Below are 108,805 nucleotides of genomic sequence, written 5' to 3'. Positions count from 1 at the left end.
AGGGACATCGCTACCACACATCCCCTCCCGAACAGCAGTGCAGAGCCTCCGCGATCACCGGGGTAAACTGGCTGTGCAGGCACCCCTCCAGTCTACATTTACAGTCTCTAGTTTTCCAAATTTTGTTTATTTGTTTGTCTCAAAGAGGCTAAGGGTGGTAGCGCACACGTGACATGTCATTTCCTTGCAGAACCCAGCGGGGGCCTTTGCTTTCCTCCTGGCTCTCTCATTTCTTTTTTGCAGCACTGTATTTCATTCCCCTGGGGAACGCGAGCAGATCTGCAGCCTGAAAAAAAAAAATCTGCAAAGGATTTGGTATTAACCTCTCCCTCCCCTTCATCTTTTGGGGCAGAGGGAAAAGAAGCGCCAAATCTGAGTTGAGCAGCAGCAGCAGCTTGCTCTCCCCGCGACTCAGGAACAAACTCTCCAGTGGGGCCAGTCTTCACTGCAATCCCTCTAGGAGGTTTTGCTCTGCTAATCCCAACGCTGGGTGCGGGTAAAACACCCAGCCGATGCTGCCTGCTGCATCTTAACAGCCTTGCTGGAGCCTGAAAGGACACAAGAAATGCACAGTGGCAGCAGCCCAAGCAGCCGCCCCACACGACCCACTCAGTGGGGCTGTGTTCTCCGTCTGCTGGTACTTGCCCTGGGCAAGTGGCTGCTCCTTTCCACCAGGCAGGGAGCTGGAACCGGGGCCTGGGAGGCCTGGAGCCGGCTCTGCCCGGGGAAGGGGTGGCGGGTCAGAGCCTGGAGGAATTTTCCAGCTCCTCTTCTCCAGCCAGCACTGTCCTGTGCCGTGGCGTGAGCGGGTGCGTGTCGGCCCAGGCTGGGGGAGGGAGACACGGCTCAAGCCGTGCAGCCAGCAGCTGTGTGCTGACCTGGCTGTGGGCCTGCTGCTTTCCTGCTGCTCCTCCTGCCAGCGCCAGTCCCGTCCCAGTGCGCCTGCAAGGGATGAACCCTCCTGCCAGGGGCTGCGAGCTGCTTGCGCCCGGCCGCTGGAGGGCCGGAGTCTCCCCAGCCCTTGCTTCAGGTGGGTGTCCCCTCTGGCCTATCCCCACAGGCTCAGCCAGGCCTCCAGGAGGACAGGCTGCAGGGACGGGGAGCGTTGATTGCCCCTACGACGCAGGTGATGTTGCCAGTCCTGGTGAGACATCGCAGGAGATACCAACGGGCGAGGGGAGGGTGTCCCAGTTGTGCTGGCCTGGAAGGGGAACTGGAGGCATGCTGGTGGCCTGGTCTCACCATCTGACCTTACTGATAAGGCAAGTGGCTTGTAGGCACCAGCTTTGACATTTGACATCGGTCCTGGGAACTTGCTGCCTGCATCAAATCACTGAGACCTGTTTTTGGGGGTCACGGCCAGCTGGCTGGCCACATTTGGTGCTGAGGTTGGGGCGAACCAAGGTGCCGTGTTAGACAACAGCTCGATGGCAGGGCTTCTGGCTGGCTCGGCCAGCCCACAGCAGCAAAGGGAAGCGCAGGAGAAGGGAGCCAGGAGCTTGTGGCCATGCCCAAGCCTCTCATCTCTTCTGGTGCTCTTCACTTTCTCCTGTGCATCTGCATCCTTTCGCACTGCACACAATAGGAGGAAGCCACCGGCTCAGGCTCTGCTTCCTCGTGGGCTGGACCAGAGCTGAGGGGAGGAAAACTGCAGCACACCATCACCAAACTCATTTGGAGAAGGGCGAAGGCGCGCTGTGAGCACCAACCAAACCCAGACAGCTCCCATGGCAGGTAAAGCTTGGGCACCAGCAGGCAGCGGTGCCCCTTATGGTGCTGCTTGGGAGGGCAACAGGCAGCGAGTCAGGAAGTGGGGGGAGACGTGATGTTGCCCTGGGAAATACCTGCTGCAAGAGGGTTTTGTCAGAGGCAGTGGTGGCAAACACAGCAAGGGAGAAGCAGGAGTTGTGTCCACTGACCAAGAGAGTTGGCAGAAGTCAGCAAGGCTGGGGAAGAGGCCGTGGGCTTGCTGCTCACCTTCTGGTCCTGAGGAATGGGAGAAACAAGAGCAGGGCTTTGTTTAACATGAGCTGTAGTGTGTGTGTGGGGGGGTGGAATATGGCTTGCCAGCAATGCTGGTTTCCTTTGGGCATGATCCTTTTTATTTATTTTTTAATGGCCTCCTGGGGGGGGGGGGGGGGGGGGGGGACAGAGCAGCAAGGCAAAAGCACCACAACGAAGCACTGCAGGCTGCATGTCACAGGGCAAAGCCCCGGGATCAGGCGCCCGGAGTGCTCTGACATGGGGGAACCCCCTCCAGCTCTGCCTCTGGCGGCCCCTCTGAGGCAGCCTCCTTGTGCCCTGGGCTCCTTTCCCTTCAGATGGCCAAAGTCAGGGAGAAATAAAGGGATTCCTGCAATGGAAAGAGATGGTGAGTGCGTTCCTGCACCCTCCTTTTGGAGAACCTGGGGCTGTATTTCTCCACGGTGCTGAGGAGCGTGGGGTGGTGCTGCTGGTGGCCTGATGGGGACTGCCTTCCTGGGCCTCCTGCCGCCAGCACAGGGCAAACTGCCCCGGTGAGGAGTGCTGCTTGCGCGTTCCCTTCTCCCCGGCCCTGAATGTTGGGTGAGCTGCCAAAGCAAGCCACAGCGGCAGTACGAGAGCATTTTCTCCAGCCATAGGGATGGATTGAGTGCGGACAGGGCAGCGCATCCTGCCAGTCACATGGCCAGCTCAGGGTTTTCCTCCAAGGCCGTATTTTTCAAGAGGGAACAAAAAGGAGGAAGCAGGGGCTGAGCCAGCCTGGGCCGCTCCAGCTGCGCGGGGTGGGGACATGGTTGGGGGCGATGGGAGGCAGCGCAGGCTGGGGCATGGCCAGGAGGAGGAGGGAGCATGCCGGAGGCCGAGATGCTGCTGACATCCAAAGTCCAGCGATGCACGCGGGTCGGGAGCTGCTCTGGCAGCGGGGTGGTCAAAGCAGCCCCAGGCTGGATGCCCAGCGAGGATGAGGTACTTTATAGGCACCAGAGCTGGCAGCATGAAGTCCTGGCCAGGAAAGAGTGTATTTGCTGCTATGAGGAAAGCAAAAATGGAGGCTGTGGGTTTGGGGATTAAGAGTGAGCTGGAGCCGTTCTGCATCGGCTGGAAGAGGGTGGGGACAGCCTGGACAAGCTCTTCCCTGTGCCCAGCTCTGACCAGGTGCTGCTGTTTGGCCGCGTATTTCGGGTTGCAGCCAAAGGCACCGTGCTGACGCTCTGGCCCGCAGTCCTCGCCCTGCCCCTGCTGCGCGCCTCGCCGGCACCCTCCGTGGCTGCTTCGTGTCCCTCCAACTGCTCCTGCGCCATCTCACAGCAGCTGGTTAGCTGTGCCAACGCCAGCCTGGCGTGGCTGCCCGCCGGCCTCCCCCGCGCTGCCGTGGAGCTCGACTTGCAGCACAACCTCTTCCCCACCCTGGAGGCCGGCTTCTTCCCAGACCTGCCAGCCCTCACCACCCTATTCCTGGGGAGCAGCGGGGTGGAGCGGCTGGAGGCCGGCGCTTTTGGGGGGCTCGGGAGCCTCTACCACCTCCACCTGGACCACAACCTCCTGCGGGCTGTCCCCGCAGGCGCCTTTGCCAACCTGAGCAGCCTGGTCTTCTTGCACCTGGAACACAACCGCATCACCCACCTCCCGCCAGGTACCCCCACACCACGGGCGCAGCAACATGCTGGCCTCATCACTCAGCCCTTTCCCCAACGCGGGGCCTCCTGGGAAGCTGCCACGTGCAGCCAAACCGGCCTCTATGCTGAGGAAAAACGTGGGGTGGGTGGTGGAGAGGGCCCAGAGGCTGCTCCGAATAAGCCTCCCTCCCTGCGGTCTCTCCAGGTGTCTTCTCCTCCCTGAAGCACCTCCTCGTGCTGGACCTGAGCCACAACGAGCTGCAGGAGCTCTCGGACCAGGCGCTTGGTGGCCTGCCGCAGCTCCGGCGCCTGCAGCTCAGCGCAAACCGCCTGGCCAACCTCTCGGGGCAGGTGCTGCCGCGCGGGCTGCGCGCCCTGTGGCTCGACAGCAACCGGCTGGCCAGCGTGCCCCGGGCCCTGCGCGGTGCCCCACTGCTGGCCACCCTGCACCTCAGTGGCAACCCCATCCGCCAGCTGACGGCACTGTCGTTCGGGAGAGGGCCGCGGGCCCTCGGCGAGCTCTTCCTCGACGGCCTGGCCCTGGAGAAGGTGACGGCAACGGCGTTCAGTCGGCTGCGCCGGCTGGAGGTGCTGAGCCTCCGGGACAACGGCCTGGAGACGCTGCCCTCGCTGGCGTCGCTGCGGGCCCTGTCGGGGCTCTACCTGACGGGCAACAAGTGGCGCTGTGACTGCGACCTGCTCTGGCTCTGGACGTGGCAGAGGAAGCGGCCGCAGGCCGAGCGGGGCCCCATCGCCTGCAGCTCCCCCCGGGTGCTGCAAGGGCGGCTGCTGGCCGACGTGGAGGTACGGCTCCAGCCCAGCATCCCCGCGAGGGGCAGCCCCGAGGGCGGGCTGTCACCGCCCCACTCTGCTGCGGCTCCGAAAACGGCTTTTTAACCGCTGGCATGGGTCCTGAGGGGCCCAGAGAGGCAACACGCGAGTGAGCAGGGCTTGGAGGCCACCTCTGTCGCCAGGGTCCTGGCAGGGGCTGGGGGAAAGTTGACCCGCGCGGCCGGGCACTTTCTCCCTTGCTCTCCACCCCACGCTTTCACCTCTACTCCTTCCTTCTCCTCCTGCCTTTCCCGCTCCTTGCTTCCTTCCTCCGCCCTCATCAATGTCGTTACCACTAAAGGTGCGAGAAGGTGCTGAGCACTGGGGCTGTCACTGCATAGAGGGAAGCTGCGGCATTGCTTGGGGCTGAGGCCCCCCAACTGCTGCCTGTGGCCGTGGGGCAAAGGGGGCCGCGCGGGGAGGGTGCAGGACTGTCCCCAGACCAGCAACACCTTCGCTCACCCTTTCCCTCTTCGTTTCTCTTTTCCAGCTGCAGAAGCTGACTTGCCCGCCTTTTGGCACAAGCTCCACCGTCACCAGCCCCATGGAGGGCGGCAGACCCATGGCCACACTGATGGCAAGAGACGAGCCTCTTCCCAGCACAGTGACCGCCACTGCTGCCACCATCACAGCCCTGGCCACCGTGAAGACCACCATGCTCTCCACTGCCCGGCCCCCCACCACCTTGCAGGGCCACACGCCCGAAAGCCCTGACCCCTGCCTGGCCAACAGCGTCAGTGGCCTTCGCCTCAGCGCTGGGAGCGACACCTCCCTGGCCGTGGCCTGGGCTTTTTTGGGGGAGCATGAGGAGTTCGAGGTGCGGTACCAGGCCCCTGGGGCACCCGAGCAAGCACTGCGGGTGATGGGGGGCCCGCCGGAGCTGCAGCTCCACGGCCTCCGCCCGGGCACTGAGTACCGCGTCTGCGTCATCCCCTGGAGTGGAGGGCTGGGGGCATGCTTGAGCCTGGCGCCCCAGCAGTGTGCCGTGGGGCACACTGCTGGCACTGCCCGGCCCCTGGGTGCCTGGCCAGCACCCAGCCCCTGGGCTGCGGGCATCGGCACTACCGCCGCCCTCCTCATCCTGGTGGGCCTGGCCATGGGGGCCATGCTGCGGCTGCGGAGGCGGCCAGTCCCTTTCCAGCGGTACTACAATGATGATGAGCCACCCCTGGGCCACAGGGGCGCTGATCGAGCGGCCGCCTGCGGGGAGGATGACGACTGCCATGGCTACGTGCTGGCTGCTAGCCAGCAGCCCAAGAAGCCAGCAGATTGCGCTCACTCCCCACCACTGAGGAGCCCTGCGACACCCACGTACGTGCCCCTATGAGTCTCATCCTCTTGCTGAGGTTTTTCTCACCGTCTAGAGATTCAGATCTCTCCTCGTGACACACGTGAAAATTGAAGCTGCCAGACTGGTGGACGAAGGCTCAGTCAGTGCACAGCCTCATGACTGCTGGTCAGAAATGAGGAATTTTCCCAGCCTCCCTGCAGGCATTTTTGTTTGTTTCTTTACCCAGAAATGTACTTACCTGCTTTTGGCAGATGTGGGAAGGGAGAAGTTTTTTGCTCTCTCTGGTCAAGCACAGGACATGGGGTGAGCACACTTCAACCTGAATGGTTTTAATCCACCAAAGGCCACCTCTGCCAGGCCAATGCACCTGAGGAACTGCAACAGCTAGAGCAAGGCCAGGTGGCATCTGTCAGAAGGAAAACACTGACACAGAGGATGCGTTTCCATCCTCCTCATCTCACTCCTCCTCTCCTTGCAATGAAGCCCTCATTGCCCCCCCAAGGAGAAGGCCCTTACCTCAGGCCACCACTGCAGTGCAAGTGGCAGCCTGCCACTTCAGCCTTGCTAGGCAGAGAGACGCCGGTGTCAGCAGGGGGACATCAGTCCTAGTAGCTGGCTCTGAAGAAGCAGTGAGGCTCAGTGTGAGCTCTGGGATCCCTTGGGAGAGATTAGCCAGATGCCTTCAAGGCAGCACAAGGACTAGCGCTGGCCTGAGGCGCCCAAGCCAGTCATCTGAGGGCTGACGCCTTTGCAGCCAGCTCAGCTGGCTGCTCCTGAAGCAGCACCAAGACACAGTCCAGCTCCAGAGCTGCTCAGGTGTACCCAAAGGGGCAAAGGGGACTGGTGCCTGCAGGCACCACCCTGCAACAATTGCCCAGAAATACAAACCACGGGAGCCTTGCTGCCGAGGAATTCTGCCGGGCAGTGGGGGACTGCTAGGACCCTGTGGCACATTCCTGTTCCTAAGCAGTTTTTCAGCTTTTGCAAGAGGCTATGCAATTACCTTCCAAAACCCATAAAAGCCACCCAGTATTTTTGAAGTGCCCAATGCAGCTAATTTCAGATGCCTTCTGTTCTACACAACTCCCTTTTACAGGAGGAAACAGCAGGGATGACTCCCCCATAATAAATAAGCATACCTTTGCTTTCCATTAAAGAAACCATTTTACCTTTGCCTGCAAGAAGACCTGTCCTCTAGTTCTATTCTCTCATCACTTGCTCTTGGTGAAGTGATTCATTGCTCATAGATCCCCAAGAGAGTGCTACACACTAACAGAGTATCTCTTTACTACCACTGCTTTGCTAGACTAATAAAGTTCAAATTAAAAATACTTCCTGCAGTAGTGGTGCTCTTGGGGTGAGTTGGTTGCACAAGACAAGCTGAACCAACACTGGAATGAACCCGCAGTCCTTGGTGCAACACTAGGCATTTATCATCCTTTAGGAGCAATTCCTAATACAAACTAAGGTTAGAAATTCTCCTCCTCTTTTTTGATAAGACTGAGACATAAGCCCACTCTAAGGGAATTCAGCCTCCATATCCTACCTGGAAATAAGTCTGTTGTCTGCATACTGTCACTTCCATGCTACACACCCTCCCTTATCCTGTAGACATCTAATCTTGATACTGGATACTAGGGTCAGCAGAATCTTTAGTTCCTAAACTTTCTTTGCTTTTAAAAGAAACTTAAGTTGAAATCTCACAGTTGTTACACTTCAATGGCATAATCTCCCAAAAGCATCCTGCACAGAAGTGCCATGGGCAATGACCTGATGGCTGAAAATTGCAAGGTGACTAAAGACACCAAATGGAGTGGGGCAAAGTAGGCAAGGAAGGATCCTTAGAAGAAAGAACTGGAGGGACAGCAATTGATAGAAATAACCATGACGTAGGAATATGGCCCACTGCAGATAAGTCACCCCTTAGGTTTGACTCCCTACCTCTACTCTACGTCATGTCCTTTTTCTCCATGACCATCCCCTCCAGGGAAGGGGCAATAAGAGTAGCAGGAGGCCAAGGATCCTCAAGGCAAGCTATACCAGGCTCAAGACTTAAGGAAAATACAGATCTTTTTGTCTTGATTTTCCCCTCAAGCTTATGGCAACATTTAACACACCTGCTTCTGTAACACACTGCTGAAGAACAGGGATGGGATTAGGCAAAGGAGGCAGGGCTCAGCCTGAGAGCAGGGGCTGAATGCAGTGACTGAAGCACTTTCCGTAGGTATTGCTACCTTCGCTTTATTTGATTTTAACCACTTCAGAAATGGAGGATTTCTAGCTTCCGTCACAGAAATTGCAAGAAAATGGACTTTGTCCTTAGACTTAGGGCAGCCATTGTTAGGAGCAGATACTCCTCCCCGAGCAGCGAAGAGACATTGCTTTCCAGACATTGCTGGATCATAGCCACTCACAACTTCCCACACCTTCTCCCTTTTGCCCTGTGGCTGCCTTGAACAGGCCCACAACCTGGAAGAACTTAAGCAGAGATTACATGTAAATAGGTCTTGCACATACCATATAGTTTATTTAATATAGTGACCCAAATCCTTTCTTCTGTCAATGCTGCCTGCAAACTTTTGAGTAAATGCCAGTGTTTCCTGCATGTAGGGTCAGCACACATACCCTTGCCAGCTGCGGCACATGCTGCCTCTCACACTGAAGGGACAGCTCATTCCCCCCCATAGAGGCTGCTGACTTCTGGTGCTAGCCCTATCTATGCTGCACATCAGTTGTAAGGTCTGGTAAGAGAAGATGAACAGCCTCCTCTAACCAAAAATAGAGGGGAAGACTAGTATTAACTGAAAGACAAACTCTTTGTTACCTAAAGAGAAACAGATACATGGATTCTTAGAGGCTTGAAAATGTACATGAAAAGTGGCAACAGGACATAGCCTATGAATCACCATGCATGTTCATAAGTTGTGCAGGTAGGTGCCATCAATGCACATGCAGGCACACAAACAGCACTCTGTGTAGAGATTTAGAGGCATCTCCTCTTGCACTCCTTCAGTGCAAGAAAAGGTGCAGCTCCTACCTGAGGACAATCAGCACAGCCCTAGTTCTTACATGTGCTTGGCTTTCAAATATGTGAACAGCGCACGCAGTCACACTGTTTTATGAGAGGGAGAACAGAATGGAGGAGAAGGGGAACACATTCCACAGGGATTGCATGGATTGTATTCACTTCCAAACCAAGCCTATTTTAATTAGGAAGAGAGGGGTAAGGGAAAGGGAAAGGAAGGGAAGAGGGAAACAACACAGGCACCAGCAAAAAAAAAATAAAAATAAAAATATGCTTGCTCCCTTAAGCAACGGCCACCAGAGTCAGCCACATAACACGAATATCCAAAGCCACAGCAGCAGAGGAGTAGTACACTAAAATAGAAATAGGCCACACTGCCTTAAACAAATGGACTTGAAAACAAGAAATGAAGGGGAGTACACCTTGCCCTTCTGACTCAGCAGCAGCAGCAGGGGATCAAGCACTCCTGTGGCCTGGAGAAGCAGGAGCAGCAGCAGCATCGTAGCCTCCCTCCTGCACAATGCTGAAGAGCATCAGGCAGGAGCCATAGTCCAGTAAAATAAAATAAAGTGGATAACTTGGTTGATCCTGAGGACAGCACTCCTGGACCCATTGTTAGTCTTGGCACAACCTTGCCAATGCTACAGAAGTGGAGAAGGACTCTTCTTTTCAATTCATGCAGAGCTCAGAACAGCACAGACTTATTCTAGCACAAGCAACTGTCCTGCAGACAAGGGAATCATTTCACGAAAAGAGGATTAAAAAAAGAAAAAAAATCAGCAGGATTTGTCCAAGTTTATGAAAGCAAAATGAAGGGCAGACCTCCGACAAGGGAGGGGGGGGAAAAAAAAGAGAAGAAAAAAAGACAGCATGTCTGCACAGGCTCTAGAATCCGCTCCCACCACGCAGCTCCAAGTTCATGACAGTCCGATGAGGATGGAAAGGCACAGGAGCACATCTGTTTACAGCTGATGGAGGGTTTGTAAGAGCATATGGCGGGCAAAAGAACAGGAGTCCAGAGCACGGTTTGGTCTGTGAAAAGATGAGAAATATTTAGTTTTAAAATACTAAATATAAGAACTGCTTTACAACTGACTTCAAATGACCGAATAAACACTATTTCAAATGCACTAAGGTTGCATGCCCAAAAGCTTACATTTTTTTTGCTTCAGTTATCTCTTCTTAAACCACTCCTCGATCTCTGTAAAGATCAGTACTTTCATTTAGAGCTCACAGTAGAGAATAACACCCCCGTTGCTGAGTAGGAGCCAAGACAACAACAGCCAGCAATCAGAAAATTTCTTCCCACAGGTACAAAAAAATCAGCTGGCAGAATCAGATTGTTCATCTCTGCGTTCTGGTGTCTGAATGTGGGCAGCAGGAAGCAGTGGAACCCCACTTCCCTCTCTCCCCCAAGGGATGGAAGTTTCCTTATACATTATCTGTTTATCGCCCCAAAACAGAAAGGGTAAGTACTCAAATCTTTCCTTGCCAAACCATCTGCTAGCTGTGACCAGAACAGTAGCTTTGGCATTCTTTGATTTATAGGGCTTTTTCAAGTCTTTGAAGAGAAGCAATATAACCTCCCAATCCCCTTAAACCAAGTAACAGCTGACTGGCTTCGCTCAGCTACCTTTCAGGGTGCCCCACAGAACCTGCAGACCATCAGCTGAAAGTGCCTGGCGCAGAGACTGCAATAGCAAGACCCACCTTACACACCTGCTCTTGAAATGACGATTGAACTACACAGTCACATAAGGGTTAATGGGGGGGCATTCCTATCATTTCCCAGAAATGTATTTTCCCCTGTTTCCACAGGCTAATCATTTGATGAGCATTACTGAAACTTCAGGCATTTTATACCCATCCATTAGGGAAATTTCCTCAAAGAAAATTTAATCCAATTTTACCTTCTCTCTCAGCCCCAAATGAGAACAGATTTCAGTATTACTTGCTAAAGGCTATTTCACTGGTGAAAGAAGGAGGAGCTGAAATAAAAATGGGAATCTCTCTAGGTGAGGATAAAAACTCACTTCTGGATTTATAGGATATAGCCAATAGTTTAGCAGAGGCTCATCATATACTGTGGTTTAACAGAACCACATTCTGGAGAAGAGCTAATTACTTATTTCCACAAGAGCCATTCAGCGATGCCCCACGGAAGAACATATAGGACAATTACAACTTGCAGTTTATCTTTAAAGTGTCTGGGTGAGGTATTTCAGTCATGGTTTTTGGAAGACCCAGCCCTGTTTGTATTGAGTAGGCCAATTTTGTTGAGGCAGCTCCATATTAAGTTTGCTGGGCCACATTTTTGAAAATAGCAAATCTGAACTGCAGACACTGATCACAGCTGAGCTCCCTCAGCCTCCATTCCAGCTCGAACACCAAGAAGCTTCCCTACTTGCTGTAGAGTTAGGCTGCCTGCCACTCTGCAGTACAGGCTGGTGAAAGTGATGCAATCCAATCCAACAGCAAAAGAGTACAGTCCAATCTCGAGAGGGCAGGCAGCAGGCATCCAGGATACATGCAGGGTTTTTGCCTACAGAATTATGGAAAAAGCCCATGTGGACTCACAGCACCCTCTTGTGTCCAAAAGAAAATCGGCAGAGACGGATAAGATGGATGCTGCTTGCAGTCTGGAGCCCTGTTTTTATGAATTAATAATAATTTAAAAAATCCCGCTACCCCACACCATCAAACTACCACAGAAGCAAGGAGGAGAACGACTACTCCAGAAGTGTAAGCCCCTTGCAGCAGGAGACAGGGGGCATCTGGCCTAGACAGTTAGAACTTTACAGCTCTGAAAGTTCAAAGGAGCTAACTGTGGTCTGAAAGGAAAAGCTAGAAAATGCTGCCATGGAAATGCACACTATTTTGCTGCAAATGAAGGGCTCAGAGGCTTGACAGACCAGAAGTAGATGTGTTGCAGAAACTGACCCAGAAGAGCTTGGCAGGTTACTAGGTTTGAGTTAGGTTTGGCTTAAGGTGAGGATGAGATTTTGTTTGGAGTCAGTTCTGTACAAAAAAAGTTGGGGTGCAGATTAGTCCAGAATTTTATGGATGCCAATTTAATTGGACTTTGCAGTTGTTGAACTGCTTGTTCAAGTGGCACTTGTAAAGGATTTAACACTTGTTCCCCTTGTTTCCTTAGGGAAAGCGTTTTAAGAAATAAATATTACACACACTTTTTTTCCATGAAACACAGAAGTACATTGCTTATATGTAGTATTGACTTCATCATGCTGTACAAGACATAAGTTCTTATTATAAGATCACACACTGTCTACCTTGCAACAGAGAGGTTTGCAGACTGAAGCTTTTGCTCCAAGAATTTCATAGCATAAGTGACATTCTGCAGACTTGGCGTTAGCACCCTTACATGATGAAGGAAGGCAGACAAATCTGCTTCCTACTGTGAGTCTCTTGGCTCTTGCAGTTTTTACATGATCTCTGAAAGACCTCACACTTTCAGAAACAGGTTTTCCCCTCTTCCTGCATGTGACAAAATGTTGGCTATGGATTCAATGGAATTTTTGTTGACAACTTGAACAGGACCAGAATTTTGCTGTTATCATTTTGTCTACATAAAGTATCACTCACAGATGAAGAACATTTACCAGTATTTTGCAGACCTACAGCCTGGGAGAGGCCTGCAGGGAACATACGGGGAAAGGGAGGCAGTGTCTGTTACCAGCAAGCTTGTTCAGAAGGACGTATCAAGCTGAGTTATGAGGCTGCTCTAGACCCCAGAATATGATATAAGCAGTTAGAAGGGTCAAATGCACTGAACCAAAGCCCCCTTATTCTATACCCCAAGTTCAGATGATTTAAATCCTCTGTTTAGAGGGCTGGCATTGGACATACACTAAGTGATACTTGTTTTGATCAAGCTATCTGTGTATTTAGTGCCTGATGGGAAAAGCAAGCCATTGTTTTCTTCACTCTTACTTTAGGGCTGGTACTAGAATCAGACACTGCAGGCATCTGTTTGATTGACAAACAAGGCCACAGGCACAGGTAGCAATGCAAGAAATGGAAATCCAAAGATCTGTTTGAACAAATTCACAGGGCACCTTCCAATACTTCTTGCTTAAACTTATGAAGACAAAGTGGGAGTTGTATTTATTTAGCTGTTAAAGCACACATTCACTGGCTTGTATACTGCTTACTTCTTAATCTGACTGAGCCAAGAAGAAGATACACGAGTACACAGACCACTGTTCCACCACTAGGGCCTTTAGGTTAGTGCTTGCACATATGTAAAAGAAGGTAGTTATATGTTTTTATTTTCCAAAGCTGATACTAGTATAGTAATGGTACATATCCAGCAAACAGCCATACATCAGCTTTGATAACTTCAGCCACACCAACATTTGCAAAAACACCTCTCTCCCCTTTCACAGCTCTACTGGGATTGGAAGCAAGTAAGTTAAGAAAAGTGACAACTGGTATTTGACTATGTCCCTCTTGCCCATGTTTTGCACCAGTCACAAGTACTTGATGTCTCTGCCTTTCATCAGCACAAGCTCCCAAGCTTTTACATATTCCCTACATCATAGAAAATCAGGAAGGCTTTAATAGGTTTCAGAACCAGGCTTAAGATATGCTCTCACCCTGCGTGGCACATGGTCCACGCTGAGCCACAAACAGCTCCCAAGTTCCAAATCAGTTTCCGACTTCTGCTGCCCTGGGGAAAAGGGCAGTTTTAGACTCTTTCTCCACATGAAAACTGAAGAGAACTATTTATGCTTACCTCAAGAAAGGAAGGATTATCTGGAGTGGTTTTTCTAAACCACATCAACATTAAGTTGCCTAAAGCTCTGATTTAATCCAGAAGAGATATGGCTTTGTCTGTCTTTGTCACAGCTATTACATTTATGATCCTTTAAGATATGAAGGAAATTAAGGTTGGGGGGGGGCAAGGGAGGGATGACTCTATACCTTTAATAGCATAACTCCTAATATATAGAAACAGACAGTAGAAGCACCTTCTTCAACATTTATGCTCCTAATTTAGTTCTCAAAAAACTAACAACCTTGTTGCTATCACAGTAATGGTTGCATTTAAGAACAAATGCAGTCTTTGCACTGTTCTGACCTGCCACTGTTCAGTGTGACAATGTAACAAGTCAGGTAAAGCTCTGCCGACCTTCATACACAGCAGGGCCATTTGGAGGGCTTGGTTAGATCCAGTGTACTCATAGTTCACTCAAGCAGTAGCAAGAAACCCAGCAGGTTTCCTTAAGTTCAGAACACTTCTGTAACTGACATCAGCAGTCTGTGCTTCAGAGCCAGTTAGTTTTGAGCTGTTTTTTCACCATTTCTTCTTCAGGATTCAAAACTTTTTACTCTAAACCTTGCAAGCCTTTCAGAACAAATACTTACTGTGCTTTAACAGAACAGGCTGCATGTAGCTCTTAACCCTCAAACCATTCCACTAGCTCCCATGGAGAAGATTGCATAGCAAGTACAATACTCACTTTGTCACAAAAGCTGAGAGAACTGGGGCCAAGGATTTAGGGAAGTAATCCTGTTGGACCATATGGTTCAAGGTCATAAGAATACCATAAAGGCTTGGGACAGCTTTGATCTTCTCTTCACTCTGAGAAGAGGAAAAGACAGAAATCAGACATCAAGACAAGTCACAATCACTATTTTTTCTAATATGCTACAGTTCACACACGCAATGACTTCTCTGTCGAAAGAAGCACTCCCACCCACGACAGGGGAGAAAGCTCCCTGTTGTATTAAGTGCACTGTTCCTTAGAAAAAAGTAACCAACCCTGTCACCACCTAGCACCAGCATCTCAAAACCAGCAGCATCAGGAATATTCTAGTACATGTCAATTAGGGCTTAGTCAGCAGAAGCAATGGGGAGAAAGGGAAGTAATGCACATGCATCAAACAGTGAAACAGCCCTATCTTCTCAGAGGCCCCTTGTTGAAGTGTTCTCCTAGGGAATCCAACCAGACTTCAGTTTATCAGAAATTGAGTGCTCTGGTTACACACATTTCACCCTGTATTACTCTAGCTAATTTTTACACCATCTCCAGTTCTTCAGCATGCTTCCTCCAGAATGTGATTCATTACCCATACTGGCTGTACAACTGATGTACAAGGTAAAGTTAGTTATTGCTGTTCCCCTGCTTACATGATTAATTCTGCTTGCTAACCTGTGTGCCCCAACTCTTAAACCATTTTCAGTTATTCCTCCATTACATCGCAACTAAAGCCCTTCATCCTGTCAATAGGATCTAGACCTGTTCCAAGAGTGTGACCTTGCATTTGATGTTGCTAAGGACATCTGTTGCTCTTATGCCTCCAGGTACGCTGGACAGAAAGTTACGGAAGCTGCTCCCTCTCTTCACACCTAATTCATTAGTGGACCCCTTCTACACCACAGACAAACAGCCTGTTGGCTGATCCTCAAAGGCATTATCATCAATACCACTGCGTTGTTTGAAAGGGTTCCTGTGGAACACATCTGTGCTTTAGACCTCATTGCACATATTTAGCATTTTCTGTACGGGTAAAGAGGTAAGTGGCAGTCCCTAAAATAAATACCCTGCAGAACAGAAAGCTATCTTGGGTTCTGTGGACCTGTCTGAGGACCATATCCTAAGCATCCTGCTTCTATGTCCAACAACACAGGGACAGGATAAATTGCTTTTTAGAAAATTCAGATACACCCAGCATGTCACAGCTGTCTGTCCTCCAAGTTGGATGTTGCCATAAGGCAATCCACAAACTCAATTAAAAGCAGGCTGCTATAACAGACTATGTTCTGTGGTGTTTTGGAACTGGCTTGGCACAAGCTTCCATTCTCAGTTTCTAGGTCTTGAAGTGGTAAGAAATATTGACCCTTGCACCACAAATACACAAAAGCACTCCTTTCGTTTGCAGACAGAGCTTCTCCCTCTGCTCAGTCATCTCAAAGTAAAGCAATAGTATTCTAATGTAATTAGCATGTTTCCTACTGACCCTCCCATCTTTTCATTGAGAAGTTTTCTTCCCTGTCACTACACATTTGACACTAGTATTTGCAAAGATACTTCAATGGATGAAGTTGAATGCTTTTGATCAAATGTGAGTGGTTGGATATTTGTTTCTGACCCTTGCTACTAAAAGATGTCCTAAAGGATCAAGTTAATAACAAATACTATATATTAGACTCCTGAACACAGCTTTTTACAGGCACCTGTAAGAGCTCATAGTCCAGCAGCAGCTCTGTTTCCTTGCATGACCCTCCCTACCTTCAGGGGATGACTTTGAGAATGCAGAACACATTAAGCAGAACCAAGGAAAAGAGTTGACACCTATTTCATCTTAGTGTGATCTTGCAATCTGCCATTTCTGCTGGACCTGCAGACCTCCATTGTCCCTGGGCATCAGGCACACATAGGCACCCAGCTGCTTCCATGACAACATAATTACCCACAATCCTGTCTGATCTTCAGCCTAACCAGAGCATAATTTAACTCTTTGCTGCATCCTCACCTTAAGCAATCCCATGTGGATCAAGAGGCTTGTGATAAATGCATCAGAATTAAATGTGGCAGAACTGAAGGCTTTTTTCATCAAGGCATCTAGAAAGAAGTAAACATATCATGTTAAGCACAATATTCACCTGCCTGCTCTGTTTCTCAAACAGTACAGTCTGATTTGTAATTTCAGGTCCCTCAGGTGACACTATGGAGCTAACTACAGAAAGAAGTCTTGTTACAGATTTTAAGATCAAAACTGATCCACACAGGATCTCAGAGTATCAGCTGCTAAGGGATATTACCTCTCAAAACTGCTTGAACACCCCAGATGTCTCTGCAGAGGCTGGCTGTAACCTCTAACACACAGACAGATAAAGCCTTAAATATAAGGACTGGGTTTTATACAAAGGCCTGCAGGAAGAGCCTCACCCATTGCCTAGTTTCAGATGCAGTCTGACCTCAGTCGTATGCACCACAAAATGCTTTAATGCATTTGAACATGCATATATATGGCATGCATGCATGCTATGAGCTAATACCCTAGCAGAGCAGCAAGAGTTGGAGCCTCGCAATTTAAAGGTAAATTCTTGCTGGCCTTACATTTGAAACCAAAAGGAATGAGAATACAATGAGAAAGTTTGTTCACTTGTTTTCAGCGCTCCCTCACAACTAATTGCTGCAAACTATGGCAAACCTGTGCTTTAACCTCCTGTGTCCACAAGAAAGGCAAGGCACCCATTCTGACCCTTGACCATTCTGGTTTCTTGGAATGGGTGGTGGCTGCTGAACCACTGTCAGACATTAACTGCAGACTTCATTACCAATTGATACCTTCCTCAGAAAAGTAACTAATTGGCAGGTACTCTTTTTCCTAAGAAGTCAGAGTGGTAAGGAATAGCTATCAAGATAAGCACATACACAAGCACACTTAAGTCAAGAGGACCATGCTGCGCTGCACCTTTTGTTGAAGTTGGAGACAACTCATAATGGGCATTAGCCAAGTCCAGCAGTAGTTCATGAAATGCCAGGTGACTATTTTTGGCTAAGTTGGCTCCATAAGCAAGTACAGTGAACTGTGTACTTTATTACTGGTTCACAGACAACAGCTAACAATTTCATCATGTCTATGAATTCTGAACTAATAAATTGCTAACTAGGAAGCTGCACATTTGTTTGCAATAAATCACACCAAATGGTCTTAAAATAATTGATCCAGTTCTTTGCCACTGTTCTGCTAGGTAGCTTGTGCATGAGAACACGGTACTGTTGGGGGATTTGGAAGAGAGATGAGACAGAAAGTCCTTCTCCTTAAGGAGTGGCCAGATGCCAAGTAGATGCTTGGAAATTCCTGTTTCCAAACGAGAAAGTGAAGGGATAATGTTAATCTATGCAGAAGACAGACCTAACTCAAATCACCGCATTACAATATAGTGAGGAAGTCTCTTGCCTGTACATTGGCTTCTGTGCCTTGTCTCATGTTGTAATGCAATCTTTGCTTCCTGAAGAAACTAAACAGGCAAACTGATAAGAAGGGACACTAAAGAGGTCTCTCTTTACAGTTTCTCAATACTAAACTGGAGAGGCTACTTTCTGCAAAATACCTTTTTTAAAAAAAAAAAAATAAGCAGCCTTGAAAAAGTAACTGACCTTAGAACACAGTGCTCCTGGCTACTGACAGCACAGCATCAGAGATGCAAGTAGGGACAGCACAGTTCCAGTAAGACAGCAGCTACATGGGATATCCAGCTTCAAGCTTTGGAAGTACAAGATCTGCTAATTTCAGAACGAGTCCCTATTTTTACTCCACACAATAGCTTCTCACTGCCCCATATTTTGTTATCTTGGGTTTCCTGCATTCTGCCAGTAACAAGACAGCCAAATGACCTGGTCCAGCAGGGGCCTGACCCAGTCCACAGGGGTGTTCCCCTGCATTGCACTGGGTGCCCCGATACTGGAACATGTCACACCATGAAATGAAGAGAGGCCCAGTCACCTGTTGTTTCATGCACTGCTGTTTTCACTGGGGCTTCATCTTTGAAGACTGAAGATATCCTTAGGAGAGCTGTAACTACTTTCTCTACATCAGATGCATCTGTCTGAAAGACAAGGAAAATCATGAGCCATTAAGCTCATTGCTAGGAGACAGGCTTCTGTTATGGCAATGACAACAGTTACAGCCTCCAGCAGACTGACATCGACATTGTCTTGGCCATAGCGCAAGGCATAAGAAACAATGCTACAACACACAACTACTCTGTGGAGAACCTTTGGTGCCAGTAAAAGCATCAACTGAATCACTTGCTTCTTAGGTTTCTTAGGACCACTGGGAAGAAAGCAAATCCAGGTCTTCAGACAGAAAGGAATCATACCTCTGAGGATTAAGTGACCCTGACAGAGAATCAAGCACTGAAAACCACTGGCTCCCCTACCTGCTGAGCTATCAGCACAGAACACTTTGGTCCTAGCCGCAGCAGCTTCTCTGGTGATGGGAAAGCAAGGAATGTGGCAACATCCACAGGAGGAGATGGCACTGGAGTTGAATCCTGGAACAGACAAAAATCCATCTCAAGTTTACCCTTGGAAGTAAACAAATAAATTGGTGCAGCAAAGGCACAAAGGACTGACTTGTATCGGTGCAATCAGGTCAGGATTTGTCCCATCTGAAAACCTTTTGTGGTTGCGATGAGCTGAGAATTGGCATAACCACAGTATGCTAGTACAACTGCATGGCATTGCATGTACAAGGTTCCCACCATTTTCCAGAGCTGGACACACATTTTCTAACCGCATTTGTTACAATTGCCACTCAGCCTCTCTATGTATGTGTACACATTAAACATGCTTCCAAGTCATCCACTTTCTTTTGTTATTTCCTGCATTTTATCTCCCTGCCTGTTACCAAAAAGCCAGCCCACAGAAGAATGTGAACTCCTGCCAGAATTCAAGTTCAGACTCACTCCAGTTCTTATTTCCTCACATGGAAGAGAATAAAGGAGGAAACAGGACTGCATCCCGAAGTAAGCTTACCTGTGAATCAAGTATCTTCTTAGGAGTCATTGACTCCTTTTCTCCCTGTCCTCTCTCCTTCGACTGTTGTTGTTGTTGTTCTTCCTCCTCCTCCTCGTCTTCTTCTTCCTCCTCCTCTTCCTCCTCCTCTTCTTCTTCCTCCTCCTCTTCCTCTTCCCCTTCATCGTCACTATGGTTTGAGAATTACGTGAAGTAGGCCCTCATTACATGCTCACAACTCTAATACACTAGAATTCAGAAATGTTTTTTTCAAGAGCACTGAAAAGCAACCTCCCCCTACGTGTTACTGGAAGAAGCACATCTCAGGGACCTGCTGGCCTATAATAGATTATGAAGTCACTCAGACTTAGGTCACCCAGTTGAGACACTGACAAGCAAAGAACCAGAAGTGCAGTCTATAACTAGCACTAAGACAAGGCCACAGATTAAAATGAGGTACAACATTGTTTTTCCTTATGGAATCCTCCATACCACACAGGCAGACCAACATCCATCTGCAACGTTACAGATTTTATTTTAGATCAGATAGATGAATGGAAAGCACTGATAATTGTGGGAAAACTTCTGATTTAAGCTCTGGTGCCTTGCCTACCTCAAAGATCCCAGGATAGCTGCCATATTGAAGCCTTCGAGGATCTCCTGGAGTTGTTCACATCCTTCTTCTCCAAGACAGTTACCTAGGTTATTGTGGAAAGTGAATAGATTTAAAATACACACAAGTTTGCTCTTAGCATCTCTACTATAGATTCTTGTCCATCTTATTTCTGGAAATGGAACAGTTGTCAGCCATTTCTACACAGCACTTTAGAGACAGCAATGCAGACTTCACTTTTCAGAATCAAACAGCTGTTAGACAATTTTTAGCAACATTACACAAGAACTGGAGACAGACAAAAACTGTAGTTGGTCAGTGTCCTTGAGAGACTTCCTGTTAGTTCTATAAACAGCTCTCGTTCTCAATGATTTTGAAACAAGTACATGTGGCACAGTACCATTGAAATAAAGTGACCAATGTTGACTTTTGTCAACTAAGATTCCCACTCTACTGTAGAGATGTGCAAGGATGCTTTTATTTACAAGTATGAAATATCTGAGATCACACTGAACCATTAAAAGGTTTTTGTGGAAACAGATATGGGTATCAGTCCAATCTTTCCACCCTATGAGATGTATTGAAACTGCTCAGCTTTAACCATTGACCAAGTCTGTGGCTTAAGACTTTCAAGATTTGTTGTTTCCTGCCCTAGGGTCATCCGAGTTCAGCTGTTCTCAGACACCATTTTTTACACACTGACAATTGCAAGACTAGGATACATGATAGTCAATATTCTTCCTGAAGGTTTCTAGTTAGTGTCAGGCTAGATGTGCTCTGATTTAACAAACTTACATACCATTGAGATCCAACTTCTCCAACTCCGACTTATCTTCAATAGCCTCAGCAACAGTCAAAGCAGCATCTCTTTTGATCTCACAGAAGGACAAATTCAGTTCCTAGAAAGCAGAAGAGCATTCATCTGCAGAATTCCTATAATGTCTACCACCCCATCAGCTTCACGTGCTCACAGGCTTCCTGTAAAGATTCTCATTTGAAGAGGGTCTTAGCAAAAAAGCATTTTTAACGGGGGCGGGGGAGGGGAGCTTGACAGATACTTACTTCTAGTCATATACCTGAAAAGGGTAATTTGAAACATACCATCTGAGGAGCAGCGTTACTGAAGTTAACCCCTTTAGAACAGCCACCACAGAGAACACTGACTGTTCATCTAAAAGGTAGCAGATACTCCAGGCTTTATCAGCTGACTGGAGATCTTCACATATCCAAGAGGCACAAGACACTGCACATTTTACAGAACCAAGGGAAAAAATTCTGGAAGTGCTTACAGGCAGGAAGGAGCTGTAGCTCCTCAAGGCTCTTGTCACGCCACTGCAGCATGAGATAGGCTGCCTTGGGATTCAGTCGCATGTCCAGTCTGCTGAGTTCAACAGTAACAGCCCTATTGGTTTCTTCCTCTCCAAAACTAGGGATTTTTGTTTCCTAGCACCCTCTACAGCAGCACAGCCCTGCTGCTAGCCATGTGACTACTTCAGAATTCACATACTGGTAAGTCTTACTGAAGAAGGATAGGACAGCACATTTGCCTTTCAACACTTATTGTGCAAGTTTAGGCCTCCAAAAGATGAGCTATGAGTGGAACTATTTCTGATAAACACAGCCAGCGGAGAAAAAATATGGACAGACTAGTAAGAGTAAAGTTGTTCAACTGCCAGCCACCATCCCCCCCATCCTGCACTATACTCAATCAATCCACTCCTGAGAAGAGATTTAATATTAAACAACAGAAAGGAAGTAGTCCTTGAACAGAATGAATCAGCTATTATTGCTTAATGCCACCCTCAGTTAACTACTTTTGCTCTAGAAAAAAGGATTTAATTTCTGGGTGTTCATCGCAATACTCCTGTTAGAATCCTATTTAAGAGGAAGTTTTCCTGGAAGACTCAGAAATAAGTTCCAGTGGAACCAGAAGTCTGAGCAAGGGATCCTGCACTGCTCACATCTCACCACAAAGCAGCTATTTCTTTCTGTACCAGATTCATATACAAGTAAACAATGTTAAGACTCAGATGGATTTTCATTGGACTGTAAACTTGCAAGAGTAGGAATCATGCATGTTCAGGATGAATCCTGATGTAGTTATGATCAATGACTGGTGTTTCTAGAGCTCATAGTTTACTTATATTACTGATTGGACTTAGGCCCTTCTTGAATATTGTCAAATGCCAGTCCTTTGCAAATACTGCTTCAGGAGGCTATGGTACTGCCAAGAAGCTAGAAATATTTGGACCTTTGGTACAAGCACTAACAAAAAAGCATTAACTATATGAGCTCTGAATTGCTAAGCAGATTACAAGCTGTTCATGAATACCTCAGACCCCCCTCTCACAACCCTCCGAGAGGCAGATACTTCCCTTATCAGACTCTTGAATAGTACTTGTTGACCAGAACCAGCAGCTTTAAAAACCCCAAGTGGAACCTAAACAGATCACTGGTACAATTCAGCTTGGAGTACTCTTATCTGGACATGGAGATTCCAGTGATCTACAATATAGCTTATTGCTTTGAGTTGTGTGGACAAAGCCTGCACTCAGGCGAACCCCATTTTAAAAGGATCAATAGTGGTAGAAGAATGTACATAAAACCAGGGAATGGGGAAAAAAGCATTCAAGAGAGTCAAAGCTGAACAGCAGAAGGCAATACCTTTAATTTATGAAGCCCTTCTTTGACAGCTTCAGCAATAGCAACAGCACCCTTTGAACGCACCAGGCAGTCTCCAAAGTTGATCACTTCAATCTGTCGAAGAGCCTTCAGAGTCTGCAAGACAGCACAAATTTGACAGTACAGATATGCAAGTAAATCAATGTTGAATCACTCCTGGAAGGTCATCTTTCCTCTATTCCTCTGCCTCAGTGTGGCACATGGCTCCACAAACTCAGAGGTGCTGATACTAACTACATCTGACAAGGCTGGGAAGGAGAAGACAAAAACCCAAAGCAGCTATAACTACGTATAACTACTCACCTCTGCCATGGCCACAGCTCCTTTCTCTGTGAACGTGTTGTCATTCAAGTTTATAACCTTAAGCAGTGGGTTGATAGCAAAGGCCTGGGCCAGCGCTGTGATACCAGGATGATTGATTCCATTCTGTGGCATATGGACCTCTTCTAGAGTCCCAATGATCTGGCAAAGGACATGAATGAAAAAAAAGGCTGTTAGAAGACATACTTCAATTCAAGAATACAGTGCCCCACTCTCCAGAATTTGCTCACAATTGTTTTCTTACAACTCAAGTCAATGAGCTCTTCTGCATAGAATTATTCATCAGTAATCATGTCACAAATCTAAGTGAAATTGCAGGCTTGTGACAAGTGACAGATTAACAAAAAGTCTTCGATTCTAAGAGTCATGGATGGCATCCTCTAGTGTGTCTGCTCTAGATTCCTTTAAAACAAGGGTTCTCTATTTGTGGTTCAACAACCCTGAAACAGACCAAGCAGTGTAATTTGATACAATATTCTTCTACTTAAGGTTTACATTTTGCCTTGACTGCAGAAGCAGACATGGGGGGGGGGGGGGGAGGGGGCAGAATCAAGATGAGAACTCTTTGGGGGCTTGATAATGTGCCACACAACACAGCAACACAGTAAAGAATCCCATCTTGGTAGTGCCATTCAGTCCAAATTCCCTATCTTTTTATGTGCCTTTCAAGTATTTAAAGTAGTCTTATTTTTGCCATCCTTATTGATTAGTCAAGATCACATCCAGACAGCTCTTTACAAAAAGAATAATCTGTAATCTTACAATATCTTTGCTAATACATTTGACAATATGCAGTATAATTCAGAAATTTTCTGCAGCAAGAGAGGAATGAAAGAAGTAGGTGGCCCCAACCACACTGAATTCTGCTCCTCCAAATAAGAATGCAGTTTGATCAGTGAGAGCTGGCAAAAACTAGGAACCATCTAACAGCCTTCACAGGATGTTCCTGGAGAAAATACTAGGCAGCTTTTGCCAGATGATTGAACAAGTAGGTAGAGAAATACTCAAGAGGTCACCTGGTATACTTACTCCTGTGCCAGATTACCTCCATTAGCACAGACAGGAGGAGGAGTATGACCAATATTAAGTTACTCAGGAGGTGCTTGTTTCTTCAAGTAACTGCTTCACACAGCAACTAGTTATGTGTTTGAAAACAGGTCACAGAAACATTCAGTCATCAATTCTAATTGCACTTGTAGAAGACTCCAACAGGAGTCTTCATAAAAGGGGACCCAACTGCACACTTAAGTCTCCAACCTTCAACAGCAAACAGCATCATAACATTAGTGAACTGATGGCCAGCACCGTTTCCAAGTTGGAGAGCTATATGTACATTCCTTCAACATCTGCACTTAAGTACATTTTGCTCCAATTTGCTGTCATGAAGCTCTGGTTTGGTACTTACCCCAAAGGCTTCAGCCAAGGCAGTGGCACCATCATTCTCCAGACGGTTTCTGCCAGCCACAAATATTTTCAAAGCAAGAGGCTTGCCCTGGGCACTTGATTTCCTGTGACACTCTTTCAGGGCAGCTGCCAGTATCTAAAGACAACACAAGCAGTTTATACTCCCTCAGCACCTCATTCTGAAGGAATCCAAATGCATTTTGTATATCAGTTCTCAGACACACACTTGGGTCACTGCTGAACTACATCTGCCTCTATAGAACAGTGTGCAGAACCATGTATTGCTACAACACACACACGCTCTGCAGTTTTAGGCACAAAATGATAGTTCTGCAGTGCTAAAAACACATTGCCCCCATTAACAACATCTGATTCACAACAGGCAAAGATAGCATCTTAGTGACTGTGAGTCCTGGTTTTCTGTTTCATCCAACAGGCATCCTTCAGTGCCAGCCTTGTTCTCTCACACTCAACGCTGTCAGCTGTCTTGATAAGGGAATCTAAGGTCTAGAGAAAGAGGTCTATTTTAGCCTGGAAAAATTGACAAGAATATTTTTCAGGAGTTTAATCAATGCAATCATGCAGAGGGAAGGGACCTCAGACTGGAAGAACAGGCCAGCAAGAATCTTACAAAGTTCAAAGGGAAATGCAAACCTGGGGAGGAATAACCCCATCCACCAGTACAGGCTGGGGGCTGACCAACTGGAAAGCAGCTTGGCAGAGAAGGACCTGGGTGTCCCATGGCCAGCAAGTTGACCATGAGCCAGCAGTGTGACCCTGCTGCAAAGAAAGCTTCCTGGGTAGCATTAAGAAGAACAGCAGCAGGTTGAGAGAGGTGATCCTTCCACCCTGTTCAGGGCTGGTGAGGACACAGCTTGAATGCTGGATCCACTTCTGGGCTCCCCAGATGTGGACCTACTGGAGTGAGTCCAGCAAAGGGCCACAAAGGAATGGTAGAATTTTACATACAGGGAGAGGCTGAAAGAGTTGGGATTGTTCAGCCTGGCTGAGGGGGGGATCTTATCAATGTGTATAAACAGACGATGGGGGACAGGGAGGGGAACTAAAGATGACAGAGCTAGACTCTTTCCAGTGGTGCCCAGTGAAAGGACAAGAAGGAACAGGCACACTGAAATACATGAAATATACATTGAATTTAATACATTTCAATACTTTGAAATTCCATTTAAACAAAAGAAGCTTTTTTAAAAAAAAAAAAAACACTGAGGGTGTTTAAAAACTGGAACAGGTTGCCTGAAGATGTAAAGTCTCCATCCTTCGAGATATTCAAGACTGACTGGACATGGCCTTGAGCAAACTGGTCTAGCTGACTCTGCTTTGAGCAGGGAGCTGGACTAGACGGTCTATACAGCTGCCTTCCAACCGCAGCGATTCTGTGTAGGGAAGTCTGAAGCCAAGTCCTGGCTCTAAGCTCATGCCCAATGCAGAGACAACCCTTACCTTACCACCTCCAATGCCCATGCCACAGTTATTAAGCTTGAGTTCTTGCAAGGTGTAACATGCTGGGCTCTTCAGCAGCGCCTCAAAGCCACGCACACCATCTGGCCCAAAGGCATTGTCACTCAGGTCCAGCTCCACCAGCTGGGCTCCAGCAGTGATGAGTGCATCTCCCAAAGAGATCTGTGCGGAAACAGATGGCAGAAGGGGTGAGGAGAGAACAGAATGACTTTTAGTGACAGTATGACTGCAGTGGTTAGTGATGCTGCAATGGAATTTCTGCTTTGAAGGCATTCTGCAAAGTTGCAAGGGAGAATAAAGCTTTATGGCTGAAGCTGGAGAAGGTATTGAACAAATTACTAAGGATAACTGCAAGGCAGTTATCAAGAAGCTTTCCCATCCTTCTGGGTCAAATATTCATTTTTCAAAGCGACTCTCCCCTCTACACTGCTTCAAGGAAAATATCTTCCTTCTGTTGAGTTTATCATGTTCTTGCTCTGCAGAAGTCAGTGGTGGTGGGTTTCTGTAACGCTCTTGGAAGAGAAGGCCATATGCTTTTATTTAGAAAGCTTAGTTCCCACACTACCTATCTGAGCATGAAGATGTTCGTTTTCTCCAGAACAAGCTTTTCACTAGTTTGGACCTGTGTTTGGCCCTTTATCAACTCTTCTCCATCTCATACAGAAGGAGCACAAAGCCACTCACCTATTCTGAGACACTTAGTGTTAGCAGCATAGAGAAGATTGTGCTAACAAAGTGTGCTAACAAAGCCTTAGGAACATACTCCCACAGAAAGCATGACAGGTGAGAAAAGAAGTTATATTAGTCAAAGTCTCTGATCTAGTTTTTACTTACCAAAGCAGGAGGGATCTCAGACCTTAGCCTCCCTGTGAACATATCACTCCAATGACACCTCTAGAAGAAACACATACAGACAGAAGAGAAGCCATTAAAATATTTTCAACACAGCTGTACAGAGGTTTACACATAAGCCGCATTGCGCCACTGGGGACAACTTAGTAGTGTCTGTGTTCCCTTGGACTTGTCATTTGATTATACTGAAGAGCTATGAAAACTAACATAATTACTTCACTTGCAAGGAAATAAAACCACTGAAATGAATATGGCAAATAACACTACACAAGAATTTTTGCTTGCATTCAACTTGTAATTTTTTTCTGCTAACAAAATTCCCACAGGAAAAAGTAGCAGGAAACTGAAGGATATATTAGGAATGTGGATTTTCTTAAGGTATGGAGCCCAACAATCTGGACTTACTCAAAAAAACACACTTGGGTGATTAATGCAAATCAACATTTCATACTCCTTCTCCGCAAAGGACAGTGCCTCTAGTAGCACAGCACCCTTCTAACATTAGGCTAGAACAGTAGTAGGAAGCATAGTGAAGGCACAGAAAAATTTCCTTCCGCATTTCCTCCATTATTTCTTCAATATTCAGGCATTCTTTGAAGACTCCTTCTTAAGCAGACAGAAGATCTGACCCAGCTTTTCCAGTAGAACGTAACTTCTCTTGGTCTTTCGTTACACAGTTCTTTGTTTACAGATGCCACCTCTCCTGAGAAGCTCTTCCTTGGACAGCTTCTCAGCTTTAAGATTGGGAGCATTCCGAAACAGGACCAGTTCTGAATATACAACATGTTCCCATTATCCCAAAGTCCCCAAGTTCTGCCACATTTTCATACGGTTGTTCTTCCTACTGGGAGAACAAAGTGAGTTTTGAGGCTAACTCAAGGCAAGCTGCTGTGGGAAGAGTGCAGATAGGCCTGCAGTATTTCTACAGTACTTCTCTCCTTTCACCACCCACTTGAGGATCTCACCTTGAGCTCCGACTTCTTTTCCAAGGCTTTGGCAATGACCTTTGCTGCCTCTACACCTACTGTGTTGCCTTCTAGACGTAATGCTTCCAGGCCATCAAATTCCTCTATTTGTTTGATCACTTCTTCAGCTGCAAAGAAGAGACAGTTTTGTTGGCCTTTTACCTAACATCTTAGGTACCACAGTAACACTCTGATGTATTTGCTCAAGTCTACCCTCAGCCAAAACTGCTGCGCAACATTATTTGAAAAGAACCATGAAACAGTAATGGAGAACAGAGCTGAAGTGTCAGGTCGCTAGAGAGAATGTTTTCTTTGTTCCCCATTCTCCCTTTTCACAACATATTTCTATTTCTGTTATCCAATAGCCATCTTCATATTTACAAAAGTAAGTCTGATTCATTTGCTATCCAGCACATAGTCCAGGAACTGGAGTGCATACATCTACAAAGATGCAAGGACCAGGCTAAAAGGTGATAGGGATGGGTGTCCCATCAACAATAAAAAGTTCCCAATGACTGACAAAAGTAGATGCCTGTTCAGCAAACACAAGGGCAGGGAGAAGCAATTTAACTCAAGAGTAATCTTCCATTTAAAAAAAAAGTACACACTATTCCAAAGAAGAGTCCCTCAAGAACACAATGTTTCTTGATGTGGTAGGAATGCTGACCTGTGCGTATACATATAGCTATAGTGCAGGACTATTACAACACTAACAGCCACTGCAAGACAGACATTGTTCCTTGGGAAACACACACAACAGCAAGAGACAGGCTCCATAAAAACCACAAGTCTAAGACTAAATCACAGTTTGGAAAAAAAAGGGGACTATAGCAGAAGACTAATATATCAACCCATTCCTCTATGGGAGTCTTCAAAACATGCAGTTGCTCCATGCACTGTCATGTTGCTTAGTGTTTTTAAAATGAGAATTGACATCTAACACAGTGGTTGTCAAAAGCAGGAACATCAAGAAAACACGAACTATACACTAGAGAGCCAAACCCCAAGTCCCCCAGCAAGTAGCATTGCCAGAATACCAGGTTCAAGCAGCTTGGGAGAAGGAAGTATCTCTGTCAGAAGTAGCTGTAACTAAACAACTCTTGCACCACAGCTAACATGACAACTTGGACATGCAAGATGAGCTGGAGGTTTACTGCAAGACTTTATAATTACAGTGAGACACTTCCTCAACACAAGGATATTTTCTCTTACCATCTTCTGCTGTATTGAGTTTAAGGCTCTGGCCTTTAAAGCTCAACTGTCTTCCACCCACTTTGGTTTTGGCAAGTGACTCTGCAAGCTTAGTGATGTCTTCTGATGCCATCTTTTCTGCTTTCCCAAACTTTACAAGCTGTTAATTAAAAGAAATTGTCAACATTAGAAAAGCAAACTACAACACATAATCTATATTAATAAATTGTCTTATATTTAAACACTAATGTGGTTTTGGTTCCTGAGATATCTAATTGAATTTTCAGTGTCATTAGTGTTTTTCCCCCATAGCTCACTCACAACAGCTTGTCCAGATTAACATTTCAAAGTCAGATGCTGTTGATTCTTCCAGTCCTGAAGAGGCTTATGTTTTGATGGAGTTGCTGCACTTCATAAACAGCCAATAGCTAAAACTACCTACCAAGACCACATTAAGATACTGTTTTGTGTGCAACACTTTCACAGTGAAGATGTAACATTCTTTTCTACCCAAACCTCATCCTTCAGTTGTACATGCTGCATATTTCCCCTCTTCTCCACACCAAACTAGAATGAACACAACTGTTTTCCCCTTTCAGCTATATCCCCAGTAGTGCTCATGTCAGCACAGTTCCAGAATTACTGAGCTGCTGAAAAACATCATGTGTATTAGCTACAGCAGTCTCACACAGATTTGTGGGCTTGCTTTCTTTTGGATGCCCCACAGAGTTGTACTCAAACACATTAAACAGAATGCCATGACACTGATGATGAATTAGTGAACATTTCACTTGTAGGCACAAATTTGATGCTCACCATGGCTAGTAGCACTCATAAATCATTATTTGATGACTATCAATCACTCTGAAGTGACTGACACCCCCCCCCCCCCAATTTATTAAGTAGGGTAAACATAGCATATTTCTTTGGTGGTTTCATGGTTTCTTTCCACTTCCACTGACATAAGGGACTACAAGTGGCTAGTGCTTAAAAGAAACAGACTTCTAAAACAAATTTCAGGTGTTAACAGAGATGAAAGTTTATCCCTACAACAGCAGAAAACTGGACCCTTTCCATTGTTGTCTGACTGCAAGGTGGGCACAAAAGCTTGCTGCTCTTTAAGCCTCTGCAATAGGGATGGTTTTAGACATCCCCTAAATGAAAGTTGTACATACACCCTTTCCTCCTGCTACCTGGCTATAAAAGGACCTGCCTCCAGCTCTGCCCAGATAGTGCCTTCTCTTCAGGTTTATGAACTTTAGTATGGCCTTTGGATACCTGGGAAGGGGGAGGGGAGCAATCTCCAAAGTTCATCAACACCACTATTTTAAGATAGCCATCCTCTCAGATAGGTGTTGCTAGCAGAAAGATGCTCAAATAGATTACTCCACCCCTATCAGGCTACTCAGGCACCATGCTGACAGACATCCCTAACCTCTTCCAATCCAACAGCAAAGAGAAGAAAGAAACAGAGGATGTTCTCCAACCCACAAAGGCTTTACCACACAGGAACAAAAGTTAGATAGGACCCAGAGAGGTCAGTTTATTCACCTAGATGAATTCTCAACTTTATCTTTGAGTATCTCATCACCCAACTGTTTAAAAATTAGTTCCATGTTTTATTGTAATGTTCTTTTTTTATTCTACAAGCATACTCCCTCCCTCCGCTTCTCTTCTCCTTAAATCCCCTTTTTCTTTCTTCATCTTATACATGGACTACTTCCTAATTTCAACATACCATTTCTCCATCACATCCTGAAGCATGTTTTATTGCAAACACATCAGCCACACCCAATTGTTAACCTACCAGAGGTCTCTTCACTGCCAGCTCTTCTGCAAGGAAAGCTTTTAGAAAAAAAAAAAAAAAAAAAAAAAAAGAGAGAGAGAGTGTTAGTATTCTTGGCAAATAAAAACAAGCTCTAGAAATGCCTGAGAAGAGGTTTCCTCATTACTTAATCGCTATATAACACTGTACACTTCCTGACGGTCAAAGTTACTTTAGCTGAACACTTTATTTATAATAGTTTACCCAGGCTAATGGACAAGATACTGACCATCAAGCGTACAGCCTACGGGGGCCTGCTCTGCACTCCGGGTAGCGCAGAGCCCCACAGCCGCTCCCAAGGAAGCCCAGTGACAGCCCAAGGTTACCCTCCGGCCAGTCCCTGACAGGCTCCCAGCGCGGCTTTCCCTTAATGACGGCGAATGGCTCCTCTCTTCTCCCAAGCAAGCTGCCGCGCACCGGCCACGCCGCCGCCACGACACCCACCTGCTCCCCGCGGCCCCAAATAACGGGCCTGGCCGCCTGGGGAAGCCGCACCACCCCCCCCCACGCACGGGGGCGGCCCCCGCCGTGACGGCTGCGGCCGGGCACGCGTGACCCGCGCCCACAGGCCACGCGCAGGAGCGGCCCCTCGCCGGGGGGGGGCGCAGCGGCACGTGGGAGCGTCGCGCGGCCGCCCCTCCCCCCACTGCGAGGAGCCGGCGGGGGGGGGTGGGGGGGAAGGAAGCGGCAGGCACGAGCTCAGCTCGCCTCGCGCGCCCCAGCTCCACCCAACGGCTGCCCAGCGCCGCGGCCCCGCCTCACCTCCGCGCCGCGAGGGAGCTGTTGGCGCCGCCGCGCACTGGGGCCGCCGCTCGCTGCCGGTGGAGGCGACCGAGTGGCGTCGCCCCAGGTCTCCCGCCGCCGGCAGACGAGGGGAAAGGCGGGGGGGGGGGGGGGGGGGAGGCGGAGGATTTGAAAGCCGGCAGTTTTGTTCTCCCCTCTCGGATTGGCTGCCCGGAGTGACGTCACAAAAGCCGTCCCCCGCTGCCCCGCGCGAGGCGGTGAGCGTCGGCGTGCCGCAGGCCACCGGTAGCCTGCGCCATGCGCGGGCGGAGCTACGGGTGCCGTGCTGCGTCACGGGGCGCGGGGCACGCCGGGCGATGTAGTTCTGCGGAGAGGGGCGGTGGTTCCCGGCATGCCTGGCGCGCAGTCCCGCTGTGGTTTGGCGGCCTAGGCCCGGGGCCTGGGGTTCCCGGGCGGGGGGGGCCGGGAGTGGGGCCTCGCTCTCTCCTCCGGTGTCCCGTGGGACAGGGCGCCCCTGAGCACGTGGAAGGGGTCGGAGGGAGCGGGAGGAGCACACGTGTGTACAGACAGGCACATGGCTGCTCTCCCTGTGTCGCACACATGCTGTTCCCCCCAGTGCTACGCCATATGTGGCATTTTTCTCTGAGTAGTGGAATAAAATTAAAAGTATATATGATAGGACAATATAAGCTGTGCATAAACCTGCCTGCTACTGCAGCATGTTTGCGCAGTGTGTCTTAACTTGATCCCTTTGGCTAAGTTACGACCTATGGATATTTGCGGTGGTTCAATCTCAGGTGGCAGCTGCAGGTATCTGGTGAGATCAGTATGAGTATTGAGATCGGCAATTGGCTGGATTTATTCTGCTGTTTGGTCCCAAAACATCATGGAGTCATTTTTTCATTCTGTCATTATTCTAAGACTGGGGTTTTAAGAAACAATATCAAAAGTTGTTTATCCAGACCCAAGAAAAAAATTGTCAGTAACTGGCAATACGGAATGACACAGGAGGTTATGTTGAGGCTGAAGGGCAGGCTAGTCCTTCTTCATTCTGTGAAAACAGAAAAAACAAGTTTGTTTATGGAACATGACAGCCAAAAAAATAAAAGCCACCAACTGCTACAGCAACCAGATGGAAAGCTTGAGCTAAAGCTAACTCATAAGTAGTAACGGGAGTTTCTCTTGCAGCTGAAGAAAAGGGAGAAGCTGGAGGCACCAACTGGATTGTGCTTGTGTGTAACGAACATAAAGCTATCAAAAATGTAGAACAGATGAGGAGAGAAATTAGTGTGATCTTGAGAGGGAGCCTGAACTCAGAAACTATGAGCAAGGAAATTGGCCCTTGTTATTTGTTCCTCCTGATCTTTAGCAAAAAACAGGATCATATCAAATCTATCTCATTCCATTCTCTATTTTTCTCCCAAGTATTGTCTAACTACATGGGCCAAAGGGGCAAGAACAAAGTCTTCAATTGTGGATGCAGCTATACTGGACTAAAGGTGTATTACGCCATTGCAGCAGATTCCTTCTCCTTAAAGGAACAGCTTCACAAATCAAACTCAGTTTTATGCAACTATAACTCAGTTCATAGTAGTAATTTGCCACCTTTTGACTCCGCTGACTATGTGCATACTAGACCTAGATAACCTCATTTGCAAATTATGAGAATTTTGATGTTAATCAGTAAGGAAAGATGTTATTCATGAGTGGGGAAACACATGCTGGATCATGACTTTGTGAGACAGCCCTCACTATTATAAGCAAAGAAAAATTGAGGTGGAAGAGGGTGTAATGTGACATTCAGTGAGGAAATTCAATCTTAAAAAATGAATGTTCTTGAATAAAAGAATTGTACTTATTCCAGTATAATTCCTGATTATATATAGATTCTGTTTTCATTCGTCTTTTTCCTCAATTCCCCCTAAAGCCTCTTGTTCCTCTTATGCAGCTGCTATGTCTTGCCTTTCAGACTTTCAACTCACAGCAGGGTTGGAGGCTTCTTAGGCACTGTGACTCATCTGAAGCTTACTGGCTCCATGGCGCTCCCCTTCCTATGTGATCTGACATGTCAGATCTCCCCATGTTAATCTATCTCCGCCAGGCCTGCTCCACCTTCCTTCTGCCTAAAGCCTCCCCTCAACAGGGACTGTCATTTAATGTACATTTTGCACAGCACCTTCTGCAGTGGGGGCCCAACTTGGCTGGACTCATCATTGTCACAGTATCATTGTCTAAGAATATGAGATAACAAATCGCCGAATAGTTAACAAAAAATAAATATTATCCTATCTAAAAATAACAGTCATCTTTGGATTGTATCAGAGAACATAATGAATATCTAAAAAAAAGTACATTGTGCTTAAATACTGTGAGCAGTATAAGAAAGTGTTCTCCAATGTTGTATGGTACATTATATAATTCACAGCCTATACATCATAAATTATTGTTATTAAAGTTTATTATGTCGACAGAGCTGCCAGAAGTCATTCCCACTCAATATTAAGCAGGTTTAATACATTTCAGACAATACTTGCTACCTGCATCTGAACATTGTCTGAGTTACTTATCTGTAAATCACAAAGTGACACTGTTTTGGGTCGCTGTAAATAGACAAGTGAGACACTGAAAGGTAAACATATCACTGATTACATTTGAAAAGAGGTGATAATTTAAACCAGCGTCAGTCTGGAAATTACGATCTGAGGGTAGACAAAATCCTTAGGGAGAGGAAAACCTAGCCTACCAGGGAGGGTGGATTGGGAGCTGAGCATGTAACTCATTCCAGAGGGTTATTTGAAGTTAATGATGTTGCAGCTGGGCAGGGATGGATGAAACTCCTGTCTAAGAGGGTCTGTGTTTCTCTCTGTTCACAATAATCTCCCATGACCCAAGAATAAATGATGATAAATCCGTTCCTGGGGTTCCGCCTGCATGGAGTGTTGTGGAGAATCAGGCCATTTTTTGGGAAAATTGATGATTTGGGAAAACAAACCAAAAATCAGATTGCAAAAAAGCACCTAAATACATATATATAAAAACATTTTTATAAATATATAAATATATATGCATTATATATGTATATAATATTATGTAATGATATTATATACAAAATATATATAATTATATAATGATATGTACTATATATACACTGTGTATTTCTTCCACATAAAAGGTTTATTAACTAAATATTTTTAGAAAATATTGTATCCAGGAAAATCCCTCAGCAGCCTGGGATGGACTAAATAAGCTGTTTGTAATTGCTCTGCCTCCCCCCCCCCCCAGCAAACATGTATGTATGGGCAGAAGGGTCACTTCATGCGTGTAATTATCCCATGAGGGTCTCGTAATTCAGTTCAGTTCATTGCTGCACCTCACATGCATAAATTACTGTGCAAAGGCAGCTTTGGATCCTTTGCTTTCTTTTGGGGTACGTCAACAAAGACAGACAACCGGCAACCAGGAAATTTTCTTATTAAAATAAGAATGAGCTTCAAATAGTTAAGCGTGTGGGTTTTTTTTAAGCTAATTCACGTGAAAAGAATTTCAAAAACAACCACAAGGGAAGATGTATGAATTTTTGTAATGGAAACCGGTAGCCTCTAGGGCCCAGAGGATATGCAGGGAGGCATTTTCTCTTGCTGCTGCAGCTGAGAGAGCGAGCGAGCGAGTGAGAGAGACCTGGAAATGAAAGTAAAGAGATCAGGAGGCACATGGAGGGAGCTGCAGGGGCAGCCGATCCAGAAGCAGAATGCTTCCTTCTATAATTAAATAACACTTACTATTATTATTACTTATAGTAATAATACTTTAATAATATTTCTAGTAATATAATACCATTTATCAAGAAAAGTTATACGTAGTGTGTGTGGGGAAACCCAAGGAGAGAGGTGAGTCTTTTACTATTATTATTTCGGGGGGTGGGTTATATTTTCTTAAACCAAATGTATATATGTAGCTATAAATGTATTTATGTATGCATAAAGGGTGGACTTGAGAAACAAGAAAATCTTGATGTTGCTTCATTAAAAAGTAAACATTTCAAATAGTAACTGCATAGAGGAAACGTTTTGTAATTGTCAATTAAAACAAAAGTGGAGAAAAATTATATCGACGGGATTTTGAAGCTGCCCCCACTCTTCCGCCAAAAATGTGGGGTTTGCAAAAAAATAATTGTCAGAGATCCTAATCCCACCCCCCGGAAAAAAATGTGGTAGTAGTCTAAAAGTGAACAGCTAGCAAAAAAAGCCCTTGGGTTTATATTAAAAACTTAGTATTAATTGTGCTTGTGCCGGTTTGTGGTTTTAAGATTTCAAAGCTCTGTTCAAGATCTGTATTTAGCCTGCAGTTTCCCCCTCTTATTTGGTATAAACCCCATGAAGCAGCAAAGCAGCCCTTGTGGAATGGCTTTCCAGATGCACCTTCCTTAGGGGCTTGTAAAGTTTATCAAAGAAGAAGTTTTTTTTTTTCCTAAACAAGAAATCTTTGATGCTTTATACGGTTTCCGGGTAGAAGGGGGAGGGTATCTTTTTTTTCTTCTTCTTCTTTCTTCCCTTAAAGTAGCCTCCCAGGCTCCTGGAAATGTGCGGTTTTTATTTAAATGGGTTGGGGAAGGGCAGGCTGGGGAAGGAGGAAGAGTACGTTTGGATTTCTTTTGCTTTTTTTCCCGGGGAAAGCCTGGCTGCCCCTTGCCGCGGGAGACCCCCCCTCCACCCTCCCGGCCCTGCAGGCCCCGGGGGTGCCGCCGGGGCGCGGGGAGGCGCCGCCGGCCTCTCTCGGCCGCGGCCGGGCGAGGTGGCGCTGCGGCCCGCGGCGGCCGCTAGGCGAGGCCGGGGATCGGCGGCCTACGCCGGGGGTGGGGGAAGGGGAGCGAGGGAGCCGCTGCTTCACGCATGTGAAAACCCACCTGGGGCTTTAATTTTTTAAATGCTGCTTTTATGTCCTGCTTGGGGGGGGGGGGGGAAGGGAAGGGGGTCTGGCTGGAGGGGAGGGTGTTAATCACAGAATTGCCGTGTATTAACTGGAAGTGTCGCTGCATTAAGCCCGTGCCACCCCACTGCCAGCTGCCCATGTGGCAGAGGTACCGCGACCTGCATGGCGGGGAAGGAGCGGAACTAGTGAGGTGTCAGGGTGTGGGAGAGCGGCTGCTCTCAGGGGACGTGGCACATCTTGGGGGGGACAGGACATGGTACATATGGGGACAAGGTAGTTAGACGTGGTGGTGGAGCGTGGCCTTGGGACCTGGAGAGTTGTCAGATATGAGAAGTGTTCAAACCCTGTGAGTGGGGAACAGTGGGGAGCAGCTCCCGAGAGCGAGCAAGAGCCCTCGTTTGTAATGGGTCACATGGCTTGTCTTCTGCTTGACGTGAGTCCGGTTACCTGTTCTGCTGCACTGCCAGGGCGGCCAAATTGCTGCCCATTAAAGACTCCATATTTGCAGATTAGCAGATCCTGGAGCCTTTTGCCTGGAGGAGCGTGCACAGAGCCTGGGGCTGAGTTCCTGTCTCAGCTTGACAGCCTGCCACTTACATCTCGGTGCACTTGTTTCTGACTGAAATATTACAACCAGATCCTGGAAGTCAGTCAAGCATGGACTCATTGCCATGCCACAAATACTTTATAAAAAACTTTGCACAAATTCAGCTCTGGCAGGGTTGAGAATAACAGCCAGGTCCATAATAAGGTAGAGTCAGGTCTTTCCATTTGTCTTGTGTTGTCTCCTAGAGTGAATCTATCAAGTCTGTGATTTAGTTAGCCTGCTTACTAGCTCATGCTTCCTTCCGAAGGCAAGGAAACAGTTTTGCTGATCTGCAGTATTTTGTTTCTGTCTGGCAAATAGTTTGTAACTCATTGACAAACTGTGAATAAAGTCCTCTCTAGATGCTGGACCAGAGAGGGATAATCATCATCTCTGTGGGTCAAATGCTAGAGCTTTGTGGTGGGGATATAAGTGTTCTGGATTCAAATTCTGCTGGTGATTTGAGCAGACAAGTGTGGACAGACAGATTTGGGGAGAAAAGGCTTATTACTTCATGAAATGTTTTCCACTGTGTTTCTAAAAATAATTAAAACATTGAGAAAACAAAAGTTAAACAGGCTTTTTGCTTAAAATTAATTGCACATTGGTTGTGGTACGGTGCACAGCAGAACAGAAGTGTTGCATGTACTGGTTGTTAGTTGTGTGTTTGGGTTACTGGTGTAATAAGTTTGCAGTTTGATCCAAGGGTAGAATGAGACCGCGAGGAGGCCGGAATGAAAAAGGGAGACAGAAGTGACTGAGTTTGCTAGGGGGTGGCCCAGGTATGAGGAGCAAAAGGGGTAAGAGTGGACAAAATGGTCAGGGGTGGGGAAGGCAGAAGGTAGAAGAGAAGCCTGTTGTGCATGGTGGAGGGTGATGGTATGGAGTTATATCAAATGGGAAATGTGGTTGTTCCTGAGAGATACAAGAAGTTATTAGGGTTGCAGAGTGTGGTATGCATTTTGAGGGTGTTGTAATGAGAAGATGGGTCTTATCTGTAAAGCTGTGACATAAATGTGAAGGTGTGACTGAGCTTTGCAGAGGAAGCTGATCACCTGCTTTAAAGGGGATAGGAATGTGGGGGAGTATCAGAGTGCAACAGTGTGGAGGGGAGAATCAGGCCTGTGGAAGGTGAGGCTAGGACTGCAGAGAGTAAATAGCATGAAAGGGATAGAGGTCTTGGGGGGGGGGGGTGTTGTAACAAGGACCAAAACTGTAGTTGGGTGTTATGAGACTTACTGAGGTGCAGTAGGTTGGTCAGCCATCAAAGTGAAGTACAGATGCATATAGGTGTGTTGGCTTCAGTAGAGTACAGTAGGCCAATTTGGCTATGGTGATGAGGAGAAAACAAGCTGAAGGGGAACTCCAGGATGCAAGAAGATAACTTCCTACAGTTGGGTAACTGTAGGCAGGAGAAGTTTTGGAGCGTTTCCCCATAGGCCTTTGGCTTCACTCCAGCCTTTGGTCGATAGCATTTGAATGCTGTTCTCTGTGGGCAAGCAGCAGTAACCAGTTCTGGTTGTAGTGCATGCCCACATCCTGCTGTGTAGGGTGTTTTATCAGGGGGGTCAGGGTAGCCAAAAAAACAGGTACTGATCTTCTCTGCCTCCCTCCTTGAAGTAGTATTTTAAGAAAAGAGCTGAGGTCAGTAGCAGAGGTTGGAGTAGGCTATGGAAAGCTTCCAATAGGCAAGGTGATGTCCCTTCTTTGTGGATAAAGAAAATTTTGAAGGTGTGCCACAGCATTTTTGGAGTGCAGCCACTAGCTTTGTGATGACCAGCCAGTGTTGAACTGCTCTCTCCACTGTCACTTATAATCTTTGTGGGCCACTGCTTCACTTCTGTGCCTTTTGTTCTCTCCTATGTGGTTTGTGTCAGGGGGCTGCAAGAGCCGAGCTGCTTCTCAGGGGAGGTTAAGCCAGGAGCCAAAGGTGACAACAGCACAGGCAGTGAGTGTGCTCTCACCAACTGGGGTGCAGTCCCACTGTATCTAAACAGGGTGGGCAGAGCAAGGTGCTGGTAAGAGGGCCTATCCACAGTCCCAGACAAGATGAAATGATGAATCTGGTCCAAGGTCCACCCAGGGAGTGCAGCAGTAGGAGATGGTGCCAGAGACAGGACTGGAGACAACTTACCCAGGGTTTAGATCCAAGGTCTTTCTAGGAGACAGGACTGAAGACAGGTGAACCTACAGTGTAGCTAAGACAAGGGTCATGTGACTGGGTCTGAGTTTAAATAGAGCCCCTGAGCCATGGGCAGTGGGTGGATGGTGGGGGTCCCAGGTGAGGCTGGTTGGGGCATTTAAGGCTTCTTAGTGCCCTCAGGGCCCAGACAGCTTGAAACTCCTCCTTTTTCCTTGTGCTTTCTGTCATGAGCCTCTGTGAGTGTCCCTCTACTTGACTCTTCTACTCCTCCCCCATCTCCAAATTTTTCTCTTGTCACTTCTTGTGTTGACTCTTTCCCCACCTTCTCTGATGTCCCTCACAGTTCTCTTCTGCACTGCTCTGGGTAGCTCTGTCCTCTTTTACGTCTGTCCCTACTGTCTGCGTGCAGATGGTTCCTACTGCTTCTCTCCTCCCTGTCTGTTCCTTCTTACTTCTGGCTTTGCAGAATTTCATGCAAAGAGAAGTACTGTCAAATCAAGTGGCTCTCTCTCTTTTTCTACTCCCCAAGCCTTTCTGCCTGTAGCTTTAGTGATCATATTAACCTCAGTCTCCTTGTTAAATTTCCTTCTCTCTTCCTGATTGCTCATTATCCAGGTTATTTATAAATCATTCCAGGCCTTCTGTTGATGTTGTACTGAAGTCTACCTGCTCTTCTCCATCACTTCTGCTAAAAGCCTTTATAGAGACCTTGATCATCACTCACCTTGTCTGTTAGCATTCTGGCTCTCCCTTTCTTGCTGTGCCTGCCCATCCCATTCCAAATGCAGCTGCTTAAAATTTTCCACCTGCTGTTTGGACCAGATTGCTCTCAAATTTACTGTCTGATGACTTACAGACTGCACAGTGTCACTTTCAAATCCTTGCATACCTCTGCTATGATTTCTTTCTGGTTTTTATCGCACTCCTGCCTTTCTTTTTCTTCATCTTTTCCTTCCAGCTCTCCTTCTTGGTAGAGGGCTGGCATCAGTTTTTCTACAGTTTGTATAGCGCAGGGTATAATAAGTAAGGGCTTTCTAGGATGTCAAGATTGATTTTCACATACCTTAAAGGTCGCTTCACCCTGTTCCAGTCTGAATGGCCCTTAGATATCTTAAGATACCTTAAAATGGTAAGGATGGCCTTAATGTAAGAGGGAGCTGGGCAGTAGTGCTCTCCAAACTATTGTAGCCTGGGTTGAGAAGAGGCTTCTGTTTTTTCTCATAATCACTTAAGAGGTGATCCCAGGCTGGGAGCACGGTGTCATCATCTCTGTCTCATCTCTGTATTTCTGTGCTTGCTATCTTGATCCCCAAGTTACTATTCCTCAGATGCTGAGCATCATTTGTGATCACAGCTGGTTGACGGCAAGGCTGGGAAATTTGTGGTCACCAGCAAGTCCTTGCTGCAAAAAGTGCCATCCCTTCTGCCTTTCCTTATTCTTGCCTTGTACAGCAGCCCTGTATACCTTGCTGGGAGGGCAGGGAGCTGTTCCAGATTTGGTCCCAAAGTGCAGGGGATGAAGCCCATGTATCTAATGGTGTGATTCAAACCCATTTTAGTTGAGAACAGAGCTGTTGCTCCAAAATGGGTCTGTCATATTCCTAACTTGTCTGCACTTATGGAGACCCAGACTGGAGCTGGTTGAACCCAGACAAGTTACTTTGCCTGTTTGTGTCCCTGGTTGGGGAAGATTACTCTCTTTTGAGTCTTCTTCAGGCACTGTTTACCCCAATTTAAAAGACTGCAGCATCGGCCCCTGTCCCCTTTCCTGGAGAGCATTCAAAGGTCTCTGCTGCCCTTGCCTATAGGGTTTGCCTGCTGATCCTCAGCCTGAAATTCCTATGGCTTGTATTCATCTCTGTTCTTCTGTGTGAACCAAAGCAAGCAATTCCTTCTCCTTCCTTAGTGTTTCTCTCTGTCATATGCTTCTTGACACCCTATGTAGGTTACTTGTCTTGTATGCCATGCTGTAAACCAGTTTAAATCTGGCTCAGATAAGTAGTCAGAACTGCTTATCATGGGACGGTCCCTACACAAACTCCTGAAATCGTTGTCAGTGCTGGGGAAATGTTGCTGTTGTGACTTTTTTCCTAGAAAGCTGTCATGATTACTGTTGGTTCCCATTGCTTTATTTACTGGCAGTCTAAATAGAGAGCTCAAACTGAAGTAATATCTCTTTGCCCATGTATCCTGGCAGTGGCATGTGATAAAAAGCAGATGCTGAGTAGTAAGTTGCTTGCCATCCTGTGTCTGCTGTGTGGATAAATCAAGGACTTCAGTGTTTAGGGCATCTGGTCTGGAACATTTTGTTAGTAGTAAATTCAAGCACACACGAAATACTGTGCTGCTTAATTGCCAGCAAGACCTGTAATGACTTGTTTTGTGTTATTTTTTTTTCTTCTTCCTCTGCAGCGACTATAATGGAGAGACAGAAGAGAAAACAAGAAATAGAGAAGGGACTTCAGTTCATTCAGTAAGTGGATAACCTCATTATTTCCTGTGACTTTGGAGTTGCTTTTCTTTGTATCAAGGGCTGCAGGACCTGAGTTCTTCCTATTCACTGCTCTGGGGCTGCTGCGTGGGAAAGATATATTGGTCCTGAGGATTTTCACTGTGATTCTTCAAGGTGTTTTTTGTCCTACCAGCTCTCTGAACTTGAAATGGTATCATTTTAATTTCCCTGGTTTTTGCCCTCTACTGCAGTTCCAGGATAATCTTTATAGTCGCCATAATACTAACAGTACTTGGACCTTCTGCTTTATCTGTGGCCCAAGGATCTAAAAGTCTTCTACTCTCAACCAGGTTATCCTACCTTCCTTAGGAAGGAAGATAACATTTCTACTTTCCAGGTGGGGAAAATAGGGTAAATGACCTACCAGATGTCCCATATGGTACCTGTAGCAGAAATAGATGATCCGGGCTCCTTTATAGTTGCCAAGCTGGTAGTTGCCTCAGATCACTCTTCTGTGACTGTCTTGTAGCTTTCTAGAGCTTGGGGTGAGTACTCATGTCCTAGCTAGGAGTCCAAGTCCCTCCTCCTAAAGTACAATAGTGTTTTTTCCTCCAGTGGTTGAGTTAGCAGAAGTCTCAGATTCATGGTGGTTAGGGAAGCAGCAAGATTGTAATCAGTTTTTTTTTTTTTAAGGTCTGCTTTGGGTCCTGCAGTTATTACAGCTGAAGTGTGTGTATCTACAAGAGACAAAAAAGCCAAATCTTTTATGTCATATATCTGTATCCTGTGGCATGGCAATGATATTTTCACCCTAGTCTGAGACGAAATAGGGCTGATAAGACCAGTTTCAAAGAGGCAGTTTTGAGGGTTTTCTTGGTAACATTTATAAAAATGCACAACCTGCTTGGAAAGAAAATGATTGAGAAATACAGGGTGTTTTTCATGCTTCCGGGGTGTATCTTGGACTCTGAACCAGATTAGTTTTCATTTATTAGCTTATTTTGATGTGAAAGAGGGGTAGCCCAATTTTATCTGCAGCCTAAATGCTTCCTACAAAGCCATGACATCTCTTGTAGTTAATTTTAAGGAGCAGTACTGATGAAATTTAGAAAAGTTTATTTTTTGACAAGTAAGATTGTTTACGTGATGTTGCATTTCAAGGGTTCGCAGCAGGGCTGTGAAAGGTGCTAAGGAAAGGCTCTCTAGAGTCTGATGTTTTCTTCTTGAAGGGAAAAAATAAATACATTGTGCGCCAAACCTGGATGACCTATGTGGTCTGATTTAGAGGATGGAACCTTTTGCCTAAGTCTCAGTGCTCCTGTGGGATGGATGTTCTCCACACAAGAACTGCCAGTTCTGTGGGTCTCCAGCCTGGCAGTTTTGGTCAAAACAGATCAAATTAAAGTGCCTGTAGAACTTGCATTGTTTTCTCCTTGCCTTTACACTGTTTTTGTAGTGTAGGCCTAAAGGTGTGTGGCTGAGGTAACGCAGTGGAAAGTGATTGCATTTATCATTGTATGTCTTTTCTGTGGTTGCACAAAGGATTTGAGGTGGTCTTGGAGTGACCAGTCCAGTGCCTCAAATGTTCAGTAACTCTCGGTTAGATCAACACAGGACCATAAAAATGGTCTCTTCATCAGAGAGACGTGTGTGTTTGCATGGATGCCTGTTTCACGAGCATTTCCTCTTCTTTTTTTAGGTCCACATTACCCCTAAGCCAAGAAGATTATGAGGTAATCAAGAATTTGTTTTCTGAAACAAATACCCTTTCAAATACCCTGTTCACCAAGGTACCCTTTGGTGAACAAGATTTGTCGCATTGCACAGCCGTTAGTTTACATACCAAAGGTGGAGAGCATGAAATTATCTGTCATAATTTTTCTACAATTTAAAATGTTACGGATTCTGAGAAGAACAACTTTCAGGGAGAGGAGAAGGCAATTAAGTGTTTAAGAAAGAAGATTTGTTTAAATTATTGTCCTCTACCAAAAGATTGATGTTTTACAGGAGGATGGGAAGGCAGGAGAATTTTACAGGGCAGAAAGACTGCTAAAACATAGGGAAGGGAAGTTGGGAAACAGTTCTTTCTGCCTTTGGACATCTGCTTCAGTCATTTGCACTCTTCCTGCTGCCCAGGCATTTTTGCAGAAGCTGGTGCGAAACCTGTTTGCAGAGGGCAACGACTTGTTCCGAGAGAAGGATTTCAAGCTTTCGCTGGTACAGTATGTGGAAGGGCTGAATGTGGCAGATTATGCAGCCTCCGATGAGGTGACCATCCCAAAGGAACTCCTGTGCAAGCTGCATGTCAATCGAGCTGCCTGCTACTTCGCCATGGTGAGCACTTTCCCAGGTCATCTCCAAGAACTGAGCAGGGCATCTGGGTTGCTGTGCCATGAGATTGGAAAAGGTGGCAGGAGAGGATTAAACTGATTTTCTCCACTCTGGTCTCCAACACCAGAGGAGACAACAACACACAGAAAACTTTGATATCTCCCCACTCTCACACTGTGTCTTGCAAGATCAGAGGAAGGAGATGAGGGAGAGGAAGCCTACTGTTGTTGATGAAGCCAAAGTATTGAGAATGCAGTTCAGCTCCATGTTTGGGAGGAATTCATATAATGTAGAGATCAGATTGGAAAGGAGTAGTGCCTTCCAAAATTGACTCTTCAAGCATAGCTCTGAAAGTTTGCCTGCCTCCCCGTAAACATAAAGCTTTCAACACACATGTGGAAAAGGATTCTGAAATATTCAGGCTCTAAAAGACTGCACGCTTCTTTTCTCTTTAGGAATCCAACAGCTGTCTTTTATGGCACAACCCCAGAGCAGGCCCATCCTGTTCATATGAGGCTGAGTACCATGAAAAAAATTAGCAAGCAGTCATGTAATTAAAGACTGTCAAATCTAACTTGCCCAAGGTAGAGGGGGAGGCAAGGTAAAGTTGCTCAGGCTGCCTTAATTCTGGCATTTGCTAACTTTGAAGTGTTTCCAGTCTTGCAAGCCTTAACAAAATGTTCTTTTTTTGTAGGTTTTGTGTGTTTGTATGTGGGTTTGTGTGTGATGTAATATATGTATTTTCAACTGCCTTGTATATTCTTGTTTTCTGCTAAGAGGCAAAACACTTGCATTCAGACAGGGAGTTAGATTCTGCAGTGCCATAACTGACTCGAGGCACTCTCTTCCATGCAGGGTTTGTACGAAAAGGCACTGGAAGACAGTGAGAAGGCTTTGGGTCTAGACGAGGAGAACATCCGAGCACTCTTCCGGAAAGCCCGCTCCTTAAATGAACTGGGAAGACACAAAGAAGCATATGAGTGTAATAGCAGATGTTTGTTGTCCCTCCCACACGTAAGTTGACATACAGTTGGTTCATCTTGACTTCTGTGACACTTCGCCACTTCCCTCCTCTGTAACATAATGTTTAGTGTGAGGCCTGAGGATAGAGGAGGAGGAAAGCTGGCTATACCTGGAGACATGCTTATGCCCAGCAATCCTGTCTTGCTGACTCAGAGAGGGTGTTTGAACGCCCATGTTTTTTCAGGCCAAGTTGCCCTCTATGGACACTGGCAGCTGGAAACACTGGTTAGTGGCAGCAGGTTTGGCAGCCTGTTTGTGAAGTGCAGAAACCTGCCCTGACAAAATGTGAGTTAAGGCCATAGCATTGTTTTAACTAGCTGTTTTTATATGTCTAATGAGAGTTGCTATCAGCATGGGACAAATGAGAACTGGAGCCCTGGAAGGAAAGCATGTATCCTGTCCTGTTTCAGATAAAAATATCTGATGCTTTATTTTGTGATTGCTAAGACAAGCTGATAACGTTTATTATTTCTTGAGGGGCATGTGAAGGCATCCTTGACATCACATGTGACGATTATTTTTATGTTCGCATGTGTGTAAATTTTTACGTTCAAGAGGGAACTTTTGGCATATACCAGGCCCTAGGTATTTTCCCAAAAATGTTTCTGGTAAGCTGGTATCCTCTGTTTGGGCTACATATTGAACAGGAAACCAGACTGTGATTAGATAGATTCTAGTGATCACTAGTTATCTTTGCTAAATTTGGTTCTGATCCATCTCGTTAATGTTGTTATAAGAAAAATGCATCCGCTTCATCGGGGAAGTTAACTGTATTGCTAGAATTACAGAAGCAATCTTTGAAAGCAAAGCCTTTCTAACAATAGGTTACTCTTTCTGAATTCCTAGTTTCCTTGGTCTGGCAGAAGAAGGTGACCAAACGCATTAAAGGGATCATTTTAGGGAAGTTCCAGAGAACTGTTTTTTTAAACATACCCTTTTATAATCAGAATGGTCTAATGTATGTGTTCATGTAAAGCTATATATGGCTATATATCCTACAGTGCAATTGAGCCACTTTAGTATATGGTTAAGACATCAATTCAGTTGTGTTTACATATTTCCCATATCATCATTACAGTCGGTGTGATCTACAGACTTTTTATGAAACTCCCCTTGTCAAGACAGCTCAGCTTCACAAATACTTTATCAAGACATCTGCATCCCCTAGTCTAAAAAGTCCATTCTTGTAAATTAACATATACCATTGCCTTATTACCCAATTAACAGAAACCATATGCCTTTTCTGCATCAAAGGCAAGACGCTATCCATCATCTCACTCCCGTTTCCATTGTACCAGCTGCTAGACCTCTGGAGCACCTGGGTACTTCCAGCTTATGCTGCTGTAACAGCTGAGAACTTTGTGGTCAGTACAGAGCATGCGTTAAAACTTCCAGTGATGAAAGATCTGCCACTCAGTTGACTCACTGTCTAGCAGAGTTAATTTGTTTCTGGGTGCAGGTATTTAGTGCTGCTAGTTTGCAGAGGTTCCCAGGATGGTGAAGTTGATACTCCTCTGCTGGCTGTTTTTGGTATGGCATGAAAGGAGGCAGCATGTTTGTTTAGGATGTGACAGGAGAACATGTTGCATTCTCTTGTTGATCATTCTCTTGTTAAAATGGGATGCAGTAAGCACCTGAGGGTGGGATTTGTTTGGAAGAAAGGGAAGCTTAAAGATAGATCTGGGGAATGACAAGGAGCAAATAACCCTCCCACCCCCAAACCTCAGGCCTGCTGACAAAAAAAAAAAAAAAAAAAAAAAAAAAAGAAAGAGATTGGCTTGATGATGGCAAGGAAGAAATTGGAGACAGTCTGGAGAAAGATGCATTCTTGATATTGTCATGATCTTTACTGGGCATCAGAGAGGACATTGCAGAGTCAGGCTGGCATGCAGAGTTAGATAGGGTAAACCCAGTAGTTATGAGTGTGAGATCAATGGAAAGTGATAGTATTAGAGGTCTTTCTGGGGCGTATTCCACAGGGAACAGGAAGAGGGCAGATCTCATCAGAAGACACCTGAGGGAGTGTTTGGAAAACTGGAAGAACCAGTAGAGAACAGAGCATTGAAAACATGATCAGGGTATGATGTTAATAAAGGGAGAGTGATGGTGGTGTCAGTAAGATCTGAGAGTTGCAAGAGAGTGAGGAGGGAGCAGTGACCATGGGATTTGACCAAGAAGGGATCTCTGGAGAGAACAGGGACAGTTTCAGCACAGGAAGGTATACCCTGAAGGAGTGTAAAACAGCTAGAGAAGAGAAAATGAACAAACTAGTTTAGATTTTGTCTACTCTGAGTTCAGAGAAGATGGTGACTAGACCAGTGTTGAGGGGGAGCAAGTACAGTCAAAAGATGGCACTCTGAATTGAAAATACATTGATAGTGTGAGGTGGAAGAGCTAGAGGCTAATGAGAGGTTGAAAGCTAAAGAGTGACCCTGCAGGGAGGAGGAGGCTGGAAAGACTAGAATTGCATTGGTAAACAGAGGGCAGGCTTCAAGACTGCAAATGAGGGAGGAGATGTTGAGGCATCAAGGAAGGATATCACAATAGATTGGGCAATTTTTTTTTTCTTTTAAGAAACCGGTGAAATACCTTGATATTTTTGCAAATGGGGAGCAAGAGGAAAGCGGAAGGAAAGAGCTGCCGGTGATAAATAACTGAAGAGCGTTGAGGAAGGTTGTTAGTCTAGGTAAAACTTGAGAGGAGAGGACTGAGCAGGGGAATGGAGTATGGCCCAAAACTTTCTCCAAAGCTCCAGATGGTGTGGGAGCGGGCCTGGGCCTGGGAAGTGAGGTGGGAGGATGGTTAATGGGGTGTGGAGGGGAAAGCAGAAGGATCTCCTTGGTTGAGCTGAGGCTGTTTAACCAGAGCTGAAGTCAGGAAAAATGCCTTGTAACAAGTAAGTTGGAAACTAAGACTTGGTTTTAGCTTAAAAAAAATAAGTTAGTGAACACTGTCTGCATATCAAAATTGATTTTTAGGTGATTATTAGCTCTGTGGCTGGCAGAGAGGAAAGGTGCAGGCTATGCTAAGCTCCTCCTTCTTCCCCAATACAGGGACTTTGTGGAAACTGTATCAGCCCCTGGCATGAGGACTGTTGGTAGCCTGTGACAGCCCCTCCAGGGCCTGTCTTGCCAATGGGGATCGTGAACCCTGCATTTGGAGAGTGGGTCTTTTCTTGGAGGCAGATAATTGCTTCTCGTTTTCTGCAGCATTGAAAGTGTGCAGGGAAAGGTCCTTCCTGGTATAAACTCAGTATCTCTGCAGGGCTGAATGACAAGAGTGCTCAGGTCTGCATGGACTCTTGGAGCTGCCTTTGGCAGTTGTCTGCCTGCTACTGGCTGCAAGTGAGGCTTCTGGCCACAGCCCGGTGTGGGTAGCTGCAACCATGTGCTTCTGTTTGTTGCATTATGTGTGCCGTGAAGGCAAAACCGAAACCATTCTTCTGATGGTTTTTTCCCTAGGATGAAAGCGTCACGCAGCTTGGACAGGAGTTGGCCCAGAAGCTGGGACTGAGAGTTCGAAAAGCGTACAAGAGGCCTCAGGTATGGCTTTTTTTTTTTTTAAAGAGTAACTATCCCTTGGTTCTTGCAGATTTACTTTTGCCAAAGTGGTTGTGCAGCTACGTGCGCACATACGCTAGCCTGCGACCCCTCCAGTGGGCCCGTCCGTACCCTCCTTGTCCTGACCTTCCAACTCACTTCTGTCTTGACCCATTTTTAACCCCATCGCTGCCCTGTGTCTACTGCCAAGGTGTTTCCTGTGTCCCTAGCTAAATGGGGTAGAGCCTGGCTGGTTTTGGAGGAGAGGCCTCCAATGCATTAGGAGCATGTGCTTCTGCAGGGACAGGGCCATGTGGCCTGATCCCAAAGCAGGTTTTGCATTACAGTCACTTCTCTGTTATGGGATCAGAAGGGAGGGATCCTCTGCCACATTGGAGGCATGTCTGGTTTTGTATCAGCAATGGCTGATGGGATTGCTGTCCCGTAAACCTTCTCCATGATGAGGGGAAGACCTCCCCTTTGGTAACATGACAGGTACACATCTGGTCAGATGCCAGGAAAGGAGACAGCAAAAAGTGAGTCATGAGTCCAGTTAATTGACCACAACGACTGGATGCGTAACCTGGCTGTAAAAGAAAGTTCTGCAGTATTGTCGTTCTTTAAATGTATACCCTGGGATGGAGCTAGAGGGCGTTGGGCCACAGCTAGCACTCTTTGACATAACCGCCTTGGTCATGTAAGATCCCAGGATGCATTTTCAGGAATAAGGGATATTCACTGGCAATCTTGGCTGTAGTTCACTGAGTGATTGACAGCCAGTGTCTGCGAGTCTGCTCTGCCTGGTTGCACCCTCAACACCGTATGCAGTGCTCCGTTAAATAGCCAGCACGTTCTACCTCCAGAGGGGCCCCTTAGCAGTATGCGGTGAAGTGATTTGTGTGCATCCAATTTGCAGAGAGTTTTTGAGGTAACTGTGGCTGCCTATCCATATGTAACATCTTAGGCCTGTCCATTACAAAGCTCATGTGGGTGATCTGCCTACCCAGAAAACCCTCAACATTGTAGCAGCTCTCCGCACTCTGAAATGATTCTATCTCCAAAAAAGGGAAGTTTTACTCAGAGATATTTTTACAGCTGCTCACTGTGTTGGCCCTGTCATATTTTTGCTGCTGTCATGTTACTCAGCGGAGATGGGCTTAAACCACCTGTGTGCTAGAAAACTAAAAATAAAAAATTCCAAAATGCTTTTTATTATTTGAAATGTAGCGATCGGTATTTTGATAGCAGCTTGCTATGTCTTGTTTCACTTCTATCTTTCATTCCAGAGCTTTAGTGCCTTCCCCAAACAGTAATGTTTTAATGAAAAGGCAAAAATTTCTGTTCTTGGGGGTGAATTTTCACTTTGTTGTGTTGAATGGTGTATATTTCACACTGAGGTGGCCAGAACAAATGTGCAGCCCTTTCAGGATTCTGTAAACTGTACCCATGTGTCACACTGGTATGCCTTTTGGGATGGCTTTTTTTCCCCACTAAAATGAAAAAAACATGTTATAACCCAGCTTTACCTAGTTTACAAGCATTCAGGGGATGTCTCTGTTCTAAGACCTCTCTCTTCCTTGCAGCAGGAATTGGAAACATTCTCTTTACTCAGTAATGGCACGTCAATCAATTTATCAAATCAGGTAGAGTTCCTATCCTGTGATTCTCACTGTTGGTGATGTGTGCTACTAGGATGCCTCTGGGTTTTATTTACATGCAAGTTTATTGCCATCTTTTAAGATTTAAATATATTAATTAGTGTTTCCCTTTTAAGGAATATTTTCAAGGAATTTCCTTTCTTTGAAAATATTTCTAATGAAAACATTTCTGCTGTCAGCAGTTAGGTCATTGAAGATGTTTATTTATCTTAGTTATTGTGAATGTTTGTTTTCTTTTGTATTTTAAGTGAGTTTTCTAGTTTTTGCATAGTTAGAGCAAAATTAAATAAAAATCTGAAAGTGCAACTGCTGAAGAAACATATAAAGTGAAATCATGTGGTCTAGTTCTGTTGTCCAGAACAGAGCAAGGTATATACAATAAATATTTATGTATTCTTTGGATTATCCTGTCACTGCAGAGATCCAGCTTGGGCAGGTCACTGTACAAATACTAAACCAAAATATAATGAAAAGCTGATTTCCTTGCTTTGCAACTGGCAAAAAAAATCCAAACAAACAGGAAACAACCTTGATGGTTTTACATGGTATTTAGCATTTCTCCTTAAAGCAAACAGACAAGCTATGAAATCATAAAAATAGCATTTGGTACAAGATGGGATAGTAGAGAATCAATTTACATGCCACCGTTCAGTGACCTGCCTTTGCATCTTTGTAGTGGAACAAGTCACCTTTCTTTTATAGTTGTGCCTAGTTTTTGATTTGAAAAGATTTCTTTTTACAAGAAGTGAAAATACTGCAAAAACTATAGGTTGCAAAAACTACTGCAGTAGATGCATTAGTTTGAATGTAATGCTTTTTCTACTGCCTTTATAATTTTAAGCCAAAAGCATGCATACTTACCCCTGTTTATGTTTCTGTAAAATATGGTCTTCTTTTATTCCTTGCCTGGAGCTCCAAGTCAGCAGTTGTTTTGGCGAAAACCTTTTCCTGTTTTGAGTTTGCTGTAAAAGTTTGTGGTTATTAGATTGCAAAATATGTGAACTAAGAAAAGGAACGTTGTGTAAAATCAGGCTAATCAGATCTCACACTGCATGAGGCTGACTGATTGATTTGTCCTGGGACTTGGGATATGGTATTTTCATCCACATGTGAAAAACCCAGTTCTAGGTACAGTTTTACTCACGTGGTTGGATGTTATGCAGAGTTGGTATTCCTGTGCAGCAACAGGGTTTGGCCATTGCTGGAGGTAAAAATGGATAAGCTGTTTGGATTAATGGCCTTTTAGTTTGTTGTTTTTATGGCTCTTGCACTGAAAGAGGCAGTAAAGGAAAAGAAAGAGCCAGAGACATTTGGGAATAGTAAAGGGTCATCTGTGAAGTATGAATATCTTTTAAAGGATGAACTTCTGGTGATAACTTTTCTCACTTTCCCTACACCGTCTTTGCAGAGCACTTCCAATGGATTGGGTTCGATAGATGACATCGAAACAGGTAGAGATATTTCTCCTCTCTGATTCTTGTGGCTCCGGTAAGGTATCTGATCAGGCTGGAAGGTCTGAGAGGTTCATCGTCTTCATGTGTGTGGGCTTGTTGTTAAGTCAGATGTTTTTTTCCTTGCTTCTTCCAAATTCATGGTCAGCTACTGAGACACTCTGTGAGGGGAAAACAAGGCAAAGCAGATGCTTACCTATTAGTACCTCTGACAGAAAAGCTTTTCATCCAGGCCCAGTGAGGGCCACCTTTGGGAATTGAAAGGATCTGCTGAGGTACACAGCTGCCACCAGTGGTACTTTCCTAAAGCTGGTCTTGGCAAAGTGAGATCCTACTTTAAACTCCCAACCAGAACCATGCAGATAAAGTGAAGTTAAGGTTGTAGGCCAGTGTTTGTGCGCTGCGTGCATATTGTCCTCCGAGAAGTTGAGAGGAGGAAATCAAAACAAAGGGAGTTGGGAGGGATCCAAGGAGAGCCATGTTCTCTGTTAGGAACTTAGGAGGAGCAGAATGGGGGAATGGGTTGCTTTTCTCATGCTGGAAAACAAGTGACCTTAACTCTGCCCCTGTAGAAGGCTAAGTGTTTTGCCCTTTGTTGTGTGCTGTCGCATTTAAATGGTGCCTGGAAGGGCATCAGTCTTTGCTCCTTTTAAAGACAGCTGCAGTGTTAAGTATGAAGATTTAGCACTGCATTAGCTATTGCTCTTTTTATAGAAAGACCCTAATTTCATAATTGGGGTGTTTTGATGTCTATTTTAGAAAACATGTTAGTTCTCTTGAATGCCAATTCAGTAGCTGAATGCAATCACGAGACCCAGTTTAGTGAAACAAGGAGAGTATTTCATACTATCTTGCTGTACCAAGATGAACCAGACTCTTACTGCAGAGTGACAAATGACTGCTTCCAGTAAACTCTTTGTCTAATCAGGATTTTGTATAAGAGCAGCATGCCAGCTCCTGTGTAGTTCAGGCAGAGAGAACCTTTTCTGCTAGGAGATATTTCCAAAGATGCTGAAACTGTCCTATGCTTCATCCCATTGCCCTCAGATTTGGTGTGCCATGAGGAGGGCTGTGGATGCAGGGTACCTTGAGTGTCCCACATTCAAGCATATTTGAGCAAAGTTTTTTTGAGATTCAAACTCCTGAAGCTCCTTCACCCATGCTTTGCTTGAAGCTGACCGAGTTACTCAGCCCTGCCCTGCACAGGTAAATGCTCAGATCTGGCTCAGCATGGCCTTGGCCAGCTAGTGCACTGGAGAATTGCTGTCATTTTGGGAAGCAGAGCTAGAAACAAGGCCTTCAAAAACACTGTACTTGCCTCTCTGGAATAGGCAGGTAAGTGGGCAGACAAGCTACAAAGTGTGGGCATAGCCCAAGAGGATTTCTGCTAGGTTTGGCAGGAGCTGGGTGGTTCAGGGGAACAGGTGGACAAGACCTTCACTGAGCTTATAATAATAATATGTGGGGTTTAGTGTCACAGCACTGGCAGAAAGAGGGAGTGGGGAAGGAAGGCAGGCATGTGCCTGTGACCTGCCTGTCAAAGGCTGTTTTTTTTTCAGTTGAAGCAAACATTAGGTGAGTGCAGGAGGTGCATGGTCTTTTTGGAAAGAAAGTATGTAACACGTGGGCATGGTGGCTGGTGAGTGGGATCAGTAGATGGAGGACTCCTGAGAAAGGCAGGAATGGGAAAGGAGGGGTAGTGGAGGAGATGGGAATGGAGAGGAAGTGGCCGAAAGGGCAACAAGGGTTTGGATGATCAGAGAGGGGGAGCCGGTTGTCCCTGCTCTTCCCCTTGAATCTGTAGAATCTGTTGGTCCTCTTTTCTCCTTGCCCTTTGCATGCACTGAGGTGCAGGGGATCCGATGTCTCTCTGCCTTTCTACCATGCTTTCAGGTTTTCAGGGCTTTTAGCTTCTTAGGGTGTATGAGGGCCTCTCTCTCTGCTTCCCCGTCTGACTGGGAACTGGAGGGCCTCATTCATTCCTCAGAGAAGGTTGAAACTTCTGGATCCTTTGAGGCCATGTCATTGTGAGCCCTTTTGCTCCCTCCTGCATGTGTCCCTGGCCCCTCTAGCATGTCCTGAACTACTTCTTGGCCCCTGGAGGGATCTCAACAGTATTTCAGATTTAAACATCTGAAAAAATGGGAAGACATAAGCCGTCCCTTTGTACTGAGGGAATTCTGGCTGAGCTACCAGTGATGAAGCCAGCACTGAGGGGAAGCTAAATGGCTGGCTTCCGAGCCCAGCTGGAGTCCGTGCTGAAGGGAGATGAGCTGAGCAGAAGTCATAGCAAAGGGGGCATGAGGCCGGAGCTGAGCCTGATCTGAGGGACAGCTTGGCCTACCTAACCAAGGAGGTTTCTGGCCTTCTTCTGAGCTGCTGCCTGTGGTAAGTGTGCCATGCTGCAGCACTGGAAAACTGAGCTGGATCCCTTAAGATGCAACATGTGCTTTCATTTGATTACACCCATGAGATTCTGGAGAGGGATTCAGTATTTGTTGCTTGCTGTTTCCAGCTGCTTCCCCTGCCTTTTGTCACAGTGTGGCTCTGGTGCATTGCACAGTGACCTTGTCTGTGCATAGCTGCCCCTGCCCATCCACATGCGCTGCTCATGGCAAATGCAAGAGCAAAAGCTGAAGGGGGCTGTAGGGTGCTCCCAGCAGGCTTAGAGGTAAGGTGGCTCCAATGTGTATCTCAGCTCCTGCTGTCACTTTGTTCAGGACTTGGGAATTTGCGAGAACTGGGGATTTGTTGAGCTCTCTCTAAGTGGGGCATCAACATAGTCCCTAGTCAGTGAACATGTGATATATAGGCCAGCAGCATAGCTCGCTCACTCAGTCTGAGTTAGAAGAGAATAACTGAGTTCTCATGGTGGCTGAGAAAACAGAGCTTGTATAGACAGGGAAGCAGTATCTCTTGTTGGATTGAGATTTGTGTGCTCAGAAGCTTGTCTAGTCTCCTTCCTTTTTTCTACCAGTTTCTCTCATAAAAGCTGTTGCCTACCCCTCCAAATTTTTGTCTTGCTAATATCCTTAGACCATCATAGCTACAGTGCAACCACTGCTACGTGGATGGAGAAGGTAGCATGTTTTTCTGATTTCTGTTCTTTTATTCCAGGACATCTGCACAGGGGCAGAATTAAGGTAGTTTGGGTGCGTGGTTTGAGAATTGCAAACATAACGCTGCATTTCTGGAATTTCTAACATTCGAACTTCTTCTTTAACCTTTAATTTTTTTTGGAGAATAAAATGCTCTTCTGTGAAGAATATGTGCTTGTAACCTTAACTTCACTTAACAGAGGTTTATTTTGCATGTTGGGAACGTCTTAGCTTTTCAATAGTGTTGCACCAGAGAGTTAAAGAAGCCTTGGGAAAAATTCCCCCTGCCCTTTCTCAAACAAGTTCGGGAGGGGACGTTTGCTCACTGAGATGTTGGGGGCAGTGTGGGTAGCAGCCCGCCACTCGTAGACATGCGGAAGCACTCAAGAGCAGGGTTTTTACTTGGGTAAAGACAGCTCTGTCCCTCTTGTTGGGGACACGGTATCGGCACAAGCTGGTCTGAGCCCTGGATCTTTGCCTCTCTTTTCAGCAGCACCTTGTGTTTTCATCTTCTGCAATTTAGGATGCCTGAGGGTTCAGAGAGGGTGTGTGGGTAAGCAAGCTTTCAGTTGGGATATTGGAGCTCCAAGGAGCAGAGATGGCAGTGGTGTCTGCCAAATGCATCAGTGAGGAACATTAAAGAAAACACCAGGTGGTGGGTTATAGAGAAATTGAATTCTGTGCCCCAGCTTCCAGTCCTGGCCACAGCAAATTCAGTAACTGATTAGCCACAGGCTTTGTGCTGGCTTGTGTTTGCTATACATGGTTGCCAAATCATGACAGTGGGTCTGTGCACTGACCCTTAGAGTGTATTTTGGCTACTGATGAGCCACTGGAGATTGGGAGCAAAAGTCAAAGGGCAAGAACTCTTGAATCCAGAGTTCCTTCTCTCTGAAAGCTGGACATTCTTGGTGTCTGTGATTTGATGGAGCTGTGCAGTACTGTTTTTGTCAGGCCACACTCTGCTTGCCCCTTGCAAGAGGCTCTCCTGGGTGACTGTCTCTGTTTCTCCCCCATCACAGACTGCTCTATGGACCTGCAGTGCCTCCCGGCTCCCGTGGCCACCTCCATCCCCATGAGCGAAGGGTTGGCTCCTTTGCCCTCCGACTCGGATGCAAAGGGCCTGCCTACCTCACTCCCTGCTGCCAGCTTGCTCCCGTCTTCAGATTGCGTGTCCCTGCCAGTGCCTGAAAGCGTGGAGGACTTCACAGATGGTGACATCATTGGGGAAGAACTGGACTCCCTCCTTGACTCCCTCGCCGAGGGGTCACAGTACCCTCTGGTAAGAGCAGGCGCTGTATGAGTCCCTTGCTTTTTTTTCCCAAATAGGTCCTTGGAGCACATGTATATGCTTGCTGCCTCTCTTTCCTCCAAGCTGTTCCTCTGGCAAAACTTATTCACTCCTTCCTTTATTTCTGCAACGGGCTTGTGAGTATCTAAAGAGGTCCCCTCCAAGCCTGCTTTGCTGTGTGACACATACAGTAATATGGAGCTGCCCCTCAAAAGGTACCCAAGATAGCCCTCACCCATCACCACTTTCTCCTTGGCTCCTGGTGTCTGTGGATTTAAAACAGGTGTGAAGGTAGAAATGAGTGTGCTGCAACAGGAAAGCTCTATCTAATCTAGTATTTTGTGCAGGCTGCATTCAGCCTGAGCTCTTCAAGCAGGTCTGGGTGCTGTAGAGATAATCCGCGTTGATGTTTATGCTGGATTTTAGTTGCCAGCGTTACTGATGTTCTGTGAGCCAGCTTGGGTCTGAAAGCAATATAATCATATCCACGTAGGAAGCCTCTTGAGCCTAAAAGCTCTTCTGATGGGTGCCAAGAGCAATGGTTGTTACTGTGACCTCCGTGCTGCGTGTGCTTAGCTGTACTGTTTCTCAGCCTGAGCTGCTTCAAGTACCTAGCACAGAGCTCTGCCTGGCAGACTGACTAGCTCAGGTAGCCTGACACCTCCTCAGAGACCTTGGTGCAGACTATTTGCAGCGTAGATAGACTGGAAGATCTGTGGGAAGTTTGTGGGCGGATGTAGCTGTTGGGCATCCTTTTCTCCAGATAATACAGCATGCTCTTGAGTAGGATCCTCTTGCTCTCTCTGTGCTCTCTGCACTCATTCTCTGCACCTCATTTTTAACATGCTGTTTATCCTCCCCTTTCCCAATTCCCTGAAGTCTCTGGTTCAGGGCACCATTCCCACCAACCTGCCAACAGAGATGCCCCAGCTGATTCCTGTGTTTCCGGGGGGAACTCCATTGCTGCCCCCAGTCGTGACAGCCAGCATCCCTGTCTCCACACCGCTGCCACCTGCCTCCTTCGGCCTGGTGATGGATCCCACCAAGCAGCTCTCCTCCTCCTCTGTCCTGGATGCCTTTGAGCCCCCACCAGGGGGAAGCGGTGGCTCCACCTTAGATTCTCTGGATTCCCTGGATCTGCTCCCCTACCCAGACTCACGGCTTGATGCCCTGGACTCCTTTGGGACTAGAGGGTCACTGGATGCCTTGGATTCCTTTGCCATTGGTAGGTGTGGGGTGGGACGAGGAGGGGGAGGTTGTACCATTTTATCTATGGATGCATGCCAGTGTTATTTCCTTGAGCGCTGAGAAGTCTGTCATACACCTTTGTCTGCCAGTGCTGCAGAACAGGAGTACAAATCATAGAGGGCAGAGAATTGTGTTGGACAGAACAGCTGAATATGTCCATCTCAGTGGTAATGAGAAGGTCTATGGGCGTGTAATCCCGGACAACCAGTATGTGCAGGGTGTGAAATCTCAGAGAAGAAAGGAACATCAAAGGTATATAATGATAAGCAATGAGGTCTAATCCTGGGTTGATATCCAGGGTACCTCCCTTGGCAGAATTTGCTAGGCCACGAAGTGATTCCTCTACCCTCACCAAATGACTCTATATCATTTTGGACCAAATGGGCAAAATCCTGGTGAGGGTTTTACGTGATGCAGGACCTTCTTGGCAGTGGGCAGAATGGCAAGGGCTAAGGTCTAGGAGGCGTCTTCCATTCCTGGTTTCAGGGCAGTGAGTGTCCTGTCACAAGGGGCACTGCACTCTCATGTCACAAGGAGCCAAGCTGAACAGGGATGGTGGTTAAGGAGCAGGTCCCTTCCTGTCCCAGGACGGAAGGCAAGCTTCTCAGCTGGGTCATGCCCAACACTGCATGTTGCCAGCAAAAATATTTTGAGAAGAACAGCGATTGGCCAGTCACCTCAAAGTAGGCTCGGATTTGCCCCAGGATTGGGCAGCCTCAGAGCTGCTGCCTTGGGAATGCTACCACTGCACAGTGTGGAATTGGGTTCAGTGAGGTTTGGAGGACAAGAGGGCTCTTCCTGGACTTCTTCAAGACTTAGATGGATGGCTTGGGGAAAAAATACTAAAACGTTATGGAATAAATAAAGCACATGAATTTCACAAGCAGTTGTTTGTCTTTCTGCGAGTAGAACAGCTTCTGAAAGTGAAGTGATTGTTTTTGTTTTGTGGGATTTTCTCTTCATTTGCCCAGAAGAAACCAGCCCTCAGGAACTGCGACACCCACCTGGCAGCCAAAAACCATCCCCCGTGGTGAGTGAGCCGCTTCCTCGTGCTGATGTCCCAAGGTGCCCTGGAGCCAAGGTAGTAGTGACTTGGGTGATGTAGGTAATTTGGGCCCCTCTTCTTAACCTGTCCTAGTGAGTGTTGCCTCCCACCCTGTGACAAGGCAGGTAGAGACTTCCCCAGAGGCAGTAGAAAGGCACTTGTTCCATCTTTTATCTGGAACTCCAGCATATTGCTGATGTAAATTCAGTTGTAGGATCAGCAGCGGGTCATGGAGGCCAGTGTCCCACTACGTCTGACAGCCACATAGCACTGAAGGATGAGGCACTGTAAGTCAGCTTCGCCTTAAGACTAGTGAGATTCTTTGCTCCTCTCTGCCGCCATCAGAAGGCTTTTCCAGATGTAATGTTCTGCCCGTGTCCCATATCTCCAGTCTGGGGTGAAAGGGAGAGGGCTATTCCCTGGTTAGCCAGTTTGGAACAAGAATTATTCTTCTCAGGTTTCTGTCATTCTGCCATCCCCATTATGTCACTGTAGAGCAAGGTCTCTGTTCTTAGTTTCATCTGCTTCATGAAGACTAACTTGATAAGCAGTTCTTTTTCACCCAGGTTGGGATAGGGTTAGATTGAGAGTCTTCAAATGCAGAACTGGTTGTGATGGAAGGAATGGGAAGGGAGGACCATTTTGTTCCATGGCTGACAGTGGAAAGCCGTTGTCCATTACCGAGAAAGAAAGGGGCACCTCTTTGAAGTGAATATCCCACGTTGTTATCTTTGAAAAAATTGCATGCAGCTCTTTTGGAGATGTTATCTCAGATGTGAACATTTTGATGAGGGTGAAAATGAGGAAGGTTGTTGGGAAACTGGAATGGGGTGTAGGGCTAGAAAGGGGATCTTTCTTAGCCATGTGATTGCAGAGCTTAGGAGAGAGGGGTATATGTTTTTTCTCAGGTCAGCCTAGGTGGAGTGAATCACCCGGCTGTGCCTAAAGTCACCGAGCACCTGCTGTCCCAGCCAGAACCAGTAATGCCCAACACAGCCCTGCTAGTGAAGAACCCCCTGGCATCCACTCACATCTTCAAACAAGCCTGTCATATCTGCTACCCAAAAACAGGTAATGCATTTGCTCTGTCACCCAGAGCATTAGGCCTGGTTGAGGTTTGCCCTTGGCCCGACTGATGCGGTCCTTCTCTCCTGCAGGGCCCAAGGCTGGTGATTATACCTACCGGGAAGGCTTGGAGCACAAGTGCAAACGGGACATCCTGCTGGGCAGGCTGAAGAACTCTGAAGACAAGATCTGGAAGAGGATCCGTCCTCGCCCCACCAAAACCAACTTTGTAGGATCCTATTACCTGTGCAAAGGTGATCTGGAGGGGATAGGGCTGTCAGTGGCTGGGCGGGGGCTGTAAGGTGTGTGCCAGTGAAGGCTCGGAGAGGACTTCCAGTGGGGATCACCTGTTGCCTTTGGGGTTTTCCTCTTCCATCATTAGCCCCGGGGCTGGCAGGCCTGGTACAGTCAAAGGAGCTGAGCTCCCATGCCTGTGCCATGCTGCGGGAAGTAGGGAGCTTTGAAAGTGGTGGAGCAGAAGAGTTGCAGTGGGATCACAAAGACTTAGTGGGGTGCTGTGCACAGCCAAAAGCTCACAGCTGTCCTATGGACCCATGCTTTGCTGCCAGCCTGCCTCCTGTACATGTGCCTGCATTAGTCCCGCTCCATCCAGCAGCCCCTCCGGCAGGGCTTTGGTTCTGCCTTGGGAAAAGCTCTCTCTGCCTGCTCCTCTGCTCCAGCCCATCCCTTGGTATGTGCATGAGATGTGACCAAACTGGTCTCTGAGGCAGTGTCACCTAATGAGGTGGGGAGAATGCAAGAGCCAAGATAACAGGGCTCATCTGTGCTGGGCTGTGAGGGCAACTTAATCTGGATCGACTTTAAAAGGGGTTGGTTAAACCGCCTTGTGTCCCTGGCTAGACACTGAATTAAAGCAGGCCTCCATTTTGAAACAGTTTGTACAACAGATGGACTCTGCTTGAAATTTTTACTGTTCATTAGTTTGGATTGACTTCCCAAGTGTCCTGGTGTAGACTTACTTGGGGGGGGGAGACGGGCATCTTTAAAAAAAAAAAAAAAAAAAAAAAAAGTTTTCTTGCTTTCAGCTTCTCGTGAGGTGTGGGCAGTGGGAGGAGACAAGAGAGAACTTAGTTTCTGACTGGGCCGCCCTCCCTGTGTGGTGGTGTGTGCTGTTTGTTGCTTTGTAGATATGCTTAACAAGCAGGACTGTAAGTACGGGGATAACTGCACCTTCGCGTACCACCAGGAGGAGATCGACGTGTGGACGGAGGAGAGGAAGGGGACCCTCAACCGTGACCTCCTCTTTGACCCGCTAGGTGGGATCAAGCAGAGCAGTCTCACCATTGCCAAGCTCCTGAAGGAACATCAGGGCATCTTCACCTTCCTCTGTGAGGTACAGAGCCAGGGGGAGGGAGCAGGCACCCTTCATTGTCTCCTCAGTTTGCATCTGGACCATTGATACATTGCAGCCAGTGCCCTGCTTCCAGAAGGGCAAGGAGCAATGGATGCAGTAGTGTAAGAGAAAGGAGATAGTTTCCCTCCGTACCAGTGCAGCTAAATGGGGTGCACACAGCCACATGGGGTTTAACTACCTGTCTTGTCTTGTATCTTGAGATGCTGCTTTGAAGTGTAATTTTTTTAAAAAAAGTCAGAACCCCATAGAGCGACAACTTCCCACCTGGTATACGTTGCTGTTACCCTGGTTTAAGCCACTGCTGAGCCACTGACTGAATCGGTGAAGGATCGGCTCTTTCTCTCTTAACGCTCTGCAGCAGTGAGTTCCCCAGGCTGGCGGCGTTAGATGTTAGGGGACATTTTCTCTTGCTGTGACCTGGCTGTTCTTTCACTTCTCCCCATCATTTTCCTTGTTCTTGCTCTGATGGCCAACCGGGAAAGAATATGTGGATCTGACCAAAATTTTTCCAACCGCAATGGAAAATATTGTTGAGAATAAGCCAAAAATGTTGTCCTGAAACTTTTCCAAAAATACGCTTACTTTATTTTAAAGCCCTACCATTAAGTTTTTACCAGGCTTGTTCTAACTTTGAACATTAGAATAGGCTGGCTCTAGTTCTTCTTCCCTTCCCAAGCAAAATGGCTCTGGTTCACTTCTCTCTAAGATTTTCCCAGCATGCTAATTTTTCTCTTCTCAGATTTGCTTTGACAGCAAACCCCGGATTATCAGCAAAGGGACCAAGGACACACCATCTGTCTGCTCCAACCTTTCTGCCAAACACAGTTTCCATGACAACAAGTGAGTGAACATTGCTCGTGCCGATGGGAGCAATCTCTTATGTGCCCAGCCAGTTTAACTCCAGGGCCCTGGTTTCTTTTTCTTCTTTCCCCCTCATGCGTTCCCATCATGGGGCAGCTCAAAGCATGTTAAATAGCATGGTAGGCTTCACTCTGCATGTTTGCTCCTGGTGCTGAGGGATTTGAAGCATGAGCAAAGACCTTTGGGGTCAGTCTTAGTTTTCCATTGACTTAATTTGGCTTTGAGTTTGGCCTTTACATAAAGGTCAAACCAAAGATCCTTTAGCTCTGGATCCTGCCTCTGACTGGCTGGTAATGAATGTTTAGAAAAATGAGTATAAGAAACACGTCAAGTACTTAGTAATACAACCCCTTCTGGCTCCTGGCAGCTTGAGACTTAGGGATTTCCTGAGCCAGATGAGTTGGTGTCTTTGCTGCATGTTTTGAAATGTGTATTATCTCTGAAGTTGAGCAGGACATCACCTGTAGGCTGGGGAGATTGAAAATATCTATCTAGGATTGCTACAGAGCGGGCAGGAGGGAGTTTGGTTTTCACAGTGGGAGTTCACCTCTGCCAGCATTGATTTTTCTGTATTCGTTGCCTGCCCAGTTGAATGTGTGGAAGTCGGATGTAAGGAGGAAGGGGTGAGGATTTGGTCCACTGATGTTTCGTATTTCTCCGGCTTGGCTGCAGGTGTCTAGTCCACATCGTGCGTTCCACTTCCCTGAAGTACTCCAAGATCCGCCAGTTCCAGGAGCACTTCCAGTTCGATGTGTGCCGACACGAGGTGCGTTACGGCTGCCTGCGGGAAGACAGTTGCCACTTCGCTCATAGTTTCATCGAGCTCAAGGTCTGGCTGCTGCAGCAATATTCAGGTGAGTGTGACTCCGGGTGCAGGGCTGGTGGTGCATAAACTGAAGTTTCCTCCAGCACATGCATGGGACCAGTTGGGAGAGAAATAGGGTGATTTGGGAGCACTGAGAAGCTGTTACTCATGTGTACATGTACTTCATCTCCTCTGGGATACAGAGGGAGGGCCCAGGTGTTCTGTGAGACAATTTGCTCTTTGTCCCTCTACTGGTGCTACTGTAAATTGCAAACTGGGAAGCCTTTCCCTTGGGACTAGCTTCGTAAGTTGAAGTGATTGTTAGGTAGGGCTGAATAACCTAAGGTCTTTTGGTGTTTAAATCCTGTGGAAGGCCCTAAATAGCAGTTGTGCCCCTGGATGAAAGTCTGGCCCAGTGAGAATCATAGAACACACAGGTGACAAAGCAGTTATAAAAAGAAAACTGTGCTTCTCCAATTCCTCTGAAGAAGTTCACCAAGAATAGGAAATGACAAGATACTTGGCCTTTCCCAAAAAGCCTTTGACAAACTGCCTCTGAAGAGGCTATTGTAGAAATGATATTCAGGTCACTCATATAATGACACTGCTATATCCAGTAATTTCAGTCCTCTCTCTCTGACACGCTCAAGGATTTCTCCTGGTGTTGACTGAGTAGATGCTTTTGTTGATCCATGCACAATGCTACCTAGATCTTTTTTCACTCTGAGGTCTTGTTTCGTGCAAGACCCAGCATGATAATTGGAGTACTTCAGAGAGAAAAGGTGTTATGATTGCTTCTTGCCATTCTTTGCTTTAACTAGAGGCAGCTTCTTTCACGTACTGTTCAAGTGCCTGCCACTGTAGTTCAGTGCAGTCCTCTGCCTCAGGTTGGCTTGTGAGTGACAATAATGAACAAGTAAGATGTTGTGGCAGATGCCGTCTTTTACTCTTCCTGTTCAGCCTCACTTACTTGTGGCCACAGGGAATTAAGTTGTTACACCAGTTTTTCAGGCAATGTGTTGCCTGAGAGCCATAGGTCAGGACTGCTTCCCTAAATACTTGTGAGATTGCTTGTAGTACTTTGGGCACCTTGCTCTTCTCTTCATGTACATAAAAAAGGAAGTTTCTTCCCTCCCTCTCTCTCCCCTCCTCTTCAGCCTGTAGGAGAAATAGATTAGATTTTTGCTTCTTGCCTTCTTTACTTGAATGAGTGACTTCCAAAGGGGAAGCTGAGAAGATGAAGGAAGTTATGAGTTCACTTGCAAAGGTGATCAGTAGGCTTTGTGTGTATTCCCATCTTTTCTAACAATGGGAACACCATCATCTTTTATTTTTTCTGCAGGATTATATATATCTGCCTGCTCTGCTTGTGAGCTTTCCTTCCTGGGCTGGTAGTTTGTTACCTAACTGTAGCCCTGGCTATGGAAACAGAGACAAAAGGTAGCTGTGGCCAGTCTCTGGGAAGGCTTTAACTTTGTAGCAGTGAACTTGGCCTGGGCACCATTTTCTCTGAAAGAATGGGAAGGGGGCATCATTCTTAGCATCTTCCATTTGTAAGCCAGTGGGCTGCTGTGTTAGACAGCCACTTGAGCTTTTACAAGGCGTGTGGCTTTGTTCCTGGTGATAAAGGATTGTGCTAGCAGAGAAGAGTTTGCCATGATCTGAACACATGGGAGGGCAGGACTGTTTCCTGGCTCACTAAGTCTGTTTGCTGGCATATGGTGCTATCTTCTTCCAGCAGTGGGAATCACAGAGTCTTTGTCCTCACTATTGATGTTGCAAAAGATGCTAAAGTGTTACAAGTAATCAACACATGGGCTTTTTGGTTCTCAGAGCATCTCTTTGGGACAGTTCATGCTTCATGGAGCTGGTGTACTGGAAAACAACCTTTCCTCTTTGGGAAGGTTTTTTCCAACCATGACATTTCTAGACCTTGTTGAATTAATTTGGATTTCTGGGAGCTGGAGAAGGCAGTCATGTGCTGAGGACATAATCTGAAATTCAGTCCTTTGACAAGAGCTGCATACAGTTCTGCCATTGGTTCTGAACCCCCAGGATCATGGCACAGGTGTGCAAAACAGAGAAGATGGAGGTTACTTTGGCCCTTTCCCTTCAAGATCCAGTGCCACATTTTAACTCTCTATATGGTTTTCCCAGACTTGCAGTTTTTGTCCCCTAAGTACAGATCAGGGCTGGCCATGCGTAGTCCCCCTTGGCCTGAAATATACAGGCTCCCGCATCAGGGACTGTGTCTGTGTGCCATGCCTCAGGAACATAGCACCTTAATAAAAGCAAACACAAAGCAAGTGACTTCACAGCCTCTCTGTGCTAGGGGAGCTGTAGTAAGGCAGCATTCAGCACCCCACTTGTTACCATCAGCTGACAGTTAAAGGATACTTTTCAGTTTCTTTTGGCTGCCATCTAAGATCTTTATAGCACTCAAATAACATAATATACTCGAGTACCTGAGAACCCTAGTGCCCATCTAGCTGGGTTTGTGCTGGCAGGGGCTGTTCCCTCAACATTTGATTTGATCAAGAGCTAATTCCTTAGATAATCTCTGACAGTTTTGCTTGTTGGCTGATATTACCTTTCTGATTCATGAGACCTTGTAGATCTTTCCCTGCAAGTTACATGCAAACAGATGTTTCTTGGTTGGTTTTGCACATTTTGTCTTTCCTTGCTGCCTTGGCACGCTTTGTGTTTGTCTTGATTGAATTTCAGATTTTCTCTTTGCTTGTTGATTGGCAACCCCCACACACACTAGAAGTGTGTAACAGGCTAACTAATCACAGCAGGGATTAAATGAGACTTCTGGGGTCTTGGAGAGGCTGGATATATCAGACAGTGGGATATCTGTAATCTCCCATGCCAGTGGCAAAAGCTCTGATATACAGTAGATCAACAGTAACAAACCATTGTCTTCAGGGCCCTATGTAGGATCTGTTGATTTGGGTTTGGGGGAAAACCTTGGTCAAGGTCTTAATTCCTAGTCAAAAATTGGCAGTGTCGGTGTCTTTTGCATGCAGCCTGAGCAGAACACCAGATCTGAGTGAGCCCTGGTGGCTGAACTCTTTCCCTCTTGCCTGGCTCAAGTGAAAAAGCAGGAGTGCTGGAGTTAGGAGATTCCCTAGTCTGTGCTTGAATACATTCTTTGGTGGTGTCAGGTCCCCTGTCAACCCATGTGCGTATGTTACCTGTGGGACTGTCAGGACTTGTCAGCCACACAAGGGCTCCCAAGCCCCAATGCCAGAAGCTCTGCAACCCTTCCCTCCCTCTCTTACGTTGACCAAAGCAGGGTAACTCAGTCGTGTCTCCGCCTTGTTCCCAGGAATGACCCATGAAGATATCGTGCAGGAATCCAAGAAGTTTTGGCAGCAGATGGAGGCACATGCCAGCAAACCAGCCAATAGCATGGTAAGACGCATCCAGGGATTGCAGCCTGGTTTTGCTCCCTGCTATTCCAGCACACTCTCTTCCTTTTCTTCTCGCTATTGTACCTGACTGGTCACAGGCAGACCAGGCCAGACACTGAGGAGGAGAATGGCTGAGAGCTTTCCTGTTTGCTGTGCTAGTGATGAGCTTTGTACCTTGTTTTGCAGTGTTTTATCTGCTCTGTTCAGTGTTTGGGACAAGCTGCCAGGGTTGGGGGGGAAAGGCACAGAGAATGGTGCTTCCTGCCACAGCCTGGTAGTGAAACCAGGAGACTTTGGGGACCATGGTCACACAGTATGGAGATCAAAGAAGTCCTGCTGCCCTTTAGGGGCCAAGGGACAATACGTCAATTCGAATGGTTCCTCTTAATAAATGACACATGACATACAGGACTAATCTGAACACAGGAGTGGGTGGAACTTGCAGCTTAGGGGCCACCTGAGGCTGATCAAAGATCTTAGTGGCTCTTTGCCAAGAGAAGGCTGAGAGCTTTGTGTCTGCTTTGTGCCACCAATCTCTTGCTGCGAGAGAATGTGCTGCTGGCTGCACCCTCTGGCACTGCCAAGAGATTGCTCTAGAGGGGTGAGTTATAAGTAAAGGGCATCTCTCTGTTTGCTTTCTTCCAACCTATTGGCTATGGGTGGTGCTGTTTTACCATCTTTTTCACTGAAGGAGGTGTTCTCTGGTGTAGGAGCAGAGCCCAGCGAAGACGATACCCAGCCCTGGGTTGAAGTAAAGCAGCTTTGCCATTAGAACAGGGAGTTTTCTGTTCTTTAACCGCCTTCAAAAGATATGGCCAATGAGATGAGAAGCTTCATGCCTCCCAGCAAGCTCTGAGGTGCAGGAGCAGTCCTCTCCCCTCCAAAGCGGTGGGGAAAGTGTTGTGAATCCCTCTTATTTTCACTTGACAGCTTTCTTTGCACTTGCAAAAGCCTGAGCTCACCACTCCTTGGCCTGTGCCTTACTGTCAGAGCAAGGGTGTTTCACCTTTGTTTGGGATCTCTCACTCAAGAGTTTGCTTTGCAGAGACAGCCACCAAGTCCAGCTTTTGAGCACCCTTGTAGAGGTGTTTTGCAGGATGGTAGCGTAAGCCACCCGCATGATGTGTAGCAGCTTTTTGGGGGCTGGCAATGTGCCAGCAAAAGTGTTCTGAGTGCTGTAGAGGGCTGAGCCTGGGCAAAGCAGGTGCAATCAGCATGGCTTAGCCCAATGGGAAGGACTCAGGTGACCTGCACTGATGTTCCCAGTAGGCTCTGTGCCCATCTGCTGGTTATGCTGCATGAGATGGAGCCAACTCTGAAGAAACCCTCAATGACATATGTGCATATCCCATTACTGCTCCCATGGGCTGAAATGGCCAGGGGAGAAGGTGCTGGCTGAGGAACGAGAAGCAGCAGCTGTCCAGAGCAACCAAGTTCTAGTCCCCAAAGCTGTCTGACTTCCTAAGCAATTTGCTCTAGCCTCTCAGGAAGCTGTAGGATTGATCCTGAAGGTATGGAGCAAGTTTCTACAGCCTATGTTATATGAAAAGTGAGCTCAGATGAGCTGAATGGTCCCTTTGGGCAGAGCTGGCTAGGATCTTTTTCTAGCCTGGCATGGGGACAGAGAAAACTGTCTGCATTTCCACAGTGGAGAAAATTTTAGTGTTAATCTGCTGCAGTTAGTGACAATAGTTGGATTTATATCAGCAGTCACTTCCCCATAAAGAGCAGAGTCTAGTGACTGGTTCTGTCCTGCCTGCTGTGGATCTGCCTGCATTTTCCAGAGAGCTCTGTCTTGCCATTCTCTGTGTGTTGTTCGGGCATAGAAGAGATAGTTGGACAACTGTTTTCCTGTAAGCCTTGCAGCTTCAAATTCACCTTTGTCTGGAGGTGCTACTGTTGGAAGAATACATTGTTTCCTGAGGTAGGCCATTAATTCGTTGTTTCCTGGCTTTTACCATGCTCTCTAACTTTGTGTAATGCCCTAAAGACCCAGAGATGAGGAATCTGCTAGACAAAGGCCTGGAAACAGCAGATCCATGCTGGAGAATCTGCCCTTCTTGGCTAGTTTTCACTGTTCTCTGGAGCCCATGGGAGCACTCTTGTTGGGCCTAATCCAGGTGCACCAGAAAGACAGGGGAAGGTGAACCGTAGGTAGATGGTTGGCACCAAGCTGAAGGTTTGTTCAAGGGATGAGGATGGCATGTTTGGTGGTGCCAGCTGCAGCATTGCTGCAATATCATGACTCATTTTCTCCCTTCTCTTGTCTGGTTTTATGCAGCTTATGGGACCATGCTGTGTATTTGGTGTAGCCTCCTGCCTAACACAGGCCATTGCCTAGCCCAGCAGGGGCAGTGGCATTTAGCAGAGTAGCCTGTCCACGTTAAATATCTCAAATATGAGACATGCTTCTGTGAGGATGCTGTCCTAGACGCACATAGCAAATTTGCTTCTAGGGAAGCACAAGGAAGAGGATTGTCAGTGTTTCCTTGTATTGCTCTTGCTGGGGTAGAACTGGAAAATTGAGATGGAGGGGGGGGAACCCAGTCACTTCATATCAGTTAAATGTGAATAATAAAAGTCACTAATGTGTAATGCCTCAGCATTACAATCCTCTCCCATGGAAAGTGCTGTTACAAAGTACTGAATTTCTTCCCATTTCAGTGGGGAAGCAAACTGCTATTCAGGTTTATATATATGTTCAGATTTTTGTATATGTTTGTTTTATATGTATTGTTAGGAATATCTTTATATTTTAACTGTAGTCTTAGTGGAAAAAATGTTTCTCAGACAGCAGGCCTTCAAGCACATCCTCTGAAGCACATGGGGCCTAGGCAGGTTAGTACAGGAGGAACGAGCGTTTCATTTCTGACTGTTGGGGCTTGCAGAGGGCAGAGGATCAGGAGGAGGAATGTCAGCGCCTGCTGCATCTGCCCATAGGGAGTGGGCAGAGAGACATAGTTTCTGGGCCATTTGGGCAGCGTTCAGGGTTCATGGCCCACGGCAAAGTCTGGTTTCACCCCACAAATGCCTGTCAGAGCTGGACTGCACTGTTGGCCATTCCAGGGCCTTGCTTTGTGATGAGGCAAAGCAGCAGCCTTGGTGGTGAGGTTGGAAAGGGCCTACTGGTGGCACCAATGGTTGTCTGCAGCGGTTGGCAGCCAGGCACTGGCACCGTGTGGGGAGCCGGATGGAGTCGGTCAGAGCCACATGTGTTTGCAACTGCAAACCGTGCCTTTGGCATTGGCACATATTCAGCCAGAGGGCTGAGCTCCAGCATGGGACATTGGCTTGCTGCCAAAGACCCTGGGGGCAGGACTAATGTGATCTGTTGAGAGAATTTTACTTTTGCCATTATTTTCTCCAGTCCAAGCAGTCTCATGTGACTCAGAGTTTTCTCAGCATCCCTCCAGCTTTCCAAGTTGGCTGCCTGACAAAGACAGCTTCCCAGGAGTACTGTAAAAGCAGGCTCCTCCTTCCTGCTGCTCTGTGTGATCTGCACTTGACTTGGCACCTTCCGGTCAGCGGAAGCAAAGTAGCTCCCAGGGATTTTGCTGTGCTCTGACATAGCTGTCAGTCAGACTCAGCAGATAGGGGCACACAGGGGAGAAAAGAGGCAGACAGCATACAGGTATCCAGCAGCCATGATGGTGCAGGTCAGGAGACCTACCAAGAAAAGGAAGATGAAGATATTCCAGTTGCTAAGCACCTGTGCCATGGATCTCACATCCGGTCCCACATGCTCGCAGGGCTCTCAGAGAAGTGTTCGGGGACTGCTGCAATATAGGGGTAAACCCAGTAGCTGTGAATGGAAGAGGCAGGCATCAGAAGACTGTTGTAGGTAGTTGGGTGCCCTCAGTTCTGCCACATCCCTGGGAACTGAGGGCTTTTATCCTTCAGCTGACTTCCAAGAGGCATTGGGTGCTGTTCTGTTTTACTTTACTAGCCAGCTGCAGAACCCCCATCAAAATTAGCCTCAGAATTAGCAATTTAAGCATAGAGAGGAAAGAAAAACCCCTCTCTCTAATGAGGGATACTTGCATCTAAGTACAGTTCACTCAGTTAGGGGGCTAAGTAGCTCAGGCTCCTCAAATAGTCCCCCAAGGACTCATGGCTCCTCCAGAAAGTGTTTCAGAATATCTAAGAAGGGAGGTGTGAGTGGCTGTGCCGGGGCTTTTGCTTTCTGCAAAACATGAAGTGGAGAACTGCCATGCCAAAGATTTTTATTTATTTCGTTGCCATGGTGCATAGCTAACACTATATTGTCTGGCTTCATAACAAGGGGTGGTGCCACAGCCTGAGGCTCTTTTGCCTGGCTTTGTCTGCCAGAGCCTCATGTGATCCTGCTTTCCACACTTGGTTATCAGCAGCCTGCCAGGTATGTGTCTTGCCTTTACAAATACAGTCATGTAGCAGTAACAAGAGCAGCTTTGATTTTCTCTTTACTCCTAATTCCCTAGAAGCATACATGCCCTGTGGTGACCAGCAGTTTGTATTACTCTCATGAAGACATGCAGGGGGCTATTTTTGCCAGAATTTATGGAAAAGCAGCCCAGATCCCCGGGATTACTTTCCTGATCTCTGATCTGTGGTGCCTTCTGGAGCCCACTGAGTTGTAGAAGAATTTTCTTTGGAGACTAAGTGGAGAGTAAAACTACTTTTCAAAGGCCACATGTTTGAAAGAGAGGCACCCTGTGAATACATTTCTGATGAGGGTTACTGACTTCTGCAATATCCCAAGTGTCAACCTGCAGCTTTGATGTGTTTTTATTGGTCACCAGCATTGGTGAAAGGTGACAGATGAACTGGATCACATGTCAGTTGCCACTAGAAAGGAGGTCTTGCAGGTGAATAGGCCAGAATTGCTGGTGCTTCTCTAAGAGAGCTGATGGTTCCCTAGAAATGTCCTCTTGCTGGGACATTTGGAGCAGTGATAGTCTCATGTAGTCAACACAGTTAAAGCTCAACTCTCTGCTTAGTTTTTCACCATGATGGAGGATCCTTTGTATGTCAGATCTGCTTTTCTGAAAGACTGGGTCTAGAGGATGCAGAATGGTAGTTGATAGCTTATGCAGCCTTTCCTGGGAAATGATTTAATTGTGCACCATCCTGTGCTTGCTGTTTTTCCTTTGCCAGATGATGTACATAGGTTTCACACTGCTGCTAATCAATTAGTGGCAGAAGCCTGCTCCTCAGGGAGATGGTTTGTCTGTCTGCTCTTTATAAGATGCATAGAGTGAGAAGCCAAGGCATGGCAGCTGGTGTGGGCTGCTTATCTGGTGACAGGCAGAGAGCTGTTTTACTAGTACGTAACCATTGTGCTTCACAGTCACTTCAAACACCAGGATGTTCTTTTAGGCTGTGGTTTCTTGCTTGTACCCTCACATACTCTTGTGCCTGGGGCCAGTGGCTTCTAGTCAGATTTGCTGTTTGGTTTGGAAATGAATGGAGACACCAGCCTTGCGGCAGTTTTAGCCTCTCACATCTTCTGATAGTGGTATAAAATGTAAATGACTTTCTAGAGATTTGCCCAGAAAACGCGAGGCAGTGGTGGTAAAGGATTCACTCTTTTTTCCTCAATCTGTTACTATTAATCCCAAAACAGCTGTTTCACAGGGACAGGGAGAAGGCCAGTAAAGTTAAGTGGCCAAGAGAGTGTGAAGTATGTGAATTACAGGTTGCATGTCTGTCTAGAGATCATGGCTTAACCGTGACTGTGTAACACAGTGCAAAGGAACTGTGGGGGGTGGAAACCTGCCCAGAAAGGGCTTTGAGGAGTCAGCTCTGAGGACCCAGCTCAGACTTAAATATTTAAGTGTCAACTGCTAGCTGTAACATGAGCCTGTTGCTTCAAAAGTAGGAGAGGTGGGTCCTGTGCTGTGGTATGGCCTGGCTTCCTCCATCAGGTGCTCCTTTGGGTGCTCTCCACAGAGATGAGGAGAATGTGGATTACTCTCCCTGCAGGGGAATAGGGGTGAAGCACTGGGGCAAGTCTCACAGAGCTTGTCTGTACATGGAGATACACTGCAGGGGTTTTACAGCCAGGCCTGGTCAGTGTTTGAAGCTGCCAGGCTGACTGCGCCATTGGCCAAATGTCAAAAACCAAGAAATCATGCTGAAGCAAGGAGTGGTTTTGCTCCAGTCTGGTATCTCGATGGGCCATCAGCTAACAGTGGCGAAGGAAAGCTCTGCCGTGTCACTGGGGAGACATAGCTGGTTGCTGGCACGTGCGTGTGCCGGGAGCTGCTGTTTGGGAGGGGTGCAGCTTGGCTCTGTTCACCTGAGGTGGTGGTTGATGGTTCTCTTTCCCAGGCTTCTACCCGGGCTCCCGCATCGAGCACCTTTGACCTCCAGATGAAATTTGTGTGTGGCCAGTGCTGGAGGAACGGGCAGCTGGTGGAGCCAGATAAAGACCTCAAGTACTGTAGTGCCAAAGCCCGCCACTGGTGAGCAATGCAACCTTCTCTTCCCTCCACCCCTCCTTAAGGTCAGGAATTTCTCCCTGTATGTTCTCCAGGGCTTCATTTGGCCTTTTTGGAAGAGCCTGTGAGGTTTTCTAGCAGCTTCTCCATGCTCAGGGTGATGTTTATTGCCAGCATTTTGCATGGTACATTACAGCTAGACTGTTACTCCTGGCACTTTCAGTCTAGCTCCCGCAGTTCCCTTTTTTCCAACTCTGTCATTTCTTCTCAGCAAGATCACTAAGGTAGTTCTCTTCTGCTCTTGTTTATACTCCTTGCTGTTTGAAGATGTCTGTCATCTTGCTATTAGTGATGCTTCAAGGCATTCTACTTCCTTTTAAATTAGTTTCCTAAGGGTTTACGGGACTTTGCTTCCCATAACCCAAGCTACAAATACTCTCCAGAGTCTTACTGCAGATATAAGACCTGTAATTCAAAAGAGAGAGAAGCAGCAGTTGCTGGAGGAAGTGAATAGGGGAGGATCACTTCCTGGAAAGGGAAGATAACATCTCTTTGTGCAGCTGCTGAATAGAGCTGGGGTTTTTGGCCAGGGTATCTCCTTCTGATCCCTTGCTAGTGCTGCAGGAGAATTAGTACTTGCTGGCACCTGTTGATAAGACAGTGCTTGTCATGACTTGCATTTCTACTGCACCTTTCAAGCAGAAAATATTCCCAGATATTTTTCATGGACTTGATTACACAAGAATTGGCTGTGTCGGAGAGTGGAAGGCAGTTGTTTAGTACCCCACGGTAGTGTCACACAACAGTTGGAGGAGTCTTTTTGTGGCTTTACGGGAGGAGATACTCTAGGAAATATGCGAGAAATAGTGGGAGAAATCCTCCTAAAACACCCTTCTGTTGGCTTCTCTGCCACACATGTGAATGTTTAGGAGCAGCCAGACAGTGGTGTGGACAAGCTGGACTAGAGAATTTGGTCATCTTTGAATGTTCAAGGGTCTCTGAGGAAAACAGAACCTTGTTCTACCCTTCCTTTTCCTCTCTTGATTTATTCTCTCTTCTCTAGTTGGACAAAGGAACGTCGTGTTCTACTGGTGATGTCCAAAGCAAAGAAGAAGTGGGTGTCTGTCCGACCACTGCCTTCCATCCGCAACTTCCCACAGCAATACGATGTGAGACCGTCGTCCTGTGCAGCTGGGTGCCCCTTTCCCTTCCCTCCCAGCATGGCAGAGCACTTTGAGGGCAGGTTTCTTGTAGACCTGACGGAGAAGCAGGCAGGTGTTGGCTGAGGTGGGAGGCAAGGACAAACTGAAAGCAGTGAGATTGCAAACACATCCAGCAACAGGGGTGGAGCACAAAAAGGAGCAGCACTCGCTTAAACCACTCTGTGCACGTACACGAGTTTCTAATGCTGCTGATAATGCAGTCAGCATCTCAAGAACTGGCTGGCACAGGGTTTGGGAATGAGATTTAAGTCTGCCCTCAGGTCAAGGTTTCTCAATGTGGGTGAGAGGCAAGACAGGGCACTTGAGAGAAGCCGATCCCTGCCTTTGCTGTGGCTGTTCTGCTGTTAATTGTGAAACTTGCTCACAATGTATTTTGAAAGCAAAATTAAGAACTCAGCAAAAAGCCACATGCTGTGAGAAAAACTACAGATATCCAACCCCAGTTCAGAATGTGGTAATTGATAATTTCTCTTGTCCTCTCTTTTCCTTTCTCCCTAAAAGGAGAAAGCTGTTCTTCTTCCTACCACAAGGGATCTGCTGTCACTTAATCCATGTGCAGGTGCAAGGCCATGTGTGAAGCCTTGAGTGCTCTCCAGTTGCAGGCCTGTTGTTAGAAGCTGGGAAAGGGGGAGCACACTTGAGCGGAGGACAGGAGTTATTAATCGCTGCTGAAGTAAGAGATAAGGCCAGCAGGTGAGTCGCAGATCATGCAGGAAAGGCAGGTTGCTGGAGCTCCCACCCAGCCTCAGCCAGAGAGGAACAGTGTTGTCTCTTCTTCCCAGTTGACGTGGGCCAGCTGGTGTCTACAGTACACTGCTGTCCGCCCTGGTGAAAGAAGTGGAGGAGAAGGGATGACAAGTAAATAGGATGCTTGGAAAGCTTCTTGTTTTCCTGAGCAATGAGGCTGTTGGGAACTGCAAGGCAAAGTTGTGGTGTGTGTGCTCGTGAGGTCTAAACACCCCCTAAGGGCACTCTTAACCAGGTTGGAGATAGCTGGAGAATGAGTCCCCTTTGGGGATCAGCAACAATGACCAGCAGGAGACACTGTTGAGTCAATCCAGTTGCACCCTGCTATCTCCCCTGGGACCACTGCTAAACTAATTGTGCCCCAGGAGAGGCCAGGTGTCAAACTGAGCTGCTCGTGTGTTTATAAGGCCTTTCTTGTCATCAGGAGCTTCAGGAAAAGAAGCATGAGTTGATGATGTATGATGTGTCCTGTTTGCTACCTCTCCTGTGTGCAATTTCACACCCCTGCTGGTTTTTTGAACCCATTTTCCTTCCCTCCCTCTAACAAGGAGGATTTATGCAAACCCTGAATTTTGTTTTTTGTCTTTTAACAGTTGTGTATCCATGCACAAAATGGCAGGAAATGCCAGTATGTGGGCAACTGCTCCTTTGCCCACAGCCCTGAGGAGAGAGACATGTGGACCTTCATGAAGGAAAATAAAAGTGAGTGGGGGAAATATGCGTCAAGGAGTTTGGGGAGAGGGAAAGAGAACATTTGGGCGGTGGATACAGGGTCTGTTAAGGCACACTGTCAACAATGGAGACTGAGCCAGACAAAGCTCCCGGTACGCCAGACTTAGGTGGGATTATGGTAAAGGTCTGTCTGCAGTAGCTTAGAGCTGCTTCTCTCTCAAATGTGCCTGTTTACATTTTCAGTCCCGTACACTGGGTCTAGTGCATGTCAGTTCCACATCTTGCATTGCTCCATTGCTGCCCTCCTTCTCTGCAACTCTGCAAATCTGCCCTGTGCCATTGTTCCTGTTGCCTGTACTGTCCCAGGCCTGGATGCATCTGGAGCACCACCAAAGCACTAGTCCTGACCTGTAGCTACTCCTGTATCTTTCTTGTCTGGCTTGTATCTGTCTTGGCTTTCTTGCCCAGTTCTGCTCATACCCCTTGCTCCTGGGCTGCAGTACTCCCTGCTCGTGGCATTGTATGCAAAGGGGTGGTTTTGAAATCCTGCATGAGAACATTGTTGGGTGATGCCTTTGTGGAGAAGCCTCTGAAATTAATTACACAGGCCCTCGACTTACCTTTTGGGGGAAATCTGCAGGACACCCAGGTCACAGTCGTCCTCCTCAGGATCCCATGATCCCACTCCTCACAAGGCAGGGCCTCAAACTGTTGCCCTGGCAATTCCCTGAAATTGCTTCAGTTGCTCCAACATCAGCTGGGCCCCATGGATCTCTGTGCCTGTGCAGGCAGCGATGGGGCTGGTGGAGGAACCACCAGCTCTCTGACAGCAATCCTTGTTTATTCAGGCCAAAAGCAAGCTGGGGGAAAAAACTTTTTTGCAGTGCCCAGTTGTCCAGGTGGTCATCTGTCTCTGTTCAGAGATCCTCGAAAGCCTGAAGTATCTCAGGCCTGCACTGAGGTTGTCTGGGTTTTGTGCTCAGGTGGAGGATATCTTTCTCTCTGCTGGGCCACATGCTTTTCTTTGGTACATTTCAAGTCCTTCTGTTGCTGAAGCCTTTCAAGCACATCAGACCAGTCTGGGTGTGTTCCTTAAGCAGAAGGGTGAATCTTCAAATGACAGCATTGTCATTTTGGGGGAATTTGCATTAATTATCCCCCATTGCCTTGAGTTCCTCAATTATCCATTTAGCGAGGAGTAAATCACTAACACATTGCACTTACAGCGTCACATTGCTGTCTGCAATGACTTTGTGTTTCCCTAGCCTTTCTCACAAGTTGATCTTGGAAGGGCAAACATAGTCAAAGCTTCTAGCCAGAATTTCCACTCAGAATGCTAGTGGAAAGGGGTTTTAAACCAAAGACACTAAGAGACGTTGACTGCACTCTTCTGGGCAGGCTGTGAACTTGGGACAAGCTAACATTAGGTCCTCTTCCCCTCCTTCACACTTCCTGTGGCTAGCTCGCTTATGGGCTCTTCTCCCTTTTGGGTGCTGCAGATGAACCATAGGCATGGAGGAAAGAGATGGATCTAAATCCACCCCCATGCCTTTGGTGTGGTTGGAGTGAGATGTCTACTGAGGTCAGGCAGAGCCAGGCTTGGTTGAGAATCACCTTGCGGGTGGAAGTCCATGGAGATCTTGAAGCACATTCCCCCCTTGAGTACTTTGTGTGAGCTGCTATTATGGTTGCCCCTCAACTCACAGATGACACCTCCCCTGGCCAGGCTGTGTGAATTTGGCTCCTCCCCCCGCGGCCCTCATTTGAGGAAGTGACACTGGGCCTCCTGAGCACAGATCTTCACTCTGATTGCAGGTGCTGCTGCACTGGAGAGGGGAGGGAAGGGCTGCCCCAGTATTCGCCTTTTTCTTGTAGTTTGTGCACAGTGTGGGAGGTTGTTTGAGTGACTTCACGGGTCGCCTTTGTGCAGTACTAGATATGCAGCAGACCTATGACATGTGGCTAAAGAAACACAATCCTGGGAAGCCTGGAGAGGGGACACCACTCACGTCTCGAGAAGGGGAGAAACAAATCCAGATGCCCACCGACTATGCTGACATCATGGTAATAGCTGATCTCTTGTCCTTCCTCCCTCTTCTTCTTCAGCGCTGCCAGCCTGCACCTCTTTTGTGCTGCTAGCAGGGACTGAGTTCCTCTCCTGGGAAAGAGCTTGTGCTAATATAGGTTAAATTGACAGCTAGGAGCAGCACAGCAAGGGCAGCACGGATGAGGTGGGAAGGGATTGACCTGCTCAGCAAGGCTCTGCTGAAGCTGAGCATTAGTCCTGGAGGCTGTAGAAGTGTACCTTAGATTCCCATTGGCATGGGCCCAGCCTCTTCCCAGGGTTCCTGCTTGCTCTTGGGATAGCTGGCAAAGCCATTGCTGGTCTGTTGGAAAAGAGGGGGAGGCTTGGAGGAAAGAGCACAGAGGCCTGGGAAATCTGGAGGCAGATGTGTCTACTGCCCAGGGATAGTGGCCAGCATAAGGGCTCATGTTTCTGAAGAGTCCTGTATTGCCAGTGCCCTGCAGCTGGACCCTATGGACTATGTCAGTTTACTGAGCTGTCCTGTGCTCTGAAGCTTAGGTTGAGCTGTAGATAGGCCTAAACAGAGCACCTGTTCCGCTCCCCCTTAGCGGCAGCATAATGCCCCTGAAGATGATATTGAAGGGAAGCACAGGAGGCTGTAGACTAAGTAGAGCATCCAGGGTGCTGTGGGAGGAACGAGGGAGAGGGAATGCCAACATGGGGAAGGCCGATGGGCATGAATATTAATGCACTGACTGGTGCTTTGGCATGTCTGCACTAATTAGATGGGCTACCATTGCTGGCTCTGCGGGAAGAACAGCAACAGCAAGAAGCAATGGCAGCAGCACATCCAGTCGGAGAAGCACAAGGAGAAGGTCTTCACCTCAGACAGTGACTCCAGCTGCTGGAGCTACCGCTTCCCCATGGGCGAGTTCCGGCTCTGTGAAAGGTACCGCATGTGCTGCCTTGTTTTGCTTGCGTGTCGCTGCTGTAGGGAAGGTGGGGACAGGCCCAGGGCCTCCATCATCCCTTCTCCCCCCCCTTCTGCTCCTCTTCCTCTTCCCTCTCTCATGGAGTCCCCAGGGACTTCAGCTTGGAGGAACAGTGGGACAAACTGCCAGTTTGGGGTGACTGAGGCTGTGTTTTTGGATCCCAGAGATGCTCAGCCACATTACTCAATGTTTTTTTTCTTTTTTTTAAAAAAGAAATCCCTGAGCATGTTTCTTTAGAAAATGAGAGAGAATTTCATGTCTGCACCTGTGCCCTCTGTAGCCAGGATGCTCTCATCTCTCAGTCTAAACAGTCTGTTTGGCCGAATTCTTAGGGGAATCCCAGGTGCTTTACTAAATGGTTTGAATGTCTCACACCCTCTGAATCAGTGCCTTGAGGTGTCTTCAGAAGGCTTGTGATGGCTAGAAATGCCATTTTGATTAGAGAGGAGGCTGTGTCCCTCATGCCTGTTTAGAGTTACATAGCATTTTCTCTCTTGTGTAGTTTTTTCTTCTCATGTCTGCTGGTCCAGTTCTAGCTCACGTCATTTCTGTTGACTAAATCCCCCCACAGACTGTTCACTGCCCTGTTTCTGTGCCCAGCCTCCATATTGCCTTCCTCTGGCTGCACCCTGGTTGTAGGAGAATCGTCTCTCCCTTAGAAGGGAGAATTCGGCGGGACACACTCGCATATCACATGCAGGGAGCTCAAAGCCCTGCCCTTGGCAGGGGTAGCCTCCTGAAGGGCGCTCCTTGTGCTGGCAGGTTTCAGAAGAGCAAAGCCTGTCCTGAAGGAGAAGAGTGTCGCTGTGCTCACGGCCAGGACGAGCTGACGGAGTGGCTAGACCGGAGAGAGGTGCTGAAACAGAAACTGGCCAAAGCCCGCAAGGACATGCTGCTCTGCCCCAGAGATGACGACTTCGGGAAATACAACTTCCTATTGCGGGATGGTGTATAGTAAGGGTTGGGGGGAGCCTGTTGGCTGGAGAAACACGGGGCGGGTTTTCCAAGAGTGGCGGTGGCAGGGAGAGTGAGATCCATATCTTGCAAAGAGAACTTTTTCTTTTCTTTTGTTTTAAGATTACGAGACGACAATTTATTAGTGGCGAATGAAATCGTGAATTTGATTCTCCTTGGCCAGCGAACGCCATGCTCACTGAGTTCATGTTCTGTCTTCTCTCTCTTACCCCCCGCCCCCAATTCTTCCTTCTCTCCATCTTTCTGTTTTCTCTGTCCTTTATTTAAGGAATGAATTCTGTTTGTACTGGGGTGCGAACTGGAGAATTTTTCCTTGCCATTCTCATGCCCTTCAATTCAGAGCGTGGCTGCAGCGGTCAGGAGGACAAACAGGGAGGGAAAGCTGAGAGAAAGGGCTAGACATCTGGTAGAAGGGTGACCAAGAAGTTCATGTGCTCCTTTTTTCAAAGCTGCAGAGCAAGCCCTGCTTACATGGCTGCAACTGGCCCACTCTCCTGGGAGTTCAGTACCAGAAGAATTGGGAATTGAGATGCAGAGGAGGGATGCCATTAGATCTGGCTTAAAACATCTAGGCTTAAGCCCCTACTGTGTATGTTCCCCTGAGGCACCAGCTGGAGCTGAGGAAGGTATCAACCATTTTGGGTAGAGTGCAGCTAAAAGCAACAGTGTGCTGCAGTGTTGCAGCAGTGGGAACTTAATGGTAGCTGACTTTAGCCTGTTTTGATTGACTGTACCCAGAAAGCAAACTGATGACCCCTCATTAGGTATCTTTCTCAAATATGTAACACGTATTTGGGGTTGGTAGTTCTGGTTTGGTTTTTTGGCTGATGCGACTGGTCCAAATAAGACTGAAGCCATCTAGAAGGTGTAGTGGAGACTGTGGCACTGTACTCCACACTGGAATATCAGTCAGGAAAAAAGGCTGTAACCAAAAGGAGCTTGTATTTCTCTGTCAGCTTCTGTCCTGAAGAGAGGGAGGGAGGTAACGGGGTTCCCTTCTTGTTCTTTAAATGGTGTGTGTGTGTGTGTGTGTGTGTGTGTGTGTAACTGGTTATTCAGAGCTGCGTTGTTTCCTGCACTGCCAGAGGAACCGAGTAGGAATCCATTTAAAAGGACACTGTTGAGCAGCATGGGCCTAACACAGAGGGCTTGGCTCTGGCCATGCTTTGCTGCAGGGAATCCAACTGGAAGTCACTTACAGGTGCTGGGGCTATGGGTGCAGCCCCCTCCTTCTCTGAGCTGGGACTGGGAGCTGGTGGGTGCACAGCACAGCGGTGGGGAGAGGTAGCCGGGATATGGCCCCAGGCAGGGACCATAGCCACAGGCGGAGGGCAAGTGGCACAGCAGGACCCAGCCGTGCGCCTGCTCCCATCCTGCCTGACACATGCTCTGTGGTGAAACAGGCCAGCCCCGACAGGGAAGTCTGGGCCAGGACTTTTGGCTTTTATAAAGGCAGCAGTGAGAGGCAGTACTTCTCCGTATGCCAGCCTTGTTCTTTCTGGCAGTCCCATCCTGTAAGCAGTAAACGTGTGTCCTATCTTGAGCTTCCCTCTCCTCTCTGACTGCATCCCGATGGTGCTCTGCAGTTTTGTATGCATGGATGGCACCATCCACTCAAACACAAATTCATCTCCCCCTCTGTCTTTGTGGGTGATGTCTTTCTGTATGGAGTCTCCCAGGACTGTGAGCTCAGAGCCCTCGGGCTTGGCAGTGCTATATCCATAGTAAATACAATCTGGCCATGTGTTGTGTGGTGGTTTGGTGTTGCTGGGTCCCTTTTCTCCTTTTCTCCCTCCCTGCTCCAATATCTTTGGGATCCCCAGCTTCAAGAGAGCGTGGATGTGGAAATATGCAGATGCTGCTGGGGGCAGCTGGCAGCTTTCTAAACCAGCCTCCAGGTAGCAGCCTCAGCTCCACCAGAGTAGTTATGACCCAGGAGCAGGGTGAGCTGCATGCTGGTCGTGGGTCTTTCCAGTGATATTATGTGCTCCAGATAAGCCGGTGCTTCTGAGCTTGTTGTAAAAAGAGGATGGTGTTTACTGATGTGGTATGAGCTTCTCTTCTTGGCTGTACAACACTAACATCTGCTGATATACTGGTGGCTTATGGTAGATTCACGAGAAGGGGGAAGTGGTTATTCCCTCTGACAGTGTGCAGAAGAAGGAAGAGATGTCGAAGGATCCTTATTGCCCGTAGCGCTGCCGGGCATGACAGTGTTTGAGTGGACAGGTGCTATATTTTCTCCTCTGCCCTTTGCTGTAGCTGTCTGGATCGTACCTTCTCCTGGTGCTCTTTGTGCTGAACTGGCCAACTTTGTAAACTGTGAGAGATGGGGAGGAGGAGGTAGGCATCAACTTTGGGGATTATCTTGTTCTGTTGTTCTTGGACAGAGATGCCAAGGAAGTGAATCTGGATCGGGGAATGTTGGAATGTGTTTTTATTTTTAAGACAAATCCTCATCTCTAATGTCACTCTAGCGTTCGCTGCGCCATGATTTCTAATACGATAACTTGTTTAGGTTACCGAGCAGGTCGCTGTCCCCTCTCCTTGTCTCTCGGAGACCTCAGGTGCTCATCGAGCCCTCCACCCCATGCTGATGGAGGTGTGGAGTGGGGCCAAGACGAGGGGAGGGCGAGCATGCCTGAGGTGAGGGAGGCCCACAGTCATGGGTGTTGCATTGAGTATCTTTTTGTTTTCCCTGATATGATAACCTGGTCTGTGGTGTTGCAGTACTTTGTCACCAGACTTGTTTTAGTGTGTATATATGTGACCCCTCCCATAAAGCATATATACACAGGTATTAAATATATTGCTCTATATAATATTATATGTGTGTGGTATCGAAGGAATCTTTTTAATGAGGGTAAAGGAAAAGGACTCAGGCAAGGAAACGCAGCATCTCCAGTTTAAATATGAAGACTTTTATTTGGGTTAGGGAGAGGGAGTTATTAACGAGGGGAGGGTTTTATATAGATAGGCATAAATTTTGAGATGGGACAGGTTTCCCTGTTCATACTTCTGAAAGCCCCCTGAGATGTTCTTGCAGTCCCATCTCAGTGAAAGAGTATTATACTGCTAAGCTTGTGAATAAAGTTTTAATGGTAAGTCTTTGCTTATATTATTTAAAGGGACGTTGTGAAAGGCAGGAAGTTTCACACTTGACTTCCTAGGCTCGCTTTATCAAGTCAAGGGGATTTTCTTTGGCATGTTATGTACTCTCACCAGAAATGCTCAGTGCTAACAGCTCTACAGCAATTAAACCAAAGTAAGTTGTAGGACTGCTTTAGTGGTGCATTTGTGAGACCCTGCAATAACTCTCCCTTTTCTGTATTCATGTAAGGGGAGAGGAAAATTTTGCGATGCAGAACCAAATCTGAGGGTGATTAACAACAGAAGTCATGTTTTAATTTTATAGTTTTAGAAGAAAATCTCATATCCCTTAAAATAACCACACATACACTCACACAAAATAGAGACTTTGATTTAGCTCAGCTTGTTAAAAGCTGAAAGACTTATAGTAAAAATCCTTTCCCATATGCTGGGAGGGATTTATGTGATGCTGGTGTTGGAGTTAACCTGACCTTTACGGGGGGAAGAAAAAAACCAAAAAATACCCTACTTAGCTTGTATGAAATTGTATGTCAAAATGGATGGGTTTTAGGAAGTGAAAGGAGAAGATAGCAAGGGGATGCTGCAGTTCTGAGCTAGGTAGTAATGATTTTGAGTCCTTTAATATGTCTTTGTATTAATATAATTTAAGAATACCACGCTTTACTATTAAAAAAAACTTAGTATCTTTCATAAGGTCTAGTATCGGGATAATAATGTAGATGTTTTAACAACATTTTTGGTTTTGTTCTTAAATAAAAAAACAAACCTGCTTCTTTTAGCCTTTGTAATAGAAAATAAAAGTGTGCACTTTAAACCCTCTCCTGATACAGTGTGTGTTTGCATTTTTCAAAAAGCCTGCAATGGCTTTATCCAGGTTTCAGATTTTCCTACTCTAATGAGGAAAACAAAGAGGTGGAAGAAAAGGGGGACTTCAGGCATTGAATCAATTACACCTGGTTCAGTCCTTCAATATGATCTACTACTCTTCTTGTTGAAGGGAAAATTGCATGTGTGTGCATGTGTATATAAACAGATGTGCTGTAGTTCTTCATTAGACCCACAGTTCTTGTGAATTTAAAGAGTTTAAGATTTTTGTTTCTGTCCTCCAAGCAACAGGAACCTACAGGCTCTGTATTAACACACAGATCCAGGTATTTGGGTAACTTGTGTTTTGAAACCGCTGATAATCAGGTCTTGTAACCACCTCAATCTAAAGGTTGTTCTGCTGTGTAAACTGGTCTGTTCAACAGGGTCAGCCAGTTCTTTTGCCTGACACAGTGCACTCTGCCAGGGGAAATGTCCTTAGTCTTAGCCAACACGTCTCATGAAGCTCGGGCCATGAGAAGTATCTGTGCAGATTCCTGGAGAGGATGCTGTGCGGTGGGGATCACACTTTGGGCAAGAGGTCAGTGTGAAAACATTTATCAATAACACTTCTTTCACTAATCCATCCTGATGCAGATTACTCTGGGATTCCCAATGAAGCCAAAATGGGGCAAAGACAGGGAAGTCCCATGGGGACACCCTACTACTGCTGTATAAATTGTTAGAGTGACCAGAAGGTCATATCCAGTGACACCTGAGCAGAGGTTTGTTATGCATCTCCCTCCTGTGTCTGGCTACAAACATGGCAAATCAGGTCCTTCTGGTCTAAAGAGGAGATGCCTGAATACAAGCTTGTAGCACAAAGGGAATGAGGAATGAGATGCACTTTCAAGGTTCATCTACTGAGCATTTCATGCGTACAACTTGAGAGGCATTAGTTTTACCCTCTGCAGAGTTACTGAGCAAGGGTGTAGCTTTCCCAGTACGATGGAGACCAAAACTGACAAATTGGAAAGCACACAGAGCATGAGGAGAAAAACTGACAGTGCTAACACTGCCATGTGTCTGTGCAGATTCGAGCCTCAGCTGCAAACCCTCCACAGCTATTTCTTCATTGATGAGCTAAATAGTAATAAAACAGAGAGACAGCACTGGGTGGGAGTGACTGGTGTGAGGGGAAAGTGGAAGAGGAAGGGCTGCAGAAACACAGGCTTGAGCAAACAGCCATTTGGTGGGGGACAGAGAATGGTGTTGAACAGACTTGGCCTGGTGCCTCTCGTATGGCTCAGGGTAGAGATTCTGTGCACAGCTGGTTTCTGGGGCTTCCTGGAAGCTGTGGGCACTGCTCAGGAGCTCTGCGTCCTCATCTGGCTTCATCCCTTGCTCCCCAGGCCTGGAGGCCAGGGCCCACCCCTTCCTGATAGTCTCTCCCTCCCCAGCTGAATTCTTGCCTCCTGCTACTCTGCAGTTCCTCAGGGCAGGAACAGCAGGTCCTGGTGCCCCCCGGGGCAGGGGTGTTTTGCCAGTTCAGATCCAAGTGCAGCAAGGATGAGAGAAGGGATCAGAAGAGGGATCAGATGAGATGGCAGCTCCAATTGACTCCTTCCCCCACTGCAGCAGTCCCAGCCCTGGTTGCTCTTGGGACCCTCCCTTTCATGGGTGCTCCTCTCTGCAGTTTGGCTTACAGATGGCAGCACCTCAAAAAGCTCTACTTTGTCCTGAGAGCCTTGGGAGGTACTGAATAGCACAGAGTCCCAGGAAATAGTTTGTTACCATCTGGACTGATCTGCCCAAAATGACATTTACTCACAACTGGGATGGAAACCTCTAAACCCAGACGCCAGGGTAGACTTGGCTTGCTTGGAACCAGAGAAATGTCTGATGCTGGAGGCACTCTTTGGTGCATTTTGTTCTCTGTGGATTTTCTGTCTGCCTTAACTGTGGGCCTTAAGTAGTGCTGGGGCCCTCCAGGCGTACAGTCATGAAGAATGAAGAGCCGCATAGTTTCTTTGAATACCAAGACACACTCCCCTGTTAGTACTCCAGCAAAGCTCAGAGGGAAAGAGGGAAAGTCCTCTCTTCCATAGGAATGTGGTGGCCTCAACTTTCCTCAGCTGAGTGGCTTGAGGATAACTACAACGCGACTGGAGGAGGTTGCCCTTGGGGACTGTGATGGGGGCTGAGTTCCAAAGCAGTGTTTCAGAGGAGACTTTCAGCTGGCTGGGTCATCTCTTCGTTCAAGACCCAGGCATTCAAAGTTTGGCCTTTCAGGATCAGCTGCAGATGAGTTGCCAAGGCTTCTCAGGTGATCAGTTGTTTTCTTTGGGCCCAAATGCCTCACACAGACTCAGGCGACTCCTGTATCCATCTGTCTGATTTTGACCTCTTGGGCTGCAGGATACCTGCTCCTGCTGGGGCCAGCATTACTCTTGGGACAGGGGAGTGATACAGCCTGAAAAGGGATGGCCAAGGAATGGCTGAGATCACTGACACCCAGCCTCTTCGTTTTGAGGAGGATGTGTCCAGAGGAGTGTATATCTTCCTTCACCTGGTCTTCCTGCTGACCTGTCCAATGGTCTCCTATGGACCCTGGCACATGTCCAGCAATTGCTCTCCTTGGATTTCCTCATCCTGCTTTAAATGCCTTAGTTTATTGCTACTCTTTGCACCTTCTGGGCTCTGCCCCTTGCCAAAGGGTCTGGTACAGCTTGTTCAGAGGGCTCCCAAAGTGGGCCCTGCCCAGGCTCGCAGAGTGTTTGGGGAGCAGGGAAATGCACAAAGGCAGCTCTGGATGTCCTTCCTGCCCAGGGCAGCACAACTTCTGGCCATCCAGCCTCTCACATTACCTCCCTGCCTAGCACCTAGATTTTTGGCAAATGGCACCTCACAGGGGAAGGCCACGTGTGGAGAAGAGCTGCGGTGAGCCCAGCTGTCACGTGAGCACCTCAAGAGGGAGGGGGAAGGTCTTGAGGTGGGGGGAGAAGGAAGGCTCATTAGCTTTTGGCACTCATCAGGGGAATTAGTTTTTAGAAATCCTTTTGCCTCGGGCGGAAGGTGCAGGTGGTTTCTTCCACGGAGCTGCGCTGCTCGGAGAATCCCGGGTGCTGTGAGTGGGGCCTGCTCACCGCAGTAGGCACCAGTCCTGGCTGCCAGGACTTCTTTGCAAGCAAAAGCAAGCTGCCAGCTGCTTCAGATGAAGGGCCATATCCCTGCAGCAGGGAGGGAGCGAGAGCCCGTGGGCCCTCCGAGGCCCTGCTGGGGCAACGGGCCGGCCACCCTGCTGCAGGGATGCTGGAGGAGGGGCAGAGCGAAGGGTGCTAGGGGTGAGCCCTGTCCTCCATCCTTCCTGCCCGTCCTTCCTTCCCCACTGCGTGGTCACGGGGAGTGGGGCTAACCCCCACTGTCCCTGCAGTGCTGTGCCACGCTCTCAAAGGAAGGGATTACAAGATGGCAGGCAAAGGGTCTGCTCCTGACGTGAGGGCTGTTTCCCAGTTCCTGTCAGTGGCCTGTCACTGGGGATTAATGCTTAATTCTCTGTCCGCATTAAACCTGGATCTGGCCCGTACCTGTTGTGACAGGACTAATCAGTTCAGCCTTAGCCTTTTCTGCTGGGCAAAGCTGCAGAGGAGGAGGCTGTTCTTCCCCCACTCCTTTCTTTTTAGTTAAGCCTTTCTTTAATGGTGGCGAAAGGCACGAGAGAGTACGGCTTAGTGGTCACGCTCCTTGTCCCTTCTCCAGATACAAGAGGCACAGACCAGTCCTCCTCTCCATAGCACAGGTCCATGCTTGAAAATGTACATACACATGCATATGCATGCTATACTCTGCCCTGGGAAAAGGCAGCCCTTTCAGAAGTGAGAAGGGGGCTGAGTGCAAGGCCTGGTCAAGCCTGAGTGTCCGTGCTGCACACCACCACCATCAAAAGTACCCGAGGGGTCGTACAGCCCTGTTTCAGACACCAGGCTGGGTCTTTGGCAGTTCAGCCAACACAGAGCTCCAGCCCTGTTTTTTAACACACTCAGCCGTCCAGCCTCCTGTGCTGGCTTCTTTGCTCCTTCCCCACCTCCTTTTCTTTTAAAGGAATCTCCTCTGCACAGAGGTGGCTGCAGACCCACCTGCACTAGCTGCAACCTTCCCAGTTCTGCAGTTCTGCGTGCCCTTGCAGCTCTGCCAATGCCCGTCATCGCTAGCGGCAGCATTTCAACCCCATAGAGAAAGAGGTGCTGGGATACAGGGCAGGCGTTCTTTCAGAAAGACCATGGTGAAACAGCCTGCCAGCTTTGGCCAAGGTGACAAAAATCCCCTATCAAGCCCAATACACTATGAAAATAAATTGGTAAGTCCTCCACTGGAATCTGTCATTGGAGTCTGTTTTTATTTGTCCAAGGAGCTAGTAAAAGGACAAATAAAATTACGGATGTGCAGAACGAGGCAGTGACTGACCTCCAGCAAATGGTTCGCATGGATAAAAGGAGAAAGAAGAAACCACTTGCTGCTCTGGGTTTAGTGTGAGAACTGGGCCTGGTGCCTTCACAGAGACTGTGAGGAACGAGTTTGATTTGGATGGACAAGATTGGACCTGCAGCAGCAGATGTCCCCGTCTGAGGAGATATGGAAATTTCCAAATAATGCCTGTGCAGCCAAAGCGAATGGTCTTAGGTGACTGAAAAAAAAAAAAAAAAAAAAAAAAAAAGCGCTATTTTGAGAGCAGCAAGATGGGTAAAGCTTCTACAGGTTTCTACAGCTTTTTGTTCTTATTTCTGGATACACCTCAGTGCAGTAACTCACCTTCTCTCTTGCCACACAGTCCCCTCAGTACTGCCAGCTTCTGCCTGTCCCCTAACTCTTGGCTGCTGGGGCAGCACATGCTTTGGAGTCCCAGCTACCAATGAAAAAGCCTTGAAATCAAATAGAATAACAGCAGGTTTTCTTTCTGAGGAGGCATTCATTTGACTCTCTCATCCATCTTTCCAGCTTATAAGATCTTTCAAATTCAAATAGAAATAAATATTTAAATATATTTATCCCTTTGTCATATTGGGTAGTAGGTTCAAAAATGGGTTGGGGACAGATGGATGGATGGATAGATAATACTGTTGTGTAACTTTGTATCTTTAGAAAATCAGACCAAAAATTTTACCTATTTTCTAGGAGGAAACATTCCATGAGATTACCAAGCCAAGCTTTCATCTCATTTGAAGAAGCTGAGATAATAACAGTTACTAATAATAACAATTAATGCCTTATTTTGGTCAAATATCACTGCTGCTGTGGGTTCCCCACAAGCCTTGCTTTAAGTTACCTATAAGAGACAATTAAGTTCCAGAGGTCAGAAAAATCAGTACTCAGCCTGGCATCACCACCTGTACAAGACCTGCAGCACCAATCTGCAGGAGTTTCTGCCTGCGAAGGCACAGGCATGTTCCTGCCTCTTGGTTTGGGTTGGTGGGTGGGTGCGAGAGACCAGCACAAGGAGGAGCAGCAGAAAGGCACCTGCAGAAGCGTTGCTGATGTGGTCCTTGGAAGCAGCTGAGGGAGCAGGCCTGGGACTGAGAGAAAGGAGGAGACCTGGAGATGTGCATTGCACAAGGAGTCCTCCCTCGCCCAGCTCCCAGTAATAAATAGGGTGCTGTCGGAGAAGTCTGAATGTCCCAGCACTGTTGGGTGATACAGGTAGCTACACAGGGAGACCTAAAGAAAAGACACTGAACATAGCCCTGGCCTCTACCATTTAAACTGGCATTCCTGGAGTTTAGCTCTCTCTGTCACATTCAATGCACCTTTCTGTTTGCAACCAATTTAGGGCCAGTGTAAGTGGATTATGGCTGGTCAAGTCTGTGAAAAAATGTGCTGTTAAGGGCTGACTGGGCTTGTGAGTGATGAAGCAGAGCTGCTGAGACCTCTGCTAACGTGGGATTACAATAATAATAAATAACAATCTGATCTGATAACAGTGCAGCCAGCACAAACCATGCAATCTATGGCCGTGCCTGCAGCTTTCCCTGCTGACACAGGGACAACACTTCAACTCCAGTCACTAAACCAGCTCAAGTGCTCTTTGTGGCAGAGACACAAGGGAAGATGGACTCTCCCCACTGCTATGACTCTACTCCATAGCATGGTTTCTGCTTCCCCAGGGCTTGAAGTCAGGGCAGCATTGATACATCCTACTAGTGATGTTGCTCAAGCATTTCTCCTGGGCAGGAGCTCGATTTTCAGGGATTATGAATCAGGAAAGATACACAGTGTTGGCAGGGGACTTTGTGGACATGGTGAACACAACTTCAGACATGTGCTTTAAGATCTCTAGAAAATAACTTGTAAACGTCCTTTGACAGCTAATAATTAGAAATGCTAAGCGACAATTTCGTGTTTCCTTTCAATGAACGCCTTCATTTGCTGAAGTAATAAATATCAGTCAATTGCTGCAGCAGCTACTGTGAAGTCCTGGGGTGCCTCCAGACATGCGGCCAGGAGTGTGCACAAGAACCCGCCTCTCCCTAACCAGCGTCGTTCAGCTTTAAAGACAGGTTTGAGCCTGGGGCAAGAATAGGCTGTCCCGCTGTGCCTGGCACCGGACAGTTACCGTATTCCCATTCACTTTACCTTGCCAGTGAGCAACTGAGCCTTGGTAAAGGCCATCAGCCACCACCCTTTGAAGAGAAGCAGGCCTAGGGATATGTGAAGGTAGTAGTTGCTCTCCCAAACGTTAGCAGTGCCTGGCGGCACTGAGTAACCCCACTCCTTTTGCCTTAACCAGCCAGAATGGCCAAGAAGATTTCAGGAAAGGCCACGAGCCTCCTGGCTGGCAGGCTGGGCTGCAGGAGCAAGAGATGTGGCTGTGCTTCTCTCATTCCAAGCAGCCAGAATCCACCGAGCTTCGAGATACTCTGCTGGGTCTGTCTGCTATCTCCAGCTTTGGGCAACTAAAGGACACCATAATGGCCTGGAGTGTGTAGGGGAGTATTCTCCCAAAATGGTTTAACTGCTGATCGTTAGCACTGGTTTGCTGTTTTCTTATGCTCTGTCTGGGGTGGGGAGGAAACCACAGGGAAAATCCCAAGACTTTAATGTAATTGTATCATAATTAAGAATTCTACCAAAGCATCTACCTTGTGATTCCTGAGCCCGATTAGATTGGGATCTAGATCACAAAACTTTCCCAGCTAATTTGAAATTCCCAACCACCCAGCCTGGCTAGGCAATTCTTTCTTCTTGGTTTCTATTGGATTAGATCAAACACATTTCATTACGGGACCAAACAGAAACACAGAGCTATTGGGGATGAGCAAAACCATATCAGTTTTTAAGACTCTAAATGCTGGGCCAGTGAAATGCTTCACTTCAAGCATGAGAAAAGTCCTAATGACCTCCTTCAGGCCACTTCCGTGTTTAGCATCAAGCATGGTTTTCAGACTTTTGCTGCACTGTCCCCAATAGAGACTGTCCCCTGACTCAGAGACCATCGTAGGAATACCCTGCTCCTAACAGCTCACACTGGCACAGCAAAATAAAGAAATAAAGGCAGTTCTGTTCTAATTATCCCGCCCATCAAAAGGGAAGACCCCAGCACATGTAAGATGCTCCTTCCCAGGCCAGAGCCCTACAACAAACCAGATGAAAGATCAGACCTTTATCCTCCTGTCTCCAGACCACCCCTCCATCCTAAGAAGCTTTACTAAGAGGAGGGGTTTTGCATGCTCAAAAGCTTACTTAATCAGGCTGTTTTCAGAGTATTTGCTGGGCGCATGAACTCACTTGCATTAATTCACCACTTGGGGAGGAGACTGCTGGATTTCTGATAAAACTTTGTGTCACTTCCGAAGAGAAATTCTGCATTTTGGGGACAATGTAAACTTCATAAGAAAGATGCCTTACGTTGTTATCGGTATTAACTTAGGAGGGACAGACAACAAGTGTCATACCATATACAAAAATAGTCACTATCTGCATCTCGGAGAGCTGAAAAGGTAGCAGGCAGATGCAAACAGCATCTGTACCTCTCCATGGGACAGTTCGCACAGCTCGGAGCTCCTCTTCTCAGAGCCTCCCGAGAGCCCTTCAGAGGATCTGCTTGCTGTCATGTCTGCAGCTGATGTATGTATCCCTGACTGCATGTACACTTTTCCTTTTCACAGTGTGTATATTTGTTATAACACCTTGGGAAGGAAAAGGGTGCTGCCTTTGCAAAGTTAGATAACTGGCCCAGTTCTCTGCAGCCGGATTGGCTGTGAGAGGCCCTGTAAAACCATGCTGGCCAGCAGCCCGGCCCAGCCCTGCTAGGCTGCGAGCTATTTCCACAATCGGCCACTTCAGAGTGGGAGCGGGGGAGGTGAAGACAGCCGGGCAAACTGCATCTCCACCAGGCTGCTTCCCTTCCTCCTTGTTTTTTCTCAGCTGGAGTTGTTTGGCAAGTCTGCTCCGGGTGCCTCTGAACCCCTCTCGCAACTCCTGGGAAAGCCGGTTGTGGCGTTGGCGGCCAGGCGCCTGGTCCTCCCTTAGAGTTACTAGTGTAGTCCCAGGAAAGGCCATGTCAAGCTGCAACAGCACTGCGGGCCCCACTGCCCTGGACTTTCCCGAAGTCCTGAAGTCCCTGCTGGAGTACTCCTTACCCTGGACCAACAAAATGACAGGTAGGATTGAAGTAACACATGCCTGTTTTTTTTTTTTTTTTTTTTTTTTTGCTCCTTCCCCTCCTTAAATTGCAAGGCGAGAAGGGGGTAAAAGAGCTTGTTTGCTGCAAGCCTTTTGAGGGTGTGCTGCCTCCAAGAGTCCAAGTCAGTCAGGGAGTTCTGGCACTGAGCATGTTGTGCAGCTAGGAGGAAAAACGGCAGTGATGGATTGATTACAAAATCAGTGAAGAGTGCTGAGCTCCTGATCCTTTTAATCTCTGTGCTCAGCTACTCCTTGGAAACCCTCAAAGCTTTGTGCACAGAGGTTTGGGCACAAATCTCTGTGCTCCTGTAGCAGTGACTTCCAGGACTTCCAGCCAAGCTGTCCATGTGGGGCAGGGTGATTCTGCACGAGCTTTGTGTTTGATGCTCCAGTTGTTTATCAGTGGAAAGGTGGGTAGGGAACAAAATGAATGTTGTGGGTTTTTTGCAAGAGCACTTCTGTCTTCCTAGGCTTTCCTGCTCTCTGTGCAGTGTTGTGGAAAACAAATGGAAATGACCTAGGAGGTTATTTAGTCTGGGCTTCTGCTGCACCTGGGCAGTGTTGGGCACATCTCTCTTGCTGGGTACGCCCCAAGTGCCCCTCATGTAACCTAAGGACTCTCTTCGTTTTGGATGGGATGCCACATGCCCCTCGCAGACTGCTTTTTGGTTGTTGTGTTTTAATGCTTGTTGCTGAGTGCTGAGGAGGTGTGTGGGAACACCTCGGCACAACAAGCTCATGTCTAGGCATGAGCGAGTTGAACCCACGGAAACGAACATGCACTGAGCTTGCTATTCTGTAGGGAACTGCTAGCAGGACACACAGAGAGCTCTGCAGTCTCATGGGGCAGTGTGACCCAGGAGATGGGAGCAGAAAAGCCAGCCACATGATGAAGAGGGGCCCCTGCTTTTGCCCTGGGGTTGACAGTAGAGAAGGATGCCGCTGTGACGGTAAAGTATTTATGCTGGAAAAGGCAGCTGCCTAGACTCAGTGAAATACAGCAAGCCCTGCGTCACTGGCATGGCTCCCTATGGGAAGAGTTATTAGGGCACGAGGAGATTCCTATACCTCCTGAGGGGCTCATTTTGTCACATTGCTCTGCTGTTACCTATGAGTTGGCTCTCTTCTTTGCTGAGACTTTGCACATTAATTGGGTTGTTTACATATCATATGGTATGAAGCTGGGTGTCTGGACCAGGGCATGTTTTCAGAGCTGACTGATGCCCAGATGGAAAGTTGACCTCGCTGGGAGGAGGCAGTAATGACCAAGGGAGGCTCACATGGTGGAGAGCCTTGCTGTGGCTAAGCAGAAGTTAGGCTGGCTCTCCTAGGTCTCTGGCCTTCAGAGCCAAGTGGATTGAATTAATCCAAGGGAGGAGCACTGGCAAGATTTGTCTGTTTGGCCGTGAGTTGGAGAGTGTGCGTGTGGGGAGGGGGAGGAGGGTGTCAGGGAAATCAATGGTTTGCAGAGGGCATAATTTAGTCCTAACTGAACGTGGCTTATTTGGCAGCTTTCTTCCTCAGCCCCAGGACCACCCTGCCTCTCGGCCTTACCTCCTGTAATGCTTAGGATTGTCTTTATTACGGTGCTTCCCTCCTAGGGCCAGTGTTCCCGTCACAACCCCTTTCCACAGAGCTCAATTCTTTCTTTCTAGATCTTCATAGCTACACATTAGCCTTCTGGATTTGCTGGGTCTCTGGTCTCCACCTGACATGCATTCTGCTATCCAAAAAAGCCTCCCAGTGAGGCTAGCTGTATGTGTCCCCCGAGTGCCTAGGGCTGAGCTGCTTCTTGCTTGCCTCCCTGCTGCATCAGAGCTGGGCTGTTCTGCATCATCTGGCCCTGACAAAACTCCCAGCAGTAACAGCCAAGGTCACTGCATTCCTCTCTTCACATCTCATTGTCTTCCTCTCCTTCTCAGCCCCAGAACAAAACAAAAGCGTAGAAGTCTTAGGCAAATTCCAACTCAACCAAGGAGGTACAACTAATGCCGCAATGTCCACTTCGTGCTGGCAGTGACTTGAATACTTAATCCCTGGAGGCAACAAGGAAAAGCTCTCAGAGTAACCTCCCTCCTTGCTGGCAGGGCAGAGCTGCTGCCCGGGCAGGGTGCTGTGAGAGGCAAACCACAGGAATGCTCCCCAGGAACTCCCGCCTTTGAGCCGAGCAACTAACACTGCACAAGTTAAACCCTCTCCAGGCAGTCACATCGCAGTGATGGTGCAAAGTGAATCCTAATGGTCAGCACCACTGACTGGAAACGTGCAGGAGAAAGGGTGGGGGGGGGGGGGCCCTGGAAGTGAAGGTTGCTGAGTGGCTGTAATAACCTCCATTCATATGGACATTCACCAGCAAAGTGGCTGCCGTTTAGATCTGCCATGTGGGGGAAGCATACACAGCGTGTTCCTCGAAGGAGCTACGTACAGTACTGAGACACAGTGTCATCCCCGGGGGCCTCCAGCATCGACAACAATGGAACAAAGTGACCATGAGAGCTGCAACTGAATGGGAAGCCTGCAGCCAGCCCCACTTTGGCGGAAACCCCCTCTCCCTGTTCCTAGAAGCTGCTCCTCCTCAGCTTCAGTAGGTTGTGTTCTCTCGTTACCACCTAGGACTAGCTGTTTTCTGTATAAAAGTTTCACTGTGAACCAGTTGCCCCTTGCTGAGCTATGTGTGCTGCCTCTGCCATGTGTGGTCTGACATCTGTGTTTCATTGCCCCATGTGAAGTGGCATCTCTGTTTCACGTATGTGCCTATTTCTTCTGCCAGCTGAGCTAGGCAAGACAGATGGAGTCCATGGAGGGCAAGTAGCAGCCAGAAGCATGACCTGCTCTGTGTGCTTCTTGCAACTGGGTTTATCAAATCAACACCCTTGCAATGATACGTTGACCCAGGCTGTTCCAACTTCCTGGACCGCATCCTATTTTAACAAGGTCATTTCCAGCTGGATGGCAGGCAGAACATGTACAGGAGTTCTGTCTCCAGTCCCACCCCTGTCCACACTTGGCAGCAGCTTCTGCCTCCCAGGCTACACGGGAGAATGAGTAGTTGGCTGTTAGTGAGTGTGCATTCCCTGAGCAGATTCCCTGTCTGCCCTGAAGGAAAAGGAGGTGGCTGGATGAGGGCATGCACTGGGCCATGCTGTAATAAAACAAGGGGCAAAGCACCTGCCACATGTGACTTCCAATCCATTCCTTTTCCCAGGGTGTGCGGGAGGAATTCGGATCTGATTTTGTGTCATGACAGACCACTAGCATTTATTAACAAGGGTCAGGTCAAGTTGTGCCATGCAGCTGAGATGAAATGTCTGAGGTATTTTGGGAGTCTTGTTGAGGGACGTTTGTGGAGGGACATCTGAACCAAGCAAACATTTAACTGAGCATCTGCCCTGGAGGAAGAGGCGCCTAAGCATGGAAATCTCTCCCCAGTGGATTGCACATGTGGCTTCTCTAGGTGCAAATGGGGTTATCCTAGGTAGGTTGTGCACCCTTTCCTTTCACTGCTTGCAATGCTATGCAGTAGGGTCGCTGTGGCCAGCCCTTCTGCGGCAAGAGGCAGCAACTGCTGATGGGAAAAGCCTGTGGTTGGAGTGTCTGTCACTTCAGTGAGCTCATTCACGCTGCAGGAGAACCTCCTTAGTATCTGCCTGCGCTCTTGGGGATGAATTTGGCAAAATGTACTCCCTTTATGCGTTCAGAAGCTTAAATCCCAGCACAGCATCCTTGTCACTGGAACAGGGGGATATACGGGGAATCAGAAGGAAGAGCATTGAGGACTTGCATGCCCTAAATTCACACGAGTATGAAAACTCAAAATGACCCTCTGTGCGCAGCATGGGAATCCCCCTACCTCCAGCAGCCCAGCCATGTCAGCCCTCCAGCCTGAATCCTGGCCATCCTCCCCTCCTGAGTCGCAGGCTGGGAGCAGCCGCGGTGAAGTTTCTCCCTTCTCACTGCTAACGTTATATAGAGCACACAGCTGCTGCTGGCGCGATGTAGGGCAGAGGGAGATTAAATCCAGGTCATGTGGGAAAGGTGATCTCTGGATCCAAATAAGGATATTTTAAAATCAGCTGAAGCGCTGACCCCAGCCGCGGAGCGGCGGGCACTCCCGCCCCAACGCACCCTGCCACCAACGGCCGCGGCGGTTACGCAACCGCCGTAACGGCGGCCGGGGGCTGCCCGCGCTCGCCGGGCCACGGGCCCTCCGCGCTCCCACCCGGCGCCGGCTGCCGTGGCGGCAGAGCCCAACGGGAGGCGGGAAGAGCCGGGGCTGGTGCGGGGGCAACATCTCGGGGCTGAGAGGCGGCTCATAAACGCCGCAAAGCGCCGGCGGCCACCGCCGCCGCAAGCAGAGCCCCGGTGTCCTCACGCGGCCCCTCGGCCGGCCGGGGTGGGGGAGGGGCAGAAGCGCCCGCCCGCGCAGGCGCAGAGGCGGAGCGGCCTGTAGCCCTGCCCCCTCCCCCCCGCGGGGAGGCGAGACTCGGGCGCGCGCGCGCCGCGGCAGGCGCTGCTGCTCCGCCGCCCACGCGCGAGTTCGGCTCCCCCCGCCGTCCTCCAGGAGAGGGAGCAGCTGGCGGTGACGCAGGGCCCCGGAGGAGGCGCGGAGCGGGCGGGGTCTCGCCATGCTAATGAGCCGCCGGAGCCTGCCCCTGCACGTGCCCCGGCGGGCGAGGGGCGCGTGCCCGCGCGGGCCGCCGAAGGGAGGGGCCGGGGGGGCGGGGCCGGCCCGCCCGGGACCGCCCTTCGCGAGGCGCCAGCCAATCCGAGGGGCGGGTAGGGCGGGGCGAGGCGAGGCGATCTGGACGGGGCGGGCGCCCGCGCTCATGAATAGTGAAAGAGCCGAGGAGCGTCAGCCGGGTGCGCATGCGCCGTCGGTCTCTCGCGCGCTGTCTTCTCGGGCTCGTCGGTGTCGACGGGTCCCTGGGAGCTGTCGCAGCCTCGCCTCGCCTCGCGACTGCGGCCGACCGTTGGCAGCCGTTCAGCCGCCCGCCAGCTTGCGGGGAGTATGCCCGGCCGCGCCGCGCACCAGGAGGCGGCGGCGGCGGGAGGAACTGAGCCCACTGCAGCCGGGGGGAGCGCGGGGGCCGCCGCGCAGCAGGAGCAGCGGGGCCTGACGGGGACCTTCCCGCTGGTGCTGAAGAAACTGATGGAGAACCCGCCGCGGGACGCGCGCCTGGGTGAGAGCGGGAGCGCGCGCGGGGCCGGCGGGATCGTGCGACACCCTCTTCCCCCCCCCCACCTCCTTCTCCCCCCGCCCACCCCCCGCCGTCTTCCCCGCCCCGCGCTTCAGAGGGCGGGACCGCCGGGTCACGGTGGGACTGGCTCGGGGCGGGGGGGAACACCCCCCGGGAGAGGCCTGCAGGCAGAGCGCGCACCGCGCGGGCACCCGGGGAGCGCGCGGGCCCGACCCACGCGCGTGCTGCCACCGGCCCGGGCGCGCCCGGTGCAGCCTGCACGCCCTGGCCTAGCGCCCCTCCCGGCGTGCCTTAAGGCCCCCACCCCCCCAGCGTGCCAGCATCCGTTCTCTCTGCCGCCCTCCGTGCAAGCATCTCTGCGGAGGTGCCGGCGGCACGAGCTCCCAGCCCGCTGGGAAGAGCTCGTCCTCCCGGGCCGCGCGGCCGCCAGCCCTGCTGCACTCCGGCCTGTCCGGCTGGAGCGGGCCGCGCCGGCTTGCCTTTCCGGAGGCCCAAACAACAGCGGCTGCCCCGCGGCAGGATCTCTTCCCCAACTAGCCAATGCTACCAAAAAACTAAGGTGCTGCCATTTGCCTTTCAGGTGTCTGCTTTGTGCAAAGTATGCTTCAGATATGAGGCACAATCTGACATTCTTATTCACTTAACTGTCTGGTGGCTTCCTTACCTTGGACACACAGTAATAGTCAGGAGCAGCATTGGAAAGGTTTCTGGTCTTCCTTGGTCTCAATTGCTGAAAAGTTGTATGACAACGTGCCTAAAAAGCAAATCCCTTCTCTTCAGATTAGGCTTGGTGCTAATCCATGAGGGTGTTACTGATTACCTGCACATGCAATCCTGTATAGGCTGGAGTTGTCTCTCTTGTACTGATTATGCAGGTGGCAGTTGTGTAAATAAACAGTGCTGGTGTTTATAGTCTTCATTCCCAATGGCACACTGATTTTTTTTTTTTCCACTTGACATTAGTTTTGCCTTTCTGAATATCAGTTTGATCTTGAGTGAGCTTGAGGTTTATCTTCACTGCTGTACTACTATGTGCTGGTGTATAATACAAATTAATCCTTACATCTAGGTATTTTGAGACTGACGGTCGTTTTTTGGAACATCAGACTCTGTCGAGGGTAGACCACAGTTCAGGGTTAGCAAGATTGTTCCTAATGAGATTCCTAATTAAGATCCTTTTATTTTGTATGTCTGACATTACACGATACTTTGTTAATGTATCCATCTTGTGATTCTGCCAAACATTTTTTTCTCCTATTCAAAACATTCTCAGCCTCTGATAAAGGTTTTGATTATGTTGCTATGGTATGGGATAGTGCAGTATATAGAATCTTGAATCTCCAATGTTATGAGAGTTCTTAAGATATTTTTTTCACCAAAACATTTTTAAATGACAGTGCTAGTGGCAGTACTACCAGGAACAATTTAAGTAAGTATGTGAAATTATAATGGTAGCTGAAAGGGATATGGAGGCTTTATTTTAGGGGTGGTGTTTCTGTTGCCCAGGCTTGTGTGATTTAGTATGTGCAGATGTAGAATTTTTAAAATTAATATGAGCTTGAGATCTTGCTTTGTTATCAAATTAGAAACTTTTCCTGCTTGGGAAAGTATTCAGTATTCTCTCTAAGGCTCAATAGTGAGTCCACTGAATCTTGATTATTCCTCTCCATTCATGCTCCAATCAAGTTCAAATTGCTCTCACTCTTAAAACTATCCATGGTCTTCCTTAGCCTACCTCATACTGTTTCATTTCACACTGTGCAGCTTGTTTTCTGTTTCTTTTGATGTCTGTGGCTTTTTTGTTTTGTTTGCATATCTGCAAAACAAAGAAAAGAAAAATGGGGAAACCTGTGTTAACAGGTAGTTAATGTCACAAAAGACTTCTCAATAGAACTATGACTGTGCTAATTTCAAATGATTTTTTGCTGCATCTTCTGTGCCTTTGCATTCTACAGACAGAACCAAAGTGTTAGAGATACACTAATTCACTTAATACAGTAGTGTGTTTTCAGCAGGCTTTCTGAGAAAGGGCCATATGCTTTTTAATCTGGGTTGCCTGTTGACAAAACATAATTTCCTGCATTATTCTGAGAGAGACGGTATCAGCTAGCTGCAGCGTCCATTTATAGTCTCCACCATGGGTTTTGCAACTGCCTTAGGTAATTTGACTACTCATAAGCAAGCAGGTTTTCTAACCCTTCTGAGCAATGGAGGAGGACATCCAGTCCCAACTGAATGCCATCATCTTGAATACTCTGCCTTATACCAAGTATATCTGACTAGCCTTGCAGTAAATTGTTGCCATGGACGTTACATGGATTGGAAAAAATAAAAATAAAAAATAAAGACAAGTTCCATGAGGTAAGGGAAGAGAATTATTATTCTGGAGCAGGAGTATAGGTCTGTCCTATTAATAATAAGCTACTGCATACTCTACATTCTAAGGCATGTCCTAATTGTCAGTTGTATGCTACTGTGACAGGAGGAGAGCCTCAACAAACATCACAGTAATGGGCATCAGGAATTCATAACCCTATAACCTATTTTGTTCCATTGCCAAAAGTTGCACTGAAGACATGAAAAAATCAGCCTTATTTTGCATAGTGTTTTTAATATAGTTTTATCATTTGTGTGTGTGACACACAGACACACACTTTGTCAACTGTTTGTTCTGGGCTGGATACCCCTTGACAGTAATGGCCTAAATGTCTGTTTTCTTGGGAGAAGAACCAGCAGGGCATGGAATAAAACTCTTTCCAGGTTGTTGCTTTTGGCTAAAACACCAGTATTCTCCAGCCTTTCATGAATTGGAATGCTCAGTTGTTATTGTCTAAATTATTTAGCATAGGCTACTGATCTCTCTGTTAATAGCAGATGTATGGACTAGTTAACAGGCCACAGTAGCAGAATGAGGGGACTAAATCAGACATGAGCTGTCAGCTACAGAAGTACAGTCCAGATTTATCAGGGTGACCTTGAATCACTGCAAATGGAACCTCTTAGGATACTGCAGCTCTGCTGTCAGGTAATACCTGTTTACCCTATAAATATCTTGAGAGAATTAATGTTTCAGGTCCCTGTGCTGGGGCAGGCGGAAACTCCCCCCTCAAGATGCAAGAAGTTAATTAGTGTTTCATTAGATACTGTGCACCCAGTAGGATGTTGTACAGCAGGAATAAAGATTAAATGAGTTGAAAGAAAGCCAGTGGGGAAAATGTCAATGTAAAAATGATTGTACAACAGTTTTATCTTTATATGTGCCATATTTGAAATACATGGGCACTCAATATGCCTGTTAACTCTTGCTATTTTAATCTATTTCAGATATTGCTGTTAGAAGTGAGGGAAGAGAGACAGCATAGCTAAACAAAGACAATGTTGGGGGCCCAGTGCTTGTCTGGTTCTCAACATATAGCAAAAGGAAAAAAAAAATCAGATGGTCTTCTCACATGAAGAAAGGTTCTAATCTGGTGTGAGCCAGGGAGGATAGCAAGAGGAAGTTGGAAAGACCACAGTCTTTTTGGGTTACTGAAGTACAGCGGAATGATGGTGCGCATCTAAAAGGCATTAAAAGATCTGAGAAGAGCCAGACTTGTCAGCAATATAGTCTTTGTGCATCTGTCTTCTGAAAAATATTCTTAAGCTTTGTATTTAGTCCACTAACCATTAAGGTTTCCTTTCTCCTCTGTTGTCTGAGGTGTTGTATTAGGTGCTGCAAAACAAAATCACTGTTGTCTTGTGTTAAAACTGGCATAGCTTATAATGGAATGCTGTTGTTTTTAAGACTAAAGTATGGGGTTTTTTTTCCTTTTAATTAATGGGCATTTTGAGTCAACATTCACGAGATGTTTTTTCTACCGCATTGATCAAAATAAAGTGATTTACAGAGTCATTATTGTCCCTGTGTTTGTTTTGCTGCTGTCTTTATCAGGTTATTGTCCACAACTGCCATTCAAATCTGGGTTCCACTGTGCTGGGCACTATGCAAACCGAATGCTCCTTCAAAAGTTTGATATAAAATGGCAGTTCCAATTTGGTGAGATGTGCTTCACTAGTAAGTGACATCATCTTTGTGTGTGGTGCAGAGCAGGAAGAAAACTTAGGCTGTTCATTTACTGGCTTCAGTGGGGAGCTGTCTGAGAAACAGTAATTGGATCATGCCTGTTAGCCTGCCCATCTTGTAGTCACTGGCCAAGGAAATGGTAGGAGAGTTAGTGGAAAGGAGTTTATAGCAAAGATAGAAGTTGGGAGGTTGGAGCGTAGAGGCAGCAATGTGAGATGGCAAGGGGAAAAGCCCAAAGCTGTAAGATGTCAATAGCAAAGCTCAAGTCCAGGAGCCTCTGATCTGAATTTAATGTGCTCTTTAGGTACTTGCTGTTAGTCCCAAGTCTGTGGCTGGTAAGTACTTTTTCAGCTGTTCAGTTTGAAATCTGTATCTTTGGTTACAAAATGTTCAGAGTATGGTAGATTGAAATGATAATTTACTTTGTATAGCTTTCTGTTCTACATGCTCCTCTGTTCTTTAAGCCATAAAAAGCTCATTCTGTCTCAGTTCTATACCTGCTAAGGCAGCAGTTGAAGGAATGCTGGTTTTATCAGAATAGGGTTTATATAAGTAGGCTTTTCTGATTTACATCAGAGTTCAAAACTCCTTATAAAGTGAAATAGTCTTCTAAATGTATGGTAGTCACTCTAGAACATCCTAATGTCTAAAACTTGTGCATTTTGTTGGGTTGACCTGTGTGAATATTGGAGATCATAACTGGTCCAGTATATGTCTCTGGACTCCTCCTTCTGTTGAACTGAATGTTTGTCTGCTTCCACAGTAAGACCCAATTTGCCACTGATTAGAGTGCAACTGATGGCCTTTCCTTTTGATGGCAGTGCTGGCTCAAGTAGTCCCAGCCCCCTGCTTCTAGAGTGCCTCCTTGGCTGTGCTGGTAAAACTGCACAGTTACATACAGAACTGGATGGGGAAACTGACTCGGATTTTTTTTCTTTTTTTTCCATCTTATTTTTATTGCCTAAATTATGGAATTATTCTCTAACTTGAATTTTCTGCTGGGATTCTGTTGCAGACAATTGTTAACATTCAGTAACTATGGCAAGCATAAAGACTGACTTTTTCTATAATACATGACCTGCAGCATAGTAAATGGAGAAAACTTCATCAGCATTTTGGGGCCAGGGGGTATTAAAATGTTCCTTTAAAAGCTCATCTTCCACTACCTTATTAGACAGCTCCCCAAAGAGTGAAAATTGTATATAGGGATTCTGAGCTATCTACAATGAAGAGCATTTGAACCTATTACTTTGTGTGAACATGCTGAGTCACTTTAGAAAGAAACGCTTCTAAAATACTGAGCAATAGTGGTTCAGGTCTCCTGATGTTATGTGGGCCTTCTGACTAACTTTCAAATCTAATCTGAAAACCCCTATTCCTTTCCTGTTTGTACTGAAATATTTCTCTGCACGTCCTTTCTCTTGTACCTAGAATAAACTATACTGCTTCCTCAGTGTTTTCCTAATGGCTTCCACTGTAATCCTACTTATCCACAGTTACTTTCCCTGTCTTCCAGGATGAGTCTATGGAAAAACGGGCTATTTTGCAGTGCCTAGTTGTTAATAAGCTAGATGCAGTATTATGTCACACCTTGGTAAGTTATCGCAGCAAAGATACTAATCTCCAAGGCTACTCAAATGTCTGTGGTCTAGCTGTGCAGGGAGACGGAGCACTCGGGACTGAGTTACATATGAATGCTGCCTTTAATGTTTGTTTCCTCAGACCATGTCATGAGGCCAAAAAAAAAAAAGCTTACTGAATTTCCTTTCATGAGATCTTTGTTAAATCTTAAACTTTGAGTCTTTCCTGTGCTGCAGCTTGTACAGTGACCTACTTGTATCTTACAGATAAAGAGAAAGAGAAGATAAAACTTGAGGAAGATGAAGCAGCAGCTGCCAGCACTATGGCAGTCTCAGCTTCCCTTATGCCACCCATTTGGGACAAAACTATTCCTTATGATGGAGAGTCTTTCCACCTGGAGTACATGGATCTTGATGAGTTCCTTCTGGAAAATGGAATTCCTTCCAGCCCTACTCACCTGGATTTGAACCAAAATCCACTCTTGCCTGTGGCTGAGCTGGAAGGAAAGGAGTCTGCCAGTGCTTCCACTGGTTCACCTACATCATCGTCATCATCATCATCATCTACTGCAGTTTACCAGCAATCTGAAGCGGCCTCCAGCACAGGTAGATGGAACAGTTTGGGACTCTGTGAGGGATTTTTCTTTTTCTTGTATCAAAAGGCCCCTCCTCAGACTGAAGAGGGGACATGTTAACATATCAGTGTTAGCTGTTGTGGGTTAAACAGCACAAACATACTCAGTTTAGAGCCTTAGTCCACATGTCAATTCATGAAGGTGCTGCCTCTCCCCCTCCCACGAAAATGAGTTGGTGTTCCTGAGCGTACAGTGTGTTTCTCGTTTGAAAGCAGAAGAGCTGAAACACAAACAAAAAGTAGCTGCTCTCTTGCTATTGCCAATCTAGTGAGAAGCTGGACGTGTGGAGAATATAGTTTCTCAGATGACAGGTTATTTTACAACAGATTTGATAGTTTGTGATAGGTCATTTGCTCTACCTTGGTGGTTCAGTCTGCTTGGCTAAACTTATGCCCACTTAATGTACCTCAAATAACAATGCTTAACAGAAAAATAATGAAGCAATCTTTCCTTGCTGGCTTGTGAAATGTGATAACTGTCTTTTGGAAGAGGTTTGTTTACGATGCAGTTTGATGTTCTGTGGTGCTTTGAAGTGGGAATGGTGAAAGAACAACAAAACTGTGTAGTTAAATGGTGCTAGGAAACTTCTGATCTTCATGAGAAGTATGGAGATCTTCTCTATAGAAGAATTTAGCAGCTCAGTCTGCTCAAGATTTGGATCCTAACCATGATAGCCACTAAATTTACACAGTACTATTTTATGAGCAGGCTTTATGGAAAGCGTTTTTCTTGGTGGTTCTTCCTCTGTGAATCTGAGAGAGAAACATAAGGTGTGGCGCTTTTCCCCATTTTTTTTAAATTTATTTTTAGCCAGTAGTGCATGAAAAGATTTGTTCATTAGTCTCTACTTCAGATTTCACTGACATTTGCAATCCGTGTGTGAAGTCTGTAATCAAGCTATATAAATATGACCACAGTATAGTTCTTGTCTCCAGTATCCTGAAAGTTCCTGTGAATGCCATCTATCAGTGTTAGGCCATCTGTTGGGACATTTCTGTCTCCACATAGCAACAAAGAGAATACTCTTGCATTTGTAGAAAACCTATGTTCTTTTTAGTTCTTTATTTGGAAATACTGTCTTTTCTGACCTTTGAAGGACAAAGGGAATGGGGTCTCTGAGCAGGCTGATAGGGTAGGGCTTTCTAAGCCACAAAGCTCAGAGTGATTCAAGTTTCTTGTTTCATGCTGTTCTGGCAATGGCTTCTAATGTGTGGTTAAGTGTGTAAAGCATGTAGCTTTTGCTGAAGAAGTCTTAACTCTGTGCCACACCTACCTACTCATGTTTGTTAGCCTGGCATATATTCCTAGAGCTTGTATTATTATAAATAATAAACTGGACTGAGTAGCTCCTCTCTGTAATAGAAGCTGTATAGTGTTCTATCCAGTACCAAGCACACCTTAGGGAAATAATAATACTATTAAATATTGCCTACTGTAGGACAATAAATAGAGGTACCCAAGTTGGCTTCTGAAATAATTCTCTTCATCCTGCTCAATATATTATAACTTTCCTGTTTTTGCTAGAGTCCCCTCCACAAAATGAGAGAAATACTCCCAGCCCCATTGATCCTGACTGCGTAGAAGTTGAGGTGAATTTTAACCCTGACCCTGCTGATTTAGTGCTGTCCAGCGTGCCTGGTGGTGAGCTCTTCAATCCTCGCAAGCACAAGTTTACAGAAGAGGACCTGAAACCACAGCCTATGATTAAAAAGGCCAAGAAGGTTTTTGTCCCAGATGAGCAAAAGGTAACAGATTTGTTGCTGCAGATTTCTCTAGGTCTTCATCAAAGTGTTTGACTCTTTGCCCAAACATTTTAACATACAAAGCTAATGTGCCATACCTATATGATTGGGCAGGAGCATTGCCAAGAACAGAAGTAGCAAGTCACTTACTGTTCTTGCTGTTTTGTTGGTTCAGTATCACGAGCTAATTACTGGGCAGGAGCAGCTTAAGAGGTTTTACACAGAAATTAGAAGTAGAAGAACTATCAAGTCACATTCTCATTCACTGCATTTTTGAAGGCCAGTGTATTCATTTGCCCACCATTCTGTCTGATCCAGATTTAAGCAGCCCAGACAACAGAACAGATTGCTTTCCATGGAAGTTGACTCCTGAATTGAAACTAAGTAAAGAGAGCATTGAAACCAAGTAAAGAGAGCATTTCAGTTGGACAGCTTCTTAGTAGCCAAGTCTTTTAATCTCCCTAGTTTTGGCTGTGCCCTTGGTTCATCCTGAAAGAAGCCTCACATAAGGATGAAATCTTACAGTACTGTGTAACCTACATTCTAATGTCTGAGCCTTGAAACCCTTCAGTACAGCAGTTAGTGTGACTGTCATTATACAATAAAAAGGTGTCTATTTGATATAAAATGCCAGATTGACAGACTGGCATCTCTTTGTTTTTTTCTCTTTCCCTACAGGATGAAAAATATTGGACAAGGCGAAAGAAGAACAACGTGGCAGCAAAGCGTTCCCGTGATGCTCGACGATTAAAGGAGAATCAAATCACAATTCGGGCAGCCTTCCTTGAGAAAGAGAATACAGCCCTGAGGACGGAGGTTGCAGAGCTGCGCAAGGAAGTGGGGCGATGCAAGAACATTGTTTCTAAATACGAGACCAGATACGGACCCTTGTAAGCACACCCCTTTTCCTTGTTAGGGCTCCTTGTTTTAGCCTCTTAGACTTCTCTGCCTTCTGTAGAGACTCCTAGAAATAAAGTTTGTGGAGGTTTTGCCATTTTGCATCTTAAAAAAAACAAAAACAAACAAACAAAAAAACTGTTGGCACAACTTGTTCAGGCCCTTTCCTGATCTTGTGTTGCCAAAATTTTAAAAAGTGTCATATTTACGACTTTGTTATTAACACTGATAGAGCACTTTCTGATCTTATACAAGAGAACAGATTGACCTGTCTGGAGGAATAGAAGTGGATCTCTCCTGACTGGACAGGACTCTTGCTTTCTGTTCTAATCTCCATTTTAAGTGGAGAAAGAGCCCAGGACTCTGGTCCTTGTTGGTGTTGGTTGTGGGTGGATTTGGGGGGGGAGGTGTTTTTTTAATTGATCTTTTTTTTTTTTTTTCCCCTTCCTGCTCCCTCTCCCTTGCCCCAGTTGAACTGTAAAACATAATTTTAAGATATAAGTAGATGTTGCTGGGCAGCATCATGAAATCATTTCCTGTCCTGTTTAGGGGCACTGGAAAGCACTTGTGTGCATTCCCCTTTCCCAGAGAGGGGCTCTCTGTTCCTGTTCAAGAGGAATAGGGGAACCTTTAAGACAAAATATTCAATCTCCTGTAGAAATGGAGGTATCTTTAGGTTAATGAACATGTGTTTATGCAGACCAGAGTCAGTGCACTGTTGATAAAATACTGCTTAAACATCTTGGTAGGTTCTGTCTCTGGATAACTTCCAGAAACACAGGATAGAGAACAACAGGGATCTCCCACTTTACAGATAGGGACAAAATACTTTGGGTCTTAGGTTGTCTTTCCCCTCCCTCCCCGCTTCCTCTTCCCTCCCCCCCCACCCCCAAGAGGGACTTCCCTATTCTTGAACTGCTGATCATGTAGCATGTGACACCTAACTGGGAAGTAAGGGAGATGGTGCCATTTTAAAAAAAGAAAAGAAAAAAAGATGTCTGGCTCATTAGGTAGGACCTTGGGGCCCATCTGCTTGGGAATTGCCCATATGTTATGGTTTAGGAGGAGAGGGTTTTTTGTTTTGAAGTAACAGTTAAACCAGCCACCATCACTTTACTGCACCTTACCTGTTGTACAGGAGCTTGCGAAGGACTTGTGGTCCTTGTGGGCCTTGTGAATGTGCTAAGGAACAAGCCACGCCCTCTCTAAACATGAACCGCTTACTCCACTATCTCCCGGGTAGCTACATATCTCATCTTTCCATGCCTGCTAGTTCTCTCTCCAGCAAGTTTCCTGCTACAAAGCTATCACATAAGACTTGCCCTCTTGGAAGTAATCCATTCTCAGCACCAAATGCTGCTTCAACAGTATGTGGTGTTAAAAGAAAACTGTTTTGTGTGATGTTGGGACCTTCTCCATGACCTCCAACTGCAAGAACCAGAGAATTTAATAAAGTATTTGTCTAGAAGTCATTTGAACAGGGCAAGTTATCTTAAGATAATGGCTATGTTAGAACTCCTAGGCTATGCTTCCTGGACTTGTATTTACATTAGGGAGTAAATGTGGGACAGATGATGTTTAGGCTAGTTTCCAACTCCCCTACTGAAATCGGAAAAGAAACCCCACCACTTCTTATAAACTTTTTAATACTAAAGACTTCTTGCCTAGCTTGTCTTTTAAATGCAACATGGAAATTGGAGACCAATTGTATGTTGACTTCTTAAGCAAGTGGAGAAACAGGCTTATTCAGAATGTTTAAAGTAAATGTATACTTCGAACTACTTTCCCCTCTGTTATATTCCAGTTTGACCAAAGTGGCTCTTCATGCAGTGTTGGTCTAATTTCTTTCAAACGTACAAAAGATTGTCACCCTTTCAGCAGGGGTTTTCTCTCACAGGGTGGTGTGTGGTGGTAATGGTGGGAAGTATGTTATAAATAAATTGTCACACTTAACACTTTGCTTTGTTTAAAGTGACTTATCTGATTCCGAGTGATGCAACTTTAAAGACTTTAAAAAAACAAAGAAACTAAAAAGCACACATGAATCGCCAGTCTTCAGAGTGAGCGTGAAATCTATGAGGTGTCCCAACACAAACAACTGACGATGACCCTGCCTGCCTGCTTGCCTGCAAGTACCCCATCTGAACTACCCAGGGCTGGGCATGATGAAAAGTGCAAAGTCTCCTTAACTCTGTATATGGCTTTCTTATCTGTCTTTCTCACTGTAACTATGAACTACAATAAGCTTGCTTACTGGGGTTTTGTCAAGACACTCAAAGTTCATTTCTCCAAGTCTGTTGACAACCTGTGTGAATAGTGGCTCTTTGTTTTGGCACTTGAGTGGAAGAAAATGGGGAGCTTTAAATGGAAGTGGCTCTGTGTATTAAGAACTGATATATATAGATATAGATATATACACACACACACACCTCTCTCTCTCGCGCGCGCGCGTTCTCTCTCTCTCTCTCTCTCTCTCTCTCTCTCTCTCTCTGTGTATATATATATATATATATATGGTTTTTTTTCCTCCCCTTCAGCAAATACTGCAGCTCACTTCTGGTACAGTGTAGTATCTTGTATTGTTAGTGCAGAACTGAAGACACCAGGAAAACAGCAATCTGTAAGGTGTAAGACTTTCAGTGCAGGAAAGTACAGCAGATATATTTGAAACAGACTAGAAAGCACCACAGTGTGCCATACAAGGAGTAGTAATAAACTCCTATCAAATGACTTGTAATAGTAAAACACTTGATTTGCTTTCCTGCCCCATAGTTACACAGCTGTAACCTACTTTTTCTTTTTTTCCCCTCTTATGAGGCTCACTTTCCTCTGTGGTATCTGACTGAAACAAAATCTGTTCTCCCTTTACTATTCAGCAATCATGAAAAGGGTGTTGGTCTGAGCTGCTGATCCCCATATCTTTCAGCAGTCCAGTACTACCGAATGAGTTAATCACCAAAACAGTGACTTAGCTACCGTATTACAATTTTCTGTCTCCTCTTGACCACAAGAGAACTGCAGTGGGGAACGAATTCTTTGTTCATCTGTTTCATAAATCTGAAACAGCCAATGATTTTTGGAGTCACTAATCAAAACCTTTGTGCTGGTATAGAGGAGTAGATGAAAGCTTGGACAGACCGTGGGGATGCTTGTTGTGTGTAAAATACAGAGGAAGTAGGTGGAAGTTCCTTTCTAAGAGTCTCATCAGCATGACAAGAATCTACTTCTGTACTGAGGAAGCTTAAGAACTAAATTCATGTGGGAAGAAAGTACTTAATTTCTTGGAAAGTAGTATAGGGTCATGCTCATAGTCAAGATGAAGCTTGTCAGACAGGAGTGAAAGATGATCAGTGTATTTTTGCCTGGAGATTAACAAGCAGCATACACTTTGAGGGAAAAAATATTCTTGAA

The 108,805-nt window shown here is 47.0% G+C and overlaps 4 protein-coding genes across 14 annotated transcripts in view; 3 read left to right on the top strand and 1 right to left on the bottom strand.

Moving 5' to 3' along the window:
• The first annotated feature begins 1,589 nt into the window (after positions 1 to 1,589).
• Positions 1,590 to 7,023, top strand: LOC112983531 (chondroadherin-like). Its single transcript, XM_026100708.2, has 4 exons — positions 1,590 to 1,734; positions 3,173 to 3,616; positions 3,805 to 4,403; positions 4,921 to 7,023. Exons 1-4 carry the CDS (start codon positions 1,728 to 1,730, stop codon positions 5,755 to 5,757), a joined length of 1,887 nt encoding a protein of 628 aa, XP_025956493.2. The 5' UTR covers positions 1,590 to 1,727; the 3' UTR covers positions 5,758 to 7,023.
• A 1,199-nt stretch (positions 7,024 to 8,222) lies between these two features.
• Positions 8,223 to 31,429, bottom strand: RANGAP1 (Ran GTPase activating protein 1). 3 transcript variants are annotated; one of them, XM_026102237.2, is made up of 17 exons: positions 31,334 to 31,429; positions 30,554 to 30,591; positions 28,768 to 28,906; positions 27,556 to 27,683; positions 26,573 to 26,632; positions 25,721 to 25,900; positions 24,261 to 24,395; positions 22,838 to 22,996; positions 22,517 to 22,630; positions 20,652 to 20,751; positions 19,853 to 19,937; positions 19,261 to 19,429; positions 18,663 to 18,776; positions 18,227 to 18,329; positions 16,247 to 16,335; positions 14,230 to 14,351; positions 8,223 to 9,778 (listed from the first exon to the last, which is right to left on the bottom strand). In XM_026102237.2, the coding sequence occupies exons 3-17, from the start codon at positions 28,877 to 28,879 to the stop codon at positions 9,709 to 9,711; spliced, it is 1,740 nt and encodes a 579-aa protein (XP_025958022.2). In that variant the 5' UTR covers positions 28,880 to 28,906; positions 30,554 to 30,591; positions 31,334 to 31,429; the 3' UTR covers positions 8,223 to 9,708. The 3 variants fall into 3 exon arrangements, with proteins under 3 accessions (XP_025958022.2, XP_025958010.2, XP_025958016.2); XM_026102225.2 differs by lacking the exon at positions 31,334 to 31,429 and adding an exon at positions 31,016 to 31,102; XM_026102231.2 differs by lacking the exon at positions 31,334 to 31,429 and adding an exon at positions 30,801 to 30,822.
• Positions 31,430 to 34,854: 3,425 nt separating this feature from the next.
• Positions 34,855 to 82,618, top strand: ZC3H7B (zinc finger CCCH-type containing 7B). 8 transcript variants are annotated; one of them, XM_026101550.2, is made up of 23 exons: positions 34,855 to 35,202; positions 41,386 to 41,446; positions 43,125 to 43,158; positions 43,562 to 43,759; positions 44,612 to 44,770; positions 48,241 to 48,321; positions 49,905 to 49,961; positions 51,385 to 51,427; positions 55,548 to 55,807; positions 56,696 to 57,041; positions 58,039 to 58,148; positions 59,018 to 59,180; positions 59,267 to 59,428; positions 60,323 to 60,528; positions 61,289 to 61,389; positions 62,083 to 62,264; positions 65,547 to 65,632; positions 71,944 to 72,077; positions 73,117 to 73,222; positions 74,617 to 74,725; positions 76,626 to 76,759; positions 77,507 to 77,670; positions 78,476 to 82,618. In XM_026101550.2, exons 2-23 carry the CDS (start codon positions 41,394 to 41,396, stop codon positions 78,666 to 78,668), a joined length of 3,081 nt encoding a protein of 1,026 aa, XP_025957335.1. In that variant the 5' UTR covers positions 34,855 to 35,202; positions 41,386 to 41,393; the 3' UTR covers positions 78,669 to 82,618. The 8 variants fall into 8 exon arrangements, with proteins under 8 accessions (XP_025957335.1, XP_025957308.1, XP_025957326.1 ...); XM_026101523.2 differs by having other exon boundaries at positions 58,036 to 58,148; XM_026101541.2 differs by having other exon boundaries at positions 49,902 to 49,961; positions 58,039 to 58,094.
• An 8,295-nt stretch (positions 82,619 to 90,913) lies between these two features.
• The window catches only part of TEF (TEF transcription factor, PAR bZIP family member), a 23,807-nt gene continuing 5,915 nt past the window's right edge, over positions 90,914 to 108,805 (top strand). Inside the window, exons 1-5 of one of the 2 annotated variants that reach the window (XM_026101486.2) lie at positions 90,914 to 91,257; positions 102,388 to 102,726; positions 104,280 to 104,500; positions 105,176 to 105,387; positions 107,367 to 108,805. The exon at positions 107,367 to 108,805 is cut by the window's right edge and continues 5,915 nt beyond it. In XM_026101486.2, coding sequence (XP_025957271.1) covers positions 91,155 to 91,257; positions 102,388 to 102,726; positions 104,280 to 104,500; positions 105,176 to 105,387; positions 107,367 to 107,388 — 897 coding nt within the window. In that variant the 5' untranslated portion in view covers positions 90,914 to 91,154 and the 3' untranslated portion in view covers positions 107,389 to 108,805. Of the gene's footprint in view, positions 91,258 to 96,089; positions 96,460 to 102,387; positions 102,727 to 104,279; positions 104,501 to 105,175; positions 105,388 to 107,366 lie in introns of those variants that run through there. The other variant, XM_026101469.2, reaches the window with a different exon arrangement.

Source organism: Dromaius novaehollandiae, chromosome 1 (genome assembly GCF_036370855.1).
Source record: "Dromaius novaehollandiae isolate bDroNov1 chromosome 1, bDroNov1.hap1, whole genome shotgun sequence".
In the NCBI taxonomy this organism is placed as follows: Eukaryota; Metazoa; Chordata; class Aves; order Casuariiformes; family Dromaiidae; genus Dromaius; species Dromaius novaehollandiae.
The sequence above is the reverse complement of the archived record's forward strand: the minus strand, read 5'-3'. Positions and strand labels throughout refer to the sequence as shown.

Coding starts and splice junctions, on each gene's coding strand:
- LOC112983531 (XM_026100708.2), top strand. Junction 3,617..3,804: donor CATCACCCACCTCCCGCCAG/GTACCCCCACAC, acceptor CGGTCTCTCCAG/GTGTCTTCTCCTCCCTGAAG. Junction 4,404..4,920: donor GGCTGCTGGCCGACGTGGAG/GTACGGCTCCAG, acceptor TCTCTTTTCCAG/CTGCAGAAGCTGACTTGCCC.
- RANGAP1 (XM_026102237.2), bottom strand. CDS start 28,879: ATGGCATCAGAAGACATCACTAAGCTTGCAGAGTCACTTGCCAAAACC. Junction 26,633..27,555: donor AAAAGAAGTCGGAGCTCAAG/GTGAGATCCTCA, acceptor TGTTTCTTCTAG/AGGTGTCATTGGAGTGATAT. Junction 18,330..18,662: donor CTGTGCTGATAGCTCAGCAG/GTAGGGGAGCCA, acceptor CTTGTCTTTCAG/ACAGATGCATCTGATGTAGA.
- ZC3H7B (XM_026101498.2), top strand. CDS start 41,394: ATGGAGAGACAGAAGAGAAAACAAGAAATAGAGAAGGGACTTCAGTTC. Junction 43,760..44,611: donor CTGCCTGCTACTTCGCCATG/GTGAGCACTTTC, acceptor TCTTCCATGCAG/GGTTTGTACGAAAAGGCACT. Junction 60,529..61,288: donor TCTTCACCTTCCTCTGTGAG/GTACAGAGCCAG, acceptor TTCTCTTCTCAG/ATTTGCTTTGACAGCAAACC.